At 38.4% G+C, this 144179-nt stretch overlaps 1 protein-coding gene, 1 non-coding gene and 1 pseudogene across 3 annotated transcripts; 2 read left to right on the forward strand and 1 right to left on the reverse strand.

The window, feature by feature from the left end:
* The first annotated feature begins 1530 nt into the window (after window positions 1-1530).
* On the forward strand, window positions 1531-2599 carry LOC127671959 (choline-phosphate cytidylyltransferase A-like; annotated as a pseudogene).
* Window positions 2600-40634: 38035 nt separating this feature from the next.
* On the forward strand, window positions 40635-116416 carry LOC127672032 (coiled-coil domain-containing protein 7-like). 2 transcript variants are annotated; one of them, XM_052167210.1, is made up of 15 exons: window positions 40635-40907; window positions 43615-43701; window positions 50679-50762; window positions 62345-62365; window positions 62646-62678; window positions 63311-63465; window positions 88230-88291; window positions 89597-89647; window positions 93638-93710; window positions 95960-95990; window positions 96365-96454; window positions 100972-101042; window positions 106834-106888; window positions 113369-113554; window positions 116375-116416. In XM_052167210.1, exons 1-15 carry the CDS (start codon window positions 40635-40637, stop codon window positions 116414-116416), a joined length of 1314 nt encoding a protein of 437 aa, XP_052023170.1. The 2 variants fall into 2 exon arrangements, with proteins under 2 accessions (XP_052023170.1, XP_052023171.1); XM_052167211.1 differs by lacking the exons at window positions 43615-43701; window positions 50679-50762 and adding an exon at window positions 97053-97061.
* On the reverse strand, window positions 65438-65569 carry LOC127672253 (small nucleolar RNA SNORA17). Its single transcript, XR_007974910.1, has one exon. It is a non-coding gene; the product is annotated as a small nucleolar RNA SNORA17 (small nucleolar RNA).
* Window positions 116417-144179: the final 27763 nt, after the last annotated feature.

The following is a 144179-nucleotide window of genomic DNA, read 5'->3' on the forward strand; positions in this document are numbered from 1 at the left end:
AACAACCCTAAGATTTCATCTTACACCAGTCAGAATGGCTAAGATTAAAAATTCAGGAGACAGCAGGTGTTGGAGAGGGTGTGGAGAAAGAGGAACACTCCTCCACTGCTGGTGGGGTTGCAAATTGGTACAACCACTCTGGAAATCAGTCTGGCGGTTCCTCCGAAAACTGGGCACCTCACTTCCAGAAGATCCTGCTATACCACTCCTGGGCATATACCCAGAGGATTCCCCACCATGTAATAAGGATACATGCTCTACTATGTTCATAGCAGCCCTATTTATAATTGCCAGATGCTGGAAAGAACCCAGGTATCCCTCAACAGAAGAGTGGATGCAAAAAATGTGGTATATCTACACAATGGAGTACTATTCAGCCATTAGAAACAATGAATTCATGAAATTCTTAGGCAAATGGATGGAGCTAGAGAACATCATACTAAGTGAGGTAACCCAGACTCAAAAGGTGAATCATGGTATGCACTCACTAATAAGTGGTTATTAACCTAGAAAACTGGAATACCCAAAACATAATCCACACATCAAATGAGATACAAGAAGAAAGGAGGAGTGGTCCCTGGTTCTGGAAAGACTCAGTGAAACAGTATTTGGCAAAACCAGAACGGGGAACTGGGAAGGGGTGGGAGGGAGGACAGGGGAAGAGAAGGGGGCTTATGGGACTTTCGGGGAGTGGGGGGGGGCTAGAAAAGGGGAAATCATTTGAAATGTAAATAAATTATATCGAATAAAAAAAAATTAAAAAAAAAAAGATGCTACACAAAAGTCAGTAAAATGTGCATGTCTGAGGGTTACACTATATGATAATAACCAGAGGAGTGTTTTGTGTTCTGTTCTCAGATACAGGTATTGTTCAATAAGCATTAAAGATACATTCTTAAGAAGACAACAAGAATTTTCCTCATAAATGACATCATTTTCTAAAGCCATTCAGGATGCCATGCTTTGGAATTGCTTTATTTATATAGGAGAACACAGTACATCATTACTGTCTTGTGTTTTGACAGAAACGATTCACAGAACACAGGACAATTCATTATAGCTGGAAGAAAAGTACTTTAATAGATACTACACTAAAGACAGGTAAATGTGCATACCTGTGGGTTACTCTCAATGATAATTATGAAAAAGTGTTTTGTTTCCTGTTCATAGAATTAGCCTTATGTAGGTGTTAAAGATATGTTTTTAAGAAGACAACAAGAATTTTTCTCATAAATGATGTCATTTTCTAAAGCCATTCAGTATGCCCTGCTTTGAAATTGCTTTATTTGTACAGGAGAACACAGAACGTCATTACTGTTGTGTTTTGACAGAAACAATTCACAGAACACAGGAGAATTCATTACAACTGGAAGAAAAGTACTTTAATAAAGATGCTACACACAAGACAGTTAAAAAGTGGGGGCAGAAGGGGGAACAACTCCCTGCAACCTATTTGACTTCACTAGTAGGTGATACAGGGTGGGGAAAGGAATTGGAGGGGACCAGAGCCTAGAGGAGTTGAGTTAAAAGATGGATGCACAGAATTCAGCTAAAGTCAATTCGAGGAATAGGAGAAAAGAGGCACTTGGCCCTAATGGAGAAACAGAGGAAGATGGAATTCCTTCCAAAGTGCAGCGCTGCACAGTTGGTTTATGGCAGCCAGCTCCGTTTTCTGGTGAAATTGGAGTTGACTTTAATAAGCCCTATGTCAGGGTGAATATGGAAGAAGCCTACAGGGAAACTCCTTATGAGCAGCTTGTGAGAGTTTATGCGGATGGAATATTTAATTTATTTCACTCTGGTCATGCCTGGGCTCTGATGCAAGTGAAGAACCTTTTCCCTAATACATATCTAATCGTGGGAGTCTTCAGTGATGGGTTCACACAACTTCAAGGTCTTTGATGAACAAGAATGAGCGCTATGACACGGTGCAGCACTCATGGTGAGGAATGCCCCCTGGTCTTTGATGCCTGAGTTCCTGGCAGAGCACCAGATTGATTTCGTCGCCCATGACGATATTCCCTATTTTTCTGCAGGGAGTGATGATGTGTATAAGCACATCAAGGAAGCAGGCATGTTTGCTTTCACATAGAGGACAGAATATATCTCCACATCAGACATCATCACCTGAATTGTCCGTGACTATGATGTGTATGCAAGACAGAACCTACAGAGGGGCTACACTGACAAGGAGCTCAGTGTGAGCTTTATCAATGCGAAGAAATAGCACTTGCAAGAATGAGTTGATAAAGAAGAAGGTGAAAGATGTGGAGGAAAGATCAGAAGGTGGGAGAGAATAGCATCGACCTCATCCAGAAGTGGGAGAAGTCCCGAGAATTCACTGGAAGTTTCCTGGAAATGTTTGGTCCTGAAGGAGCACTGAAGCACATGCTGAAAGAGGGAAAAGGTCAGATGCTGCAGGCCTTCAGTTTCAAGCAGAGTCCTAGCAGCAGCCCTACTCACAAGCACTTCCCTTCCCTCTCCTTTCTGTGATCTTTCTCTGGCAAGACTTCCCCATCTTCCACCCCCCATCCCCCCAGCAAGTCTCTCTAGGTGCAAGGCTGTAACCTATGACATCAGTGAGGATGAAGAGGACTAACTTTTCATCCCTGTTCCCTCTCTCTCTCCCTGCCTGTCCCCTCCAGAAGCTCTCTGTCAAATTCCATTTTGCGATCCCAACACTAAACCTAAGGACATCTACAAAGAAAAGACAAACGGGGCAAGAAGATCTGGGAATGGGGAACCAAAACAGCCTGTGCCTTGAGACAGTCTCAGCCACACCAAGGAGGCTGCCTACACCTTAGAAGACTGCTCTGTATCCATCTTCCCTCTCCAGAACTTTGCCTTACTGTTTATACTCATGTAATGTTGACAGAGAAATTGTCATTTTTATTAATTTTTTTTAAAAAGTATTCTTTCAAATATATTAAGTAGAACTAAGCTTTTGCCCCTGAGGAGTGGGCAGAAGAAGGAAGTGTGGAATGCCCAGAGGCCTTTCTTCCTAGTGCTTGCCTTCTGTTCTGGAGCAAAGTGGCTTGCCCGACCCTTCTAACAGGGAGCCATGCTGATTGGCAATTTGGGGACTATCATAATTTTAACTTCCCTAAAGAAAAAAAATCTCAAAGTAGAATTAGCTCCAGATTCCTTGAGTGTTCTGCCTATCCATGTGTCAGCATGGCTGTGTGAAGGAAGAGATCTGAGCCTAACTATTCTTACTCTCTGAGGAGTTTCTTATTGGACCCAATGGGGTCTATGAAGACACTGATGGGGATGGAACCAAACCACAGAGCATCAATCGCAGTTTTTCTGCTGTGTTCATCTTCTCAGAAAATTCTGTTGCCCAATTATTTGGGAGCTTGTTAATCTCTTTTCTTCACCCCACCTGTGAAGGAAGGGACACTGAGGACTATTGTGTTTGGAGAGAGGAGCAGGGTAAACTAGTGCAAGGTGAGTTGAGGTTGTTTCTGCTGGGCATGCATCCCTCAGCCTGCAGCTACCCTCTCAGCAACTCACCCAGTTTTGTCCAAAGGATGCTTTGTAAGTGTTTGCAGCTTGCCCTTGACTCATTCGTTGACCCATGTTGTTTATTGCCATATTCAGCAGTTAGACTTTTGCAGATCATACAGGCAAAAGCACCAGGAAACACTTTGATCTTTGAAGCTCCTCAACTTCTTGTCTTAGAATATTCTTGGGTCAAATGAGTATCTCATGGAGACTCTTTGCTCTAAGAGCTGCACCAGTCAGGGGCTTCCTCCAGTGCTCCTCCAGAAGCAACAGGCATGGATTAAAACTGCTAGCACACAGAGGCCATGCCCTCTTGTCTACCTGTGCCTGGTGGCCCCAAGAGGAAACAGAATTTCAAATGGAAGAGTACTGATTCTCAACACTTACTATTGAACAGGAGCTGGTGTTTTCAGTTCCCTGGCACCCGTGTCACTACATGGCCCAGCAAGTTCATTGCCATCAGTTATCCTGTAGCAGGATTTAGGGCAAAATCGTTTATATCCAGGACCTACTAGTTGTCACTCATAAAGACCCCTTGTGGAGGTGGAGCTTTTATGTTTTCAACAAAGAAAACCACATTTTCTTTTTCCTTGTACCTCCTCACTGGTCCATGCTGGGACTATGAGGATTTTACAGTCTTCCCTAGACACTCTCTGGTAGAAGTTGTGCTACTGCCTAAGGGTCTGAGGCTAGCACCATACAGTGCCTGCACAGCAGAACTATCTAGGCTCCTAAACTATCTGTCAGGCAAAGATGAGCAGAGGAGAGAGGCAAAGAGGCACAACTGGTATCCCAGTGGCCTGTGGAAATGCCATTGCTAACTCCTTATGAAGCACTGCTTTCACTCAGATCTGATCCTTATGGCCTGGAATCCTATCTCTGAACCTGCTGAAATCAGTCTTTTCTCACATGTATTACTGTGTGGCTCATTTTAACTTTTCTACTTTAGTCTTTTCTTTGGAGATCCGTTTCTGCCTTTTTCTTCCAGGAATATAGAAGTGGTAATGTCACTGCTGGTGCTCACCTGCTTGTTCTATTAGTGCATGTCACCTAGGTGTGCCCTGTGGAAATGCAAAGGGAGCTGCTCATGTGTGATTTACGCCCATGTGGGCACTCAAGTATACTGTCTGGGTCCCAAACATCAGAGCATCTATGCTGACAAGGTATGTAATCCAGCTAGGACTAGCCTATGCTCAGATTCACTATCTCTTAACACTCAGACTCTCGGACAGTTTAGATGTAAGCAAAAATGCTGTGGGTATGGCTTCATGGTAGGTACTTGAGGGTCAATGCCCTCTTCAGTGCTAGAAAAAGGTGCTGTTGAGACTGTACCATCAGCTACGTGTATCTAGTTAAATATGGGTAAGCTGTGAAATGCTGTATCTATGACTGTAATCTACACCTCTTGTGCAACCTGAGCTATAGAGCTATTTCTCTACAAGAAAGTAGCATCATGGAAGGGCAGGGAGAACCATAAGTTGTTTGGCCTCACAGCCTCTATGCCATAGGAGGAGGCTGAAGACAGGAGCCCTGTAGCTGGTGTTGAGGAGCCAGTGCAGCAGTTAACTTTGACATAGGCAGGAGACTGAAAATAGAGGTTGCCACTTAGAGATAGAGATTGTAGAAATGGATCACCAGTGCCATGGTAACCTCTCATGGGAGCTGAGCCAGAGACCCTTATGTGAGGAAGAGGTGGAGTTGAGGAGGTCGAAAAGCTAATGAGAAAGATTGAAAATAGAAGCTAGGGACTTTTCTCAGCAGCACCTTAGTTATTCTTGAGGCTGCTCATCTGACCAGCTGCCCAGGATGACCCTCCACAGTGGCTCTTTCAAGTGCTTTGTCACTGTCTCCAGCAACCCCCCCCCCCCCCCCGTTCACTTGTGTAACTCACATTCTGGAGCCTGTTGTATTTGAAATCTCTTCTTTATCAACCTTTCAGTCCTTTTCCAAATCAATTCATTTCTTTCTTTGGTTTAATCTCACTAAGCCACACCTTCTAGATTTCTGTCAGCATAGATGCATCAAAATTGAACCCACACAGCTCAAAGAAAGCTTCCTTTACAATATTTTAAGAATAACATTTAAAAAAACATACCAATATAAGTATTTTTAAAGGTATTTTTCAAAGTTATAACAATGATTGTTTTCTCTCACAGAATAGATTATCATGGGATAAAGAATGGTCCCTAGCTTCTATTTTCAAAATAAATAAGTAGGTCATGTTCTTGGACTTAAACTATTAAAGGTTAACTCTCTAACTTTTTGTTGATATGAGATTGGAATAGAGAACAGAAATGCCAGGATTAATATTTAGATGACCCAGGTTGGGTTTCACAAGGTTTGAAGTGAGCACTTTCCACCCCATTGGAGAAACTGACTGTTCTGAATAGTTAGAGTTGGTTGGTTGGGTGTTTTGCATCGAGGCTTCCGAACAGAAAACACTGTTGTAAAGAGTCACCCTTGGCATCATCAGTGTCAATACGGAGTTTGTCTTCTAGTTTTGTGTATCATGTTACTGTCTAATACTTTGTGCAGAGTTGTTTTGGCTTCTGTCATTTAGCCAAATAAAGGCCATGTGTTTTTGCCTGATGAAAAAAATGGATAAATCAGTTAAGGAGCTAGGACTAGGGTCAATTGTGCTAAGCTAAGAATAAACCAGCTAAGCTTTGGGACTAGAGTCCAAGACGCCTGCCACCATCAGCTTAGCCAGAATGAGTGCTGAAGGAACAAAGCCTGAATGAAGGCTGTAGTGGGAGTGGCTGTGTGGATTGTACAGTTTCTCAGTGTTGGGATGCCCCAAACTAGGAGCACTGTAAGCTGGCCATGTGGTGGTCACTTATCATCAAGAGTACAAGCCTGGCCAGTAAGGCTGTAGTTTTTACAGTCACAGGGCTTGTTCATCTTAGTTTGGTACTCTAAACTGGAATCTTCCAAACTCAGGAGAGTGGCCACAAAAAGATGATCAATTCCACCCAGCTTCCTAGCCTCAGCATTTTCTGGCATTCAGGCAGTATGGGGATTGTAGCAGCTTGGAGACCTCTTCTATTACCTCTCAGGCCAGGGACTAGGGAGTTCCCACTGCTTGCTCTGCAACTCCTCCTATTTTCCTATTCAAAAGCAAGCTTCTCTAATAGAAAAGAAACTGGGGAAGACCCTTGAGGACATCGGTACAGGGGGAAAGTTTCTGAACATATCACCAATAGCGTATGCCCTAAGATCAAGAATTGACAAATGGGACCTCATAAAATTACAAAGTTTCTGTAAGACAAAGGACACCATCAAAAGGACAAATCACCAACCAACAAATTGGGAAAAGATCTTCACCAACCCTACATCAGATAGAGGCCTAATATCCAATATATATAAAGAACTCAAGAAGTTAAACTCAAGAAAACCAAATAACCCTATTAAAAAATGGAGTACAGAGTTAAACAAAGAATTTTCACCTGAAGAACTTCGGATGGCAGAGAAGCATCTTAAACAATGCTCAACTTCATTAGTCATTAGGGAAATGCAAATCAAAACAACCCTGAGATTTCACTTTACACCAGTCAGAATGGCTAAGATTAAAAATTCAGGAGACAGCAGATGTTGGAGAGGATGTGGAGAAAGAGGAACACTCCTCCACTGCTGGTGGAGTTGCAAATTGGTACAACCACTCTGGAAATCAGTCTGGTGGTTCCTCCGAAAACTGGGCACCTCACTTCCAGAAGATCCTGCTATACCACTCCTGGGCATATACCCAGAAGATTCCCCAGCATGTAATAAGGATACATGTTCCACTATGTTCATAGCAGCCCTATTTATAATAGCCAGAAGCTGGAAAGAACCCAGATATCCTTCAACAGAAGAGTGGATGCAAAAAATGTGGTATATATACACAATGGAGTACTATTCAGCCATTAGAAACAATGAATTCATGAAATTCTTAGGCAAATGGATGGAGCTGGAGAACATCATACTAAGTGAAGTAACTCAGACTCAAAAAATGAATCATGGTATGCACTCACTAATAAGTGGATGTTATCCTAGAAAACTGGAATACCCAAAACATAATCCACGCATCAAATGAGGTACAAGAAGAACGGAGGAGTGGCCCCTTGTTCTGGAAAGACTTAGTGAAGCAGTTTAGGGCAAAACCAGAACAGGGAAGTGGGAAGGGTTGGGTGGGAAAAGGGGGGGAGGGAAGGGGGCTGATGGGACTTTCAGGGAGTGGAGGTCTAGAAAAGGGGAAATCATTTGAAATGTAAATAAAAATATATTGAATAAAAAAATAATATTTCTTAAAAAAAAAAAGCAAGCTTCTTTCCCCTCTCCCATTGGAAGCTCTGTCTCTGCAATCCAAAGGGTGTCCTTTCCCAGCTCCTGCAGTGTACTTAGTATTAAAAGGCTGAGATTTTCATTCTTGACTTATCTCTTTTTCTTTTTGGTAGATAACAACTGATCCTATCCTCTTAACTTAATATTATGGGATTTATTCATTTGGATCACGAGATCCTTGACCATGTCTGTCTGACTTCCCTACCCATCTATGTCCAGTTTGCCTGGGCTCCATTTTCCAGCCCCCAGGGTATCTAATCAGTCTCACCCCTGAATGGGAATTATGAGAGAGATCCAGCTTAGGTTTTTCCCTCCTGAAAGGCAGCTCCAAGCCAGCAAGACAATTGGGTGTGAGGTATGAACTTGGTATCTCTACTCACCTCTCAAAAGAAGATTTAAAAAAAAATCATAAAGAGCTCATCCTGCTTTGGAATTATGGCACAATATGGAGAGTGATATGGATAAGTAACTAGATTATTCCATCACCTTCAGCACACCTGAACTTGACAATAAAATTGCAGGCAATAAGGTAAGTTTGGCCTGGGAACCTTGAATAATGCTGAGTAGAAAGTAGCAATTCTAGGATCCAAATTGTTAGCTTTTGCTTCTTTATTCCTAGTTCCCATTTAATCCCAATCCAGGAAAGACAGAACTCCTGTTGGGAATTTTTCTCAAATCTCCTTCAGGATTTATAAGCATGAAAAGTATTCAGCAGAGAACCACATTTCCCTTTAAATGTGTTCCAGTGGTTCTCAACCTTCCTAATGTTGTAATGCTTTTCTGTAGTTGCTCATGTTGTACTGACCACCAACCATAAAATTATTTTCTTGTTTTTTTTTGTTTGTTTTTTGAGACAGGGTTTCTCTGTGTAGCCCTGGCTGTCCTGGAATTTACTCTGTAGACCAGGCTAGCCTCAAACTCAGAAAATCGCCTGTCTCTGCCTCCCAAGTGCTGGGACTAAAGGCATGCACCACCACTGTCCTGCCATAAAATTATTTTCATTGCTAGCTCATATCTGTAATTTTGCTACTGTTGTGAGTTGTAAATATTTGATATGCAGGACATCTGATAGGCAAACACTGTGAAAGGGTTATTCGATCCTCCCAAAAGGGGGTCATGGGCTTTTTTTCTTCTGTTTGTTTTGTCCTTTTCTGTTTTTTAAAAATATTAATCCAATTTGGCTATTTTCTATTTTTAGATGCATGATCATTTTCTAATGAGAGTGAAAAGAAAGGATGTGGATTCAGGTGGATGTTGAAATGGGAGGGTCTGGGAGGAGTTAAGGGAGGGAAACCAATGATCAGAATATACTGTGTGAAAATTCTATTTTCAATCAAAACGCAGTAGTAACATAACATGAACAATTTTTATAAAGATTTTTAAGGACCTAATTTCTCAAATATGTTGGGAATAATTCCTAATGTAACTAGAAAATACATATTGATACAATTGTGGACTTAAAAATACAAGTAGTTTTTCTGGTAAGCTTTTGTTAGTATTTCAGTCAAGAGAAAACGTTTCAGGTAAAAGGTCTAAGAGACACCTCACAAAATTTTAAATATGCATACCCAGTAACAGGCATATACATTTCAAATATGTGTGAGAAAAACAATGAAGCCTGGTGACTGGAGCATGAAAAGCAGCAGCATTTCAATAACTCAAGAGATACCAGTGCCTATTTAACTTAAATTTCCTAGACAGCTTCAGAAAGGAAATAGAAGGAACATGAATATAAGAATTTGAGAGGTCATTTGCACCAGGTAGCCAGGTGGCTCCACAGCCTTCTGTGCATGGCCTGCTAGAAGAGAGTGATCCCCCAGCAGAGCTTTCACTTCTGAGCATGGAGGTGAGATCTCCACCTTCTCTCTGGAGGGTAATAGCTAGGAGTGCATAGGGCATACTATCAGTGGAGGAGGTGGGACAGGAGTCTTCTGGTTGCAATTTGCACCAGGGATCCAGGCAGCTCCACGGCCTTCTGTGTAAAGACCCTGACAGAAGAGAGTTGGTCTCCCAGAAGTATGGATGCAGGCTTACAGGCCCACAGGAGGGACAAGCTCCAGCCAGAGACAGCAAGACCAACTAACACCAGAGATAAACAGATGGTGAAAGGCAAGAGCAAGAACCCTACCAACAGAAACAAAGGCCACTTGGCAACATCAGAACCTAGTTCTCCCACCACAGCAAGTCCTGGATACCCCAACACACAGGAAAAGCAAGAGTTAGATTTAAAATCACATCTCATGGTGCTGATAGAGGGCTTCAAGAAAGACTTAAATAACTCCCTTAAAGAAATATAGGACAACATGGGTCAACAGGTAAAAGCCCTTAAAGAGTAAACACAAAAATCCCATAAAGAATTATAGGAAAACACAAACAATCAAGTGAAGGAACTGAACAAAACCATCCAGAATTTAAAAGTTGAAGCAGAAACAATGAAGAAATCACAAAGTGAGACATCTCTGGAGATAGAAAACATTGGAAAGAAATCAGAAGTTATAGATGCAAGCATCAGCAACAGAATACCAGAGATAGAAAAAAGAATCTCAGTTGCTAAAGATACCATAGAAAACATTGACTCAAAAATCAAAGAAAATGCAAAATGCAAAAAGCTTAGAACCCAAAACATCCAGGAAATCTAGGATGCAAAGAGAAGACCAAATCTAAGGTTTATAGGTATAGAAGAGAGCTAAAATTTCCAACTTAAAGGGCCAGTAAATATCTTCAACAAATATAGAAGAAAACTTCCCTAACCTAAAGAAAGAGATGCCCATGAACATACAAGAAGCCTACAGAACTCCAAATAGATTTAGCTAGAAAAGAAATTCCTTTTGTTACATAATAATTAAAAGACCAAATGTACTTAAACAAATAAAGAATATTAAAATCATTAAGGGAAAAAGGTCAAGTAACTTATAAAGGAAGGACCTATCAGAATTACACCAGACTTCTCCCCAGAGAAGAAGAAAGCTAAAGATCTTGGGCAGATAATATACAGACCCTAAGAGAACACAAATGCCAGCCCAGGCTCATATACCTAGCAAAACTCTCAATTACCATAGATGGAAAAACCAAGATATTTCATGACTAAACCAAATTTACACAATATCTTTCCACAAATCCAGCCCTACAAAGGATAATAGATGGAAAACACCAATACAAGGAGAGAAACTACATTCTAGAAAAAGCAAGAAAATAATCTTCCAACAAATCCAAAAGAATATAACCACACAAACATAAAAGTAACATCAAAAATAAAGGAAGTAATTATTACTATTCCTTAATATTTCTTAACATCAATGGACTTAATTCCCTAATAAACAGACTTACATAAATATTTTTCATGTAAATCTTCAATTTCATCAGAAATTGTTTGAAATTTCTCTTTCAATTAATTTAGTAATGATTTTTTTCTGTATACCATTTTATATGCATGATTTTTCATAATCTTCAATTTTAACATGTTTTTCTATATATTTCTTCTATTTATCAGAAATGTTTTCCATGTAAATCTTCAATTCTATCATAAAATGTTTCTACTTCCCTTTTTCAATTAATTTAGCAATGGTTTTTATGTCTACCATTTTACTCTTTTTCATGAAAATTGTCAATTTCGACATGTTTTTCTATATATCTCTTCTATTTTATCAGAAACAATCTTCTACATAAAGCTTCAACTTTATCATAAATTTTTTTTACATCCTTTTTCAATAAAAGAACATGCTTTTCAAAAAAATAGCAAAGAATTTGAGAAAATGTAGCTAAAATAGAGAGTAATTCCTGCATTACTAGAGAGAGGCAATGCGGTCAGGGGAGTTTCCTAATGAGAAAAATGAGTTTTCACATTGCTGTGGGTTGAAATATGTTCTGTCCCAGATATATGCAGAATCTGTGAATGCAACCTTGTTTGGAATTAGGGTGGTTGAAGATGTCATCAGGTTGAGTTCAAGTTAGACCAGATCAGGCCCCAATCTAAGTGCTTGCTAGTACAAAGTAAATACACAGACACAGGCACACAGAGAGGGGAATGTGTCTGCATTCGAGGCAGGTATTGGCTCATATATGGGTCTGTAAGTCAAAGGACAGTAATGATTGCAAACAACCACCAGAAGTGAGTAGAGCAGTACACACTGGTCTCCCTACAACTCTCTTGGAGAAACCTGCCCTGGAAACACCTTAAGTTTGAGTTTCTAATCTAAGAACTGGGTAGTGATTACCTTCCATTTCAAGCCACAAAGTCTGTGCTACCTTGCTGCACTAGCCTCAGGAAACACACACTAGGATGTGGAAGCGAACTAATGAAAAGTTGTTTCTGGCTGGTAGAGATCCAATAGCTGGACAAATACCCCTAAGAAACAAGAAAGGGCCTCGAATATGGTCATTGTGGATCAGGACTCAACAATAATAGGAATGCTCTTGCCAGAGAGCCTAATGTTCACCTTTAACATTTCAAGAAGGCAGCCCTTCCCACCTGCTCCCCTCTTAGAGCTGTACCTGCTGAGGCTGTTGGAAGTTGTCTTACTGGGTGGCTTGGCTTTGGGGAGGCAGGCTGGAAGGTGAGAATCTATTTGCCTGAGAAAGTTGTAAATTCCGAGTTTCCTAGACCTCTTTGGAAGATGCCAGCAAACTCTCCAGACAACAGCTCTGCCCCTGTACAAACTGACATCTGTGCTGAAAGGGAAAGGGGGGCCTTTGCGCCAAGGGTGTTAACAACCGACCACAGGGCACGCGCCTGGCCCACCCTGATCCCTTGCGCCCAGGGGAGCAGAAACGATCACAGGACTACAGAGCGTGGCGCGTGAGGTCTGGCTCACCAGGATCCCTCACGCCCACATATGAAGCAAAGACCAAGACCGGAGGATGCAAACAGCTGCCTCCAGCTCTGCTGCATTTGTGCCCTAGCAGCTACAAGGAGTCAAGTGTGGGTGCCAGGGATCATGGGAGCCTAGAACACCTATGCCGCACTTCAGATGTTATTAAAAAAAAAAAGGCAACAGAGAGTTTGCGGTACCCTGCCAGCGAAGAAGGAACAGTGGTTTTCCCAGAGTGAAAGAGGTGAGAGAGTGACAGGTATAGGTTTTCACAGAAAACAAAACAAATACATACAAACCGAAGTAAGTGAAATGGGCAGCTTCTTCAGGAGCTAACGACTGTCATCAGGAGCAGCCTTGGAGTTGCAGTGTCATTATGGAAGTGTAGGTTACTTTTAACGGCCACTGATATTCTGAAAAAGAAGGGAAGGTGTTTATATGTAGTAGAAAATGAACACAGTAGGAATTATATGGGAATACGAAGTCTGAGGTACCAACTGTGTCACTGACTGGTAAGTATTTGTTTATGTATTTATACTATGTATTTATATATTCTTTAAGTATTATGTGCTGATAAGTATTTGTTGATGCATGAATAAGCAGATATTTATACCTGCTAACATATGTTAGGTAAATACAATATTCTGTTTGAGTTTTCTGTGTAGGAAGTTTTATTTTTCAAGAACCTTTGGAAGATTCATAGACAAATATTGATTATTTATAACTGCAAATGTAGCAATACAAGAGGTTTATCTATTGTTATCTATATAAAGCTTAAAATGCTTGACATAGATATCATTGATCAAGTATATTATGAAACACATGAAAAGGACCTAGAGTTTCTGGGTTTAAAGTCTGGTGGTGAAGGAGAGGTAATTTGTTTTCTCCTTGCCTCATCCTGAGTATGTTAGCTATGAGAGAAGATGAAAAGGGTTGAACTCATGTGTTAGAATGATATATAGCAACTGCATAGCATGTCCCAAGGAAGTGAACTTCTTACATCATTAAAGAAGTGTTTAGCCTGTTAGGGGATTTCAGCTGTATTTACTCAACAGGTTTTAGTGCCCATGAAAACTTGCTTTGGTTGAAAAATAACAAGACATGCTAGCATATTCCCTTTGACATATAGAAATTTGTTATACTATACTGGGTGTGATGAGTCATGCCTGTTATCTCAGCATTCAGGAGGCTGAGACAGAAGGATTTCCATGAGTTTGAAGCTAGCCTAGGTTACACAGTAAGTTCAAAGCCAGCATTGAGTATAGAGTATAACCTAATTTCAATTTTTAAAATTCATTGTCAATGATGCCATTGATGATATTACTTGTTCTGAGCTTACTCTATAATTGGCAAGCTTGATATATCTCACTATCATCTTCAGCAAACCCTAACAAGACAGAAGGGTAAGAACAAATATAAGCATAAAACTTTTAGGTCACGGTATAGCCCATGAAGGGGGAAATAGCAATTATGTACAATTAAGGAACACAGCATGATATATTGGTACTTTCACAAACAGGAAACACACTGTTAATGCCAATTAATGGATAAGTGGTATAGCTATACCCACCGGAAACCGTGAGAGTCATGAAGCCAGCACAGCAACTTGACACAGTTCCAGCAAATCTCAGCCAAATGCTGCAATCACTGTCTCTCTTTCTCTAACTTTTGGGTTTTGATCTCTCTCTGTGTGTTGTTTTCTTGGGGACTTTCTACATTATGGTACATTTTATGACTTTCCCTGATAAAATTATGTCTAAGTCTTTTTTGGTTTTTTTTTAGAAAAGTTGGTGCATAGGTTTTTTCCTGTTTGTCATACTTATCAGTATCAATGATATTCTGATAATGTACAGTTTTAAATTATGTTTATACATTTTCATGTTTAGATGCTGTGTGGTTTTTTATATCATGAGTATTTCTTCTCAACTTTAAAGTTTGGATGTATGTTATAGACATCCTTTTAAGTTTTCATACAGCTAGTGTGCTCCACTAGTTGTCTGGTTTGTTGTTGTTTGAGACAGTGTGTCTATGTAGTTCTGGGTGGCTTGAAATTCCTTATGTAATTCAGGCTGTCTCCACCTCCCAAGTGCTTGCATTAAAATTTTAAGCCACCATGACAAGTTTCAGTAGTATTTTGAATACATCCTTTAATAAAAACCATTCCTGCATTTTTTCACAGAAGTATCAACATGTTTAGTTTTGGAAGATTGCAACTTAAACCCAGATGGGTGAAGAATATCAGGGACATCTCTACTATAGATGCATTCTGAGACCTGGGGAATTAACTTGCCTTGTTGTGATCTTTGATATTTTATCCTTGTCCATGGGGTATTTGTAGACAAACTGTTCCTTATATAGTACCTGGCATAGTCTGAGGCAGATGAAACTATTACAAATACTGCTCAAAGTGCAAAGTGTAAGTGAGTATGAACTATACACCCCCAACATGTAATTTCAAACTTTGAAGTTGAGAAGAAATATTCATGATATAAAAAACCACACAGCATCTAAACATGAAAATGTATAAACATAATTTAAAACTGTACATTATCAGAATATCATTGATACTGATAAGTATGACAAACAGGAAAAAACCTATGCACCAACTTTTCTAAAAAAAAAAAACAAAAAAGACTTAGACATAATTTTATCAGGGAAAGTCATAAAATGTACCATAATGTAGAAAGTCCCCAAGAAAACAACACACAGAGAGAGATCAAAACCCAAAAGTTAGAGAAAGAGAGACAGTGATTGCAGCATTTGGCTGAGATTTGCTGGAACTGTGTCAAGTTGCTGTGCTGGCTTCATGACTCTCACGGTTTCCGGTGGGTATAGCTATACCACTTATCCATTAATTGGCATTAACAGTGTGTTTCCTGTTTGTGAAAGTACCAATATATCATGCTGTGTTCCTTAATTGTACATAATTGCTATTTCCCCCTTCATGGGCTATACCGTGACCTAAAAGTTTTATGCTTATATTTGTTCTTACCCTTCTGTCTTGTTAGGGTTTGCTGAAGATGATAGTGAGATATATCAAGCTTGCCAATTATAGAGTAAGCTCAGAACAAGTAATATCATCAATGGCATCATTGACAATGAATTTTAAAAATTGAAATTAGGTTATACTCTATACTCAATGCTGGCTTTGAACTTACTGTGTAACCTAGGCTAGCTTCAAACTCATGGAAATCCTTCTGTCTCAGCCTCCTGAATGCTGAGATAACAGGCATGACTCATCACACCCAGTATAGTATAACAAATTTCTATATGTCAAAGGGAATATGCTAGCATGTCTTGTTATTTTTCAACCAAAGCAAGTTTTCATGGGCACTAAAACCTGTTGAGTAAATACAGCTGAAATCCCCTAACAGGCTAAACACTTCTTTAATGATGTAAGAAGTTCACTTCCTTGGGACATGCTATGCAGTTGCTATATATCATTCTAACACATGAGTTCAACCCTTTTCATCTTCTCTCATAGCTAACATACTCAGGATGAGGCAAGGAGAAAACAAATTACCTCTCCTTCACCACCAGACTTTAAACCCAGAAACTCTAGGTCCTTTTCATGTGTTTCATAATATACTTGATCAATGATATCTATGTCAAGCATTTTAAGCTTTATATAGATAACAATAGATAAACCTCTTGTATTGCTACATTTGCAGTTATAAATAATCAATATTTGTCTATGAATCTTCCAAAGGTTCTTGAAAAATAAAACTTCCTACACAGAAAACTCAAACAGAATATTGTATTTACCTAACATATGTTAGCAGGTATAAATATCTGCTTATTCATGCATCAACAAATACTTATCAGCACATAATACTTAAAGAATATATAAATACATAGTATAAATACATAAACAAATACTTACCAGTCAGTGACACAGTTGGTACCTCAGACTTCGTATTCCCATATAATTCCTACTGTGTTCATTTTCTACTACATATAAACACCTTCCCTTCTTTTTCAGAATATCAGTGGCCGTTAAAAGTAACCTACACTTCCATAATGACACTGCAACTCCAAGGCTGCTCCTGATGACAGTCGTTAGCTCCTGAAGAAGCTGCCCATTTCACTTACTTCGGTTTGTATGTATTTGTTTTGTTTTCTGTGAAAACCTATACCTGTCACTCTCTCACCTCTTTCACTCTGGGAAAACCACTGTTCCTTCTTCGCTGGCAGGGTACCGCAAACTCTCTGTTGCCTTTTTTTTTTTAATAACATCTGAAGTGCGGCATAGGTGTTCTAGGCTCCCATGATCCCTGGCACCCACACTTGACTCCTTGTAGCTGCTAGGGCACAAATGCAGCAGAGCTGGAGGCAGCTGTTTGCATCCTCCGGTCTTGGTCTTTGCTTCATATGTGGGCGTGAGGGATCCTGGTGAGCCAGACCTCACGCGCCACGCTCTGTAGTCCTGTGATCGTTTCTGCTCCCCTGGGCGCAAGGGATCAGGGTGGGCCAGGCGCGTGCCCTGTGGTCGGTTGTTAACACCCTTGGCGCAAAGGCCCCCCTTTCCCTTTCAGCACAGATGTCAGTTTGTACAGGGGCAGAGCTGTTGTCTGGAGAGTTTGCTGGCATCTTCCAAAGAGGTCTAGGAAACTCGGAATTTACAACTTTCTCAGGCAAATAGATTCTCACCTTCCAGCCTGCCTCCCCAAAGCCAAGCCACCCAGTAAGACAACTTCCAACAGCCTCAGCAGGTACAGCTCTAAGAGGGGAGCAGGTGGGAAGGGCTGCCTTCTTGAAATGTTAAAGGTGAACATTAGGCTCTCTGGCAAGAGCATTCCTATTATTGTTGAGTCCTGATCCACAATGACCATATTCGAGGCCCTTTCTTGTTTCTTAGGGGTATTTGTCCAGCTATTGGATCTCTACCAGCCAGAAACAACTTTTCATTAGTTCGCTTCCACATCCTAGTGTGTGTTTCCTGAGGCTAGTGCAGCAAGGTAGCACAGACTTTGTGGCTTGAAATGGAAGGTAATCACTACCCAGTTCTTAGATTAGAAACTCAAACTTAAGGTGTTTCCAGGGCAGGTTTCTCCAAGAGAGTTGTAGGGAGACCAGTGTGTACTGCTCTACTCACTTCTGGTGGTTGTTTGCAATCATTACTGTCCTTTGACTTACAGACCCATATATGAGCCAATACCTGCCTCGAATGCAGACACATTCCCCTCTCTGTGTGCCTGTGTCTGTGTATTTACTTTGTACTAGCAAGCACTTAGATTGGGGCCTGATCTGGTCTAACTTGAACTCAACCTGATGACATCTTCAACCACCCTAATTCCAAACAAGGTTGCATTCACAGATTCTGCATATATCTGGGACAGAACATATTTCAACCCACAGCAATGTGAAAACTCATTTTTCTCATTAGGAAACTCCCCTGACCGCATTGCCTCTCTCTAGTAATGCAGGAATTACTCTCTATTTTAGCTACATTTTCTCAAATTCCTATATTCATGTTCCTTCTATTTCCCATCTTGACAGTTGTCTAGGAAATTTAAGTTAAGTAGGCACTGGTATCACTTGAGTTACTAAAATTGTGCTGTTCTTTGTGCTTCATTGTTTTTCTCACATGTTTGAAATGTATATACCTGTTACTGGGTATGCATATTTAAAATTTCGTGAGGTGTCTCTTAGCCATTTTACCTGAAATGTTTTCTGTTGGCTGAAAAACTAGCATAAGCTTACCAGAAAAACTATTTGCATTTTAATTCCACAACTATATCAGTATGTATTTTGTACTTACATTAGGAATTATTCCCATCATATTTGGGAAACTAAGTTTTTAATACTTTTATAAAAATGTTTTATTTTATGCCACTACTGTGTTTTGATTGAAAGTAGATTTTTTTCATACAGTGTATTCTGATTATTGGTTTCCCACCCTTAACTCCTCCCAGACCCTACAACTTCTGCATCCACGCGAATCTACATCCTTTCTTTTCACTCTCATTAGAAAATAAGCATGCATCTAAAAATAGAAAATAAGAAAATGAAGTAATATGTATTAAAAAAAAAACAGAATAGGACAAAACAAACAGAAGAAAAAAAGCCCATGACCCCCTTTTGGGGGTCAAATAACCCTTTTACAGGGTTTGTGTATCAGATGTCCTGCATATCAAATATTTACAACTCACAACAGTAGCAAAATTACAGATATGAACTAGCGATGAAAATACTTTTATGGTTGGGGGTCACCACTACATGAAAAACTGTAGGAAAGCATTACAACATTAGGAAGGTTGAGAACCACTGGACCACATTTAAAGGGAAATGTAGTTCTCTGCTGAATACTTTTCATGTTTATAAATCCTGAAGGAGATTTGAGAAAAATTCCTAACAGGGGTTCTGTTTTTCTGAATTGGGATTAAATGAGGACTAGGAACAAAGAAGCAGAAAGTGACAATTCAGATCCTAGAACTGCTACTTTCTACTCAGCATTATTCAAAGTTCCCAGGCCAAACTCACCTTGTTGCCTGTGATTTTTATTTTCAAGTTCAGGTGTGGCTGAAAGTGATGGAAGAATCTAGTTAGTTATCCGTATCACTCTCCATATTGCTGTGCTATCATTTTCTCCAAAGTAAGATGAATTCTGTTGAAGATATTCTCAATGGAAACTGCACTCTTTCAAAGTCCCTCTATAGTGATAGGCAAATGAAGTGTGTACCTAAATTAGTACTGGTTTTGAGGTTTTTATTTCAGAACTCAACAGAAATATCTGCATATTCATCTCTACCATATTGATCCTGACTGTATTAGAGCCCAGATCCCTATTTACTTTCTAAAGTTGTTTTTATTTGCCCAATAGTCCTGTTTTATGTTTGGGGAATTCCTGAGGTGAGATTTCCTGATTAGACTGTTGTTTGTTCTTATTCTTCCTTGACAACATCCAGATCCTCCTTGAGAGCAAAGTGCATTCATACCAAGGCAACATGGCATACAATTCAGGACTTAAATTCAGAATGATGAAAACACAGAGGGGACAACAGATCATGAAGCACAACTGTAAGTAGTCCTCCTTGACAAAAGAATGGTTTGTAGTCTTACAGGAATGGATCATCTTCCTCCCTTGAGTAGTACTGTGGCCTAAATTCAGAAGCTCAGTGTTAAGCAGAGAGCAACTGTCTGAAGGTTATCTTATTGTAGTGAGCTCTTTATGATTTTTTTTAAATCTTCCTTTGAGAGGTGAGTAGAGATACCAAGTTCATACCTCACACCCAATTGTCTTGCTGGCTTGAAGCTGCCTTTCAGGAGGGAAAATCCTGAGCTGGATTTCTCTGACAACTCCATTCAGGGGTGAGACTGACTAGATCCCCTGGGGGCTGGAAAGTGGAGCCCAAGCAAACTGGACACAGATGGGTGGGGAAGTCACACAGACATGGTCAAGGATCTCATGATCTGAGTGAATAAAACCCTTAGTGTTAAGAGGATAGGATCAATTGTTATCTATCAAAGAGGAAAAGAGGTAAGTCAAGAATGAAAATCTCAGCCTTTAAATACTAAGTACACTGCAGGAGCTGGGGAAGGACACACTTTGGATTGCAGAGACAGCACTTCCAATGGGAGAAGGGAAAGAAGCTTGCTTTTGAATAGGAAAATAGGAGGAGTTGCAGAGCAAGCAGTGGGAACTCCCTAGTCCCTGGCCTGAGAGGTAGCAGAAGAGGTCTCCCAGCTGCTACAATCCCCATACTGCCTGAATGCCCAGAAAATGCTGAGGATAGGAAGCTGGGTGGAATTAATCTTTTTTTTTTTTTTTTTTGGTGTGTGTGTGTGTGTGTGTGGCCACTCTCCTGAGTTTGGAAGATCCCAATTTAGAGTACCAAACTAAGATGAACAGTCCTGTGACTGCAAAAACTACAGCCTTACTGGCCAGGCTTGGACTCTTGATGATGAGAGGTGACCACCACATGGCCAGCTTAAAGTGCTCCTAGTTTGGGGCATCCCAACACTGAGAAACTGTACAATCCACACAGTCACTCCCACTACAGCCTTCATTCAGGCTTTGTTCCTTCAGCACTCATTCTGGCTAAGCTGATGGTGGCAGGGGTCTTGGACTCTAGTCCCAAAGCTTAGCTGGTTTATTCTTAGTTTAGCACCGTTGACTCTAGTCCCAGCTCCTAATCTGGTTTATTCTTTAAAATACATGTATTTGCTGCTCCTCAGTGAGTTTGAAATTTAGATAAAATATATAATCTTCTGAGAAGAAATATTAAATGAGGCTCAGAGGTTAAGAACACTGAATGCTCTTCAGTGGTCTCGAGTTCAGTTCCCAGCAACCTCATGGTGGCTCACTACCATCTGTAACTGGATCAGATGTCCTCTTCTGATGTGTCTGAAAACAGTGACAGTATACTCATGTATATTAAATAAATAAATAAATAAATACAAAAAAGAAACATTCAATGATACTGTTGATGTTCTCCTATTGTATCAGTGACATGCTTCATTTTCTGAAAGAGTTTTTTCTCTTTTAGTTGCCTATTTCGTTTGCTGTACTTTTTGTTTTGTTTTTCTTTTTTATTAGTGTTCTGAGGAGAATATTTTTATCTGTTCTTTTTTTTCAATTCGATATATTCGTTATTTACATTACAAATGATTTCCCCTTTCCTGGATGTCCCCTCCCCAAAAGTCCCATAAGCCCTCCTCTCTCCCCCTGTTCCCCCATCCACCTCTTCCCACTTCCATGTTCTGGTATTTCCCTACACTGCTGCACTGAGCCTTTCCAGAACCAGGGGCCACTCCTTCCTTCTTCTTGGACATCATTTGATATGTAGATTGTGTCTTGGGTATTCTAAGCTTCTCGGCTAATATCTGCTTATCAGTGAGTGCATACCATGAGTCTTCTTTTGAGACTGGGTTACCTCACCTAGGATGATGTTTTCCAGCTCCATCCATTTGTCTAAGAATTTCATGAATTCATTGTTTCTAATGGCTGAATAGTACTCTATCATGTATATATATCACACTTTTTATATCTATTCCTCCTTTGAGGGACATCTGGGTTCTTTCCAGCTTCTGGCAATTATAAATAGGGCTTCTATGAACATAGTGGAGCATGTGTCCTGATTACATGCTGGGGAATCCTCTGGGTATATGCCCAGGAGCGGTATAACAGGGTCCTCCGGAAGTGTCATGCCCAGTTTTCTGAGGAACAGCCAGACTGCTTTCCAGAGTGGTTGTACCAATTTGCAACTCCACCAGCCCTGGAGGAGTGTTCCTCTTTCTCCACATCCTTGCCAACACTTGCTGTCTCCTGAGTTTTTAACCTTAGCCGTTCTGACTGGTGTGAGGTGAAATCTCAGGGTTGTTTTAATTTGCATTTCCTTAATGACTAAGAATGTTGAACATTTCTTAAGGTGCTTCTCATCCATCTGAAATGCTTCAGGTGAAAATTGTTCGTTTAGCTTTGTACCCCATTTTTAATAGGGTTATTTGGTTTTCTGGGGTCTATCTTCTTGAGTTCTTTGGATATATTGGATATTAGCCCTCTGTCAGTGTAGGATTGGTGAAGATCTTTTCTCAATTTGTTGGTTGCTGTTTCCTCCTTTTGACAGTGTCCTTTGCCTTATAGAAATTTTGTAATTTTATGAGGTCCCATTTGTCAATTCTTAATCTTAGAGCATAAGCTATTGGTGTTCTGTCAGGAAATTTTACCCTGTGCCCATGTCCTCAAGAGTCTTCCCCAGTTTCTTTTCTATTAGGTTCAGAGTGTCTGGCTTTATGTGGAAGTCCTTGATCCACTTGGAGTTGAGCTTAGTACAAGGAGATAAAAATGGATCAATTTGCATTCTTCTGCATGCTGACCTCCAATCGAACCAGCACCATTTGTTGAAAATGCCATCTTTTTTCCACTGGATGTTTTGAGATCCTTTGTTGAAGATCAAGTGACCATAGGTGTATGGGTTCATTTCTGGGTCTTCAATCCTATTCCATTGATCCAACTGCCTGTCACTGTACCAATACCATGCAGTTTTAAACACTATTGCTCTGTAGTATTGCTTGAGGTCTGGGATACTGATTCCCCCAGAAGTTCTTTTACTGTTGAGAATAGTTTTAGCTATCCTGGGGTTTTTGTTATTCCAGATGAATTTGAGAATTGCTCTTTCTATCTCTATGAAGAACTGAGTTGAGATTTTGATTGGGATTGCATTGAAGCTGGATATTGCTTTTGGCAAGATGGCCATTTTTACTATACTAATCCTGCCATTCCATGAGCATGGAAGATTTTTCCATTTTCTGAGGACTTCTTCAATTTCCTTCTTCAGAGACCTGAAGTTCTTGTCATACAGATCTTTCACTTATTTGGTTAGAGTCACACCAAGATACTTTATATTGTTTGTGGCTATTGTGAAGGGTGTCATTTTCCTAATTTCTTTCTTAGCCTGCTTATCCTTTGATTATAGGAAGGCTACTGATTTGCTTGAGTTGATTTTATAATCTGCCACTTTGCTGAAGTTGTTTATCAGCTGTAGGAGTTCTCTGGTGGAGTTTTTTGGGTCGCTTAAATATACTATCATATCATCTGCAAATAGTGACAGTTTGACTTCTTCCTTTTCAATTAGTATCCCCTTGACCTCCTTATGTTGTCTAATTGCTCTAGCTAGTACCTCAAGTACTACATTGAAAAGATATGGAGAGAGGGGGCAGCCTTGTCTAGTCCCTGATTTTAGTGGGATTGGTTCAAGTTTCTCTCTATTTAGTTTGATGTTGGCTACCGGTTTGCTGTATATTGCTTTTATTATGTTTAGGTATGGGCCTTGAATTCCTGTCCTTTCCAAGACTTTTTGTATGAAAGGATGCTGAATTTTGTCAAATGTTTTTTAAGCATCTAATGAAATGTTCATGTGTTTTTTATCTTTGAATTTTTTAATGTAGTAGATTGCATTGATGGATTTCCGTATATTGAACCATCCCTGCATCCTTGGGATGAAGCCTACTTGATCACGGTGAATGATCATTTTGATGTGTTCTTGGATGCAGTTGGCAAGAATTTTATTGAGTAATTTTACATTGATGTTCATAAGGGAAATTGGTCTGAAGTTCTCTTTCTTTGTTGGATCTTTGTGTGGTTTTGGTTTAGTGTAATTGTGGTTTTGTAGAAAGAGTTGGACAGTGTTCCTTTTGTTTCTATTTTATGGAATAGTTTGAAGAGTATTGGTGTTAGGTTTTCTTTGAAGGTCTGATAGAATTCTGCACTAAAACCATCTGGTCCTGTGCTTTTTTTTTTTTTTTTTTTTTTTTTTGGTTGGAAGACTTTCTATGACCCCTTCTATTTTTTTAGGGGTTATGGGATTGTTTAGATGACCTATTTGATCCTGATTTAATTTTGGTATTTGGTATCTGTCTAGGAAATTGTCCATTTCCTCCAGATTCTCTAGTTGTGTGGAGTATAGGTTTTTGTAGTAGGATCTGATGATTTTTTGAATTTCCTCAGTTTCAGTTGTTATATCTCTCTTTTCATTTCTAATTTTGTTAATTTGGATACTGTCTCTGTGTCCTTTGGTTAGTCTGGCTAAGGGTTTATCTATCTTGTTGATTTTCTCAAAGAACCAGCTCCTTGTTTTCTTGATTCTTTGTATGGTTCTCTTTGTTTCCACTTGATTGATTTCAGCCCTGAGTTTGATAATTTCCTGTCTTCTACCCCTCCTGGGTGAATTAGCTTCTTTTGTTACAGAGCTTTCAGTAGTGCTGTTAAGCTTCTAGTGTATGCTCTCTCCCATTTCTTTTTGGAGGCACTCAGGGCTATGAGTTTTCCTCTTAGCATTGCTTTCATTGTGTCCCATAGATTTGGGTATGTTGTGCCTTCATCTTCTTTCTTTCTTTTTTTTTTTTAAATTTTTTTATTCGATATAATTTATTTACATTTCAAATGATTTCCCCTTTTCTAGCCCCCCCCCCACTCCCCGAAAGTCCCGTAAGCCCCATTCTCTTCCCCTGTCCTCCCTCCCACCCCTTCCCAGTTCCCCGTTCTGGTTTTGCCGAATACTGTTTCACTGAGTCTTTCCAGAACCAGGGACCGCTCCTCCTTTCTTCTTGTATCTCATTTGATGTGTGGATTATGTTTTGGGTATTCCAGTTTTCTAGGTTAATAACCACTTATTAGTGAGTGCATACCATGATTCACCTTTTGAGTCTGGGTTACCTCACTTAGTATGATGTTCTCTAGCTCCATCCATTTGCCTAAGAATTTCATGAATTCATTGTTTCTAATGGCTGAATAGTACTCCATTGTGTAGATATACCACATTTTTTGCATCCACTCTTCTGTTGAGGGATACCTGGGTTCTTTCCAGCCTCTGGCAATTATAAATAGGGCTGCTATGAACATAGTAGAGCATGTATCCTTATTACATGGTGGGGAATCCTCTGGGTATATGCCCAGGAGCGGTATAGCAGGATCTTCTGGAAGTGAGGTGCCCAGTTTTCGGAGGAACCGCCAGACTGACTTCCAGAATGGTTGTACCAATTTGCAACCCCACCAGCAGTGGAGGAGTGTTCCTCTTTCTCCGCACCCTCTCCAACACCTGCTGTCTCCTGAATTTTTAATCTTAGCCATTCTGACTGGTGTAAGATGAAATCTTAGTGTTGTTTTGATTTGCATTTCCCTAATGACTAATGAAGTTGAGCATTTTTTAAGATGCTTCTCCGCCATCCGAAGTTCTTCAGGTGAGAATTCTTTGTTTAACTCTGTACCCCATTTTTTAATAGGGTTGTTTGGTTTTCGTGCCTTCATTTTCATTAAATTCTAAAAAGTCTTTGATTTCTTTCTTTATTTCTTCTTTGGCCAAGGTGTCATTGAGTAGAGTGTTGTTCAGTTTCCATGTGTATGTGGGCTTTCTGTTGTTTTTGTTGCTATTGAAGACCACTCTTACTCCATAATGATCTGATAGGAGGCATGGGATTAGTTCGATCTTCTTATATTTGTTGAGGTCTGTCTTGTGACCAATTATATGGTCGATTTTGGAGAAGGTACCATGAAGTGCTGAGAAAAAAGTATATATTTTTGCTTTAGGATGAAATGTTCTATATATATATCTGTTAAATCCAATTGGTCCAAAGCTTCAATTAGTTTCACTGTGTCCCTGTTTAGTTTCTGTTTTCCTGATCATTCCGTTGAAGAGAGTGGAGTGTTGAAGTCACCCACAATTATTTTGTTAGGTGCAATGTGTACTTTGGGCTTTAATAAAGTTTCTTTTACGAATGAGCGTGCCCTTGCATTTGGAGCATAAATGTTCAGAATTGAGAGTTATTCTTGGTGGATTTTTCCTTTGACCAGCAAGAAGTATCCTTCCATGTCTTTTTTGATGACTTTAGGTTGAAAGTTAATTTTATCTGATATTAGAATGGCTACTATGGCTTGTTTCCTGAGACCATTTGCTTGTAAAATTGTCTTCCAGCTTTTTATTCTAAGGTAGTGTTTGTCTTTGTCACTGAGGTGTGTTTTTTGTATGCAGCAAACTGTAGGGTCCTGTTTACATATCCGGTCTGTTGGTCTATGTCTTTTTATTAGGGAATTGAGTCCATTGATGTTCAGAGATATTAAGGAATAGTGATTATTACTTCCTGTCTTTTTTGATGTTATTTTTATATTTGAGTGGTTATCTTCTTTTGGGTTTGATGAAAGAAGGTTACTATCTTGCTTTTTCTAGGTTACTATCTTGTAGTTTCCCTCTTTGTATTGGAGCTTTCACCTATTCTTTGTAGGGCTGGGTTTGTGGAAAGATAGTGTGTAATATTGGTTTTGTCATGAACTATCTTGGTTTCTTCATCTATAGTGAATGAGAGTTTTGCTGGATATAGTAGTCTTGGCTTGACATTTGTGTTCTCTTAGAGTCTGCATGAGATCTGCCCATGATCTTCTAGCTTTCATGGTCTCTGGTGAGAAGTCTGGTGTAATTCTGATAGGTCTTCCTTCATGTGTTATTTGACCTTTTTCTTTTACTGGCTTTAATATTCTTTCCTTGTTTAGTACATTTGGTGTTTTGATTATTATGTGACAGGAGGTATTTCTTTTCTGGTCCAGTCTGTTTGGAGTTCTGTAGGCTTCTTGTATATTCATGGGCATCTCTTTCTTTAGGTTAGGAAAGTTTTCTTCCATAATTTTGTTGAAGATATTTGCTGGCCCTTTAAGTTGTAAATCTTTACTCTCATCTATACCTATAATCCTCAGGTTTGGTCTTCTCATTGTGTCCTGGATTTCTTGGATGTTTTGGGTTACAAGCTTTTTGCAATTTGCATTTTCTTTGACTGTTCAGAGAGAATATGTATAGGAGAAGTGTACCATATTCTCCTGAATGGTTTCTATGGTATCTTTGGCATCTAAGATTCTTCTATCTCATATATTCTCTTGTTGATATTTGCATCTATGGCCCCTGATTTCTTCCCAATGTTTTCTATCTCCAAAGTTGTCTTCCTTTGGGATTTCTTAGTTGTTTCTACTTCTGTTTTTAGATCCTGGATGGCTTTGCTCAGTTCCTTCACTTGTTTGCTTGTGTTTTTCTGTAATTCTTTAAGAGATTTTTGTGTTTCCTCTTTCATGACTTCTGCCTGTTGACTCAATTTCTCCTGAATTTCTTTAAGTGACTTTTGTGGTTCCATTGTAGGGGCTTCTAACTTATTCACATTCCCCTGTATTTCTTTTTTTTTTTTTTATTCAATATAATTTATTTACATTTCAAATGATTTCCCCTTTTCTAGCCCCCCCCACTCCCCGAAAGTCCCGTAAGCCCCCTTCTCTTCCCCTGTCCTCCCTCCCACCCCTTCCCAGTTCCCCGTTCTGGTTTTGCCAAATACTGTTTCACTGAGTCTTTCCAGAACCAGGGACCACTCCTGCTTTCTTCTTGTATCTCATTTGATGTGTGGATTATGTTTTGGGTATTCCAGTTTTCTAGGTTAATAACCACTTATTAGTGAGTGCATACCATGATTCACCTTTTGAGTCTGGGTTACCTCACTTAGTATGATGTTCTCTAGCTCCATCCATTTGCCTAAGAATTTCATGAATTCATTGTTTCTAATGGCTGAATAGTACTCCATTGTGTAGATATACCACATTTTTTGTATCCACTCTTCTGTTGAGGGATACCTGGGTTCTTTCCAGCATCTGGCAATTATAAATAGGGCTGCTATGAACATAGTAGAGCATGTATCCTTATTACATGGTGGGGAATCCTCTGGGTATATGCCCAGGAGTGGTATAGCAGGATCTTCTGGAAGTGAGGTGCCCAGTTTTCGGAGGAACCGCCAGACTGCTTTCCAGAGTGGTTGTACCAATTTGCAACCCCACCAGCAGTGGAGGAGTGTTCCTCTTTCTCCGCACCCTCTCCAGCACCTGCTGTCTCCTGAATTTTTAATCTTAGCCATTCTGACTGGTGTAAGATGAAATCTTAGGGTTGTTTTGATTTGCATTTCCCTAATGACTAATGAAGTTGAGCATTTTTTAAGATGCTTCTCGGCCATCCGAAGTTCTTCAGGTGAGAATTCTTTGTTTAACTCTGTACCCCATTTTTTAATAGGGTTGTTCGGTTTTCTGGAGTCTAACTTCTTGAGTTCTTTATATATATTGGATATTAGCCCTCTATCTGATGTAGGATTGGTGAAGATCTTTTCCCAATTTGTTGGTTGCCGATCTGTCCTCTTGATGGTGTCCTTTGCCTTACAGAATCTCTGTAACCTTATGAGGTCCCATTTGTCAATTCTTGCTCTTAGAGCATACGCTATTGGTGTTCTGTTCAGAAACTTTCTCCCTGTACCGATGTCCTCAAGGGTCTTCCCCAGTTTCTTTTCTATTAGCTTCAGAGTGTCTGGCTTTATGTGGAGGTCCTTGATCCATTTGGATTTGAGCTTAGTACAAGGAGACAAGGATGGATCAATTCGCATTCTTCTGCATGCTGACCTCCAGTTGAACCAGCACCATTTGTTGAAAAGGCTATCTTTTTTTCCATTGGATGTTTTCAGCCTCTTTGTCGAGGATCAAGTGGCCATAGGTGTGTGGGTTCATTTCTGGATCTTCAATCCTGTTCCATTGATCCTCCTGCCTGTCACTGTACCAATACCATGCAGTTTTTAACACTATTGCTCTGTAGTATTGCTTGAGGTCAGGGATACTGATTCCCCCAGATTTCCTTTTGTTGCTGAGAATAGTTTTAGCTATCCTGGGTTTTTTGTTGTTCCAGATGAATTTGATAATTGCTCTTTCTAACTCTGTGAAGAATTGAGTTGGGATTTTGATGGGTCTTGCATTGAATCTGTATAGTGCTTTAGGCAAAATGGCCATTTTAACTATATTGATTCTACCGATCCATGAGCATGGGAGGTTTTCCCATTTTTTGAGGTCTTCTTCCATTTCCTTCTTCAGAGTCTTGAAGTTCTTGTCATACAGATCTTTCACATGTTTGGTAAGAGTCACCCCAAGATACTTTATACTGTTTGTGGCTATTGTGAAGGGGGTCATTTCCCTAATTTCTTTCTCAGCCTGCTTATCCTTTGAGTATAGGAAGGCCACTGATTTGCTTGAGTTGATTTTGTAACCTGCCACTTTGCTGAAGTTGTTTATCAGCTGTAGGAGCTCTCTAGTGGAGTTCTTTGGGTCACTTAGGTAGACGATCATGTCGTCTGCAAATAATGATAGTTTGACTTCCTCCTTTCCAATTTGTATCCCTTTGACCTCCTTATGTTGTCGAATTGCCCGAGCTAGTACCTCAAGTACAATATTGAAAAGATAAGGAGAAAGGGGGCAGCCTTGTCTGGTCCCTGATTTCAGTGGGATTGCTTCAAGTTTCTCTCCGTTTAGTTTGATGCTGGCTACCGGTTTGCTGTATATTGCTTTTACTATGTTTAGGTATGGGCCTTGAATTCCTGTTCTCTCCAAGACTTTAAGCATGAAAGGATGCTGAATTTTGTCAAATGCTTTTTCAGCATCCAATGAAATGACCATGTGGTTTGGTTCTTTGAGTTTGTTTATGTAGTGGATTGTATTGATGGATTTCCGTATATTGAACCAACCCTGCATTCCCGGGATAAAGCCTACTTGATCATGGTGGATGATCGTTTTGATGTGTTCTTGGATTCGGTTGGCAAGAATTTTATTGAGTATTTTTGCATCGATGTTCATAAGGGAAATTGGTCTGAAGTTCTCTTTCTTTGTTGGATCTTTGTGTGGCTTTGGTATCAGCGTAATTGTGGCTTCTTAGAAGGAATTGGGTAGTGTTCCTTCTGTTTCTATTTTGTGGAATAGTTTGAAGAGTATTGGTGTTAACTCTTCTTTGAAGGTCTGGTAGAATTCTGCACTGAAACCATCTGATCCTGTGCTTTTTTTGGTTGGAAGACTTTCTATGACTCCTTCTATTTCTTTAGGCTTTATGGGACTGTTCAGATGGTCTAGTTGGTCCTGATTTAATTTTGGTATTTGGTATCTGTCAAGGAAATTGTCCATTTCCTCCAGATTCTCCAGTTGTGTTGAGTACAGGCTCTTGTAGTAGGATCTGATGATTTTTTGGATTTCCTCAGTTTCCGTTGTTATGTCTCCCTTTTCATTTCTAAGTTTGTTAATTTGGATACTTTCTCTGTGCCCTTTGGTCAGTCTGGCTAAGGGTTTATCTATCTTGTTGATTTTCTCAAAGAACCAGCTCCTGGTTTTGTTGATTTTTTGTATGGTTCTCTTTGTTTCTACTTGATTGATTTCGGCCCTGAGTTTGATGATTTCCTGCCTTCTACTCCTCCTGGGTGAAATAGCTTCTTTTTGTTCTAGGGCTTTCAGGTGTGTCATTAAGTTGGTAATGTATGCTCTCTCCATTTTCTTTTTGGAGGCACTCAGGGCTATGAGTTTTCCTCTTAGCACTGCTTTCATTGTGTCCCATAGATTTGGGTATGTTGTGTTTTCATTTTCATTGTGTTCTAAAAAGTCTTTAATTTCTTTCTTTATTTCTTCCTTGACCAAGGTATCATTGAGTAGAGTATTGTTCAATTTCCACGTGTTTGTGGGTTTTCTGTTGTTTCTGTTGCTATTGAAGACCACTTTTATTCCATAGTGATCAGATAGGAGGCATGGGATTAGTTCTATCTTCTTATATTTGTTGAGGTCTGTCTTGTGACCAATTATATCGTCGATTTTGGAGAAGGTACCATGAGGTGCTGAAAAAAAGGTATATTCTTTTGTTTTACGATAGAATGTTCTATATATATCAGTTAAATCTAATTGGTCCAAAGCTTCAATTAGTTTCATTGTGTCCTTGTTTAGTTTCTGTTTTCCTGATCGGTCCATTGAGGAAAGTGCAGTGTTGAAGTCACCCACAATTATTGTGTTAGGTGCAATGTGTGCTTTGAGTTTTAATAAAGTTTCTTTTATGAAAGAGGGTGCCCTTGCATTTGGAGCATAGATGTTCAGGATTGAGAGTTCTTCTTGTTGTATTTTTCCTTTGACCAGCAAGAAGTGTCCCTCAGAGTCTCTTTTGATGACTTTGGGTTGAAAGTCAATTTTATCTGATATTAAAATGGCTACTCCAGCTTGTTTCCTGAGACCATTTGCTTGTAAAATTGTCTTCCAGCCTTTTACTCTAAGGTAGTGTTTGTCTTTGACCCTGAGGTGTGTTTCCTGTAAGCAGCAAAATGTAGGGTCCTGTTTACATATCCAGTCAGTTAGTCTGTGTCTTTTTATTGGGGCATTGAGTCCATTGATGTTAAGAGATATTAAGGAATAGTGATTGTTACTTCCTATCATTTTTGACGTTATTTTTTAAATTTGATTGCTTAACTTCTTTTGGGTTTGATGAAAGGTTACTATCTTGCTTTTTTCAGGGTGAAGTTTCCCTCCTTGTATTGGTGTTGTCCTCCTATTATCCTTTTTAGGGCTGGGTTTGTGGATAGATATTGGGTGAACTTGGTTTTGTCGTGAAATATCTTAGTTTCTCCATCTATGGTGATTGAGAGTTTTGCTGGATATAGTAGTTTTGGTTGGCATTTGTGTTCTCTTAGAGTCTGCATGAGATCTGCCCAGGACCTTCTAGCCTTCATAGTCTCAGGTGAAAAGTCTGCTGTGATTCTGATAGGTCTTCCTTTATATGTTACTTGGCCTTTTTCTCTTACTGCCTTTAATATTCTTTCTTTGTTTAGAACATTTGGTGTTTTGATTATTATGTGACGGGAAGTATTTCTGTTCTGGTCCAGTCTGTTTGGAGTTCTGTAGGCTTCTTGTATATTCATGGGCATCTCTCTCTTTAGGTTAGGGAAGTTTTCTTCCATAATTTTATTGAAGATATTTGCTGGCCCTTTAAGTTGTAAATCTTCACTCTCATCTATGCCTATAATCCTTAGGTTTGGTCTTCTCATTGTGTCCTGGATTTCCTGGATATTTTGGGTTACAAGCTTTTTGCATTTTGCATTTTCTTTAACTGTTGAGTCCATGGTTTCTATGGAATCTTCAGCATCTGAGATTCTTTCTTCTATCTCTTGTATTCTGTTGTTGATATTTGCATCTCTGTCCCCTGATTTCTTCCCAAGGCTTTCTATCTCCAAAGTTGTCTCCTTTTGAGTTTTCTTAGTTGTTTCTACTTCTGTTTTTAGATCCTGGATGGTTTTGCTTAGCTCCTTCACTTGCTTGTTTGTGCTTTCCTGTAATTCTTTAAGAGATTTTTGTGTTTTTTCTTTCATGACCTCAGCCTGTTGACCAAAGTTCTCCTGTATTTCTTTAAGAGATTTTTGTGTTTCGTCTTTCATGACCTCAGCCTGTTGAGCAAAGTTCTCCTGTATTTCTTTAAGTGTTTTTTGCATTTCCTCCTTGTTGGCTTTTGTATTCTCCTGGATTTCTTTCAATGATTTTTGTGTTTCCCTTGCAAGGGCTTCTAACTTTTGATCCATTTTCTCCTGAATGTCCTTCATGTGTTCCTGTACTAGCATCATGACCAGTGATTTTAAATCCAAATCTTGTTTTACTGGTGTGATGGGGTATCCAGGACTTGCTGGTAGAGGAGAATTTGGTTCAGATGTTGCCATATTGCCTTGATTTCTGTTAGTGACGTTCCTGCGTTTGCCTTTTGCCATCTAGCTCTCACTGGTGTTACTTGGTCTTGTCAGTGCTGGACTCACCAGTGCAAGCTGCCCCTTCCCCGTTGGCCTCTGGTGCACAGCTTACACTCTGCACTGCCTGTAGACAGGGTGCTGTTGTCCAGGCTGTTCAGATCCTGAAGCAGGCACCTGAAGGCTCCCACTGGGGCCCGCAGGATTTATTGGAGCACACCGACTTCTCCCAGCTGGCCGCCCGGAAGCCCCCACTAGCCTCTTGAGGGACCTGGAGATGTGGCGGCCACCCAGGCTGATCTGAAGCGGAGAGAGTTGACCTGAGGGCTTCTGCCTGAGGCCTTGCCCCAGATTGTGTCTGTGGGCCAGATGGAACCCGTGTGCACCCCCAGGGAGCTCCGAAGGTGTATGTTGCTGTGACCTCCCCTGTGTTCCGCTCACTCCGCTGGGCAGCCGATTACCCCAACCGGGCTGGCGCACACTAGGTTAGCCTTGTCGCCCGGGCCCTGAGTCCAGGCAAACGCCTGGGAGGCCAAGGTCCGAGCAAAGTTCCCCTAGGGCTATGACTGTTATTTGGGTCCGCCAGGTGACCCGGATGGCGGGCGTGCGCGTCCGCGCTCCCCGAAAGCACCGGGAGAGTCTGTTGTGCTAATAACCTCCTGGGCGGGTTGACACACAGATGGCCCACCAAGCCGCCCAGTTCTTGGGGTCAGTCCTGTGCCTTTTGGGGCCTAGACCCCCGTTTTGTTAGCCTCAGGCTAAGCTTGTTAGCAGTCTCTGCCCTCCCGAGCACTCTGGCTCCTGTAGGCAAAATGGCGGCGTGTGCGCCGGCGGGGCAAAAAAAACTCCTGGCTGGGTTGGCACCCCTATGGCCACTCGAACAGCCCAGGGCCTGGGTGCAGGCCAACGCCCGTCTGGCTCAGACCCCTGCGGTGTTGGGCCTAGGATTATGTTTTTGTACCTCAGTCTGACCGATCTCTGGAGCCTGGGATCAAGATGGAGGTGAGTCTCTCCTGACTGGCGGGAAGCCGAGTTCTGAAGTGGCTTCCGTGCAGCGCAAGGCTCCGCAGAACCGCAGCTGCTTGCCGCCCGGCTGGTCAGCGAAGGTCAGTGGTTGTGGGCGCAGGGCCTAACTGGACCCTGTGTCGCCTTGGTTCCAGCGCTGATGGCCCTTCAGCTGGAGCAGCCACTGCTACCGCCGCCGCCGCCGCCGACCAGAGACTCTCCCCTGTATTTCTTTAAGTGATTTATTTATGCCCTTTTTATGTTCCTCTACCAGCATCATGACCAGTGATTTTAAATCCAAGTCTTGTTTTTATGGTGTGTTGGGGTATCCAGGACTTGCTGTTGGAGAATTGGGTTCAGATGCTGCCATATTGCCTTGATTTCTGTTAGTAACATTCCTACATTTGCCTTTTGCCATCTGGTTATCTTTGGTATTAGTTTGTCTTGTTGTCACTGGCTGGTGCTTGAACCTCCTGTGAGCCTGTAAGGCTATTTCCACACCAGTGGCTAACTGGGTTTCCCCTGGCACAGACTGATGATGTGCTGCCCTCCTCTTGGGTGCCCTTGGAGCCCTGGTGTGTCTTGCCCCGAGCAATGGGATACTCGGGTTGTCTCTGTGAACCTGGTGCTGCCTGTCTGCTCAGTGAGAGAGCAAAGATGCCGGATGCTGCGGGGACCTTTTCCAAGTGTTGATCACTCTGCAGGACAAATGACCCCTGACAGGGTTGGCACACAGACAGTATGCAGAGCTGCCCAGGCCCTGGATACAGGCAAAAACCTGACAGGCTGAGATTCAAGCAATGTTAGCTTCAGGCTATGTCTGCATACCTGGCGCTGTCTATTAGTTCTCGCTGGAGTCCCAGAGCCAAGATGGTGGAGCACCCCTCCAAGTGCCCTTCAGTCTGCAGGGCAAACGACCCCTAACAGGGTTAGCACACAGACAGCTCACAGAGCTTCCCAGGCCCTGGGTGCAGGCAAAAGCCTGACAGGCTGAGACCCAAGTGATGCTAGCCTCAGACTATGTCTGCATACCTGGTGCTGTCTGTTAGTTCTCTCTGGCATCAGGAAGCCAAGATCATATCTGTTCTTTTAAAGATCAGATTCTAGTACTCTTTCAGTGTCAGAAATTTACCTTAATTTTTTTTTTTGTTGGAGTATTTCTTCCTATCTGTTTCATCTTTCCTTGCCTTTGGATCTCTTGCTATCAGTCTGTCAGTGTGTCAGAAATTTACCTTAATTTTTTTGTTGGAGTATTTCTTCCTATCTTTTTCATCTTTCCTTGCCTTTGGATCTCTTGCTATCAGTCTGTCAGTATTTATATAATTCAAGGTATCCTTAGTTTTGCTCTTCAATTCTCTATTATTTTCTCTGTATTGCTTTGCTTTTGTGTTTCTGCTGCTGTCTATTGAATCATTCAATCTGGTCTCCTACCTTACTAACCTATTCTGCACAATAGCCAATTATGTTGTTTATAAACATTATAACATTAGCCATTTTTATTTGTTCTATTTCCATTTTGGTCTTTTAAAGCACCAATTTTATCTGTTTATAACATATAAGCACTAACCTATTTGTGTTAAGTGTAAGGCCACAAACCCCAGTTATTTTATCTTAATTTTACCACTGTAGCCACAATCAGCATGTTCTCAAACATGTTTTCACATTCTTTGGGAGGAGATATTGTTCTTAGTCTTAATTAGGTTGCAAATAAGAATTAAGTACATGAATGAAAGCTTGAGCCTCTTTAGTCTGCTTTCCTTACCACACTGTTACTTTTGGAATAATGCTACATTCTGAGACATGCATTATGGAGAGGGGGGAACAGAATTTTAATTTCTCTGAAAACATTGTGCTATTTGTTGCCTCTACCTTCTTTCCTCTTGCTACATGTCCCATATACAAATCAGACGAGTAACTTTTCAAAACTTATCATGACTTACTCTCAGGATATCACCTCTATTTTATAATCCCAGGACTAATTTTATATTGACCATCTTTGTAATGGATACTCATGCTATAGTTAGAATCCTAAATATTTGCACTTACTTCATCCCTTACTCATACAAAATGTGGTAAAAATTTAAAGACAAAATGGATAACATTTGGAGAAAATAGTATAGAAAAGAAACAAGATATACAGAAAAAATGATCTTTACTGAATTTCCATTTATAACACTTCCTAGCTTTCTGAGTTTTCCAGGGTCTAGCTTCTCTAAGATTATGTTGTGTCCAAAATGGGAATAATGGTGTATGTCAAGGTTGTATTTTAACTTAATAATGGGTCTTTCACTGCTCTGTTGTCATACTTGAGTTTAAATATTTTGTTTTCATTTAACTTGCCATTCAAAATGGCAAAAAATATGTCAGCTCCACTCAGAAGGGGTTTGGTGTATGTTTCAGTTATTTTACATTTTTACATTGTGAGATGAGACAAATCATCTCACAATGATTACCTACTGAAAGGAATTAACTGCTTGATTAACAGTTTCAGAGGATTCATCACATAGTTACTTAGCCCTATGCTAACTCCTGATTTCCTAGACTTCAGTCAGATCCAGCCAAGACACAGACATCAGAGACTAATTAATCCTATTTTCCTATTCTTCTCTGCCTCCCCTTCATAATATTTCAATGCCCATATTCAGATTGAAGAAGTTATGAAGAGTTGGTTTACCCAGTTCTCTGAGATTTGGGGCTTGTAAGGGTTATTATTAAGTTGCCTTTCTAGGGAATATATAAATGGTCATTTTTGGAACAGGGAGGAAATAGAATTGACTATATGGCCATAATATCATTTGGTAGAAATCTTTATAATTGTTACTAAGTTCAAGTTGTGAGTTCTTATTTGGTACAGAGTTCATTTTGATACCGAATTGGAGTTTTCATTGATATAAATTTCTTCTATTGATACTAAAAAGTTAAGAGTACAGAGCTTAGACCCAGTCCTTCTTTACTGTTATTATAAACAGATCTGAGGTATTTAAGCCTGTGAGTTTACGGTCAGATAACAAATTCTTTTTTTTTTTTTTTAAGATTATATGTAAGTTGAATTTGAGTTATTCCAGATGAATTTGAGAATTGCTCTTTCTAATTCTGTGAAGAATTGAGTTGAGATTTTGATGGGTATTGCATTGAACCTGTATATTGCTTTTGGCAAAATGGCCATTTTAACTATATTGATCCTGCCGATCCATGAGCATGGGAGGTTTTCCCATTTTTTGAGGTCTTCTTCCATTTCCTTCTTCAGAGTCTTGAAGTTCTTGTCATATAGATCTTTCACATGTTTGGTAAGAGTCACCCCAAGGTACTTTACTGTTTGTGGCTATTGTGAAGGGGGTCATTTCCCTAATTTCTTTCTCAGCCTGCTTATCCTTTGAGTATAGGAAGGCCACTGATTTGCTTGAGTTGATTTTATAACCTGCCACTTTGCTGAAGTTGTTTATCAGCTGTAGGAGTTCTCTAGTGGAGTTTTTTGGGTCACTTAGGTAGACTATCATGTCATCTGCTATTAAAAAATGGGGTACAGAGTTAAACAAAGAATTCTCACCTGAAGAACTTCAGATGGCAGAGAAACATCTTAAAAAATGCTCAACTCCATTAGTCATTAGGGAAATGCAAATCAAAACAACCCTGAGATTTCACTTTACACCAGTCAGAATGGCTAAGATTAAAAATTCAGGAGACAGCAGATGTTGGAGAGGATGTGGAGAAAGAGGAACACTCCTCCACTGCTGGTGGGGTTGCAAATTGGCACAACCACTCTGGAAATCAGTCTGGCGGTTCCTCAGAAAACTCGGCACCTCACTTCCAGAAGATCCTGCTATACCACTCCTGGGCATATACCCAAAAGATTCCCCAGGATGTAATAAGGATACATGTTCCACTATGTTCATAGCAGCCCTATTTATAATTGCCAGAAGCTGGAAAGAACCCAGGTATCCCTCAACAGAAGAGTGGATGCAAAAAATGTGGTATATATACACAATGGAGTACTATTCAGACATTAGAAACAATGAATTCATGAAATTCTTAGGCAAATGGAAGGAGCTGGAGAACATCATACTAAGTGAGGTAACCCAGACTCAAAAGATGAATCATGGTATGCACTCACTAATAAGTGGATATTAACCTAGAAAACTGGAATACCCAAAACATAATCCACACATCAAATGAGGTACAAGAAGAATGGAGGAGTGGTCCCTTGTTCTGGAAAGACTCAGTGAAGCAGTATAGGGCAAAACCAGAACAGGGAAGTGGGAAGGGGTGGGTGGGAGGACAGGGGGAGAAAAGGGGGCTTGTGGGACTTTTGGGGAGTGGGGGGCTAGAAAAGGGGAAACCATTGGAAATGTAAATAAAAAATATATCGAATTGAAAAAAAAGAAGTATGAAAAAAAAAAGATTATATGTAAGTACACTGTAGCTGTCTTCAGATGCACCAGAGGAGGGCGTCAGATCCCATTACAGATGGTTGTAAGCCACCATGTGGTTGCTGGGATTTGAACTCCGGACTTTTAGAAGAGCAGACAGTGCTCTTAACCACTGAGCCATATCTCCAGCCCACAGATAGCAAATTCTTGGCTCTGGGTTTATTGTTAGGGTGTTTCCAAGATTTCAATTAGACATAGCTGAGAGTGGTTAATGGAGAACGGTCCAGATTGCTTTGTATGGATCGTTGTTTTTCCAAAACGTCAAAAATCCACAGAATATGACAATGTTAATTATTTTACTTGTTGTTGAGACTAGTCTGCCCTGTCAGCTTTCCCTGTCTTGGGTTCAGAGACAAAATTGAGCATTTGTGAGTTGCTCCAGTTGTGGCAAGGCAGCCACTAGGCAGGGGCTGCCTCTCTTCGTCTGCAGACATATTAGTGTCCAAGGAAAGGACACATTTACATGTTAAGACAGCTTAATTTGTGCCAAGACAGAGTGGGTGAGACCTTAATAGTCCCATTTCTCTGATGTCTGTCAGATGTTCATGGGCTGGAGGGTTGAAGACCAATGCTCCAATGGTTTAAAGTAAAAGATTGTCCAGGTGTTCAGTTCTACTGATTGGCTAAGTTTTGGAAGCTGTGTTAAGTTACCTATATATTTTCAGTTATTATTAGTCATTCTTGGATTTCTGACAGGGTTGGGTCTCATAGCCAACCCAGGATGTTTAACATTAAGAAAAAAGATATAGATTTGAGAAGATGGTTTTCAGATGACATTCAATCTAGAGCCAGAACATAAGCCAGGTACAGAACTGTAGTCTTTTGGGCTGGAAGACAGTGCTCAATTATGTTGACAAATACATTGGACTGGGTGTTAGGTCTCTTGTACTTTATAAATTGCAAAATGGTTACAGTTGTGTTCAAATTATATCTGAGATAAAGGAGCCTTTTAGTTGGACAGTAGCTAAAATTTTATTTTTGAAAAAAGTCCTTTTTAATTGAACAGAAAGGGTGAAGTGTTGCAGGAATTTTCCTGTCCAGTTATATCAGTACAGAGAGGGTCTGTGATTGGAAGGGGAAAGGGGGACGGAGCTAGGAGTTGTGGGGGGTGGTGCACAGGCGAGTGAGAGAGGTTGCAGGAGGGGAAGAGGAATGGTGGCTGATGTAAATTTATCAAATTACATCACTCCTCCACTGCTGGTGGGGTTGCAAATTGGTACAACCACTCTGGAAATCAGTCTGGTGGTTCCTCCAAAAACTGGGCACCTCGCTTCCAGAAGATCCTGCTATACCACTCCTGGGCATATACCCAGAGGATTCCCCACCATGTAATAAGGATACATGCTCTACTATGTTCATAGCAGCCCTATTTATAATTGCCAGAGGCTGGAAAGAACCCAGGTATCCCTCAACAGAAGAGTGGATGCAAAAAATGTGGTATATCTACACAATGGAGTACTATTCAGCCATTAGAAACAATGAATTCATGAAATTCTTAGGCAAATGGATGGAGCTAGAGAACATCATACTAAGTGAGGTAACCCAGACTCAAAAGGTGAATCATGGTATGCACTCACTAATAAGTGGATATTAACCTAGAAAACTGGAATACCCAAAACATAATCCACACATCAAATGAGGTACAAGAAGAAAGGAGGAGTGGCCCCTGGTTCTGGAAAGACTCAGTGAAACAGTATTCGGCAAAACCAGAACGGGGAAGTGGGAAGGGGTGGGTGGGAGGACAGGGGAAGAGAAGGGGGCTTACGGGACTTTTGGGGAGGGGGGGCTAGAAAAGGGGAAATCATTTGAAATGTAAATAAATTATATCGAATAAAAAAAATTAAAAAAAAAGAAATATTGGGATAAGATTTTTATCATTGTCAATTGGCTCTAAGATTACTGTATTGGCATCTTACAATTATATTTATAATATAGATAAATCTAATTGGCTAACTAAGATTAAGAGTTGTGCTTTACTGGATATTTAGGATGTGTAGGCACTGGGTGGGAGCGAGATGAGCTCACAAGACCCTCACTATTGTCAGGCCAGCAGATCGCAGAAGCGTGGTCCAGCACTGCTGGGGACAGTTGGTGGGGTGAACCATTTTTAATATTTCTCACAATATTATGATAGGAAGTATATGGAGGATGGGGTTGGTCATGCTTTGATAGACAGGGAGAAGAAAGCAGGAAATTGTAGGTCAGGCATAAACCTTCAAAGTCACCATCCATTTATCAACTTACTTCAGCTAGGCCATACCTCCTAAGGTTTCTGTCAAAATAGTACTATAATTTGGGTCACAAGTAACCAATACATGAGCCTGCACAGAACTACTCATATTCGCACCATAAAAATGTCGTCTGAAGAGCCTGCTCGGGTACCATAATGATAAAACAGACACAGTATATGCATTTCATTAAATAATTTTGTTGATATATTAAATGAACAGTGTAAGACTTTCCTTTGAATGTCTTAACATTTTATTCACAGGGATGTACTGAATTTTTCACATGTAATTTGGAAGCTAAATCAATCACAAAAATGAAACGTGCAAAGCATCCATCAACCGTTAGTATGAAATTGACAAGTGTTCCAGAATTACCTTATAAGAAAGGACCACTGACTTCATCACCTAAACCAATAGAAAAACACAGTGCCAAGTTGAAACATGATAAAAATGAACCAATGGTCCTGAGGTCTCCACCCACAGGAGAGTCAATTGTACGCTTTGCTTTGCCAATACCATTGAGTAAGACGAAGGACATAATATCAAATGATGAAATGGTCAGGAGGATTACTACAAATCTGAAGATGGTAAGGTATTTGCTGGGTCTTCTATTGGGATAATTCTCAATCTTTTCACTAGCTGGGAGATTTGCTGTTAGGCAGCAGGAAAATCAGCTATAGTTATAATGGACTCAGTATATCATTATGCTAATGATAAGATTTATTACATTCAACATGTGGAGGGAAATCAGGAAGAAAATGTGACCAAGCCTATAGAGTGTTCTCTTATTGAAGTTGTATGAGGCATGCTTAGTTCCTCTGGCAGTAAATCATGAAAACTCACATAGAATTTGTTCCAGAGGAAGTCATTAGATACTCAGCGCCCAGAGTAGTGATCAATTAAAGTGGTCTGTCTGAGTTAGGGTTTTACTGTTGGGAATAGACACCATGGCCAAGACTACGCTTATAAAGTATAACATTAACTGGGGCTGGCTTACAGGTTCTGAGGTTCTGTCCATTATCATCAAGGCAGTAACGTGGCATCACCCAGGCAGACATAGGGCTTGAGAAACATAGAGTTCTACGTCTTGTTCCATACGGAGATAGAAGACTGGCTGGTCTTAAAGTCCATGCCCTCAGAGCACATGTACTTGAACAAGGCCATACCTACTAATAGCGCTATTCCAAGAGCCAAGCATATACAAATCATCATATGATCTCTGACAAGCATATATTAGAATTCCAGGATCCAAGATAAGCAGGAGTTTGACATAAAGTATAATTTCTGGGATAAAAATCATTGTTTCTAGCTTCCTGAAAACAAAATTTCTAAATGTCAGGTTAAGGCCATGATTCCAAACAGGGCTTTGTGGATATAAGCATCTTGAAATCTCATACCAGCAGTAGTAATTCTTGTCTGCACTTCAAGTAAGAAGGGTAAGACAAGACTGTAGCACTTGATATTTCTCTAACTTTAATTTTACATAACGGTTGACAGTCAAGTTGTAAATGGGCTTTTAAATGAGGCACACTGAGGTAGGACACCAAATTAAAGATATTATAGTTTATCATTCTAGCAAACTGTTAGGTCACAGTTTGCTATTGTGGAGAATGTCTTTTAAAACTTAATGATTTCTGCTCTTTACATTTTTTTCAAATTTTTAAATATTTATTTTACATCCCAATTACAGCCTCTTCCCTATTCTCCTCCCAGTCCCACCTTTACAAATATCTGCACCTATTGTTCCATCCCCTGGGAACCACCACACACTGGGGTATCTAGTGCTAGCAGGTCTAGGGACATCCTCTTCCACTGAGATCCAAACAGGCAGTCCAAGTAGTGGAAAAGGGGATCCAATGGTGGAGATCAGAGACTGTGACAGCCTCTGTTTCACTTGTTAGGGGAATATATGAACCTGAATCTGAATGTTTGCTAAGAATGTGTAGGGTGATTAGTTCAAGCTCCTGCATGCTTCCTGTTTGGTGGTCCAAGCTCTGTGAGGTCCAGGGCCCCAGGTTAATTGACTCTATAGGTCTTCTTGGAGTGTCCTTGACCCCTCTGACTTTTCCATTTTTATCCCAAATGTTCTTCAAGATTTCCTGAGCTCAGCCTGAAGTTTGCCTATGGATCTCTGCATCAGCCTAATTCTGCTTCTAGATGAAGCCTTTCAGGAGGACAGTTATACTAGGTTCCTATTTGAAGCACAGCAGGGTATAATTAATAGTATCAGGGATTGGCTCTCTCACAGGGGGTGGGTCTCAAGATGGTGCAGACATTGGTTCGTGTTCCCTCAGTTTCTGCTCCATCTTTATTCCTGCATATCTTGTAGGCAAGACAATATTTGTGTTGAAGAGTCTGTGGGTGGACTGAGGTGGACTTCCTCTAGACATCCTGTCTGGCTACAAGAGGTGGCCATTTCAGATTCTATATACCTCTCTGGTAGGAATCTAAACTCATCACCCTCATAGACTCCCCCTATTATCTTCCATCTTAGGCCTCCAGCTAGTCAACAGAAATGCCTCCCAACCCAATTTCTATTCTGACTCCCAGTCTTCTGTCATCCCTTCATCTGATACTGGATTACCATCACAGTTACCCTCTCCTACCCAGTTCCAATTATTCATTCACCTCACATGACTGTTTGTTTCCCCTTCTGAGTAAGATACATGAATCCTCCCTTGGGATATCCTTATTATTAATTTTATTTTGGTCTGTATATTGTTGCATGGTTATCCTGTGCTTTATCCCTAATACCAACTTATAAATGAATGCATACCATAAGTGTCTTTCTGGATTACCTCACTCAGGTAATACCTCACCACATTTTCTTTATCCATTCTTGGGTTGAGGGACACCTAAGTTGTTTCCAGTTGGTGGCTATTACACATAGAGCTGCAATGAACACAGCTGAGCAACTCCCCCTGTGGTATTATGGGAAATCTTTCTGGTATATGTCCACGATTCGTATAGCTCTTTACATTCCTATACTTAATGTGATATTGAGAGGGAAATCAGACTTTGAAGAAAACTCTGTATTATTCAGCCATTCACAGACTCATACCTCTTTTAGCTATTTATCCACATAGAGAAGATACAGCCTTGGAGTATTCTTATAACTAGGAAGCAGGCTCAAGCACTATTGAGCTTGTCATCTTCTTGACAATGTATGATGAGTCAAAAGATATAAAGCTTATATTCCTGCCACTGGCAATAAAGTGACATCTGTAAGATCATGGTGTGACTGTTTTATCATTTCGACTGTGAAGAAATTAACTTGATTTCCATTTTTCTTAGGTTGTTTCTACCTTGGAAGACACCTATGGAACTCTCACTGAAGATAAAGAAAAAGGAGCAGTAAAACCTGAAGCAGAAGGCTTGTCTGTATGTGTATATAATGCTAATGAAATAAATTAAATGCTGGAAGGTGTTAATTCTCACCTTCATAATCTATATACACTGTCTGAATATATCACTATCTACACAAAGATTCTCTTGTGACATTTGATAAAAGTGTGCTAATGTTTCCAGACTCAGACAATTCCTCCTGACTTAACTATCTGTAAGTCTACTTTTTATAGTTTTGCTTCTATGCTGAGTTTTAAATATGAGCTTGATTATTTTGATTGCCTTAGCTATAAGAAATTATTCTTGCACCAGAAAAATGGTTCAGTGGGTAAAGATCCCTGCCATTAAGCCTGACAGCTTGATTTCAGTCTTTGGGACCTACATGATGGGGAGGTGGGGAGCAATTCTTGCAAGTTGTATTCTGACCTTTATGTGTATACTTTTGCAAGCAAACATGAGCTTCATCCCCAAATAAATAATATAATGTAAGTTTTAAAATGAATTCTATTTTCTAAACTTTAAGATAGAAAGTAAAAACGGTTTTGAGATTTAGTAAATTGTAATTCAGCTACCCCTTTACTAGACCCCCACTCCCTGAAAGTCCCATCAGCCCCCTTCCCTCCCCCTGCTTTCCCACAGTATAGGGCAAAACCAGAACAGGGAAGTGGGAAGGGTTGGGTGGGAGTGGGGGTCTAGTAAAGGGGAAATGATTTGAAATGTAAATAAAAATTTATCGAATAAACAAACAAACAAACAAAAAAGACCACAGTATGGTTCTTCTTCGGTTGTTTTTGGTTTTGGTTTTTGCTTGTTTGTTTGTTTTAATCTTTTAAGGTATTTAAAAAATTTTATTTATGTGTATGTGTGCATATCTGCACGTGTGGATGTGAACATATGTGGTGGTCCCTGCAGAAGCCAGAAAAAAGATATTGGGCTAAAATGACAGGAGGTTGTAAACCATCCAACCTGGGTACTGGGAACTGAATACCAGTCTTTTGCGAGGGCATCAGGCACCCTTAACTGCTGAGCCACCTTGCAAGCCTTGTTTTACATACACTTGACTCATCCAAATGTTTGCATTCGAATTGTTTGACTTTTATTTTTCATTGTTATTTTGTGTGAACTAACAACTGCATGTGCCATAGCATATAAGTAGAGGTCAGGGTACAAGTTTGAGGAGTTAGTTTAATTTTTTTCCCCTTTACATGGGTTCCAAGGATCAAATACAGGTTATTTGTGCCCCATTCCACTCAGAGTCATATTGCCAGTACCCATTTTTACTCTTCAAACATAAAATATTTTCCATTTATTTACAATTAGCTTTAAAATGGATTGATTTGGACTGTCTATTAAGACACCTGGGTTGAACATTCCATTAAATCTGTTTAATATCTGCATTTATTTATATTGAATTTAATTTTGTTCACCAGAAATTAAATTTGGTCACTGATTAGATCTTTTACATGATTTGCTTGTATTATAGTTTGGAGGGATTGTTAATGACATTATGTTTAAAACTTCAGTTTCTACACATTTGGTTTGAGTGATAGGCATATGGTTGTTGTTTAACATGATCTTTGATCTTGTGGTGCTACTCATTGTATCTTGTAATTCTCAGAACTTCAAGGTGATTTATTGAAGGGATAATAATGTTGTCCTCACCAGATGCTTTAATTTCTTTCAGTCAGAGTTCCAGTCTGAATGCTTTTCATTTTCTTATCTGAACTTACAGTGTTTTGTGGATTATAGTAGATAGTAGTGGTGAAAGCAGAAGACCTTGTTGCATTCCAGTAGCTATGTTCAGACAAGGCTAAAGTGCAATTTTGTGTTTAGCCCCAACAACAAAATCAAGATGAAAAGGCCAGCTACTTCTACTGAGTAGGTGGTACATTTTTTTTCTCCCCATTTAGCCTAGTGATTCATCCTTAGTGTGGGAAGTGGAAAACCAATTTTTACTGCCACACTGTTCTTCAGCTGTGGTGTACTATCAGGTAGTGGTAAGAACATTGGTCACTGCATGACTTACACACATAACTAGACTCAGCTTATGCATCAGAGTCCCCTGCCCCCAGAAATTGTTAGAGCTTGTCTAACATTGAGGAAAGATCAATCTTCCAAGTTTCAGGGGATACTTAAATGTATAAATTTTGCTCACTTCCTGAGTCTAAGGAGCTGCTTTCTTCCATCCTGGAGGAAACTTTTAAAGTCTGAGGAAATCCCTGTGTGATAGCCTGAAAAGACATGAATGCTCAGCTGGTTTTCCTTCATCTCACAAATTTTGTCTGTCCATACAGAGTGCTTTGTGATTGTATATAGGTAGTTCCATCCTGCTTCCTCCACGCCTACTTTAGATAGATCAGGCTTTGTTTCTTTGTTTCGTTGGAGCATGTTCTGTGGAATTCAGTTCATCAAATTCTATGTAGTCTCATTTTCTGTTCCCTCACTGAAAAGTATGGAAGTTAATTTTTAGTTTTTCTTTTCTGTCTTTTTTTTTTTGTTTTTTTGTTTTTTGTTTTTTTTTCAAGACAGGGTTTCTCTGGGTAGCCCTGGGTGTCCTAGAACTCACTCTGTAGACCAGGCTGGCCTCGAACTCAGAAATCTGCCTGCCTCTGCCTCCCAAGTGCTGGGATTAAAGGCGTGTGCCACCACTGCTCTGGTTTTTTTTTTTTTTTTTTTTTTTTTTTGGTGACAGTAGCCCTAGTATTAGGTGTCTCATTTCTTTTTACTTTCATTGCTAAATGACACCTTTGACTCCTTCCTAGGGGTATTCATATCAGTGTTATTCAGTGGTTTTGTTTCATTGAACTTATTGAGATACATGCCTATCTTTAGAGACAGAGCATTTTATTATATCTTTGTGCTATACTTATTTCAGTAACTTTTACTAGGCCTAATTTTATTTTTTATATTAATTTTGTTACAATTTCATATGTGACTATCATATTTGCTATAGAGATATAGGCAATGAATAGATAGTAAGTGAGGGAAACTATTTTTTCTCTAGGGATGAGCTCTCTGAGACATTATTCAATTCCATGTAGTCTGCTCTAAAACCATTTACAAAGATCAGCACTAAAGTAATTCAATGGGCTATGTACAGACCATTGTATGCTTATTGTACATACAAATATTCATTACATATACATATATATTATAAAATACTAACTGAAGAATAAGTTGCCATGAATTTGAGGGCGGGTATGGTAGGAGTTGTTTTAGGGCCCTTTGAGATTTTCCTCCTCTACATTGTCATGTCAGCTGGTGGTTGCATTTTTCATATCTTATTGAGGCAACTATATTGTTGAGATTGTATGTGGCATAGCTTTTTGTCAGTATGGAAGATATTATTTCACAGCAGATATCCTGGTCCTTTGGCTCTTGCAGTATATTTGCTCACTCTTCTACAATGCTCCCCAAGCCTTATTTGTGGGCTTTGTAGTGTAGATATATTGACTGGAGATGAGTACCTCATGTTCAGTTGTTCTTTGCATAATACATTTACACAGTTGTGGGTTTCTATGAAGATCTCTTATCTGCTGCAAAAGAAGCTTCTTTGAGGAGGTATGTTGTGGATAGCCCTGGACTTGTATTTTGATGCTAATTCCACCCCTCAGAGGGGATGCAGATAACTTTCTCTCCACCTTAACTTTTCAAATAAAGGCTTGAGCCAATGATTGGGCAGGAGGAAGGGGGAGAAGATGAGAGTTTGCAAGGAAAAGGATCGCTGAGGGAAGGGGGAGGAGCTACAGAGGATCAACAAGACAGAGAGGAGCTGACAGAGAGATTGCAGGGAGAGAAGCTCATAGCCTGGAGAAACCTCAAGTTATATGGGATAATATAGATCCATATTGGCTGGTTTTGTGTGTCAACTTGACACAGGCTGGAGTTATCGCAGAGAAAGGAGCTTCAGTTGAAGAAATGCCTCCATGAGATCCAGCTGTGGGGCATTTTCTCAATTAGTGATCAAGGGGAAAGGGCCTATCCACTTGTGGGTGGTACCATCTCTGGACTGGTGGTCTTGGGTTCTATAAGAAAGCAAGCTGAGTAAGCCAGGGGAAGCACGCCAGTAAGTAACATCCCCCCAGGGTTTCTGCATCAGCTTCTGCTTCCTGGCCTGCTTAAGTTCCAGTCCTGACTTCCTTTGGTGATAAACAGCTGTGTGATAAGCAGAATAAACCCTTTCCTCCCCAACTTGCTTCTTGGTCATGATGTTTGTGCAGGAATAGAAACCCTGACTAAGACAAATTGGTACCAGTGTAGTGGGGTATTCCTGTGACAACCTGACCATATTTTGGGGAGGACTGTGGAAGGATTTGGAACTTTGGGATAGATGGTCCATTCAGTGTTGATGGCCCAGGACATGAAGGGGTCATGCAAAGGAGCTGAGGCTTGGCACCATGAAGAGAGGCTATGAGAGGCTAATGGTGAAGCCTAGTTACAGCAGAAGATAGCAGTGTTTTGGACACGCCAGTACCATGATATGACCACCAAGAACAGCAGCAGCAGTGGAGTACAGGCAGCTGGAGCCTAGAAGACAAGGTGTATGCTACAAAGGGCAGAGCTGGAGAAGTGACCTAAGCTCTTGGATGAGCCCAGAAGATTGTGAGTTGGATTCCAGACATTGAACCACTGGAGTTTGAGCTTTGCTTTTGATTGTGACTGTGCCCTGATATTTTTCCCTCTTGAAGGAAGAAAGTATTTTAGTGGAGTCCACAGTTAAGAGACTTTGAATTTTAAAAGATTTTGGACATTTTAAAGGGATTGAACTTTTAATAGTAAAGACTGTGGGACTTTTAAAGTTATCTAGATCTTGGAGATGAATAAGAAATTAAGGGTTGAGGCTTAATAGTGATATGTTTGTGTGTCAAGTTGTCAATGGGTCAATTGTACTGGCTGGTTTTGTCTGTCAACTTGACACAGGCTGGAGTTATCATAGAGAAAGGAACTTCAGTTGGGGAAGGGTCTCCATGAGATCCAGCTGTGGGGCATTTTCTTAATTAGTGATCAAGGGGGAAGGGCCTATCCCCTTGTGGGTGGTTCCATCTATGGACTGGTGGTCTTGAGTTCTAAGGGCAGATGGGAATAAGTAGTGTAGTGGGAGATCTGCCCAATCTAGGCATGTAGCTTGTTACTGATTGAGTTGAGACTTCTTTTACTGGAGAATTGGGTAGAAACAAAGTAGCAACAGAGGTATAAGAGCTTTATCTCTCTGTGTATATAAGGAGATGTATTAGAAGCAGTTAGAAATTAGAGTGTTTTAGGGCATTCTCCTCTAAGTCCAGGGACTCACCAGCCACAGGGAGTTGGGTAGGTTTACAATCCTGGGAATTCTGTCCTACTTAGCAGGCCTTATGTCAAATCAGACAGTGTTGGGTTACCACAGCATATAAGTAGTACCATTGCACCTTTCACGATATCTCCCCATTATAGTTAATTGTTATGGGACTGGAAATTTTTAACTACTTTCATAATCATTATTAATAGTAGAAATATGTTACTATTTGCAACAAAAGTGAAGTTCTGTTAGTAGTAAAGAACATATGTATTATGAAACTAGTAGTATGCATGTTTGAATCAGCTTTCCTTACATGTATTGTCATAATTCTTAGTGATTTCCTTATCTGTATAGGTGTCAATTCCTGAACTTATTTTAGTGACCCTAACCTATGCCTACAACCTCCATTGTTTTATTGCAGCCTACTTAATATTATGACAGCAGTTATTTAGTTTCCCTAGGGCCTGAAAAACATTGGTCCTGCCAATTATGCATCCCAACTTAACCTTGTATCCTCTCTCAACTAGCTTAAATTACATAGTACACAAGTTATCATTATCACTCCTAAGCATATCTTCTAAGTTTTCTTGTCTTATTTTTTTATTGTAGTGGTCTTTGGGTATTTAATTGTATTGTATTTAGGTAAGCTACAAACCTTTTCAAATTGATCTTTAGTTTCTGGCAATTAAATGCTATGGTGTAGTGGAATGAACTGCCTTTATTTTTGTCACTGGTTATTCTTTTCTATACATTTTTCAACCCACTGTGATGATTCTTCTAGTGTTTGGTTGTTTTGATACTAAGGGTTGAATTCATTGCCTATAGTGTGGTTGAGAAACACTCTGCCACTTCTTTAAATTTTTGAGGTCTGGCAAGTTGGTCCAGTGGGTAAAAGTACTTGCCACTCAGCCTGATGACCTGAGTTCACTCCTTGGAACTCACATGGAGAACCAATTCCTGTTCTTGGATATCCTCATTGATGATATGACATGCGTACAAACAGGCACACACATGCAAATGAACTTTAAATCTTTTGATACAAGATTTCACTAAGTTCCTTTTAATATTCTCTGGAGTTCAATCTGGCCTGAAACTTGAAATCCCCTGCCTCAATCTTCTTTCAAGTGCTGAAATAAGACATATGTTTCATCAGTTTTGTTCCTGTGAATAAATTAATGGTTATTCTTCAGTGCACACCTTCTTCTGTGAGAATCTTAGCTGGAAATAAGTATATAAGATTGATTTAGCATGGGTTCATGGGTTGGTTTTCTGATATAGAAATATCTACAGGAAGATATTTAATCATTGCACTGAACTGATGATTGCTATTAATAGGTAACACTGAAAGAACACAGATTTTGGCAAGAACATACACAGTCAAAAGTTGTAGTTCACATTGTTTTCTATTTTTGCGATGCTGGGCCTGGTACCTAGGTCCTTGGGTTTACCAGACAATTGTAATGTTGGGCTGCTAGAGTCTCTGTAGTTGTATAGATGAGAAAAGGAAAACATACTGTGTCATCACTCTCAGGATATAGTTCCTTCTACATTTCATTTCTAGGAGGGTTTGCTGGGATAACATTTGAAACATGGCTTCTTGTCACCCAAGTTTGAAGCAGCAGAAATTACTCAAAGCCAAAATATTTTCCAAATACAGTTAAATAGATTAAGAAATAAGTAGATCTACAAGTGGGCTCTAAAACTGAAAGTAACTCTCTTTTGTGGTTCTTTTTGGAAGGTTGGTGATGATGTGAATTCATTTTTGTTGTGCTGTTCGGATTTTACAACTCAGCTAGAGGAAGCAGTTAAAGAAGAACGTGGCGTATGTATTTCAAGTCGTGTATAGTGCAAACGATGAGAGCTTGTATTGGTTGTGGAAACTGTGATGTGATATCCAGTAAGCAATATTAATCTAGAATCAATTATTTGGGAAGTTACAAAAGTTATTAGAAAAATCTTTTTTTTTAATTTCTTTTTTATTCTCTTCAATGTAGACATATTTGTGATTTTTTCTTTAAATTCAATATCAATACAGAACTTTCAAATATGATCTCTATATTTTATTTTCATTTTTAAAATAAGCCTGTATTATCAAAATCATGTTATGATTAATGTTAATTTAAAAACAAAACCAGTTTCTTTAAAAAAAAGGATGACCATAGTATTAATTCCTAATATAAAAATTACTATTAGCAGAGTTATGGTTAACTTTCTGCTTTTCCTTACATATTATTACTTTTCTAATATGTTATTATATATATATATATGTATAAATATATATATAAATTTTTCAAAAATGAAATAATGTGTGGCAAGAAAGGCAGCTCAGTGGTTAAGAGTATTTGTTGCTCTTGCAGAAGACTCAGATTTGGTTCCCAGTACTACATGGTCACTCACATTCATGTGTAACTCTAGTTCCAGGAGCTTCAGCATACTCTTCTGGCCTCTGCAGGGACACATGTAATGCATATGCACAATCATGCAGACAAGAAAATGACAGAAAATGAAAAAGAAACTTTTTAAAATTTTAAATGAAATCACATTTTGCTCATTTCCAAATACACTTTAAGTTTTAAAACATGATCATTATATTTATAAGACATTTTGGGCTGATTAAAGCTGGTTATTGTATAATATTTTCAGGCATAACCTGAATAATAGACTCATCTTTATACATGAGGGTCAACATTTAGTGTCTGTTCTATGTATACTATATAGTTAATAATATATAATATCAGGTACTTTATATTCTACAATATATACATATATCTAACTTCATTTGTAGTGTTTTTTAACTGACATCATTTATTGTCAGCTTAGATTTTTCAAAACCTACTTTAGTGTTCTTAAACATTTCAACCTCCCTTCTGTCCCACCAAACAAAGGTAGGGGGAAAAGGGTATTAGGGAAAGGGATTGTGGACCTGATTAGAAGTAGATTCTGGGGCAATTGTACTCTTCTTTTGCAAGATACCAGCAGTCTAGTCCAATAGAAGATACCAAACAGGAATCAGTAGCAATAGCACAATCCAGAAGAAACAGCAAGGTTTCATAGGAGTGGCCTGAATCAGCCAGAATAACAGGAGAAGTTCTTTGGTGCTTTTCTCTCTATAAAGTCAAGACCAGCAAAGACCAGTGAAACCAGCAAACACCAGTGAAGACCAGCAAAGCATTGATTAGGAGAGCAATATAAGAGCATCCTTTCACTGTGGGGTTTTATTTATATTCTTTCTAAATATCACACACACACTCAAGTGTCTGTTTTCAGCAAAACACACACACCCTCCTACAAGATAGCTTTCAGAATAACATCACATGACACAACTGAGTTTTTAAAGAAACCAGAAAATTCTACTTCAATTTGTTTTTGCTTTCCCCGCTCCTCCCCGTTCCTTCCCTGGTCATCTGTTTCATAATTCCTTATGACTGTTTTGTCTTGATGACCGATTCTCCTATTTGCTCTTCTGCTTTGCATGTTACTTTATCTGATATAAATGTTCTTACAATTTTTGTTTTTATTTGCCAAATAAATATTTACCCTTTTAAATATTCTTTGTTTACATTCCAAATGATTTCCCCTTTCCAGTTTCCCCCACCCCATAAGTCCCATAAGCCCTCTTCCCTCCGCCCATTCTCCAATCAATCCCTCCCACTTCTCTTTCCTGGTGATCCCCTACATTGCTTCATCAAGCCTTTCCAGGACCAGGGCCCTCTCCTTACTTGGGAATCATTTGATACGTTAATTGTGTCTTGAGTATTCAGAGCTTCTGGGCTAATATCCACATATCAGTGACTGCATTCCATGTGTATTCTTTTGTGATTGGGTTATCTCACTTAGGATGATATTGTCCAGTTCTAACCATTTGCCTAAGATTTTCATGAATTCATTGTTTTTAATTGCTGAGTAGTATCCCATTGTCTAAATATACCACATTTTCTGTATCCATTCCTCCATTGAGGAACATCTGGGTTCTTTCCAGCTTCTGGCTATTATAAATAAGGCTGCTATGAACATCGTGGAACATGTGTCCTTATTGCATGCTGGGGAATCTTCTGGGTATATGCCTAGGAGTTGTGTAACAGGGTTCTCTGGAAGTGTCATGCCCAGTTTTCTGAGGAACCACCAGACTGATTTCTAGAGTAGTTGTACCACTCATTTGTTATTGAAGAAAAATATTTCAAAATGATTCTCAGAGTTTTTGGTAAAGATCCTTTCCCAAACTGTTGGTTGATGTTTTGTCCTTTTGACAGTGTCCTTTGCCTTACAGAAACTTTGTAATTTTATGAGATCCCATTTGTCAATTCTTGATCTTAGAGCGTAAGCTATTGGTGTTCTGTTCAGGAACTTATCCCCTGTGCCCATGTCCTCAAGGGTCTTCCCCAGTTTCTTTTCTATTAGTTTCAGTGTGTCAGGTTTTATGTGGAGGTCCTTGATCCACTTGGAGTTGAGCTTAGTACAAGGAGATAAGAATGGATCAATTTGCATTCTTCTGCATGTTGACCTCCAATTGAAACAGCACCATTTGTTGAAAAGGCTATCTTTTTTCCACTGGATGTTTTGAGCTCCTTTGTTGAAGATCAAGTGACCATAGGTGTGTGGGTTCATTTCTGGGTCTTCAGTCCTATTCCATTGATCCACTTGTCTGACATTGTACCAATACCATGCAGTTTTTATCACTATTGCTCTGTAGTAATGTTTGAGGTCTGAGATACTGATTCCCCCAGAAGTTCTTTTACTGTTGAGAATAGTTTTAGCTATTCTGGGTTTTTTATTATTCCAGATGAATTTGAGCATTGTTCTTTCTAACTCTATGAAGAACTGAGTTGGGATTTTGATGGGGATTGCGTTGAATCTGTAGATTGCTTTTGGCAAGATGGCCATTTTAACTATATTAATCCTGCCAATCCACAAGCATGGAAGATGTTTCCATTTTCTGAGGTCTTCAATTTCCTTCTTCAGAAATCTGAAGTTCTTGTCATATAGGTCTTTCACTTGTTTGGCTAGAGTCACCCCAAGATACTTTATGCTGTTTGTGGCTATTGTGAAGGGTGTCATTTCCCTAATTTCTTTGTCAGTCTGCTTATTCTTTGAGTATAGAAAAGCTACTGATTTGCTTGAGTTGATTTTGTAACCAGCCACTTTGCAGAAGTTGTTTATCAGCTGTAGGAGTTCTCTGGTAGAGTTTTTTGGGTCACTTAAGTAGACTATCATATCATCTGCAAATAGTAATAGTTTGACTTCTTCCTTTCCAATTTGTATCCCTTTGACCTTCTTATGTTGTCTAATTGCTCTAGCTAGGATTTCAAGAACTATATTGAAAAGATATGGAGTCTAGTCCCTGATTTTAATGGGATTGCTTCAAGTTTCTCTCCATTTAGTTTGATGTTGTCTACCGGTTTGCTGTATATTGCTTTTACTATGTTTAGATATGGGCCTTGAATTCCTGTTCTTTCCAAGACTTTTAGCATGAGAGGATGCTGAATTTTGTCAAATGCTTTTTCAGCATCTAATGAAATGATCATGTGTTTTTTTTCTTTGAGTTTGTTTATGTAGTGGATAGCATTGATGAATTTCCATATATTGAACCATCCCTGCATTCCTGGGATGAAACCAGGGCTAATATCTAATATATACAAAGAACTCAAGAAGGTAGACCCCAGAGTACCAAATAACACTATTAAAAAGTGGGGTACAGAGCTAAACAAAGAATTTTCATATGAAGAACTTTGGATGGATGAGAAGCACCTTAAGAAATGTTCAACATCATTAATCATTAGGGAAATGCAAATCAAAACAACCCTGAGATTTCACCTCACACTAGTCAGAATGGCTAAGGTTAAAAACTCAGGAGACAGCAGGTGTTGGCGAGGATGTGGAGAAAGAGGAACACTCCTACACTGCTGGTGGGATTGCAAGATGGTATAACCACTTTGGAAATCAGTCTGGTGGTTCCTCAGAAATCTGGGCATGACACTTCTGGAGGACCCTGCTATATTACTCCTGGGCATATACCCAGAGGATTTCCCGGCATGTAATAAGGACACATGCTCCACTATGTTCACAGCAGCCCTATTTGTAATAGCCAGAAGCTGGAAAGAACCCAGATGTCCCTCAATTGAGGAATGGATACAAAAAATGTGGTATATTTACACAATGGAGTACTACTCAGCCATTACAAACAATGAATTCATGAAATTCTTAGACAAATGGATGGAGCTGGCAAACATCATACTAAGTGAGGTAACCCAGTCTCAAAAGATCAATCATGGTATGCACTCACTGATAAGTGGATATTAGCCTAGAAACTTGGAATACCCAAATCATAATCCACCTATTAAATGATGTCCAAGAAGAACGGAGGAGTGGCCCCTGGTTCTGGAAAGACTCAGTGCAGCAGTGTAGGGTAATACCAGAACAGGGAAGTGGGAAGGGGTGGATAGGGGAATAGGGGAAGGGAAGAGGGCTTATGGGACTTTCAGGGAGTGTGGAGCCAGAAAGGGGAAATCATTTGTAATGTAAATAAAAAATATATCGAATAAATTAAAAAAGTTTTTGGTAATCCAAATAATATTTTACCATATGAAGATGTAACTATAGACCTGTAGAAAAAGCAAAAAAACCAGAAGTGAAAAGAGGGATTCATTGATGAACTGCCTGCTGGTTACATAAGCATGAGGATCTGAGGTAGATCCCCAACATCTATATAAAATCTGGTTGGTACTCATCTACAACCATTATATTGAGATGAGGGATGGAGATGGAGATGAATGGATCAATGGAGCTTGCTGGCCACCCAATCTAGCCAATTGGTAAGCTCCAGGGTCATCAAAATAGAAATCATAATGAGACAGAAATATAAGCCACAATAGGAATGTTTAATTAACTCAACTATATTAAAATTAAAGCCTGAGTCTATTATTAAAAGTCTACAAAGGGAAAAGGGCAAGAAAAAGTCATATAAGCAAAACATTTGGATCATTTAGAGCTGATGGAGATTATCATGATTATTATGGATCTGTACCAATAAATGAGAGATAAGTAACTATGACATAAAAAGGTGAGAAGAAAAAACACAAATAGCTCATAAATATATCAAAATATATTGTATCATTTTAGTAGTTTTTAGAAGCCTGGGAATGTTTCTAAACCATGTCACATTACTAGATAAAAATAATGTGCTGATTAGCTTAGTTAGATCCAGCATATCATAAAATTCTTCAATTGATTACACATTTACTTCCAGTGGTCCCTGTATCTCTATAACTCTGCAAACATTCCTGTTTAAACATTTCTGTTTTTTTTTTTTAAAACCCAGTATTTACAAACACTGTGCTTATCTAGGTCATTACTTTCAGAAACTCATTTTTGATAATTCAGTTTTAAGTATGTGGTATTTCGAATGAAAATAACTGCTATAGCTCATATTTGGTTCCCAATTACTGACTGCAACTGTTTGGGAAAGATTAGGATATATGCCTTTGTTGGAGAAAGTATGTCATGGTACATTTATTTTTATTAGGCATTTTCTTAACTTACATTTCAAATGTTATTCCATTTCCTGGTTGCACCTCCCCGGAAACCAAATATACCTTCACCCCTCCCCTTGTTTCTGTGAGGGTTTTCCACCACCCACTCACCCACTCCTGCTTCCCTGCCCTTGCATTCCCCTACACTGGGCCTTTGAGCCTTCATAGGACCAAGGGCCTCTTCTCCCTTTGAGGCATCAGTTGATCATTGATGGTCCTCTGCTACATATTTGACTGGAGCTGTGGGTCCCTCTATGTGTACCCTTTGGTTGGTGGTTTAGTCCCTTGAAACTCTGGGGTGTGTGGTTAGTGTTTATTGTTGTTCTTCTGATGGGGTTGCAAACCCCTTCAGTTCCTTCAGTCCTTTCTCTAACTCCTTCATTGAGGACCCTGTGTTGAGTCTGTGAGCATCCACCTCTGTATTTGTCAGGCTCTGGAAAAGCCTCTCAGGAGACAGTTACATCAGACTCCTGTTAGCATGCACTTCTTGGCATCCACAATAGTTTCTGAGTTTGGCGAATGTATATGGGATGGATCCACAGGTGAAGCAGTCTCTGGATGACCTTTCCTTCAGTCTCTGCTTCATACTTTGTCTCCTTATTTGCTGCTGTATTTTGTTCCCCCTTCTAAGAAGAACCGAAGCATCCACACTTTGGTCTTCCTTCTTCTTGAGCTTCATGTGGGCTGTGAATTGTATCTTGGGCATTCCAAGATTTTGGGCTAATATCAAGTAATCAGCAAGTGCATAACCATGTGTGTTCTTTTATGACTGGGTTACCTCACTCAGGATGATATTTTCTAGATCCATCCATTTGCCTAAGAATTTCATGAAGTCATTGTTTTTAATAGCTGAGTAGTGCTCCACTGTGTAAATGTACCACATTTTCTGTATCCATTACTCTGTTGAGGAACATCTGGGTTCTAACAGCTTCTTATAATACATAAGGCTGCTCTGAATATAGTGGAACATGTGTCCTTATTATGTGTTGGAGAACTTTTGGGTATATGCCTAGGAGTGGAATAGCTGGGTTCTCATGTAATACTATGTCCAGTTTTCTGAGGAACTGCCTGACTGATTTCCAGAGTGATTGTACCAGCTTGCAATCCCACCAACAATGGAGGAATGTTCCTCTTTCTCCATATCCTTACCAGCATCTGCTGTCACCTGAGATTTGATCTTAGCCATTCTGACTGGTATGAGGTGGAATCTCAGGGTTGTTTTGGTTTTCATTTCCATGATAACTAAGGATGTTGAACATTTCTTTAGGTACTTCTTGGCCATTCGATATTCCTCAGTTGAGAATTCTTTGTTTAGCTTTGTCCCCATTTTTTTATTAGGGTTATTTGATTCTCTCGAGTCTAACTTTTTGAGTTATTTATATATATATTGGATATTAGCCCTCCATTGAATGCGGGATTGGTAAAGATCTTTTCCCAATCTATTAGTTGCCATTTTATTCTATTGACAGTGTCCTTTGTCTTATAGTAGCTTTGCAACTTTATGGTGTCCCATTTGTCTATTGTTGTTCTTAGCACATAGGCCATTAGTGTTCTATTCAAAAAAATTTCCCCTGTGCCCATGTGTTTGAGGTTCTTTCCCACTTTCTCTTCTATTAGTTTCAGTGTATCTTGTTAGACTAACAGAAAGGATATATAAATAGGACCCAGCATTTTGCTGCATTCAGGAAAAGCACCTCAGTTTCAAGACAGACACTACCTCAGAATAAAACGCTGAAAAGCAATTTTCCAAACAAATGGTCTCAAGAAACAAGCTGGAGAAGCCATTCTAATATCGAATAAAATTGTATTTAAGTCAAAAGTTATCAAAGAAGATAAGAAAGGCCACTTCATACACTTCAAAGGAAAAATCTACCAAGATGAACTGTTACTTCTGAATATCTATGTTCCAAATGCAAGGGCACCCACATTCATAAAAGAAACTCTACTAAAGCTCAAAGCACACATTGCACCTCACAAAGTAATAGTGGGAGAATTCAACAGCCTACTCTCAGCAATGGACAGAGCAGAGAAACACAAACTAAACAGAGTGAAACTAACAGAAGTTATGAACCAAAGGAAGTTAACAGATATCTATAGAACATTTCATTCTAAAACAAAAGAATATTCCTTCTCAGCACCTCATGGTATTTTCTTCAAAATTGACCATACAATTATTCACAAAACAGGCCACAGATACAAGAAGACTGAAATAATCCCATGCATCCTTCCTATCAGATCACCATGGACAAAGGCTGCTCTTCAATAACAACACAAACAGCAGAATGTCCACATTCATATGGAAGCTTAACAACACTCAATGATAACTTGGTCACGAAAGAAATAAAGACTTTTTTTTTTTTTTTTTTTTTTTTTTTTTTTTTACAATTTAATGAAAACGAAGGCACATCAGACCAAAACTTAAGGGACACAAGGAAAGCAGTGCTAAGAGGAAAACTCATCGCTCTAAGTGCCTCCAAAAAGAAACTGGAGAAAGCATACAGTAGGAGCTTGACAGCACACCTGAAAGCTCTAGAAACAACAACAACAAAAGAAACAAATACACCCAAGAGGAGTAGATGACAAGAAATAATCAAACTCAGAGGTGACATCAATCAAGTAGAAACAAAAAGAACTATACAAAGAATCAACCAAATCCATTCTTCATAGAGTTAGAAAGAACAATTTGCAAATTCATTTGGAATAACAAAAACCCAGAATAATGAAAACTATTGTCAACAATACAAGAACTTCTGGGGGAATCACTATCCCTGACCTCAAGCTGTATTACAGAGTAATAGTGATAAAACTTGCATGGTATTGGTACAGTGACAGGCAGGTATATCAATGGAATAGAATTGAAGACCCAGAAATGAACCCACATACCTATGGTCACTTGATTTTTGACAAAGGAGCTAAAACCATCCAGTGGAAAAAAGACAGCATTTTCAATAAATGGTGCTAGTTCAATTAATAGTCAGCATGTAGAAGAATGGATGTCAATCCATTCATATCTCCTTGTACAAAGCTCAAGTCCATGTGGATCAAGGACTGACAATGTCGTGGTACCTGAAGTACCATCAAATGCAATCTATCATTACCAGTGTGCATTCTCTGCCTCCTGCTTTTGGATCAAGATGTAGCCTCTCACCTTTCCTCCTGCCATGCCTTTTCTCTACCCTCACTGAATCTAACCCTCTGAAATTGTAAGGCCGTGTCATTCTAATTAGATGATAATTCTATAGCAAAAGTTACAGTATGTTCATTCTATCGGTGCCTATTTTCTTTTTAATGCTATTAATTCTTTCAATTAATAACTTTCAATTAATAACAACATAGATTTTGAAAGAAAAGTCCTAAAGTTCTTAAATCATATCTTGAAACATATATAAATATTTGGAAAATACATAAATTGAATTCAAAGATAATTGTTGAAATTTTATGCAGGTCTTCAATGAAAAAGAGCAAATAGGGCAGAAAACAATGTAAAATGTAAAGCTTTAAGAGAAAAAAAGGCACCAGAAAATTTAATGCTGGAGCCAAGGTATTTACTGAAAGAAATAGGGAGATCGAAGAGGGGCCTGAGGTGTTCTCAGGGCAAGACTCTACCCAGCTAAACTACCTTTCTCCAGTGAAAGAAAAAAGATTAAGACATTTTCTGCTCCTAAAAACCAGCAGACATAAACTACTGCAAACATGATTTAAGTGGTCTGATTTTGTCCCCAAGCAGGCAGCTAAACTTGACAGCATCACCGACTGTTATTCTGGCTTTAGAGTCATAAAGCATGCATGAGTAAAGTTGTATAGACTCTTACTCCATGGTCAAGAAAAGCTGCTGAATCTGAATCTGAATCTGTGTGGAATGTCAGGGCAGTCCTTATATAAAGGCTCTGAAAGGGCAAGAGGCGCCAAGAGTCTACTGTGTGAATGAAAGTGAAGCTTGGATTGTGTTGGAGACCCCAAGATGTTAGAGGTGTCAGAGCCCTGGGCTGTCTGCCAAGTAGAGTTATAGTGTGGATTAGAACGTCACAAGAGAGAGACATATATCTAGTAGAAAGCAGAGCTGTAATTTTGGAACCAACTAAGCCCTCTGACCAGACACAGCTCATCTACAGGATTTGGACTTTGCCCAATTATGTTTCTGTCTTGCTTTGGTCAATTGTTTCCTCACTGTGACTGGATTCCTTCCCTTTGGAATGGTAATGTATATTTTGTTTCATTGTATGTTGAAAGTATGTAATTTGTATTTTGATTTTACAGTTAAGTGATTGATCTGAGTCTTACAACAGATTCTGAATGGTGGACTTTTAACTAGTGTTGAGACTAAAAAATAAATGCCTATTGCATTATGGTATGAACACATATCTTTGGGGGCCATGGAGTAGAATGTGGTGGTTTGAATGAGAGAGGCTCCTATAGAGGCCATGTTTGAAAAATTGGTCCTGAGTTGGTGGAACTGTATGGTCCTGTTGGAGAAAGTATGTCACAGGGGTGGCATTGAAACATAAAATACTCAGGTCATTCCTAGTTTTTTTCTTTTCTTGTTGCTTTCAGATCAAGATGTGAGTCTTAGAGTTGTTCCTAACACAATGCCTTTGTTCCATCATCATGGACCCTTTCTTTGATAAGTTGCCTTCTTCATGATGTTTTGTCATACAATGTAATAGTAATTGGGATAAACATGCAATCCTCTCTTTAAGAAGCATATAGTTGCTTTAAGCTCCAGCTCCATTGAGCACAATTTAGCTCAACTTAGACTTCAACATTAAAAGCATTCACTTAAAGTCTCCAGCTGATTGTTGGCCCCACTAAATATCTGATTCAGTAGCCTAGGGAAGGAAGAAGTCAAAATATCCTTATTTGCAAATGATACAATTCTATATACAACAGACCCCAAAAATTCCACCAAACCCTCTACTCATAAATATATTCAGTAAAACAAGTGAACACAAAATTTAGACAAAAAAATCAGTAGCCTTATTGTATACAAATGACAAACATGCATGGAAAGAAAACAGGAAAACAATATTTATAATGACCTAAAAAAGTAAACTGTCTTGGAATAAATCATGAACTTTTTATACTAACAGAAAAAAGAAAGTTATAAATCAAACATTTTTCAAATACTCTTTTTGGAACATCAGGTAGGCAGATTATGGCACAATAGGGGAAATCTTTGCTGTAGCCCTCAGATACTAACTGATATATTCTTAGCCTTTCAATGGATGGCATTTATGGATCTTGTCTGTACATTGGAAATGGATTGATCTATTAATCACAAGAATATTGGGTCACACAGAAGTTGACAATAAGTGACTATTTGGAGGCTGAGATAGCCCAAGGTGATTTCCCTCTGAAATTGCACATCTCCACTATCTTTTGTGTTTCCATCAGTTAATCACCTCTCGTAGGACATATAACACAGATGTGGCTCTCTTCTGGAAACTTTTAATTATTATTATTATTATTTGGTTTTTTGAGACAGGGTTTTTCTGTGTAGCCCTGGCTGTCCTGGAACTCACTCTGTAGACCAGGCTGGCCTTGAACTCAGAAATCCGCCTGCCTCTGCCTCCCAAGTACTGGCATTAAAGGCGTGCGCCACCACTGCCCGGCTATTTTTATGAACAATATATTAGATGTGAATAATTTAGGAGTTTCACAATATAGTCCTATGGAGTGGAGTAGTTTTCTTATTCTAGATGTAGTTGCATATCCAAAATGGACTAAGCATCATAACCACAAAGTTATTATAACTTTGGAACTACAGATTTGTATTTGCTTTAGCAATATAAATCATAGTAACTTAAGCAAATTTATTATTGAAAATTCTAAATGTTGCTTGATATTTATCTTTAAATATACTGTCTAAAACTTTTTTCAGGTGTTGGAGTCTCTTTACAAGGTATGTGTTTCAATTCATTGCAGCTTAAAGTAACTAAAAGTAAAGAGAAGAAAGTATATTAGGCAAAGATGATCTAGATTTTGAAATTATAGCATTCCCTGGTTGCTGCTAGATATTTTTAGGTTTATCTTGCAGTTGTATATTACACTATCCCCTTCTGAACCCTGTGTGATGCATGTGAGTCAGGAATGGTACTTGGCAGATATAGGGTTACAGACATATGTGTAGTAACTTTCTCCTTCTTTCTTCTTCTTCTTCTTCTTTTTTTTTTTAAATGAAGTGGTTTCAGCAACAAGTCAACCAAATGGAGGAGGTAAAATATAACTTCTTAACTCTTAATTATATTAGTAAGTATTTGACCCATTTGAAAATCAGTTTGAAGTATGTATAAATCAAATGTTTCAATAACCATTTATTATAAGGTAACATTTTGATTTATGTTGAAAAATAGTTTGTAGCAAAATGTTTATCAGTAATTTGCATATGAGTTTTCCTCATGAATCCAGTAAAGAACAAATATATAGGATCTTTTTTCTCCTAAAGAATAATGTAAATTTCACTTACTATCTTTTTCTAGTTTACATAAAAGTGGTAGGAATTTATCAAAATAAAGTTCATCCTATATTTAAAAATTGTCCATAATATAAGCAGACATAAAATTGTATTAACGTTTTCAAAATTTATTCTGTTTCTTAATGATATCATTTGCATTTTGGATTTTCAAATACTTTAAAAACTAGACTGAGAATAACGCGTCTTTGCTTTGGGAGTGAATATGTATATTTCTTTAAGCATGAAAGATTAGTTTCTGATGAAGCTTCAGGGATTTTCAGAATTATTTTTATTTGATAAAGGCATTCATATTTGATAAAGGAAATAATGAAATGCTTTTAAGTCATGAGATCAAAGTGGGACTTTAGTAACTGGTCAATTTTGTTACTTTAGATGAGCAAAGACCAAAGTAATTTAGAAGGAGAACTTCAATCAGATGGTAAAACGGCCAGTTTGAACATTGTACAAATTGCAAAACTGGCACGTAAATTCGAAGATATTAAAGGTCGCCTAAAAGAGCGAAAGGCTGTCATGCAGGCTAAACAACAGTAAGTAAATTATACAAATTAATTGAATTAAAATCAGTGATTAATATCGCATGTAAGCTAAGTCAATGTTACTGCTTTACAAAGAACTTCTAAATGATATCTGAATGCTTAGTTACTTTTTTTTTAATATAAAGTTTTAATAGTCCAAGATGGTGTTATTTGGTGCAGTGAACATTAGTCACCTGTGACTATTCAAATTCAATTTAGTAAAACAAATTGGCTTTGGGTCATACTAAATACATTTTAAATACTTAATCACCATATATAACTATTATTTAAAACTTCTGTTAGATATTACTATCTTAAAAACATCTGGATTATAATCATGTTTCTGAATACTTTTGAAATATAATAGTTTCAGGGCTGACCATTTCTCATTGGACAGCTAATAAAGGGAGTTCATCTCTTCTCCAAGCAATCAATAATTGCAATTCTTTATTTAGGGGTGGGACCCTGCAAAAATTTATACCTTCCACATTAGCGTGTTCATTGGTACACTACTGTTCTCTAGTCTCCTTTATGCAGCCATTTCTAGGATACACTGTTTCCCTTCCAGGTCTTATGGGTCTTGCAGTCTTTTCATCCCTTTTCCCAAGATGTTCTTTGAGCAATTGATGCAAGAGCTATGATGTAGATGTTTCTCCTGGGGCTAGACTCTCCACGATCTGTTGATCTAAGCATTTTATCCACTGGTAGATTACTGTGATGGTTTCCATTTGCTGTAAAAAGAGGCTTCTTTGACAAGAAGTGTAGTTAGTTATACTTATCTATAAGAATAAGGATAAGATTTAGAATGAAGTTAACTATTATGCAAGTTTAGTAAATTTCTGATGGTAAATGTTTTTTTTTTTTAAAGAAAACTTTTTTATTAGTTCTTTGTGAATTTCATATCATGCACCCCAATCCCACTTATCCCCTATTCCCCTCATACCTGCCCTGTACCCTTGCAGCCTCCTCCTCAACAGAAAAAAAATCTTGTTTAAGCTAAAGTATGTTACACTGTGTTCCTTAGCATACTATTTCCTCTACATTTCTTTGCTTGCAAATGTTCTCTGTAATGAGCCATTTGGTCTGGTATGAGACCTCTGACATCTGGTAGAGTATCAATACTGGAACCTCAGTGCTCCCATACATACATTAGCCCACCCATGCTCCTGTTACTAAGGTCAGCTGTACTGTGCTGCCCAGGAGAGTTGCAGGACCTACTCTCTAGAGCACTGCAGCAGGTAAGGGGCAGAGACAGCCTTCCTGCTCTCATGACCACAGGATCAGCTCTCCTATAATGTCTAGGCAAGGGGTGGGGGTCAGTTCTGCACAGCCCTCAGACATCAAAATGTCCCCAGACTGAAGTCCAGTTCAGGGATATCCAACAGGCCTTTGGTGGTAATAGACTCCTACTGCTACAGGGATATGGACCCAGACTGGTACCCATTAGCAACACAAGCCAAGACTCCACCATGGTCCCAGCTATTCAAATCATGCTGTTCCTTTACTACCCTCAAGCCTCCAGTTATGCCTTTTTTTCTGCCCATATCCTCTTGTTTCTCTTTCTCTTCCATTTCTCCACCATTTACTTGCCTCTCTTAGTGGTGTACTTGTGGTCTCTGTCTTCAGTAGTCTCAGGAGTAGCCTAAGATGTATTCATTATGGCTCCAGGCAGGGGGTCGTCTTGTGCACGGACTGTCTCCCACAGCCTGTGAGATACCAGACTGGTGCTCATCTCAGGCTAGCTCCCTGTGCGAGCTTTATGGCACTGGACCCATGATCATCTTGGGTTTGGCTTAGGCCACTTTTGTCTGGTAAACCCATGAGGCCCCATGTGGGAGTTGTCTGTCTCTGGCTCATATCCTGCCCTGGGAGGCCATCCTAGCATGCATATGAGATTCTGGACCAATGCTCATCTCAGGCTAGCTCCCTGTCTGAATGCCCTGGTGCTGGACTTGGGGTCACCTCAGGCTTTTCCTTTCCAGGACACATTAAGCTACTAACCATTCACATGTATACAGGTTAGAACACTGAGTGTAGACATAGCCTCTCTCCTCTCTGCCTCCTAATAAAGCACATGTGACATAGCAGTCAAACCTGCAACTCCTCTAGTGGCAGGGGTAGATTCTTTTTAAAGGTCCATTACCTCAGTAACTATGTTTCCAGTACCAGGTATTTGCTGAAGCCATACAGGGAAGGCTGTGGGAAGCATTTAAGCTTCCTGGAGTGAGCCTACCATTTTGCACAGGTGTGATGGGTGAATCCTGGAAAGATGGGGCCTCAGGAACTTTGTCCTAGGATTGCTTCTTGATGCTGAATGTACCTTCTTATAATTGTTGCTCTGTTCCTAATTTTTCTGACAAAGTGTGACTGGAAAAAGAAAAACTCTTTATGCCTATAGTAAGTTATGATTGATCTTGCCCACCCTATTGGGCAAATTTCCTGCAGATCAATATGAAGATGTACTTTCATGTAATAATGCTGTTTAGATGAACTGGTGATTTTTAAATTCTTGATAATGATTTTATAGTTCTCCTGAATTGATTCAAGTAAATTTAAGCCCCCTATAGAATAAAAAGCTAGAAATAGAGTTCTGTGTCTCGAGCTAATTGTCCTAGGAAAAGAAAATAGGTTTAGAACAAATTTATGATCAAGGAAAACATTCCTTCTAGGTTAGAAATGAAGTCATTAATTTCTATAAATAAAGATCATAAACTGATAATGGGCAATCACAGGTACAAGAACAGAAAATAAATGATTGACTAGTTAATCTATACAAGACTTCAAAATAAAAAGACAAAATAGATGATTTGTCTCTTGCTAACTTATGACATTAAAAACTATTGCTTTAAATGTATTATGAACTTGTGGAGCTTAAAAAAACATAATGGATGTTGAGTCAGACATGCCTTTTAGTGGAAAGACATGTAAACAATTTTGGTGTAACTCCTAAAACCTTATCAACCTATTACTTTAAACTTGCTATGAACTGATAAAAAATAAAAATGTTTAAAAAATATGTAATCAGTTATCCTGCTGTAACTTCCTCTTGTGGAACATTTTATCTGTGAGGCAAACTATTACATAGAGAACTTTTGCCTGGGAAGGTATAAAAGGCTGAAAGCAAAAATAAAAGGGAAGTGGAGCTATTTTCTTCTTCATCCAGCATGCATGCATGCATGCCTGCATGTTTATATGTGTGTGTGTGTGAACGTGTGTATGCTTATGTGTATGATTTTTCTCTCTTTTCCTTTTTCTTTCTCACCAGTCCCTAAAGAGTTAAAAGTCAGAGTTTCTGGAAAGTACTGGCTGTAAGTAGGCTTTTTATTCTAGTCCCCTGCTGCTGTCAGCAGGTGTCAATTGCTAGAAGCCATCAGCTCTGGTTCCAGAATAGTAAAAGAGTGTTAATTACCATCAGCTTTTGGTCCAGACATTTTTGCTGGCTCACTTCAGTTTACCTGGATGTTAAAGCTGTTTTTTTTACAGGACTTGATTTCCTTACTATTGAATTGGCTTTTTTTGAGGTAGACAGCTGCTGGTTACCAACCTGTGAGTGTCATTATTGCATTTTTATAGATTTCTTGATATATTTTTCATTGTTGTAGTTCAAATGTTTAATTGCTTCTCTTGCTTGGCAGTTTGTAAAGTATTTTCTGGTACTATGGAAGCTAGACTGCGGGAAGGAAGCTTTCAGATCAGATACAGTTCAAACCATCTAAAATGTGTGTCTGGAGTTTGACATTTCTTAAGCAATAGGTGTCTACCCTCAACTCCAAGTAGGTAGGTAATTAAACAGATGATAGATCAATGATCCCCACAAAGCCATAGACTAATGGAGACCCCAGTACTAGGTATGAGAAATCACACATTAAATAGTCCAATGGATTAGTTAGAGTATTCCTAAAACAATAGAGATTGTCTATAGCCCTTGGTTACTTGGAGATAGATAGATGATTGATAGATAAATGTATACACACATATGAGTTTTGTAAATTTTTAGATAAATATAAATAACATTATTCCTTGAGGCTTTATCAAACAATTTTGTTGTTAATTGTTCCTTATCCATCTTTTGCTTGCTGTATTGCCCTTGTAAAACCCCCCTAAACCGAGGGTGCCCCAGCACTCCATGCCTTGGAAGGCGACACCCATATCACTCTCGAGAAACGGTCTTGATGAAATAACATGAGGATTTCTTTATTCCAGAATTCTGGGTTCCACAGCCGTACACTGCGCAGGAGTAGAGGACTGTGGACCCCGAGTGCCAAATTGCCACAGCTTTTATAAGTTTACAACAAAGCCCACGAATCACAAACCAATCATTTCTTAGCATGGAGAGTCCACAAAATGCTAGCCAATCGATTTGTACAACTCCATAGTTTTTAGGCCAATCAGTTTAAATTATTGGAGCCCGCGCTCAGTGGACTAATTAATTTCCTATTTTCTTTGAGTCTATAGCTGCGTGAACTCCTGGATAGGGGTAATGACGTATGCAGTTTATAGAAGCAAGATAAGTTTAGCTCATTTCCAGTTACCTTGTGGGGCCAGGATCACCTATTCAAGGCCTTTTTGCCTGGCTCTGAAAAAAGGGTGGGCTCTGGAATGTGACCTTTTACCTAGTTTCTAAGAAAGAGCACAAAGAATGGGCTCTGGAATATGAAGTGTTTGGGGCTCCTTAGAAGGCTGGAGTTAGGCTGTATTTTCTATTCTTTCATTCTCCACTTCTTCTCTTGTTAGGAGTTCTAATCTTAGAACTAGGAGAATTAAAGGTTAGCCTCCTCTTGGCTCAGAAGGCTCTCTTACAGTTATCTAAGTGTTATGATCTGGACCGCACTCACTGGTTCTCTAACAAAAGCAATAAGCCTATTAATTATGCAAGGCCCAGCTGTAGGCAACAGGAGCAAAATTACTAAGGGTCTCAACAAAACAGAAAGCAGGGTGGTCAAGAGTACAAGATAAGGGCCTTTCCACCGAGTCTCAGGATTTTCTGCACAGTGGCATCTAACGTAGACTGAATCTCCAAATTGGAAGCAACGTGGGACTTGCAAGTCTCTTCCTCCTGAGTAGGCCTCCTGGAGCTGCTTCCACGCTCGCTGCCTCACCCATTCGAGGGCCTTGAGCCTAGAGAACAAAGGCCTGAAGAGCACAAAGGGTAGGAGAGCTATGTAATAATTAACGCCAGTCTCTGTGGTCAATTTGGTGAGGGTTTCTTTCATCAGGGTTTCAGCAACTGTTCCTGAAGCCTTCTTATACAGATCCAGTGCCTATCTGGAAGTAGTGAGGAGTTTCTGGTATGCCTGGAGCATTTAAGGTAAATTTCATATTGTGGAACACCTCCTGGGAGGACCCAGTAGACACCAAAGGAGTTGGGGTATCAAAGAGGATCTCTGGAGGGGGGGGGTCAGGTTAAAATGGTAGGGGCTGTTCAGAAACAAGGGGAGAGGCACCACTCAGCCTGAGCCAGTCTCCAAGGTCAATTTAGTTAAGGTCTCTCATAGGTTTTTGTTTATTTTTCTCAACCTGTCTTGAACCCTGGGGACAGTAGTCCAATAATGCTTCCAATTAGTCCCCAGTATCTCTGTCAATGTCTGACTTACCTTAGAAACAAAAACAGAACCATTATCTGATCCGATTACCTTGGGTACTCTGAAACTTGGGAAAATTTTTTTCCTAACAGCTGTTTCCTGCTTTAACCCATCTAGTGAAACGTATCTATAAATGCTAGAAGGTATTTTATAACCATATTCTCCTGCCTTAGCTTTTATAAAATCTCTTAATATACTCTAGGCTGTTCTCTTCTAGGTCTCTTGTCCTGTTTACTCTTTACTGCATAAGCATTTACTTGCTGGCATACCTTACACTGTTCTATTATCTCTCTAGCCTAAAACCTGAGTCATAAATATATACGTTTGGTCCCTTAACTGCCAGGACAAGGTTTTTAATCCCCTAAATGAGTCCACCTGTGCATTTGGCCTAGTGAGTCTTTAGCTTACTTTCTGGGGAGTATAGTTCTCCCTCCTTGTGTGCACCTTCTCTTGGTAATAGTTGGTAAGGTGGTTAGCAATCTCAGTCCTTTTTTAAGTGAGGTTGTTCCTTAATTTTGTCCCATTTTCCAATGGGTGTCTCTTATAGATCCATAACCAGTATAGGCTCCTGCATATCCATTCCTGGAGCCACTTGCTCGGCCTGGTTATTGCCCATTGAGTCTTTTCCCTTTGGATGTCCTGGGCAGTGAATACTCACAGTGGCTGGCTTCATTAGGACATCTAAGAGGTCCAAGATTTACTGCTGGTTTCCTCTGATGTGAGCAGTCCTCTTGGAATATATCCCTGTGGACATGGGCTGTGGCAAAGGCATACCTGTTATCCGTGTGAATATTGACTTTCTTGCTGGTTCCAAGTTCCAAGGTCTTGGTGAGGGCAAAGAGCTCCACTTTCTGCATTGACATGCCAGGGGGTAAAGATTCTTCTACCCAGGTGACATTTGTGTCGTCCACCATAGCAGCACCTGCTTGTCTCTGTCCATCATGGAGAAAACTGCTCCTGTCTGTAGCGACTTTCAGCAGGGATCAGTCTCTCTTTTTGGGCCAGTTAGCTGCAGCCCATTGGGCAGGAAGCATATCTGCCCCCTCTCCATTTTGGAGAGTATTTCTTACTCTAACAGAGAGTAGGAACAGTCTACGGTGCCCCTAAATGAATGGGCTACCCATCTCATCCCTAGGTCCACTGTTCTTCGGGTAGTCCATAAATACATTTTGGTGCCAGTGGCTTCTTGAACCCAAGATCTTTTCTTGGAAACAGCACCATTGTCTTGAAAGAGTGAGTATTGAGCCCCTGTGTTCATCAAGAACTGAGTGGGTTTCTCTTTCATTCCCACAGTTTTCCTGGGTTGGGGGAAGTGGTCAGAAACCCCATCTCCCCTAGTCACTGTCTTTACCCAGGGCTAACACCTGGGTTTGCCATTTGGGGGCACTTTTCCCAAGACCTGGTAATTCCTGCTCCTGGCTTCTGTTTCTTAGGGTACACTCTGGCTCAGTGGCCTCTCTCCTTACAGTATGCACACTGGTCCTTTTCTGTGTCTCTTTTCTGCTTTTTCTAACTATTATAACCAGAATTCTCTGTAGCTTCCTTCTCTGTCAGTTTTCTTTCTTTTTCTATGTTTCTTCTCCTCCTCTGTCTCCCTGTCTCAGCAAACTGCACTAAATCTCTCTATAGACTTTCTCAACAACCTACATTAAATCCTTCTACAGACCTTCTCAGCAACCTGTGCCAAATCCCTCTAGCCTCTGCAGCTTCTTCCTGATATTTCTACTAGCCCTGTCTGTAAGAACCATTGTCATAGTAGCTTTATATTCCATGCCCCTGGAGTCATAGCATGTATATTGGCAGAATGCCTCTATGAGCTTCTCTAGAAAAGCTGCAGGTGACTCATCTGGTCCCTGTTTAACCTTACATACCTTGGTCAAATTTGTGGGCTGCCATGCCCTTGAGACCTACCAATGGAGTCTGGTGTTGGTCTTTCAGGTGCCTCTTACCTTTTGTCTGAGGGGGTAATCTTTTTGGCTTCCTGTATTACAAATAAAACAGTCTCAAAGAGATTAATTAGTCTCTTGGGAAATATACCCTTAGTGAGAGAGCTACCAGGGTATCAGGATAGGTGGTCTCAGGTCTGAGCATAATTATTGTAAATTTTAAACTATAAGATAGACATAACACCTAGTTTATCATCCCTGCCAATTAAACAGAACCCTTTCATCTGTATTATCTTAAAAGACTGTCAGAATTAACACTTGATGTTGAATTCTGTAGCTGCCTGCAGCTACTATGAACTGGGTTGCTGGAACTTTAATGTCAGTCAGACATTTTAACAGTTTAGGCAAGCCCTTCCCCCCAGGGCACCAGACTGAGTTCCTGCAAATTCATCTGGTGGTCCTTGGCTTTACTGCTCAAGCAGCTGGGTGGGTCACCTGCTTAATTCAGGAATTCGCAGACCTGGTGGAAGAATGAACTTCACCTTCACTCTGAGCTTCTCCACCCTAGGTGGAGCAGGATTCTGACTAGCACAGGAATCTGTGCTCAACAAAGGCTGGGAGAAGTTCACCTTGACCAATGTCAAGTACACTCTTTGCACTCCACCCTAGGATAAAAATTCCTGCTGTAACCTATTTCCCTATTATGCCCTAACATCAGATTCCCGCCCTAAGCCAGGGATTATCCTTGGCCAATGTCAAGCCCCCACCATGCGGCATGACTCCCCAATATGGCTCTGCATAACTTAAGAATTAACATTCTAAGAATCGACTCATGTCCTAGTTTTAAATTTTATGTCATCTGAAAATCATTTATTTAAATCTATATCAGCTTTCTCAGGATTAAACAGCTTGGGCTGTCTATGAGACTAACAGTCTTCAATACCATCAGAAATCTAAGAGTGACCAATACTAACTGAAAATATATAGAAAGCTTAATGCAGCTTCTAAGACTAAAACATCATATTCCATGGATTTTTGACAGTTTTGAAAACCAATTATCTATGTAAAGTAATGTGGACTGTTGTCTGTTAAACTATCTTCAGCTATTTCTGATTAAAACCTAGAAAACACCTTAACAATAAACTCAGAGCCTTATATTTCTATTTAGCCCTAAACTCATAGGCTTAAACAACTCACATCAGTAATAATAATAGAACTGGGTGTAAATCCTGTACTTTCAAATTTAGTATTTATACCAATGAAAACCTTGATTTTGTATCAAATAAAACCTGATTCAAATAAGAACTTATGCCTTGAACTTTATAACAATTATAAAGATTTTTATCAAATGAAATTAATTTTATTTTCTCCCCGTTTTAAATCTGACCATTTCTATATTCTCTAGAAAGACCATTTCTTCAATCTGAACATGGATGTTGAGATATGAAGGGGAGTGGTATTTTCTGTAATGTAAATCTCAAAACAAGATTTTAGTATCACAAAGACAGATTTTTCATTTAATATTTTAGAATCTAGTCTTCTGGAGGTCTCTCTTTTTTTTTTTGTTTGACCTCTCTCCCAGAGGAACAATATAACCACAGAGTTTAACATCACATCGATCATAATAATTTAAACAATTTAAAATAAAAGAAATAAATCATCTGTACCAACTTAATGTACCAGAATACTCGCACCTGCCACATTGAGCATCTTGTCAAGGCTTATTTTCCCCACCAGGGGGTGTCAGAGTCCAAGTACTTTGTCTCTCCTTTTGTTCTAAGTTGGCATGCTTGAGTCACATGACCTGATTTTGGTGCCACAGAGAGAGTTGCTGTAAGTCAGTCTAAAGTCCAAATATCGTTCATCTAAGTCCAAGAACACAAAATATGATACAAAACAACACCACATAGACAGCCTGACCCTACCACCGTCAGGCCTCTAGATTCAAGAACACCGAGCAAGGAAAACCACACAATTTGCTCCTAGAGGGGCCCAGTTTCAGACACCAGGTGTCCCTGCACACATTGCAGGGACCAGATAAAGCAGATTTCAGCAAAACATGGCTTCCACCATTACTGACTTGCTGTTTACAGATGGAAGAGGTCTAGAGCTTCCTCCAGACCCCCGAGGTCTCGACTCTGGCGCAGCTGCCAGTCAAACGCACTGCACCAGACAGGCTCTCTGAGCCCCAGAAGCTTGCAAACAAAACGGAAAATTTCAGAAAGGCTTATAGACTCAGACTTTGACAAACAGTGAGACAGACAGAACTGCGGTACCTGTCTAGTGGTCAAACTGTAGACAAAGACACACAAAACTGACAAGTATTCACCTCCACCAAGATGGACAGAACCAGATCAGAAAACCAGACAGCCACTTCTCCAATTCAGTAGAACTACCGTGTCCTCTCCAACACTCAGATGGGTATCTTCCAGGGTCCCTGGAGTTCTCCCAAAACTCCCTGGGACATCTCCCAGGGTCACAGCCTGTGGTCTACAGAGCACATCTACTCACCACAGTCCTCTGGTTTTCACGAGCTGAGAGAACAGCTGCTACCAAAAGCGTGCTTCTCCTCAGATTCAGAAAACAGTTCAGGACAGACACTCAGGACATTTAGAACAAAGACACTGCCGGCACACACACATTCCAGAGGGGATCCCCTTTACCTCTAAGTCCGTTCTCGCTTGTGAAGGATAGTCACACTTCCCGGCCCATGCACCAAGAAATTTAAGACCCGAAAAAACCGAGGGCACCCTAGCGCCCCACACCTTGGAAAGCGACACCCATATCACTTGCGAGAAATGGTCTTGATGCAATAGCAAGAGGATTTTTTATTCCAGAGCTCTGGGGTCCACAGTCACACACCACACAGGGGTAGAGGACTATGGGACCCTGTGCAACTGAAGTCAGGGATATTTAAAGGGGGAAAAAATCACAAGGCAAGAGGTGGAGGACAAAACATGCATGGAATGGGGAAGTACAGAATGAGGAAGTCAGGCAATAGTTTATGCCTTAAGGAAGGTTAGAGATTATCTGGAGCAAACGTCCTTGGGGCATTGTATAGTTAAACATTGGAACTAGAACAGGGTAGGTTATTTTTCTGAAAGCAGAAAAACAAGTTACTCTGTGCTGGCCTAGTTGTTTAGGGGTCTAAAAACATTGAGTTGGGGTCTCTCAGTATGACATCTGCTCAGGATCTTCTAGCATTTATAATCTCTGGTGGGAAGTCTGTTGTAAATCTGATAGTTATGCCTTTATATGTTACTTGACTTTTTTTCCCTTACTGCTTTTTATATTCTTTCTTTGTTTTGTGAATTTGGTGTTTTGATTATTATGTGATGGAAGGAATTTCTATTTATTTATTCATTTATTTGTACTTTTTGATATATTCTTTATTTACATTTCAAATGATTTCCCCTTTCCTGCCCCCCCCCCCCCCACTCCCTGAAAGTCCCATAAGCTCTTTTCTCTCTCCCTGTTCCCCAGTCAACCCCTTCCCACTTCCCTGTCCTGGTATTCCCCTATACTGTTGCACTGAGCCTTTCCAGGACCAGGGACCTCTCCTTCCTTCTTCTTGGGCATCATTTGATATGTGAATTGTTTCTTGGGTATTCTGAACTTCTGGGCTAATATCCGTTTATCAGTGAGTGCATACATGTGTGTTCTTTTGTGATTGGGTCACCTCACTCAGGATGACATTCTTCAGTTCCACCCACTTGCCTAAGAATTTCATGAATTCACTGTTTTTAATAGCTGAGTTGTATTCCATAGTGCTAAATATACCACATTTTCTGTATCCATTCCTCCATTGAGGGACATCTGGGTTCTTTCGAGTTTCTGGCTATTATAAATGGGGCTGCTATGAACATACTGGAGCATGTGTCCTTATTACATGCTAGGGAGTCCTTTGGGTATATGCCCAGGAGTGGTATAGCAGGGTCCTCTGGTAGTATCATGCCCAGTTTTCTGAGGAACTGCCAGACTGAATTCCAGAGTGGTTGTACCAGCTTGAAACCCCACCAACAGTGGAGAAGTGTTCTTCTTTTGATGGAAGGAATTTCTTTTTTGGTCCAGTCTATTTGAATTTCTGTAGGATTCTTGTATGTTCTTGGGTATCTCTTTCATTAGATTAGGGGTTTTTTTTTCTATAATTTTGTTGAAGATATTTCCTGGCCCTTTAATTTGGGAATCTTTACTCTCTTTTATAGCTATTTTCCTTAGGTGTGGTCTTCTCATTGTTCTGGATTTCCTTAATGTTTTGGGTTAGGAGCTTTTTGCATTTTGAATTTTCTTTGTTGTGTCAATGTTTTCTATTGCTTTTCTGCACCTGAGATTCTCTCTCCTATCTCTTGTATTCTGTTCATGATGCTTGACTCTTGATCTCTTTCTTAGTTTTTTTTTCTTCTTTTTCTTCTTTTTTTTCTTTGTCATTATTTTCTTTTTTTATTGGCTATTTTTTTATTTACATTTCAAATGTTTTCCCCCTTTCAGGTCTCCCCTTTGGAAACCCTCTATCTCATCCCCCCTCCTGATCTCTTTCCTAGTTTTTTTTTAATTGAGTATATTCTTCATTTAAATTTCAAATGTTATATTTCCTGGTTTCCCCCCTTCCAGAGAACCCCCAACACATCCTCCTACCTCCTGCCTTCCAAGAATATGCCCCCCCAACCCACTCCCACCTTCCCCCTGCTCCTTACCCCCCTCCCCCGGATTTCCCCATGCTGGGGCATCTATCAAGCTTTCATAGGAACAAGAATCTCTCCTCCCACTGATGACCAATAAGGCAAATTCCTCTGCCACACTTTTGGCAGGAACCATGTGTACCCCTTGGTTGATGGCTTAGTTGCTGGGAGCCCAGAGGGTCTGGTTGGCCAACATTGTTGTTCTTCCCATGGGGCTGCAAACCACTTCAACTCCCCCAGTCCACCCTCCAACTCCTCCATTGGGGACCTCACGCTCAGTCCAATGCTTGGCTGCTAGCATCTGCCTCTGTATCTGTAAGACTCTAGCAGGACCCCCTTCAGAGACAACCATAACAGGCTCCTTTTGGCACTCACTTCTTGTCATCTATAATAGTGTTGGGGCTTAGTGACTATTTATAGGATGAATCCCCAGGTAGGACAGTCTCTGAGTGGCTTTTCCTTCAGTCTCTGTTCCACACTTTGTCTCCATAATTGCTCCTGTAAGTATTTGTTCCCTATCTCAGAAAAACCAAAGCACCCCTATTGTGGTCTTTCTTCTTGAGATTCCTGTGGTCTGTGACTTGTAACTTGTTTATTTTGAGCTTTTGGGCTAATATCCACTTATTAGTGAGTGCATATCATGTGTGCTCTCTTGTGACAGGATTACCTCACTCAGGATGACACTTTCTAGTTCCATTCATTTGCCTAAGAATTTCACGAATTCATTGTTTTTAATAGCTGAATAGAACTCCATTGTATAGATATACTATGTTTTCTGTATCCATTCCTCTGTTGAAGGACATCTGGGTTCTTTCCAGCCTCTGGCTATTATAAATAAGGCTGCTATGAACATAGTGGTACATGTGTCATTATTACACGTTGGAGCATCTTCTGGGTATATGCCCATGAGTGGTATAGCTGGGTCTTCAGGTAGTACTGTCTAATTTTCTGAGGAACTGCCAAGCTTATTTCCAGAGTGGTTTTACCAGCTTGCAATCCCACCAGCAATGGAGAAGTGCTCCTTCCTCTACATCCTTGCCAACATCTGCTGTCCCCTGAATTTTTCATCTTAGCTATTCTGACTCCTGTGAGATGGAATCTCAGGGTTGTTTTGATTTGCTGATAACTAATGACGCTGAACATTTCTTTGGGTGCTTTAGAGCCATTCGAGTTTCCTCAGTTGAGAATTCTCTGTTTTGCTCTGTACCCCATTTTTTAATAGGGTCATTTGACTCTCTGGAGTCTAACTTCCAAATCAATTCTTCATAGAGCTAGAAAGAGCAATTTGAAAATTCATTCAGAATAACAAAAAACTCAGGATATCCAAAACTATTCTCCACAACAAAAGATCTTCTGGGGGAATCACCATTCCTGACCTCAAGCTCTACTACAGAGCAATAGTGATAAAAACTGTATAATATTGGTACAGAGACAGGCAGGAAGATCAGTGGAATAGAATTGAAGACCCAGAAATAAACCCAAGCACCTATGGTCACTTGATAATTGACAAAGGAGCTAAAAACATCTAGTGGAAAAAAGACAGCATTTTAAAAAAATGGTGCTGGATTAACTGGAGGTCAGCGTGCAGAAAAATGTGAATTGACCCATTATTATATCCTTGTACAAAGTTCAAGCCCAAATGAATCAAGGACCTACACATAAATCCAGATATGCTGAAGCTTATAGAGGAGAAAGTGGGGAAAAACCTTGAACACATGGGCACAGGGGAAAATTTCCTGAATAGAACACTAGTGACTTATGCTCTAAGATCAATAATTGGTTAATGGTACCTCATAAAACTGCAAAGCTTCTGTAAGGCAAAGGACACTGTCAATAGGACAAAATGGCAACCAACAAATTGGGCAAATATCTTTACCAATCCTCCATCAGATAGAGGGCTAATATCCAATATATACAAAGAACTCAAGAAGTTTCCTAGGCTTTCTATCTCCAGGGTTGTTTCCCTTTGTGATTTCTTTCTTGTTTCTATTTCCATTTGTAGATCCTGGATGGTTTTGTTTAATTCCTTCACCTGTTTGCATGTGTTTTCCTGTAATTCTTTAAGGGATTTTTGTGTTTCCTTTTTAGTGCTTCTACATGTTTACCTGTGTTTTCCTGTAATTCTTTAAGGGAGTTATTTATGTCCTTCTTAAAGTCTTTAATCACCATCATGAGACTGACTTTAAATCTAAATCTGGCTTTTCTGGTGTGTTGGGGTATGCAGGACTTGCTGTGGTAGAAAAACTTGGTTCCTTGGTTTCTGTTGCTTAGATTCTTGTATTTGTCTTTTAACATCTGGTTATCTCTGGTGTCATTTGGTCTTGCTGTCTCGAACTGGAGCTTGTCCCTCCGGTGTGCCCATAAGCCTGTGATCTTAGGTATGTCAGCACTCCTGGGAGATCAGTTCTCTCCAGGTGGGAAGAGCTGTATCACAGGGTTAGCTCTGGGCCACTGATGGAATCCAAAGGGATCCAGTCTCTGGCTGTTTCAAGGTTCTTGTGCCCTGTGGACTCCTGGTGGGTCCCTCTTTGGACAGTTATTGGAACAAAAGTGGTGGTCTCATCTGAGAACTTAGCACTCCTGAGAGACCAGTTCTCTCTAGGCAGGATTTGGGTACAGAGGGTTGTGGGACAGCCTTCGGTCCAGGGCACAAATTGGAAGGTAGTTTTCTTGTACCTCTTGGGAAACCTGTAACTACTTTATGAGAAAGGCATTACTATGTGTAAATTTTAACATATGAAGAGCCTGGAGCTGAGAGAGGCACAGAAGGTGGATCCAGGCCACATAGTTATAGGTTTGGAGCAGGTTGTCTCACTCTCAGGCTTGTGCTCTTAGCACTACACCAAGTCATAATATACTAGCAGTTTCTACTGATTTGTTTTTCTTATTTTAGTTCTAAATGTTTTTGGTGTACTTATTTTTTTTATATATTTTTATTTTCTATATTCTTTGTTTACATTCTAAATGATTTCCCCTTTCCCAGATCCCCCCTCCCCATATGTCCTATAAACCTTCTTCTCTCCACCCATTCTCCAATCACCTCTCTCCTTTTTCTCTGTCCTTATATTTCCCTCCAAAGCTAGATCAGTCCTCTGAGGATCAGGACCCTCTCCATACTTCTTCATGGGAGTCATTTGTTATGCTATTCATGCGTTGGGTATTCAGAGCTTCTGGGCTAATTAATATCCACTTATCAGAGATTGCATTCCATGTGTATTCTTTTGTGATTGGGTTACCTCACTTAGGATGATATTTTCCAGATCAAACCCTTTGCCTAAAAATTTTGTGAATTCATTGTTTCTAATTGCTGAGTAGTATTCCATTGTGTAAATATACCACATTTTCTGTATCCATCCCTCCTTTGAGGGACATCTGGGTTCTTTCCAGCTTCTGGCTATTATAAATAAGGCTGCTATGAACATAGTGGAGCATGTGTCTTTATTGCATGCCAGGGAATCCTTTGGGTATATGCCCAGGAGAGGTATAGCAGGGTCCTCCGGAAGTGTCATGTCCAGTTTTCTGAGGAACCGCCAGACTGATTTCCAAAGTGGTTGTACCATCTTACAGCCCCACCAGCAGTGGAGGAGTGTTCCTCTTTCTCCACATCCTCGCCAACACCTGCTGTCTCCTGAGTTTTTGACCTTAGCCATTTTGACTGGTATAAGGTGAAATCTCAGGGTTGTTTTGATTTGCATTTCCCTAATGATTAATGATGTTGAGCACTTCTTAAGGTGCTTCTCGGCCATCCGAATTTCTTCAGGTGAAAATTCTTGGTTTAGATCTGTACCCCATTTTTTTTTTTTTTTTGTATTTGGTTTTTTTCAAGACAGGGTTTCTCTGCATTGCCCTGGCTGTCCTGGAACTCACTCTGTAGACCAGGCTGGTCTCAACTCAGAAATCTGCCTGCCTCTGCATTCCAGAGTGCTGGGATTACAGGTGTGTGCCACCACCGCCCGGCTTGTACCCCATTTTTTAATAGGGTTATTTGGTTCCCTGGGGTCTAACTTCTTGAGTTCTTTGTATATATGGGATATTAGCCCTCTATCAGATGTAGGGTTGGTGAAGATCTTTTCCCAATTTGTTGGTTGCCATTTTGTCCTTTCAACAGTGTCCTTTGCCTTACAGAAACTTTGTAATTTTATGAGGTCCCATTTGTCAATTCTTGATCTTAGAGAATAAGCTATTGGTGTTCTGTTCAGGAACTTTTCCCCTGTGCCCATGTCCTCAAGGGTTTTCCCCAGTTTCTTTTCTATCAGTTTCAGTGTGTCTGGTTTTACATGGAGGTCCTTGATCCACTTGGAGTGAAGTTTAGTACATGGAGATAAGAATGGATCAATTCGCATTCTTCTGCATGCTGGCCTCCAATTGAACCAGCACCATTTGTTGAAAAAGCTATCTTTTTTCCACTGGATGTTTTGGGCTCCTTTGTCGAAGATCAAGTGACCATAGGTGTGTGGATTCATTTCTGGATCTTCAATTATATTCCATTGGTCCACTTGTCTGTAACTGTGCCAATACCATGCAGTTTTAACACTATTGCTCTGTAGTATTGCTTGAAGTCAGGGATACTGATTCCCCTAGAATTTCTTTTGTTGTTGAGAATAGTTTTAGCTATCCTGGGTTTTTTGTTATTCCAGATGAATTTGAGAACTGCTTTTTCTAACTGTGAAGAAGTGAGTTGGGATTTTGATGGGTATTGCAATGAATCTGTAGATTGCTTTTGGCAAGATGGCCATTTTAACTATATTAATCCTGCCAATCCACGAGCATGGCAGATTTTTCCATTTTCTGAGGTCTTCTTCAATTTTCTTCTTCAGAGACCTTAAGTTCTTGTCGTATAGATCTTTCACTTGTTTGGTTAGAGTCACACCAAGATACTTTATATTGTTTATGGCTATTGTGAAGGGTGTCATTTCCCTAACTTCTTTCTCAGCCTGCTTATCCTTTGAGTATAAGAAGGCAACTGATTTGCTTGAGTTGATTTTATAACCAGCCACTTTGCTGAAGTTGTTTATTAGCTGTAGGAGTTCTCTGGTGGAGGTTTTCGGGTCACTTAAGTAGACTTTTTTTTTCTTTTTTTTATTTTCTATATTCTTTGTTTACATTCTAAAGACTTTCCCCTCCCCATATGTCCCATAAGTCCTCTTCTCTCCATCCATTCTCCTATCTTTCCCCCTCCCTTTTCTCTGTTCTGGTACTCCCCTACTATGCTGGTCAAGCCTTTCCAGGATTAGGGCCCTCTTCTTCCTTCTTCATGGGAATCATTTGGTATGCTAATTGTATCTTCAGTGTTCAGAGCTTCAGGGCTAATTATTATCCACTTATCAATGATTGCATTCCATGTGTATTCTTCTGTGATTGTGTTACCTCGCTTAGGATGATATTTTCCAGTTCCATCCATTTGCCTAAAAATTAATGAATTCATTGTTTTTAATTGCTGACTAGTACTCCATTGTGTATATATACCACATTTTCTGTATCCATTCCTCCATTGAGGGATAGCTGGGTTCTTTCTAGCTCCTGGCTATTACAAATAAGGCTGCTACGAACATAGTGGAGCATGTGTCCTTATTGCATGCTGGGGAATCCTCTGGGTATATGCCCAGGAGAGGTATAGCAGGGTCCTCCGGAAGTGTCATGCCCAGTTTTCTTAGGAACTGCCAGACTGATTTCCATAGTGTTTGTACCATCTTACAATCCCACCAGCAGTGAAGGAGTGTTCCTCTTTCTCCACATCCTCGCCAACACCTGCTGTCTCCTGAGTTTTTTTTTTTTATTCGATATAATTTATTTACATTTCAAATGATTTCCCCTTTTCTAGCCCCCCACTCCCCGAAAGTCCCATAAGCCCCCTTCTCTTCCCCTGTCCTCCCACCCACCCCTTCCCACTTCCCTGTTCTGGTTTTGCCGAATACTGTTTCACTGAGTCTTTCCAGAACCAGGGGCCACTCCTCCTTAATTCTTGTACCTCATTTGATGTGTGGATTATGTTTTGGGTACTCCAGTTTTCTAGGTTCATAACCACTAATTAGTGAGTGCACACCATGATTCACCTTTTGAGTCAGGGTTACCTCACTTAGTATGATGTTCTCTAGCTCCATCCATTTGCCTAAGAATTTCATGAATTCATTGTTTCTAATGGCTGAATAGTACTCCATTGTGTAGATATACCACATTTTTTGCATCCTCTCTTCTGTTGAGGGATACCTGGGTTCTTTCCAGCATCTGGCAATTATAAATAGGGCTGCTATGAACATAGTAGAGCATGTATCCTTATTACATGGTGGGGAATCCTCTGGGCATATGCCCAGGAGTGGTATAGCAGGATCTTCTGGAAGTGAGGTGCCCAGTTTTCGGAGGAACCACCAGACTGATTTCCAGAGTGGTTGTACCAATTTGCAACCCCACCAGCAGTGGAGGAGTGTTCCTCTTTCTCCACACCCTCTCCAACACCTGCTGTCTCCTGAATTTTTAATCTTAGCCATTCTGACTGGTGTAAGATGAAATCTTAGGGTTGTTTTGATTTGCATTTCCCTAATGACTAATGAAGTTGAGCATTTTTTAAGATGCTTCTCCGCCATCCGAAGTTCTTCAGGTGAGAATTCTTTTTTTTTTTTTTTTATTATTCGATATAATTTATTTACATTTCAAATGATTTCCCCTTTTCTAGCCCCCCCACTCCCCGAAGTTAAGCATTCAAATTTAAAAAATAACGTCAAAAATGATAGGAAGTAACAATCACTATTCCTTAATATCTCTTAACATCAATGGACTTAATGCCCCAATAAAAAGACACAGACTAACTGAATGGATACGTAAACAGGACCCTACATTTTGCTGCTTACAGGAAACACACCTCAGGGTCAAAGACAAACACTACCTTAGAGTAAAAGGCTGGAAGACAATTTTACAAGCAAATGGTCTCAGAAAACAAGCTGGAGTAGCCATTTTAATATCAGATAAAATTGACTTTCAACCCAAAGTCATCAAAAGAGACCCTGAGGGACACTTCTTGCTGGTCAAAGGAAAAATACAAAAAGAAGAACTGTCAATCCTGAACATCTATGCCCCAAATGCAAGGGCACCCTCTTTTGTAAAAGAAACTTTATTAAAACTAAAAGCACACATTGCACCTAACACAATAATTGTGGGTGACTTCAACACTGCACTTTCCTCAATGGACCGATCAGGAAAACAGAAACTAAACAGGGACACAATGAAACTAATTGAAGCTTTGGACCAATTAGATTTAACAGATATATATAGAACATTCTATCCTAAAACAGGTGAGAATTCTTTGTTTAACTCTGTACCCATTTTTTAATAGGGTTGTTTGGTTTTCTGGAGTCTAACTTCTTGAGTTCTTTATATATATTGGATATTAGCCCTCTATCTGATGTAGGATTGGTGAAGATCTTTTCCCAATTTGTTGGTTGCCGATTTGTCCTCTTGATGGTGTCTTTTGCCTTACAGAAACCTTGTAATTTTATGAGGTCCCATTTGTCAATTCTTGTTCTTAGAGCATACGCTATTGGTGTTCTGTTCAGAAACTTTCTCCCTGTACCGATGTCCTCAAGGGTCTTCCCCAGTTTCTTTTCTATTAGCTTCAGAGTGTCTGGCTTTATGTGGAGGTCCTTGATCCATTTGGATTTGAGCTTAGTACAAGGAGACAAGGATGGATTGATTCGCATTCTTCTGCATGCTGACCTCCAGTTGAACCAGCACCATTTGTTGAAAAGGCTATCTTTTTTCCATTGGATGTTTTCAGCCCCTTTGTCGAGGATCAAGTGGCCATGGGTGTGTGGGTTCATTTCTGGATCTTCAATCCTGTTCCATTGATCCTCCTGCCTGTCACTGTACCAATACCATGCAGTTTTTAACACTATTGCTCTGTAGTATTGCTTGAGGTCAGGGATACTGATTCCCCCAGATTTTCTTTTGTTGCTGAGAATAGTTTTAGCTATCCTGGGTTTTTTGTTGTTCCAGATGAATTTGATAATTGCTCTTTCTAACTCTGTGAAGAATTGAGTTGGGATTTTGATGGGTATTGCATTGAATCTGTATATTGCTTTTGGCAAAATGGCCATTTTAACTATATTGATTCTACCAATCCATGAGCATGGGAGGTTTTCCCATTTTTTGAGGTTTTCTTCCATTTCCTTCTTCAGAGTCTTGAAGTTCTTGTCATACAGATCTTTCACATGTTTGGTAAGAGTCACCCCAAGATACTTTATACTGTTTGTGGCTATTGTGAAGGGGGTCATTTCCCTAATTTCTTTCTCAGCCTGCTTATCCTTTGAGTATAGGAAGGCCACTGATTTGCTTGAGTTGATTTTATAACCTGCCACTTTGCTGAAGTTGTTTATCAGCTGTAGGAGCTCTCTAGTGGAGTTTTTTGGGTCACTTAGGTAGACTATCATGTCGTCTGCAAATAATGATAGTTTGACTTCTTCTTTTCCAATTTGTATCCCTTTGACCTCCTTATGTTGTCGAATTGCCCGAGCTAGTACCTCAAGTACAATATTGAAAAGATAAGGAGAAAGGGGGCAACCTTGTCTGGTCCCTGATTTCAGTGGGATTGCTCTAAGTTTCTCTCCATTTAGTTTGATGCTGGCTACCGGTTTGCTGTATATTGCTTTTACTATGTTTAGGTATGGGCCTTGAATTCCTGTTCTCTCCAAGACTTTAAGCATGAAAGGATGCTGAATTTTGTCAAATGCTTTTTCAGCATCCAATGAAATGACCATGTGGTTTTGTTCTTTGAGTTTGTTTATGTAGTGGATTGCATTGATAGATTTCCGTATATTGAACCAACCCTGCATTCCCGGGACAAAGCCTACTTGATCATGGTGGATGATCGTTTTGATGTGTTCTTGGATTCGGTTGGCAAGAATTTTATTGAGTATTTTTGCATCGATGTTCATAAGGGAAATTGGTCTGAAGTTCTCTTTCTTTGTTGGATCTTTGTGTGGCTTTGGTATCAGTGTAATTGTGGCTTCGTAGAAGGAATTGGGTAGGGTTCCTTCTGTTTCTATTTTGTGGAATAGTTTGAAGACTTCCTGTCATTTTTGATGTTATTTTTTTAAATTTGATTGGTTATCTTCTTTTGGGTTTGATGAAAGAAGGTTACTATCTTGCTTTTTCCAGGGTGAAGTTTCCGTCCTTGTATTGGTGTTTTCCTCCTATTATCCTTTGTAGGGCTGGGTTTGTGGATAGATATTGGGTAAACTTGGTTTTGTCATGAAATATCTTAGTTTCTCCATCTACGGTGATTGAGAGTTTTGCTGGATATAGTAGTTTTGGTTGGCATTTGTGTTCTCTTAGAGTCTGCATGAGATCTGCCCAGGACCTTCTAGCCTTCATAGTCTCAGGTGAAAAGTCTGCTGTGATTCTGATAGGTCTTCCTTTATATGTTACTTGGCCTTTTTCTCTTACTGCCTTTAGTATTCTTTCTTTGTTTAGAACATTTGGTGTTTTGATTATTATGTGACGGGAAGTATTTCTGTTCTGGTCCAGTCTGTTTGGAGTTCTGTAGGCTTCTTGTATATTCATGGGCATCTCTCTCTTTAGGTTAGGGAAGTTTTCTTCCATAATTTTATTGAAGATATTTGCTGGCCCTTTAAGTTGTAAATCTTCCCTCTCATCTATGCCTATAATCCTTAGGTTTGGTCTTCTCATTGTGTCCTGGATTTCCTGGATATTTTGGGTTACAAGCTTTTTGCATTTTGCATTTTCTTTAACTGTTGAGTCCATGGTTTCTATGGAATCTTCAGCATCTGAGAATCTTTCTTCTATCTCTTGTATTCTGTTGTTATTTCCATCTCTGTCCCCTGATTTCTTCCCAAGGCTTTCTATCTCCAAAGTTGTCTCCCTTTGCGTTTTCTTAGTTATTTCTACTTCTGATTTTAGATCCTGGATGGTTTTGCTTAGCTCCTTCACTTGCTTGCTTGTGCTTTCCTCTAATTCTTTAAGAGATTTTTGTGTTTCCTCTTTCATGACCTCAGCCTGTTGACCAAAGTTCTCCTGTATTTCTTTAAGTGTTTTTTTTTTTGCGTTTTCTCATTGTTGGCTTTTGTATTCTCCTTGATTTCTTTTAATGATTTTTGTGTTTCCCTTGCAAGGGCTTCTAACTTTTGATCATTTTCTCCTGAATTTCTTTAAGTATGTCCTTCATGTGTTCCTGTACCAGCATCATGACCAGTGATTTTAAATCTAAATCTTGTTTTACTGGTGTGATGGGGTATCCAGGACCTGTTGGTAGAGGAGTATTGGGTTCAGATGTTGCCATATTGCCTTGATTTCTGTTAGTGACGTTCCTGCGTTTGCCTTTTGCCATCTAGTTCTCACTGGTGGTAGTTGGTCTTTTCAATGCTGGACTCACCAGTGCAAGCTGCCCCTTCCCAGTTGGCCTCTGGTGCACAGCTTACCTCCTGCACTGCCTGTAGACAGGGTGCTGCTACCCAGGCTGTTCAGATCCTGAAGCAGGCACCCGAGGGCTCCCGCTGGGGCCCGCTGGATTCACCGGAGCACACCGACTTCTCCCAGCTGGCTGCCCGGAAGCCCCTCTAGCCTCTTGCAGGACCTGGAGATGTGGTGCCTCCACCCAGGGTGATCTGGATCCGGAAGCGGAGAGAGTTGAGCTGAGGGCTCCTGCCTGAGGCCTTGCCACAGATTGTGTCTGTGGACCAGATGGAGCCTGTGTGCACCCCCCAGGGAGCGCCGACAGTGTATGCTGCTGGGACCTCCCCTGTGTTCTGATCACTCAGCTGGGCAGCCGATCCCTCAACCGGGCTGGCGCACACAAGGTTAGCCTGGCCACCCAGGCTCTGAGTCCAGGCAAAAGCCTGGGAGGCCAAGGTCTGAGCAAAGTTCCCCTCGGGCTATTACTGTCAACGGGGTCTGCCAGGTGACCAGGATGGCGGGTGTGCGTGCTCCCACTCCCCGAAAGCACCAGGAGAGTCTGCTATGTTAGCAACCTCCTGGGCGGGTTGACACACAGATGGCCCACCAAGCTGCCCAGTTCATGGGGTCAGTCCTGGGCCTTTTGGGGCCTAGACCCCCACTTTGTTAGCCTCAGGCTATGCCTGTTTTGGCTCTGCCCGCCAGAGCTCTCTGTCGTCCTGTAGGCAAAATGGCGGCGCGCGCGTGCGCGCGCGCAGGCCTGGGCAAAAAACCTCCTGGCTGGGTTGGCACCCCGATGGCCCCCCGAACAGCCCAGGGCCTGGGTGCAGGCCAACACCCGTCGTGCTCAGACCCCCGCGGTGTTGGCCTTGGATTATGTTTGTGTACCTCAGTCTGTCCGATCTCTCTGGAGTCTGAAACCAAGATGGAGGTGAGCCTCTCCTGACTGGCGGGAGGCCAAGTTCTGAAGTGGCTTCAGTGCAGCGAAAGGCGCCGCAAAACCGCAGCTGCTTGCAGCCTGGCTGGTCAGCGAAGGTCAGTGGTCGTGGGCGCAGGGCCTAACTGGACCCTGTGTCGCCTTGGTTCCACTGCTGATGGCCCTTCAGCTGGACCAGCCACTGCAGCACTGCCGCCGCCGCAGCTGCCGCTGCTCCTGTAATTCTTTAAGAGATTTTTGTGTTTCCTCTTTCATGTCAGCCTCCTCAGCCTCCTCAGCCTCCTCAGCCTGTTGACCAAAGTTCTCCTGTATTTCTTTAAGTGATTTTTGTGTTTCCTCTTTATTGGCTTTTGTATTCTCCTGAATTTCTTTCAATGATTTTTTTGTTTCCCTTGTAAGGGCTTCTAACTTTTGATCCATTTTCTTCTGAATTTCTTTAAGTATTTCCTTCATGTGTTCCTGTACCAGTATCATGACCAGTGATTTTAAATCCAAATCTTGTTTTTCTGGTGTGATGGGGTACCAAGACATGCTGTTAATAGAAAATTGGGTTCAGATGCTGCCCTATTGCCTTGATTTCTGTTAGTGACATTCCTGTGTTTGCCTTTTGCCATCTAGTTCTCACTGGTGTTAGTTGGTCTTGTTATCATTGCTGGACTTACCAGTGCAAGCTGCCTCTTCCCAGCTGGCCTCTGGTGCACAGCTGACCTCCTGCACTACCCGGAGACAGGGTGCTGTGGCCCAGGCTGTTCCAGAACCAGAGGCAGAGACCTGAAGGCTCCCGTCAGAGGCCTCAGGACTGGATCCTCTTCTCTGCAGGGCAGGACTCACCAGAGCACACTGACTCCTCCCCGCTGGCCTCTCGGGTGCACAGATGGTCTCTTGCAGGGCCTGGAGATGTGGTGTTGTAGTCCAGGCTGTTCTGGATCCCGAAGAGGAGACCTGAAGGCTCCCGCCAGAGGCCTCAGGACTGGAACCTAAGTTCTGTTGGGCTGGACCCACCACCCACCTCTGTCCTCTCATCCTGCCTCCAGGTGCACAGCAGGCCTCTTGCACTTCCTGGAGACCGAGTCAGTGTACTTAATTATATTCTTGGAATACACAATTTATAGAATCTGTGTTTTTTATTAGAGAACGGTATTTGTCTTAGCACTGAGTGAAAAACAAACGATATGCTAACCTTTAGTTCACAAACTTTGTATGTGTAACCTATAAATTATAGTTCCTTGAGCATGTAACTTAATTTTGAATGTATATGAAGATATGTTTTATTTATTGGCACTCTTAACAGGGATAAAGAGCTACTATTTGCATCATTGAAACATTATGGAGTTCTAGAAGAGCAAATTGAAGGTAATATTTTATAAATCCTTAAACTTTATAGTTTTATTAACATATCTTTTAATTTTAACTTACATTCTTCAGTATATCCTTTGTTACTTATTGTTTCTCCTGGCCACATGCTCATGGTTCCTCTCCTCTCATGGTGGCTTCCCCCTTTTTTGTGTGCTTTCTTCCTCTCTTCTCTCTATCTGCCACCCTGAATCAGGTAACTGAAAACCCACTCACCTCTATCTACTTCCCAATCACAGGCCTTAGCCTTTTATTGACCAATTAACTTGAGAAGCAAGGTTATATAACATCGCTTGGTGTATGTGAGGCTCTTGTTGTGGGCAACCAGATCTTTGGGGCCAGTTTTTAGCATTTCGATATACAATACAGACCAACCCAAATACAGGCATTGCACACATAAAGTGCCCATGCAGGCAAAACACTCAAGCACATAAAATAAAAATAAATATTCTTAAAGGATGAATGCTGTTTTGATTTGGTTGTTAGTCCCATAAAGTTTAGATAGTTCAAGGATAGAACACATGATGAATCATTCAAATGTGTAGTAATACATGACAGTCTGTTAATGTTGTAGTAAGTCTACAAATTGGTTTATCCCAAGAAAGTTAGAAATGCATTAAAGATGAATAGTGCTTATTGAGTGAAGAAGGAAAATATTAGTCATTTGAGATGCCAATAATATATTAACATGAGAATTAAAACTGGAGATCAGCAGCACTAATTTGACAGAGGTTCTGCTTGTAGTACTAAAGCCATTGGACATTTTTAGTATTAAACAGGGAATTGTTAAACATTTTTAGTAGTGAAATAAATGATAATGCAGCTTAAAAGTGTAATCAATTCAAATTAGATTGCTGCTGAAAGAAAGGGAAATGGACAGTTTAGAAATCTCTTTACCTGATACAGTTGACAAAACTTGGTGATTGAAGTAAAAAAAAAAAAAAAAAGATGATGAGATACTCATGTTACTTTCAACCAATAAGAATGAAGAGAAGAGGGAAAACAAGTAGTAGAAGGATGTGGCACAGTTGTGGAGCACCTGCCTATCCACCAAGACCTGGTTTTGATCCATGGTGTCACACAAGAAGGAGGAAAAGCATGTTTTAGAGAGAAAAGGATATATATGTAAGTGGTTATTATCCATGTTCTTTTGGACACCACAGCCCAAGTGCCTGGTTGCAAGGGTTTGATATTGCAAGCTGTTGTTTTGTATTTTCTTTGGTGAATCATTAAAATTAATATTGTGGACTATGAGCCCAATTAGTATATAAAATATATAATGATGGATACTTGTATCTATTTCAGAGTTCATAAAATCCCATTCAGCTTTAATATCTCAAACTGAAACTGAGCCAGGTAAGCAACCATTCATTTAAATATCATCACATTAACACCTCCTAAACCTGCCATATCCTTCCCAATTACTACTACCAACTGTGACCAAGCGTTCATGTTATTGAGCCTGGGTGAACATTGTCATTCATACAACCATAGTTAAGAAACCTCTGTATTTTTGATGCTTTTTTTTTCAAGATTTTTTTTTGTTTTTGTTTGTTTGTTTTTGAAGAGTGTCAGGTGTCCCAGGTTAGCTTCAAACAACAGCTTACTGTCTTTGAAGCTCTTTCTGAAGTCTGTACTAGTGATGACTGCATGAGTTTTCAAGCACCTGCATGGGGCCCTATTGTGGTTTTTGGTAGCAAAGGCTGTTGGGATTCTCAGGTGTGTGTGTGCGCGCGTGCGTGTGCGCGCGTGTGCGCGCGCGCGCGCGCGCGCGCGCGCACACCCACACACACCCCCACACACACACACGTTTCTCACCCAAGGGAAGCTGTAGCAGGGAGACAGATGTTTGTGATAATATAGGTTTCAATGTGATTGTAATGATAGTAGCATTAGCATTGAAACATGTTATCTATGAGATATACATACATTTGGGTTCTGTATCACAGATATTTAAGGGCTAGTTGAGTCTGTGAGATGCAGATGCATCTGTATTCTGAGCTACTGCTTTCTCAGCAATCTTACTGGGGTTGTTCCTATAGCATCTGAAGCTCTGGTGTCTGCATAGCAGGTTCTGTCTTGATCCCAAAGCTGGGCTCTTTATCAGATCCTTGGGATGTAAACTTGTATGACCTGGTAGCAGCTTTCATGTTTGAGTCCTGGACATCCAAAGTGGCATTAAAACTTGGGTTGCAGTGTTGTGAGCACACAGCGCAGCTCTGAGTTCCTGGGGATTTCTTAGATGCAGGGATGGCTTTCCTTGCTGCTTGTATGGGAGGAAAGAAGTCTGTTATAATTTTCATCATTTTTCTTTATATAAAGTTATTTTTGCTCCCTTTGACTTCTTTACATTTTTTCTTCATTTTTTGATTTTAGGTAGTTTGAATATCATTACATGTTTAGGTCCATATTTTTTTTATTTTGTTTATATTTTTGTTTTTTGTTTTTTTTTTTCAGCTTCGGGACAACCAAGTGTCTCACCAGGTAAATGTACTTACAGCACAAGCATGGTGGTCTGAGTTAGTCCTTGGAACTTGTGTGATATCGGAAAGAGGAAATCAGACTCCATAGAGTTTTGTTTAATTCTCTACATTCAGGCCCTGTTATAATCACCCCACATGCATATCATGCATTCCCATACAACGATAACAAAAGTTTTAAGTACTACATGCCTCAGTATCTGTCATTAATTTTAGAAAAGGCAGATCAAAATACCCATGGCTCACAGCCAACCAATTGACTGAGCATAGGGTCCCCAATGGAGCAGCTAGAGAAAGAACTCAAGGAGCTGAAGAGGTTTGCAGCCCCACAGGAGGAACAATAATATGTTCCAACCAGTATTCCCATAGCTTCCAGGGACTAAACCACCAAGAAAAGAGTACACATGTAGGGGCCCATGGATCCATCTACATATGTAGTAGAAGATGGCCATTTCAGACATCAATGAGAGGTCATGTAAAGGCTCATGTCCCAGAGTAGGGGAATGCCAGTCAGGAAAGTGAAGACAGGAAGCTGTTGAGCAGGGGGAGTGGGGATGGAATAGGGGATTTTTCAGAGGAAAGGGGGTAACATTTGAAATGTAAATAAGGCAAACATCTAATAAAATTTTTTAGAAAAGCTGTACTAATTATCAGGGTTAGGGCATTCACATTGCTCTTTCATTTGCCCTTTGTCACTTAGTACCCAATTAGGTATGTATTACACCTGTTTTATTACCCCATTAGGCATGTGTTATGCCTGTTTTCATTACCACATATGCATATATTGCACGGTTTTTATTACCCCATTAGGCACGTATTACACCTGTTTTTTTTTAAACAGAGCATTGAATTCACAGATCCTGAATGCTCAATTATATTTTTACCTCATTTACTTCTTAGTTTGGGGAGTTTCATACCCACTGAATTTTTCAAGTAAGTTACTTGAATAGTCTATAAAATACTCTTAAGAAATACTCTTAAGAATTATTTTAAAATGTATAGGTTGTTATACAAAGGATTCCAAGAATTAAATCACATTTTTAACCATTGAGTAGTGACATAGAATAGACATATTTATTAGACACCAATATAACATTACCTGGTTATTATGATTATAAAAATAGCCATTCCTCATCCTGAACATCCAAACCAGCAGGATCTCCATGACACAGGGCAACAACAGAATATTCAAGAGGAATCCCTGTGAGGGTCCAGTATTGTTAATGTAACAGAAGCCATAGGCCTTGAAACAGACCAGTGACTTACTGCAATGAACATTTGCAATTAAAGATGAGTGGATAAATGGTTATACTGCGTGATACACTGTAACACACTTCAACTCCCACAACAAGATGGTTTTCGGTGTTTTTGTATTTATTTTATCTTATTATTTTCTTTTGTGGGAGAGGTTGCAAAGGGTAGAGAGCAGATACAAAAGTATGGGGGAGATAAATGGGATTGGGGTACAATATGTGAAATTCACAAAGAATCAATAAAAAAGTTTAGAAAAAGAGCCCATATAGATTAGAACACATGGTATGATTGGCACAATGCAAGTGCTCTTAAGGGAGTAACAGTGATTATTCTGTATTCTTTTCTTTTTTCTTTTCTTTTCTCTTTTCTTTTCTTTTCTTTTCTTTTCTTTCTTTTCTTTTCTTTTCTTCTATGCTTTGCTTTGCTTAACTTTGCTTACTTAACTTTGCTTTGCTTTTTTTTCCCCCCCAAGACAGGGTTTATTTTGTGTAGCCTTCACTATCCTAGCTCTGTAGTCAGGCTGGACTCAAACTCTTAAGAGAGTTTACCTGGCTCTGCAATTGCTAGGATTAAAGGTGTTTGCTAACACTGACCTTTTTTTTTACTTATTTACTTATTGTTTAAATGGAGTCATTTTCTGTTTTGTTGTTTTTTATTTTTAAGATTTACATATACATATATACACACAAACACATGAGTACACTGTTGCTCTCTTCAGACAGGGCATCAGATTCCATTGCAGATGGTTGTAGGCCACCATGTGGTTGCTGGGAATTGAATTTAGGACCTCTGGAAGAGCAATCAGTGCTCTTAACCTTTGAGCCATCTTTCCAGCATCCTCTTTTTAATGTTTTTTTTTTTTTTAAGATTTGCCTATTCATGTATTTTATGTATATATGTATATAAGCGCTCTGTATGTATATCAGAACAGGGAATCTAATCCCAATACAGATGGTTCTGAGTCACCATGTAGTTGTTGAGAATTAAACTGAGAACCTGTAGAAGAGCAGTCAGTGCTCTTCACCTCTGAACCATCTTTCCAGACCTGTATTATTTATTTTTTTAGTTTTATTTTATCTACTTTTTACTGACTGTCTGTATCAGTCATAAGGCATTCTTTGCTACAGTAGAACTTTAGCATTTCTTTTTACTTTTCTATTAAAGTTTATGCTTATGTTATCTATCTGTTCTTTTATGTTGCCAGTTTTTCCCTAGGTAATAAATACTGATAATTAATTGTTTAAAATTCCTGCCTGATAACTTAAAAACATCTACTATATCTGAAATCCTGTGCACATAGTTGCCTATCTCTTCAGAATATGGTTCTCCCTACCCACTCCATCCTCTGGGTATGCCTTATATCATGCATATTTTCTATTGAAATCTCTCTATTTGAAAGTTCAATTTTCATATTAAAATTTCTATTTCAAATAGAAAACTGAAATTTTCTATGGAAAGCCAGAGATGATATATAAGAAAAAGTAAAATAATGTAAATATGGTTGAAAGAATCATGTTACCTCCTTGTGATTATTTAGTTTTCTAATGTATATCAGTGAACTGTATGATCATATAACTTCAGCTATTATTCACCTTTATATATTCTGTAATAGGAACTCCTTCAGTGACTAATCGGGTGAATAAGATGATGAAAATATTTGAAAATCAGACAACTATGTTAGAGAAGTAAGCTTTGCAAATAATTATTTCTTATTTTCTACTTATAAAATTGAGTGCACAGAATAAAAACATTGGGAGCATAGATGAGAAATAAGGCCTTCATCATAATCTGACCGTTTTGTTCTAATTAATTAATTAATTAATTAATTCACTTTATGGCCTGATCAGAGCTCCCCTTCCTCCTTTTCCCTCCCCCATTTCCTACCCCCTTTTCCTCAAAGAAGGGGAGGCCATCCATTGATACCAACCTACCCTGATACACCAAGTCCCAGTAGGACTAAGTGCATCCTTTCCCACTGAGGCCAGAGAAGGCAGTCCAGCTATGGGAAAGGGATCCAAAGCAGACAACAGAGTCAGAGATAGTTCCCCCTATAATTGTTAGGGGGCTAAAATGAAGAACAAGCTGCACATCTTCTACCAATTATAGTGAGCCTAGGTCTATCCTGTGCATGCTCTTTGGTTCATAATTTAGTCTCTGTGAGCCCCCAAAAGACAAAGTTAGTTTAGTCTGTACGTCTTTTTTGTGGTATCCTTGAACTATCAGGCTCCCTCAGTCCTTCCCCCAAGTCTACCACAAGACTCCTTGAGCCCCCACTTAATGTTTGACTGTGGGTCTCTGCATCTGTTTCATTCAGCTGCTAGATCCTCATTCTAGATTCTCAAAACACAGTCTGAGATCCCTGATAGGTCCCTGTCTGCAAGTAATTATCATTTATCATTAATAATGTTAGGGGTTAGCTCTTTCCCATAGGGTGGGTATCAAGTTGGGCCAGTCATTAGTTGTCCATTCCCTAGATACCTATTCCATCTTTATCCCTGCACTTCTTGTAGGCAGGACAAATTTTGGGTCCAAGGTTTTGTAGATGGGCTATTGTCTGCCTCCTTCAACTGCTACTCTGAACTGGCTAAAGAAAGTAGAGTCTTTAGGCTCTATATCCACAGTTGGTAGAGGGCTCAGCTAAGGTCGCCCCCATAGTCTCCTGGATACCTCCTATATCCCTGGGATGCCCTCCCCCTGATTTCTGTTTTCTCTCCTAGCCTCCTCCAATCCCTGAAAAAGGGAAAGAGGATAGGTAAGAGTTTAGATGGAGGCAGCTGGAATGGGGGGATCAAGTCAGGAAGTAGACGGGAGAGGGGATTGTTTGAAGGAATATGGGTAGAGATGGCCATAAAATCAAGGGGTATTGGGGGGCTATTGCCAATAGAGTAACACAGGGTGTATCAACCACTCCAGGGCAGGCCTCATACTCAGGAGAATTCTTCCTATATAATGAACTCCACCGCTTTTTGCTTGTTTGTGCTGCTAATTGGTTACAATTTGATGGGTTTTGCTTGTTTATTTGTTCTCTTTTTATATTTATTTTTTGGTGGTGCTTTATTTTATTTTTATTTTTAGATACTTTATTGTACTGATTTTTTTTTGTTCTTCCCATAAAGAAAGTAAAGTTGGGTATGTAGGGAGAAGGGTCTGAAAGGACCCAGGGGGAGGGGAAGAATATGGTCAAAGTATATTTGAATTTAAAAATTGTTTTAAACAATAGAAACATGATTAAAAGATAAAACCAGCTGACCTCCTATGCATATGTATGCATTTGTCTTAATTTGGATCTTATTGCTATGAAAACACACCATGACCATAGCAATTCTTATAAAGAACAACATTTCACTGGAGCTGACTTACAGTTTCAGAGGTTTAGTCTATTATTGTCATGGTGGGGAACATGGCAGCATCTAAGCAGATATGGTGCTGGAGAAAAAAGAGAGTTATATATCTTGACCTGCAGGCAGCAGAAAGAACTGTGTGCCATTCTGGGCATAGCATGGGTGCAGGAGACATCAAAGCCTATTCCCACAGTGACATTCTTCCTCCAATAAGGCCACACCTCCTAAGAGTGCCCTTCCCTATAGGCCAAGTATTTAACCTCATGAGTCTATGGGGAGGCAGACCTACTCAAACAATCACATTCACCTCCCTGGCCATGTGCACCTGTAGTCATGACATAATGCAAAAATCTGCATGTCTCTGTCTCCTGAGTGTTGGGATTAAAGGCATGTTAATTAGAGAGTAATGTTGGTGGATATATGTAGGAAGGATCCTGGCAGGAGTCTAGATTTTGGCTATAGCACAGGAGGAGGTTGTAAGACTATGAAGAGAGCAGTTGTTAAAAATCTTTTTAAAAAGACATAAATGTGTTCCATAACTTGAAATATGGATATATTTAATATAGTATAGTTACTTTTGATCTGTTTTTCAGAGCTCTAACTGAACAGAGTGTAATTGAGTCTGTAAGTATAACATTCTTAATTTGATATTGCACTTTGTCCTTGAATTTTGAAGAGACTCTAGAAATAACCATTTTCTCCCATTGTAATTAGAGATATGCACTCACTCAATTTACCCAGATTGTAAACTAGAAGGAATTGCGGGTTATTTTTCACTTTATTGACATCAAGGTCATTCAGAACGATTTCTGAAATACTAAGTTGGAATCTATTTCTTATCTAGATATATTGATCCCAATGGCAGCTTAAAAATTAATGACAGTGACCCACTCTTTTTTCCTTCTTTAGTGAAGTTATTCTTAAATTAATAACTAAGTATTGAAGTAAACCTTATGTAGATGCTCAATTTTAATTGTAATTACTACATTTGTCTTTAGAAATATAAACAGATGGAAACTGATTTTCAAATGTTAGTATTGGAGAAAACCCTGCTGGAAGGTGAAATACGAAGGCTGAGAGAGATAGAGGTTGGTACATGTAACTGATAAAATGACATGCAGCATCAGTATCACACAGATGGGACTCAAAATGACAGTTACTTGTTTTATGACACGTTTCTATCAGTCATAATTTTTAGAAGCTCTAATTCAAAACCTTAAATTAATGTTCTAAATTTCCATATTAACTATCAGACCCATAAGTATGAAAACAGAAACAGCTTAATCATTGTAACAGACAATTTTTTATTTTAACTTTTGTTTCTTTATTTATTATTCTCCCATGAAATACATCCCAACTGCAGCTTCCCCTCCCTCTACTGCTTCTAGTCCCTCCCCCATCACCCTTCTTCCCCAGACCCACTCTTCTGTTTCCCTTCAGAAAAGAGCAGGCCCTTTCAGGGATGTCAACCAAACATGGCAAGAAAAGATGCAATAAGACTAGGTATGCATAAGCCCTCATATCAAGGCTGGACAAGGAACCACCACATTGATTTCCATGGTGGATATACATGTTTGCACTCCACCCACCCCACCCCCACCAATGGAGCAGTGTTCCTCTTGCTCTTCACCAGCATAAACTGTCACTGTGTTATTAATCTGAACCGTTCTGACAGGTGTAAGATAGAATCTCAAAGTCATTTTGATTTGCATTTCCCTGATAATTAAAGATGTTGTACATTTCTTTAAGAGTTTCTAGGCCATGTAAGATTCCTCAATTGAGAATTCTCTATTCAGACCTGTATGCCATTTTTAATAGGATTGTTTGGTTTATTGATGTCTAGTTTCTTGAGTTTTTTAAAAATATATTTTGTATATGAGCCCTGTCTTGGATGTGGAGTAGGTGAAAATCTTTTCCAATTCTGTAGGCTGTAGTGTTGTCCTACATGGTGTCTTGCTGGGGACTACCCTACCTTTTAGGGACTGGTACTGGGTAATCGTCAACACAGTGTTGGATCAACAATAAAGACTCTTATAATTTTTATTACTTATGCTTAAACACATACTATTCTCTTACTCTATAACTCAGATGACATGAACTCGCTAGGGACCTTGCCTCTCACAGCTCACCTATAGCAGACCATGCAAAAATGATGGGCCATCTCCAAAGAAGTAACCTGCCAGCCTTTGCCTTTCCTAGATGACGCCTGACAGTGTCCTTTACCTTACAGAAGCTTTTCAGTTTCATTAACTCCAGTTTACTGTTGACTTTAGTGCCTACACTGTCCATGTTTTGTTTCAGAAATTGTCTTCTCTGCCAATGCATTCAAGGATATTTTCTACTTTCTCTTCTATCAGGATCAGTATGTCTGGTTTTATGTTGAGGTCTTTGATCCAATTGGACTTGATTTTTGTGCAGGGCAATAAATATGGATCTATTTGCATTCTTCTACATGCAGACATCCAGTTTGACCAAAGCCATTTATTGGAAATTCTTTATTGTTTCTAATGGGTATTTCTGGCTTCTTTATTAAGAAGAAAACAGGTGTACATAGGAGTGTTGACTGATTACATTGATTAATGTATCTTTTTTAATGCTAACACCATGCATTTTTTTATTATCAGAGTTCTGTAGTACAGCTTCCAATCAGTGGTAGTGAGTTGAATTTACAAGTTCTCTTATTGTTCAGAATTGTTTATGTTTTTACATAAGAAATCGAGTATTGTCCTTTCAAGGTCAACAAAGAATTGTGTTGGAATTTTGGTGAGGATTGCATTAAATCTGTAGATGGCTTTTGGTAGGATGGCCATTTTAACTATATTAATCCTACCATTTCATGAGCATGAAAGATCTTTTTATCTTCTGATATCCTCTTCAGTTTCATGAAAGACATTTACATGGCAAATATTTAAATTTGTAAAGTTTTTAGTGAATGAGAGAGTCAAAATTTTTGTTTTTCCCCCAACCTCTAGAGCTGAAGACTGAACCTAGGACCTTTTGGTTATTAGACAAAAACTACCACTACACTAAATCCATAAACCCCAAGTCTTTCAAATGCATTTTATATTCTCTATAACTTTTTATTATACCAACTATAGCTATAATTAGTTAACTATAGTAACTAGAGTGAGTAGAAATTAGTCCAGTGCCAATGATAAAAGAAAATTTGTTTTCTCTTCTTACCATTTTTACTCATGTTATAAATCTAAACTATAGGCAAGAGTCAGATACAGGAAATTGTTATGAACCAGTTAAATCATTATATTTATAGTCAAAACACTATTTTGGATTTTCAGAGGCTTTTTTTTTCTTATACTGTACTGCAGGCTTGCTAAGAACTCATTTCAACCCACCTGCCTTGATCTTCCAAGTGCTGGAATATCATGCAAGGAACATTGTGTCCCATGGAATACTCTTGAACCCACTTTGTTGGTTACTTGATATTTCTTTGAGATTGGAGGAAAAAGCAGAAATTATTTTCTTTTAATAACCTCTTATTAAATATTTATAGGTCTATACTATGCATGAGTTTTATAGGAAACATCTTCAAAAGCACAGCAGGTTATTTGGGGACTATAATAGGTCTTGTTAAAATTCACTACTATGTTTCCTTTTTTTCTGTGTTTTTTTATTGTTAATATTCTTGTTATAGAGACAGTGTCTTCTGTGTTCAGCCTGGCCATAAACTTACTGTGTAGATGAGAATGATTTTAAATCCCTGATTGTCTTGATTTCATCCCCTAAGTGCTGTATTTACAGATCTGTACCACTGTTTCTGTTTCTGCCTTTTTGTTTTAAAATCAAGGTTTCTCTGTGTAGCCATACTGTCTTCAGACATGATCTGCAGACCAGGATGGCCTTGAACTCACAGACATCTCTCTGTGTCTGCCACCCAAGTACCAGGATTAAAAGAGTAAACAACCACCACTACCTGGTTCTAAGTTTTTATTTTTGAGAAATTATTTCATCTTATGTTTAACTTGTGATAAGTTTACTACTACTGTACATTTTTGTACATTGGGGGTTTTAAAATATAAAATAATAATATACTGTCTTTGTTTTTATTATCTATAATTTTAATAATTGTTAAAATTATTTCTCTATATTCATGTATAAAGAAATCTGGTTCTGCAGAGTAGTTATTAGAATATTAGTAGAATATTTTGTGTAGGTATAGTGATATGTATACCTACAAGTCTATCATTTGAGAAGCTGAGGCAGGAAGCTTTTATCCAGTCTAGATCCACTTAGATACTGTCTCAAAAATGCTTTAAAACATGTGTTCAATGATGATAAAATGATAGTTTTAGATGCAAATTTGTTCCAAATATGTTATAAAATTTGAGTATAATTTGAATTTTACATTTGTGTGTGTTATTACATTGCAGCAAACACAAGTTGAAGGTAGCTTTTCCAGTGTCTTAAGGTTTTCTTGCTATGAAAAGACACCATGACAATAGCAACTCTTATAAAGGAAAACATTTTAATTGGGACTGGCTTGCAGCTTTAGAGGTTTAGTCCATTATCATCATGGTGAGAGGCATGGCAGCATGCAGGTAGACAATGTGTTGGAAAAAGAACTGAGAGTTCTACATCTGGATCTGCAGGCAGCAGAAGGAGACTGTGTGCCACACTGGACATAGTTTGAGCTTAGGACACCTCAAATACCACCCCCACAACAACACATTTTCCACAATTAGGCCACATCTACTCCAACAAGGCCACACCTCCTAATAGTGCCACTTCCTATGGGCCAAGCATTCAAACATATGAGTATATGGGGACCACAATTATTCACACCATTACAGCTAGCTCAATGATTCTCAACATACAAAGTCTCACACAAGCCACATCTGGTATTTCAACTTTCTTTGCAGTTTCAGATAAACCTGTTTTCACTTCAGGTTCAAGCTCTACATATGAGTTTTCTACATATGATTTCAGAATCATTCACCTTAGTTTTTAAATGTATTACTGATGGTATTTTTGTATGATGTCATCCTAATGAATTTCTCCATGTCCCCCTGCATCTATTGCATGTATAGCACAATAGGATGACTTTCAGGAGCCATAGACCACACCACAGCAAAACTGAAAAGCCTTCAGAGGAAATTAATTATTTTAGTGTGTGACATTCAGTGTATGTATACAGAGGATAGAGATCATTAGTAAAGTGCTCACTGCAGAAGCATAAGAAACTGAACATACATTACCAGAACCCATGTTAAAAACTGGGTGCAGTGGTGCTTCCATAACTCCAGCTCTGGGGAATAGAGATAGGCAGTTCCCAAGAACTTGCTGACTAGCCAGTCTAGCCAAAATGGTGAAGTCCATGTTGAATGAGAGACTCTGTTTCTAAAGATTAAATGGAAAATAACAGAAAAAGACCTCTAAGCTCAACGCATGTGCATATGCAAGTATACCCCCTTTAAGTACAAATAGAAATAGCCTAGGTATATTATTAATTTTGCTTTGTTTTGGTTCAGATTAATTCCCCTAAAAAGGTAGAATATTCTCAGGGTAAAGGGGAAATCTGAGCAGCATATATTGCCATGCACCTCTTATAACTTATGCTATCTTTATTTTGACATGTTCACAATTATAGAAAGCAAAGAAAGAAGAGCGAACCAAGAAGTCCGGAAAACCAGAAAAGAAAAAAGTTAAAGATAAAGAAAAGTATGGCATGAAGATATATGATCTTTTTCTTCCTCAAGTTGTAAAAATGTACCTTAATCACAGTTTTTTTAAATAAAAATAAAAAGTATATAGTTTTAAATCAGGCCAGGATATGACTGGAAAAAGTCAAAAAGGAAAAAAACAAGGAACTGTTACAGGATTAGAGGTGGTGAGTGAACTGCGAGAGGTAAGGGGTTCTACTAATTACTACTTATTATATTACATACATACTACTTAAAAAAGTCATTAAATCCCTATGGCTTAAGTGATAAACAAATAACTTTTCTCAAGTCAACTTTTTAATGCCATGATTAAAATATAAAGTAACTGAGATTTTGAAAGTGTACTTGTCATTTTTCTTCCCTGAACATATTTCTTCTTTGAAGAACTTCTACATCTGACAAACTTCCACAAACTGGCCGGATATAAAATTAATGCAAACAAATCAGAAGCCTTCCTTTAAACAAATGATAAAAAGGGAAACAACAGCCTTCACAATAGTCACAAATAATATGAAATATCTTGGTGTAACTCTAACCAAACAAGTGAAAGAGCTATATGACAAGAACTTCAAGTCTCTGAAGAAAGAAATCAAAGATGACCTCAGAAGATGGAAAATTCTCCCATGTTCATGGAATGGTAGGATTAACATAGTAAAAATGGTCATCCTACCAAAAGCAATCTACAAAATCAATGCATTCCCCATCAAAATTTCAACACAATTCTTCACAGACACAGAAAGAGCAATTCTCAACTTCATATGAAAAAACAACCCAGGATATGGGAGGCTCTGCTAGTGCATGACAAATACAGAGGGGGGACATGCTCAGCTAGCCATTGAACTGAGCACAGGGTCCCCAATGGGGGAGCTAGAGAAAGGACCCAAAGAGCAGAAGGGGTTTACAGTGCCATAGGAGGAACAACGATATGAGCCACCCACCACTCCCAGAGCTCCCAGGGACAAAAGCATCAACCAGATAGTACACATGGTGTTACCCATGGCTCCAGATGCATAGGCAGCAGAGGATGGCCTTCTTGGACATCAAAAGGAGGAGGGGCCCCTGGTCTTGGAAAGGCTAGATGCAGTAGAGTAGGGGAATGCCAGGACAGGGAAGCGGGAAGGGGTTGATTGGGGAATAGGGGAGAGAAGATGGCTTATAGGACTTTCTGGGGCAGGGGACAGGAAAGGGGAAATCATTTGAAATATAAATAAAGGATATATCTAATAAAAAATAAGGAAAAAGGAAAGAAATAAAAAGGAAAAAAACCCAGGATAACAAAAATAATTCTCAACAATAAAAGAACTTCTGGGGGAATCACCATCCCTGGCCTCAAGCTGTACTACAGAGAAATAATAATAAAAACTGCATGGTACTGGGATGTAGACAAACAGGCTAATAATAGAAAGAATAGAATTGAAGATGCAGAAATAAACCCACATACCTATGGACACTTGATCTGTGACAAAGGAGCCAAAAGCATACAATGGAAAAAAGAAAACATCTTCAACAAATGGTGCTGGTGTAACTGGTAGTCTGCATGTAGAAGAATGCAAATTGATTCATATTTATCTCCTTATACAATACTCAAGATCAATGGATTAAGGACCTCCACATAAAACCAGATACATCCAATCTATGAGAAGAGAAAGTCGAAAATAACCTCAGATGCATTGGCCCAGGGAAAAATTTCCTGGATAGAACACTCAGGCTCAGGCTTTAAGATCAATAATTGACAGATGGAACTTCATGAAACTGAAAAGATTCTGTAAGCCCAAGGACAATGTCAATAGGACAATATGGCAAACTACAGATTGTGTAAAGCTCTTAAAGCTCTTCGTGAACCCGACATTCCACAGGTGTCTAATATCCAAGACATATAAAGAACTCAAGAAGTTAGATACCAACAAACCAAATAACCCAATTAAAATGGGGTACAGAGCTAAAGAGAGAATTCTAAATGGGAATCTTGAATGGCTGAGAAGTAGTTAAATGTTCAACATTCTTAATCATCAGGGAAATGCAAATCAAAATGACCCTGAGATTTCACCTTAAACCTATCAGAATGGCAAAGACCAAAATTTCAAGTGACAGTACTTGTTGGTAAGGACATGGAGAAAGAACAACATTCCTCCATTGCTGGTGGGATTGCAAATTGGTACAACCACTCTGGAAGTCAACCTGGCAGTCCCTCAGAAAATTGAAGATAGCTCTACGTGAAGACCCAGCCATATCACTCCTTCAGATATACCCAAAAGATGATCCATCATACCACAAGGACACATGTTCCACTATGTTCAGAGCAGCTTTATTTGTAATAGCTAGAAGCTGGAAACAACCCAGTTGTCATTCAACTGAAGAATGGATACAGAAAATATGGTTTATTTACATAAAATATGAAAATATGGTTTCATATTTTCAGCTACTAAAAATGAGGACATCATGAATGCATGGATACCTGCATCATCCATTTGAAGGTAAATGGATAGACCTAGAAAATATCATCCTGAGTGAGGTAACCCAGACCCAAAAGGACATGCATAGTATGTACTCACTGATAAGTGAATATTAACCAAAAAATTCAGAACACTCATGATACAACTCACAGAACTTAGGAAGCTTAAGGAGAAGGGAGGCCCAAGAGTGGATACTTGAAACCCACTTAGAAAGTGAACAAAATAATCATGGGAGGCAGATGGAGGGAAGAACCTGGGTGGGATAGGGGAAAGTGGAGGGAAAAGGATGGGGCAGAATCAGTTATGTGGAGAGACAGGAGGGTTGCCCAGATGGTGAGGAGAATGAGTTAAAATATGCAGTAGTCGGGGGTGGGGGGATAGGGGACAGGAGGGAACCATTAGAGCATCCCAAAGACTTGGCATGTGAGAGGCTACTTGAACTCAATGGAGATGACATTAGCCAAAAAGTCCAACATCAGCAAGATGGAACCAGAAGAGACCACCTCCAGTAGATAAACATGGCCCCCTTTTGGAGGCATGGGGCCACAAACCCATCTTCAAAATTTTTATTTTATTTATTTATTTATTTATTTATTTATTTATTTATTTATTTATTTTTGTGGCACACACCTTTAATCCCAGCATGAGGGAGGAAGACACGAGTGGATCTCTGAGATCAGCCTGGTCTATGGAACAAGTTCCGGAAAATCCAGGACTACACAGATAAACCATGTCTCTAAAAACAAAACAAACAGAAAGAAAGAAAAGGAAAACATGAAACCAGGGTCTGTAAAGAAAGCATGACCTTTATGGAGGTCCTGACATTGTAAAAGCAAGCTATGCAGTGGTTTCTTTCTGCGTTTGATGCTCTCCCCATCTCTCTCCTTCCCTCTCTCTAACTTTTATTGATTCTTTGTGATTTTCATATCATGAACCCCAGTCCCACTCTTCCCAGTCTCTTTGTATCTGCCCTCCACTCTTGTAACTTCCAGGTTCCTGCCCTGTTTGAGTTCCTGAATTGACTGCCTTCAGTGATGAACACATTTATGGAAGCATAAGACAAACATGTTCCCCTTTCCAAGTTGCTTTGGTCATGGTGTTTCATCACATCCATAGTAACTCTGACTAAGAGACTTATTGTATAGACTTATTGTATATGTAGGATAGAGTTATTTTTTTTGTATTTTTTAAAATTTTCTATATTCTACTGGGCAGTAGTGGTGCACACCTTTAATCCCAGCACTTGGGAGGCAGAGGCAGGTGGATTTCTGAGTTCGAGGCCAGCCTGGTCTACAGAATGAGTTCCAGGATAGCCAGGGCTACACAGAGAAACCCTGTCTTGAAAAAAATTTTTTTTCTATATTCTTTGTTTACATTCCAAAAGCTTTCCCCTTTCCCAGTCTCCCCCCCCCATATATCCCATAAGTCCTCTTCTCTCCATCCATTCTCTCTCTATATATGAATCCCTTTAATCCCAGCACTCTGGAGGCAGAGGCAGACAGAGGCAGAGCTAATTCCAAAACAGCCAAGGTTACAGAAAACCTATCTTTTTTTTTTTTTTTTTTTCGTTTTTTTTCGAGACAGGGTTTCACCCAGAATTGTTCCTGTCTAAAAGAAGTTCAGGGACAAAATGGAGCAAAGTCTGAATGAAAAACGGTTATCCAGTGAGTGGCCCAACTTGGGATCCCATGTGCACACATCAAATCCTGACACTATAACTGAAGCCATATTGTGCGTGCAGACAGGTACCTGGGCATGGCTGTCCTCTGAGAGGCTCTACCAGCAACTGACTGAACCAAATGCAGACACTTACAGCCAACTATTGGACTGATGTCAAGGACCCATATGGAAGAGTTAGAGGAAGGACTGAAGGAGCTGAACAGAATTGCAACCCCATAGGAAGAAGTACAGTGTCAACTAATCTGGACATCTCAGAGCTCCAAGAGGCTATGCCAAAAATCAAGGAGCGTACATGGGCTGGTTAATGGCCTCAGGCACATACAAAGCAGAAGACTGCCTTGTATGACCTCAGTGGGGAAAGATGCACTTAATTCTGTGGAATTAAGAGGATGCTGGTGGGGATGAGGTGGGAGTGGGTTGGCAGGTCGGGGAGCACCCTCTCAGAGGCAGGTGAAGTGAAGGGGGAAGGGGTAAAGAACCTGGGAAATGAGAACCAGGAATGGGGACAACTTTGGAGCATAAATAAATACAACAATTTTAAAAAATAAGATTGAAGTATTAAAAGAAATATAGCAGGAAAAGACTTGTGTTGACTCTTCCTCACCAGCTAATGCTCTAAGCTTGCAGACTCCCTAAGTCAGTTCTCCAGAATTTATTCTCTTCCTACTACAGGCTTTAATAATGTTTAGTTTTATAAAACATTAGCCATCTTGGTGAATAAATTATTATAAAGGGCTTTAATAATGAATATAAGTATAAATTGATTATTATAATTCAAATTTGCTTAGTACGTCATTTAAAATAAAGTTTTTAAATAAGTCCATGAATGTTTATAGAGAGCTTTAGTTTCTGGAAAGAATTTTATTAGATAAGAAATTTGTCCTTTGAAGAAGAAAAATGTTCAGGGAAGAAAAATAAATAGTACACTTTCAAAACTTCAGTCATTTTACATTTTAATCATAGCACTGAAAATTTGGCTTGAGAAAAGTTATTCATTTGTTTATCACTTAGGCTATAGGGAGCTAATGACTATTTTAAATAATATGTATGCAATGTAATATGTAGTAATAATAACAGCAGCAGCAGCAACGGTGGTAGTAAGTAATGTATGAGAGGCTGAGGAGTTGTCTTAGCAGATAAAAGTGCTTGATACATAAGCCTGACAACTTGAGTTTGATCCCTGGATGAAACACATAAAAGCCAGATGCAGTGTCTATAATCCCATCGATATTATGGGGAAATAGGAGACAGGAACTGGTCATGTATAGAGTGCAATGGAAGAAACAAGAGACAATGCCTCAAACACAAGGTAAAAGCAAAAAATTGCCTCTTTAGAAATAAAAGATACTGCTACTTTTTTAAAAAAAAGTTGTCTTCTAGCCATCAAGCATAAACTATGTCATGAGCTCTTCCTCTATTCTCAATCTCTCTGACCCTGTCTCTGTGTCTCTGCCTCTCCCTCCCTCTCCCTTTCCCCCTCTCTCTCCCTTACTTCCTTTCTCCCTCTTTGTGTGTGTATGTGTGAGTGTGTATATGAAAGGTAATAAAAGTATGAATTTCTTTTAAGATTTTAAGTGGTCTGAAGTTTTTTGGAAAGCAAAGCACTGATGTGTTTTCAAATATCATGATTTTTTAAAAAAATATTTTTAATTACAGGAAATTATCTCCAACCAGAGAATTTAAATCACTTGAGGAACTGCTTCAAATTCAAGTAAGATATATCATATGAGTCTATTTCTGTAATAATTCACTAAAATTATCTTTTGCATGCCACTTCTGATTTGAATCATAAGTGCTCCATTTTGATGGGTCATCTGCCTTTTTGGAACTCTGCTGTCCTCTGAGGTAGCTGAATCCCATCAGAAGCCTAACTATATTTCTGGTTCTTTGCCATACATTTCTTTTCCAGTTTCCAGGTCCTACTAAGATCCCTGACTGGTGATTAGAGATTTGTGTTTTGTCTTCATTGTTAACTTGGTTTTATTTTAGTAGATAGTGTTTCCTCTCATATTTCAATAAGAATCATGTATTTTGTGGCTATTGTGAAGGGGGTCATTTCCCTAATTTCTTTCTCAGCCTGCTTATCCTTTGAGTATAGGAAGGCCACTGATTTGCTTGTGTTGATTTTATAACCTGCCACTTTGCTGAAGTTGTTTATCAGCTGTAGGAGCTCTCTAGTGGAGTTTTTTGGGTCACTTAGGTAGACTATCATGTCGTCTGCAAATAATGATAGTTTGACTTCTTCTTTTCCAATTTGTATCCCTTTGACCTCCTTATGTTGTCGAATTGCCCGAGCTAGTACCTCAAGTACAATATTGAAAAGATAAGGAGAAAGGGGGCAGTCTTGTCTGGTCCCTGATTTCAGTGGCACTGCCTGATGGCTACTTTAAGTTTTCTATAATAATTTTAAGATCAGGATTGTTTTGAGGTATCTTTCTTGGTTTTTTTTTTGCCTTAATAGTAAGTCCATTTTTAGTTTTATAATTGTTTCATGAATATTATAATGTGGTTTTGATACTCCAGGATCTAGTATGTCCCTTTGATGATTAGTATTTTTTCTTTTATTATATCATGAACATGATTGTGTGTAAGTGGAAATAATATACCTATCCAGCCATTTATTTACTTTGTGTATGTTGTTCACAGCTTAGAGGGAGGGATGGACATATTTCGTACAAAATTATTGGGTCCTTAATTTCTGTTTCCTTCTTTGTGTAATATTAATTGAGCCTTTTCAGGTTAAGATTGTCCCAGACAGTGCCCTTGCTTGTAAGTTATGAGCTTGTAAGTAAGACAGAGACTTTTTGTAAGCTTTTGGGGTACCTTACATGGGTTCAAGTAAGCCTTACTTCCAAACTGAAAACCATGAAATCAGGAATCCTGTCTAGACCTTCTTTTCCTCCATGGGCCACTTATCCTTGTTCATACATGAGTGTTGGTGCTTCTGTTCTGTGAAGTGTACAGGGTTAGATGTGGCACAGATTGTCCTCAAGGAGCCCCATACTTGGGGCTTTAGATATAGATCTCAAACCATTATATACTGTAGGTTTCCTATATGTATAACTTATTTCTGCTAAGCCTAAACTATATTAGATATAAAAAAATGGAGATTCTTCTAACAACACTTCAACCATTTCCACTTAAATATTTCAGACCTAAAGAAAATGTAATGAATTGTTTCATTTAAAATAGTTCTAATTTACAAGATTCATGGTAATTTTGAGTGCGAGAAATCAACAGGAAGCTATAGCTTGAAGTTGTATCCACCACTGCATAGGAGTACTTTGCAACTGTATTCAGATATCATACTGGCAATCTGTGTGTTTGAGACATGTAATAACCACAAAAACTACATCTGAAAAGTACCAGAATAAATATTGTTGTTTCTCTTTACCTCCTAGAAAGAAGCAGAAGCCCTGAAAACAGAGAAGAAAACCCTTCAGGAACAACTAAAATGGGCTTTAGAGGTGAGGGTATACAGCAGCAAGCTAAGATAATGCCCAGTTATCTTATATATTCAGATTGCGAATTTCTAAATGAATGCTTGGATCTTATCAACTGAGTATATCTGTTTACACACACACACACACACACACACACACACACACACACACACACACGACACCACACACACATACATATATAATACATTGCTGCACATAGACATTTATACCTGTAAATAGAGTAATAGACCATGATGTTCTTTCATATCTAGAATAGCAATCCAGAATGAAAATGTCTTTCTTCATGAAGAAAGCAATCTCTTTAAACTGGTGATGATACACAATCTACTTGGATGTAAAGCGCTACTCAGAGGCAAGAGAGATGGCTCGGTGATTGAGTGTTGTCTGTCTATATTGACTGAGGTTGTATCCCTTTATTCTAACTGGGCTGCCTTCTCTAACCTCTATAGAAGAAGATGGGGGGGGTGGAAGGGGAGGAAGAGGAGATGAGAGGAAGAGACTGGGGGAGAGGGAAAGGGGAAGTCATTAGCAGAATGTGAAGTAAATATGTTGTCAGAAGTCATCTAGGAAAGGCTAATGCTTGCAAGTGAGTTTTCTGGAGATGGCCCAGAGTTTTGTATGACCTGCAGTGGATGACCTCTGAGATGTAGGGTTCTTAGAGACTTCATCCCAGGATTGCTTCTTGCTTCTGATATGCCCTTTTCTGCCACTATCACACAGTATATTGATTCCTGGGCATCTGCCCACCCTATTGGGCAAATTTCCAGCAGAGCAACATCAAGGTGTACTCTCATATAGTAATGCTTATAGAGATGATTATATATGATTTCACAATTTTTGATAATGATTTCATAGTTCTTAAACTGATGAAAGAACTCTTAAATTGATACAAGTAATCTCAATCACCCTATAGATGAAGCTGCATATAGAATTCTGTAAACCTTCATGTGTCATGGGCCAATTTCACTAGGATAAGAAAGTAGGCTTGAAACAAAATTGTGATCGAGGAAAAACATTTATTCTATGTCAGGTCCAAGAGATAAAGCAAGGCCCTGTGAAACTGTTAATTCAAACTTAGAATTAAACACTGCTTTGTACTTACTATTAACATCCTTCTGTAATACCCCTTTTATATAAAATTTCATTTATGAGGTAATTTTATAATAGAACTTTTCCCCATCTACCAAATATAAATACATACGTACACAGACACTCACACATATCCGTGTGTGTGTGTGTGTCTAGGTATTTGTGTATGTATGTAAGTAAGAATTAACATTTGTGGAGTTGCTTAAATAGGTGGTTGGGCACATCGAAGTTTGTGTGCATGTGTGTGTGTGTTTGTGTACATGTTTATGTGAGTGCTTTAATTCTCCCTTTCTTCCTTTTCTTTTTTCTCTGGCTCATGAACAATTAATGAGCTTCAAACCTTTTGCCTGTCCAGCCAGGGACTCTTGAGCCACAGAGAAACTAATAAGTCTTTTTACTTAATCCCTGCTCCTATCAATAGGAGTTAATTACCAGAAGCCAGAGGCTTTGGCCTTAGAATAGCAAAGGCTTAAGGAAGAAAAAAATTTATCAAAAGTAAGCTACTTTGGTCCCTGCAATGGCCAACACCACCCTTTGCTACCTGCCTCAGTACCTGGTATTGTGGCTGATCTGAGGCAATAAATAATTTAATAAAAAAGGAATACACCTTTTTGAGTGTTTCCCCCCCCGCCCCCCCGCAACACAAACAAAGAGTACATACTGTTCTTGCAAAATACTCGAGCTTGGTTCCCAGCCCTTGCTAGATGGCTTACAACAGCCTTTATCCTCAGCTCCAGGGGGTCTAACACACTACTGGATTCCACAAGCAACTGCACTCAGATGTGCACATATACAAATCAGGTGCCCATGTACATGGGTAAGAAGGAAGGAAAGAAAAGAAGAGAGGAAGAGAGAATTGGCTCTTGTCCTTCCCATTAAATTTAATACAATGAGTATGTTGAATGTTTCTGCTCTTTCTCAAATTCTAGCCAAACAAAAATTAAAATGAGATATAAACATTTCATAAATGAACACAGAAAACTATAAGTACTTACAGTCTATATAACTTTTTAAAAAAAATAAGATGATTCACTAATTATATATTTTTAAGAAGAAGCTGTGAACACAGAGTCTGGGTTTTAGAATAAAACAGTAAATAGAAAAGCAATAGGTTTTTTTTGTCCAAGATGTTTATTCAATTACATTATTCAGGATATGTAATGCAAAAAAATGAGAATGATGTAGGATAACATTTAACAAAAGTACAGGTAGGTTTTTTTTTTGAAAGGGTCATAGATGAAGAGTGACAAAAGACAATTTTTCTGATTTCAAAGTTCTGTATTATCAGCTCATAAATGCAAATGCAATTATTTTTGAGCATAAGAAAACTACTATAAGATGCAAGAGACAAGAACCTTGGTTGTGTAAAAGAAGAACAATTCATGCAGTTATCCTCATCCAACATGAATGAATACTGTAAGGTTTCAGTGATAAAAAGCATTTCCACTTCTGGTGCTGAATGTAAAGCAGGGATGCACTAAATTAATATGATAATATAGTATTTAACAACTTTTAGTACTAAAATTTCTTATAGAAGAATAAAATAGTCACACTGAGTAAGCATTTATGGAAAAATAGGCTAATACAGTACGGATTGTTTTAAAGTACCAGAGTTAAAAATGAACATAAATGATAATCGAGTGATATGTTATTGTCTAGCCATAGAGTGACCAGTGTGGGTTGCATGCATCCCAGCATAGCTGTGAATGTGATGACAAGATCATCATGTCAGTGTTGCTTTCTGTTGCTGCTATAAAACACTGGCCAAAGCAGCCTGGGAAGGAAAAGGTTTATTTGGCTTACATGTCCTGATCACTGAGGGAAGTCAGGACAGGAACTCAAGCAGGGATAAAGGCAGGAGCCAGGGAGGGAACTGCTTACTCTCTTGCTTGCTGCTTTTGCTCAGCTAGCTTCCTTGGACCTCCTACCTATGGGTGGCACTACCCACAATGGGCTGAAGCCTACTCTATTAACCATTGATCCAGAAAATGCCCACAGGAATGCCCACAGGCCAATTTGATGAAGGCATTTCTTCAGTTGAGGCTCTCTTTCCCCAGGTGATTCTAGTTTCTGTCAAAAAGACAAAAACTAAATATCACATTGTGAAAAGAGCAGGCAGGCATCCTGGTAAAGCAAACCTTTCTGAAGATTATTATCCAAAAGATGAGTTTGAGTTTGCTAAGTTTACATCTTTTTTATTTTATTTTATTTCATTTCATTTTATTATTTTATTTTATTTACTTTAAGGGTATGGTTGTTTTGTCTGTGTGTCATGTGCGTGCAATGCCCTCAGAGGCTAAAAAATCACTCTAGATCCCTTAGAGCTGGAGTCATGTCAGTTGTGAGCTACCATGTAGATTTTGTAAATGTAAATTCTGAGTCTTTGGGAAGGGCATTCAGTGCTCCAAACTAGTTAGAAATATCTCCAGCATCCCCTAAATTTACAAATTTGAAGTTGTAAATTATGGTTTGAGTTGTGCCCAACCTTGATCTCTGGTTTGTAAGTTATAAGGGCCTAGATTTTCTATCACAAATATTAGTTGCTCTGCATGGCTCAGGAAGAGCATGCTCTGGAATTGAACATCATAAAAATGGGAATCTTGCCCAGGCACATGTATACAATATAGATAGTATCAAATATTTTTATGAAGATATTTCATAAACTTCCTTGAGAAGCACAAGAAACCCAAATAAGAAAATCACGATTGAAAAACAAACATGCTCAATAGAACATTGATCATTAAATTTCACTTTAAAAATAATGCTTGTTACCTACAATTTTGTTAAAAGTTAAGAAACAGATACTTGTGGGTATATGCCAAAGTGTACAATCTTTTCCTTATTTCTATGATATCAGCATGAATTGTTAACTTTTTTGGAAGGAAATATTCAGTGAAAGTCTTGGGGAAATGTAACCATTTCATTTATCAAGTTTACTAATAAAAGTTTATCCTAAAGAAAAAAACTGTACAAAAACCTTCAATTAAGGTTAAGTATTAATTTTAATAGTTAAAGGTTTGAAATGACCAAAATGTTCACTGGTAAAAAATTTGAAAAATTGAAAATGCCATTTTACTAAATAATTCAGATACCTATTTTTGTGACTATATATTTTTGCTATAAAAATATTTCATTTTGAATAAAAAGACCATATGTGTATAGCATAATATAGTATATGTACCATTAAATGTATATTCATAAACATACCATAGAATTGATATAAATATTAATTGACTTTTCTATGTGATGAGGGATTTTTGTTTGTTTTATTGGTATGAATTTTCTTTTTCAAGTTTTTTTTGTAGAACAAATTCTGATGCTTTGTGTTGCAAACAGCCCCTTAGAAATCTTTTTAGGGTGCTATTGCTCATCATGGCCTTGACGATGGTAACTTGGGAAAATACCTGGGTTTTGTTTCAATAATATAAAAATGGGAGAATTTTTAATTCTTTTTTTCCAACATGCAAATAATTTTATTAATTCTAACAGTAAAGCTGTTGAGTTATATTAGATGGTTTAATTTAACTCTGTCAGGTTAGTTAGAGAGAATGTAGGTGTCAGTGTGTACAGATTCCTGAAGTATGTTCTATCAGAGGAAGATGTTATTTAAACCTGACAAACTGATTTCTCACAATCAGGAAGCTGAAAGAAATAAGACTCAACTCGACTTCGTCCTACATCAAAAGATGGAGACATTTAAAGAAGAGCAGAGTAAAACAAAATTGGATCGGGCTCACAGTAAATCAAAGGTTAAGGGTGAAGAGTCAAAAGATTCCTTACCAAAGAAGAGTGACACACAGTTGAGTGGACAAAAGAAGGATCAGGTGAGGAAGAATCTTACCAAAACAGTCAGTATATGATTCACAGTAATTTTTTCATATCTTTCTTACTTTATTTGCATAAATTACTTTTTATTTATTTGGAGTTTTAATTTTTACCTTTTAGATGTATGAATTAATTGTCATTTTAATTAACAATTATAACAACAATTTTGGGTAATAATTTAAGTATATTTTTGAGAACAGGAAGAAAATAGTTTTAAAAAACTAAAGATAGTCTGCTTAAAATGGATAAAATTCAATACAAATGCAAAATTTTAGAGAAGAATCCTAAAGAATATTTTATTTTGTTCCTGTAGCACTGTGGATTCAGAAGCTTTATTCCTCCCTAACCCAAAAATACCTTCTTAAACTTTTTGCTGGGTTTGTTTGGTCTGATCCTTTCCCAGGATCTGGACCTCTTCTTTGATTAGCCCCCAGGTCTTTGTGCATACTCACGATGATATTCATATTGTATACTAAAGTGTACCTTCCACTGTAGTCACACAGGTTTTCTGTAAGTCAGTGGAAAGTACTACGTATTCTACCATGTTCAGGCCCTTCCTTGTTTGTTCCTTGTACACATTTTCCCCATATTTTCTAAAATTTTTCTAGTAAAAAAAAAAGAGATAAAGAATTAAATATACAATTTCATTTAGATATTGTTAGCTGTATAATAAATTCCCAAGGAACTTCATGGCCCAGACAGCATACATGATTATCTTAATTTATAGACTAGGATACAGGAGTGCAACCACCTGAAAGTTGTAACAGTACCAGGAAAATGTCATAGAAGGCTGTCTATAAAAGTCTTTCTTCCCAACCTTACAACAGCTGGAAAAACAACAATGAAGCTACAAAGTCAGAGAGATATGAGACACACAAATATAGGACATGCTTGATCTTCGAGTTGACATGTCCTCAATCTAACCATATCCTCTGCATTGGAAAAGCTTCATTTTCTAATGAATTGTTGGCTATGGCAAGACCATACACGAGAAGGCAAAATCACTGGCATGAATACCAGGCTGAGAGCATGCTCATCAATTGAGAGGCTGCATGCTGAAAACAGAGTCAGTGAGATTTGGAAGCCTAATAAATTTATCAGTTTAGCTTACAATACTCAAAAGGAAGAGTCATGAAAAATTAAGATTTTAGGTAAGGGTAAGTCTGTAATTTTGTAGAAAACAAATGATGAATTGCTAAAACAGGTAAATTATTCTTTGTTAAGCCCATAGTTAAAAGGTAGTTTTTGTATATGGTAAAGAAAGTTATTCCTGTTTCTGTTAAAGTCACTCTCTTGGTATTCTAGTACTCTCAGCTGGCTGTAACACTGTTACTATCCAGGTTAAATTTTGTGTCTGATCTGGGACATCAATTCTTGAATCTTGATTTCACATAGGTGTCTCTGTGCCAGGAGATAAAAAATGTAAAACCAAACAGCAATAAAGGAAAAATATGGCATCTCTACTACCGAATGCTAGCTTCTGCTTTATATAAAAACTATTGGGTGATCTCATTAATTGATGGCAAAAAGAGCAGCTGGCTTGCAATATTGCTTAAATTAAGTAAGGGGCCAGTATTGCTATTATTTCTGCCAATGACTAGACACAAATATCTGCCAATCCTTAATTAATGGGATATGATAACACTTTAAAAAATGAGTGAGTATAAAATGACATGATGTTCAGGAACAACTTAACATATGTAATTTGTTAGCACTGTGCAACACTGTACTGCGTGGTTTTGCTGGTCCTTTTAGCTCAGCCATAGTTCTCTGGATGGTTGTATGAAATCTTTTTTGACATATTAGTGCTCAGCTACTCCTGCAACAAACAGAAAATGTGAACTGGCTCTACCATACAAATTCAACACTGAGAGTAGACCAGGGTCAGTATCTGTTGGAGAGAGTTATCTGCTATCATTAATGTGTCCAGGCATATAGAATCTTTACCATTGTACAAGTTGCTTCTGGCACCACATTCAGCCTCAGCACACAGGACTGACCTGAGGAACTTTGCATTTGCCACATTTAACTTGAAGGAAGATTAGAGATGCAGACTGGCAAAGTATCTAGGAAAGAAAGGAAACCATTTTGGTGAACTGCCAAAAGTCTTGCTGTAGGTGGTTAAAGAATGTTCATATGAAAGAAGCAAAGTTAGGTGATGTTCAGGCCTGAAGTGACACTGTGTCAACATCTATGTTACAGAAACATACTATTACTATTGAAAAGATTGTGTATATTAATAAAAACATACTTGTTGGGCACAGGTTTCAGTTTGATCAGATACCTCACTAAATTTTCCAGTATGCATTCTTAATATATATTTTAAATTACATTTTTAAAACACCAATGTTGGTACATTAGCATAATAAACTATAGCAAGTGTATTTAAAATAATATAGTTATAGATACTTTTAAAATAATTTTGATCTACTAAAATTATATTTTAAAACCCTGTAGACTTTTAATTAAGAAATACAATTTCAGTACCAGCTATTCTTTAATCTCGACCTATGCCAAAATATAATTTCTCAGCCTTTGTAATATATTTGTCTTATATGACTGTCATATTAAGAAAACCCTTTTGATGGCCTGGAATGATGCATGCCTTTAATCCTATCACTTGAGGGGTCAAGGCAGACAGATCTCTATGAATTCAAGACAAGTTTGGTCTACCTAAGCTTCAGGCTGGCCAAGGCTTTAGAGTTGAGAACCCATCTCAATAACAATAAAGTGGGATGGGCAGGAAAATTACCTTGAATATATTTTATGTGACTCATTTTCAACATTGTCTATGTATTTGCTATTTTATCTCATTACAGATCTCATCTGATCGAAGTAAAAGGTCAGTTGGTGAAAGGTAAAACAGTTTTTATTTGTTCTGTGTTTTCACAGTTTACTAGTTACATACCTAAGGGAAAAAATAGCAAACCGACTCTTTGTATCATCACTTGCTCTCGTGCTCTTGGACAACTCACTTTTAATACAAAATGTTTGAAACTTTAGATGTCAAAAAATTGGAAACTAGGGGGAATTAAAAACTCGAAAGTTTAAAATAGCTTTAAATTAAGAGTTAGATTTAAAGTATTATTAGACTTCTGAAGTGATAGCTGACTTATTTTTATTTAGTTACCAAAATGCAGGACCTAGATCTAAAAACAACTCAAGATTCTGTCTTTTGTTGTCCCAGCCATTTACATCTTGGTACATATGGGAACATGAAACTAGTTGAGTTGCTTGATTCACCCAAATGAATGTTATAGTTTTCCTTCTTGAGTCTCTTTGAAGATCATACTGTGATTATTACCAATCCTACTCAGTTAGGGAACAGTGCTTCTAAGGCAATAGATTCTTTCAGAGGAGTTAGGGTGCTATATTACTGAGTCAAAATAAACTGTCTGCATTTCCCCCTTAATTATACAAAGCTTCACACATAAAATATTTACTTTGATTACCTTGCAAGAATTAGAAGAGAATACCTGATTGTGTATTCTTCTATGTTGCATTACTACTGTAGATTTTCTAGATCACTGGCCCAGGTCAATTAGCGAGGATTTAGCCTTGATTTTAATGTTTGTACACACATATATTTTTCAAGTGTGTAATTTTCTATTGCAGAGATCATTAGACATTACTCATCATTTTTCCTTGTTATCTTACTGTGAGAAGGACTTCTAATTTGTTCTTTTACATTTAAAAATGCATAGTCAGCATTATAACATTGTAAGGTCATAAGAAAAAGTATTGATAATTAAACCCCTTGTGGAATCCTGCTCAGCTTAAGAACTGTGTGGAAAGAGAAATAAAGCAGTGTATTGTCATACTCATGCTTAGATTGTGGTGAGTGCACCATAGTTCTATGATTTCTCTAAAGAAACATGATAGACTGTAGGCTTTTGAAATGCCACACTGTCTGCATCTGTCACCTAAAAATATTTAATATTTAATATTGTTTTAGTATTGAGCCTTGAATTACTGCTAATGAACCCATTGGCTACCTTGGTAAACCACATCTTGGAAAATAGAGACATTGACTTTAGGGGACCTAATGAGATAGGGGGTTTCTGAGGGGAAAACATTTAAAATGTAAATAAAGAGAATAACCAATAAAAAAAATCATATAGCAGCTTTCTAGTCTCAGTGAAGGCATTAGTAAAGCAGTCTCAGGCTGGACACAATTCTCCATGCCTTTAATCCCAGCTTTCAGAAGTAAGAGGCCTGAGGAACTCTGTGTTCTCAAGGTTAGGCTGCTCAGTGTAGGGAGTTCCAAGCCATCCTGGGTTACAGAGTGGGATCCTGTTTAAAGTAATTAAATTTACTTGAAAAAGCAAAACTTACTCACCTGCTTTTATGCCTTTAAATAATTTCTCGGGAGATGTTACACTCTCACTTTTATCAGTGAATCAGATTTGAAACTTGTAATCGAGACAAGTGAATGAAACAAGAGATCACTGGGGCTGATAGGTAATATGGAGCATATTATCAGGAAAGAACCCAACCCATTGTATGATTCCCAGATTATTGTAATTAATTTCTATTCAGTTTGTTTTGGATGTAGAAATTATCTATGTCATGCCAAAACTCTGTTGGGCTGCAAGGTATATAAAAGGCTAATAAATACATAGCTATTGTCCTTGCTGCATGAGAAGTAGAAAAAGGCAAATAATATATATGCAAAAGAAGTTGAGTGTGGTGTGGCACATCAGAGAGGATGAATCATCTTTGGCTAGACTGAGAATTATATGGTATTTAATTTCAGAGGGAATGGAGTTGGCCTTCACTGGGCAATATTATAAAAGATGTTTCCATATGGATAGATCTTGAGGTCTTCATGAGATTCTGCATAAGGTCCACAAGGAAAAGCTCAGAAACATGTTTTGCCCAATAACAGCTGTATTTTAAATATTGTTAAATATTGTTAAATACGTTTAAAATTCAAACTTTTAAGCACATAGCACACAGTATTATTCACCAACCTTCATTTCGGGTTACTACTTAAATTGAAAGAGAATTTGTGAAGTACTTTGAAAGATCCTAGACCTTCTGAGAGTCGATGGGACAGAAGGATATTCCATCTCAGCAGATATAGGACATTGCTTTGCAATAAAGAAAAATGTTCTTCTTTTGGCATAATTAGCACTTTATTTTGGCTTTGAGAATGAGTTAGTGACAAATATTTGATCAGACAACAGATTTTAATAGTTTGTTGTCTCACATACATGCATTGATATTTTTTCTAAAATGTTTTACAGTGAGATTCACATGTTTAAGATATGAAAATGTAAACTATTTCTCGATGTTTCACTTTTAAGAGTTATACATTCAACCTTCATCATTATGAATATTTTCATGGAAACTTCTGCTCCCAAATACTACATAAGATTATTTAAGTCACAAAATGCCAAAAAAGGGAAAAGTTCTCCACGGTGGTGTTTTTCTTCATAAATTATTAGCTGCTAAGTTTACTTCATTAATTTATCATTCATGCAATATTTATTTTTTGTTACTCTCAAATGTTGAATATTCTATGCTTATGAAATTCATGCATGGCAAAGCCAGATAGAATACCTTTTCTTATGCCCATATTTGAACAGGAGAGGGGATGAAAAACAAAATAGGTAAAACATGTGATGACTCTAGAATAGAATAGAAAGTGAAAATAATAAAATTCTTATCTGTATTATTCTCATCACTATTATCAAACACAAGAAGCAACCCAAGGGAAGAAGAACCCAGAGAGTGTATTACAGTGATCCATTTCTTCGTCAGTCCTCATGTCTCAAAGCTTCCACATCCTCCCAAACCAGCCACCAGCTGGGGAACCAACATAGAAGGATAATTTAGATCTAATTATGAAATAAGCTGTTAAAATTTGTTTCTCTCAATTTTATCAGGATTTTCTTCTGTAAGTGAAATCTTATGTTAACATTATGAATGCCAGAGGATATTTCCTAATTCACTCAGTTCACTGTTGCCCTTTACACTGCCCTTATCAGAGATCTATTATTAGTGACATACATATGGTAGGTTTTCTAGAAGAAACAATTATAAGAAGCAACAGAGATAAAAAATATTCTCAAGGAAGTGATTATTCTATGGAGAAACGCTCATAAAATGGATGAACACACAATGGATTCACCATTGAAAGTGTTCCAGAGAGGGACCTCTCTTCACATTCCTTTTTACTAAATGATAGGGGAATTGGAAGAGAATAGTGAATACTTAAATCAACCACATACAGGGGAGAGCCTTCTGGTAATGGAAATGGCCTTGTTATGAAAATTCAGATGAGGCAGAACAGTGTACTCATGATTCCCACTGAGCACTCTTGGGAAACCATCTCTTCCCAGACAAAAGGGAAAGTAAGAGAGCCATCCATGCCAACCAGAGATGAAGAGTTGTCTCTGCTGTGTCTTCCCATTGTTCTAGAGTCTCATTATCATAAATCTCTCCATTGTCTCTGACTATGACCTGGTCTTGAATAATCTAGTTTCTAAAGTATTGACCAATAGAACAGAAGATAACAATCAGCAAGGTCACCAAGTGGGTTGGGTGAGAGTGGCCATCCAATATGAAAACTACAAAGTCAACTCTCATATCCTTGGCTAGCAACAGAGAGCTACTTTGAGTGTCTGCTCCTATCTGGAATAAAAGCATATTTGTTGTTTCCCTTAGCATATTCTTCAGCCATTTCTTGGAGTCAGGCATGTGCACACCTGACAAACACATCAGCTAATACTCCATGGAGATAAGCTAGGCACTCCATTTCCTGGAGTGATTTAGGAGAGACTCTCATGAATATCCTTTTGCAAGGATAATGTCTATCTTTTAAATGAAAATATGTTGTAGTCACTTGGTAGTAAGGACAAAAGCAAGAGGAAAAGTGAAACTCATTTAGTAACTCCCCTTACACCCAGATCCCAGTTGCTTTGAAGTTCAACCACAATGAAGGGTCTTTGCAGTGAAGGGCCTTTGCATCATATAATAGTCTACAACTTGGGTGCTGGGCTGGAAGGTGGTGGTTGTACACTGTAAGGGCATCAACATTTCTGGAAATTTCTACAGAAACAAGTTGAAGTATCTGGCCTTCCTCCGAAAGCGGACAAATACCAACCCCTCTCGAGGTCCCTACCACTTCCAAGTGCCCAGGCGGCCCAGGAGATGTCCCCAGTCATCCAATACTAGAACCTGCCCCTCCGCCATCTTTGGCAGCCTCCTGGGCTTGGGAATTGGAAATCAACTAATGAATACATCATTTCTGATTTTTTTTTTTTGTATCAAGCCTTCAGCTTCAATGTTTCTAGGAAAATCTTTTTATTTCTGGGAACATTTTATTACCCCTCAGTTTATTCTGTCTCACATCTCTGTGGCTATATGATTTTTGATTCTGCTTTGTCCAAGTAATGTGATCTTCTTGGAACTTTTGATACTATATACAACATAATCACTGAGATATGCGCCACAGTGACTCAGTGTTGATTTGTCTGGGGTAATGCTTCATATGTGTCATTTTCCATCTTTGGAGTGTCATAAAACTTCTATTTTGAAAAGCAGTAATAGCTAGATGTATCATGTACCACCCCTCCATATAGTAAGTTTCATTTAAAATCTTATGCAAAGTAGTAACATGAAATATACTAGTCTCTCATATAACTATATAGTGTGTATTTATACTAGGAGCAGGGACAATGCAAAGTGCTGGAGGAGTAGGAGCCTGTCCACATAGTAATTTATAATTTCACAATAAAAATAAGTAATTCCTGGTAAGAGAGATAGATATTTGTTGGGAAAGAGGCATGCAGAAGGCACTCACAGTCCAATTTTGTAGGCATTCACAGAAGACATTGTTTTGACCAAGCTATAAACTAGGGAAGAAAGGCCACTGGAGAGGAATCCTAGTCATGATTCCTGTCAAAGGGTAGTTTTCCTATTAGAATGGTTTGGGTTATGTAAGGTTAGATAGTTTCACATATTTTCCCTATAGTTCAAATTCTATTTTTAGTGTTGCCAACAATTTTGAAGCTAGGTGCGTAGTCAATATTATCCCTGTGTGAATTATTACAAATAAGATTTTCTTAGTGGTCTGCCACTCATATTTTTCTATGTTAATTATTTCAAGTATTTTAAACTTTGGCTTTTACAATCTTATAGTAATGTAGACTATTATATTTTTTGAGCTCTTTAATAGAAGGACCTATAATATGTTATTCTGAAGGTTTTGACCAATGACAAATATTTAAGCTATTAAAAAATTTGTGGTAGGTCTAGGGAACTATTTCAGTTGGTAAAGTGCCTGTCTTGCAAATAGGAATACCTGAATTTGGTTCCCAGAATCATGGATACAGAAACAGGGAGTGGTGGTGTACACTTATAATTTTAACACTGGAGAGGCAAAATACACTGGTTCCTGGAGATTTCTGACCAGCTATCTTAGCCTAAGTTTTGAGATTTTGACCCCTAAAGACCCTGTTTCAAAGCAGGTAGGCATTATATATATATATATATATATATATATATATATATATAATATACACACATGTGTATAACACAAACAATGTTTATGATGCCTATTGAGTTTTACATTTACAGTTTTGAAATTTTCCATACATTTCATTTTCAGATCTTAGATTTTAATGTATTATACACATTGAAGCTTAGATACTTTTCATATATATGATTGTATTCCATATCTTGTACCACAATAGATAGTACCAAGCTCAGTCATCTACACTTGCATTGATAATTAAAAATTATCGCATGGTTTTATGTTCCATGTACAATAACAATTGTGAGAGATTTTTTTTTTGCCCTAAAGAGAAGAGTTGTGGCTGGAATGTGTTTTGAAAGTATGGAAATGGAGTTAAGCAAAGTTATCCTAAAAAGGATATTGGGAAAAAGAAAGCAAGGAAGTTTTCTCTTTTGCCTAAGTGGTTCATGTAAGAATCTTTGTTGATGGTGTGTCTATATTGACAATCATACATCTGGTAACATCAGTGTGAAAATGTTATAGTGCCAAGACATGGATGATTAACATGAGTGTCAGTCAGAAAGTGATTTATCCTTAACAGCATTATATAAGTAATAGGGAATGCTCTCCTGGGCTTTATGAACATTATTACAGCAGGTGCCCCAGTTTATACTGCTGCATTGTTTGATGTATCAGTATGGTGATGACTAGAAAGAGGTTCATGGTGAATGATCCAAGTTGATAAGACATAAACTACACAGAAATGGGGCAAATGCACATCACTCTCATCATATTTTTATTGTCATTGTCTTTATGAGTCTACACTACTTCCCACAACCTTTTAAACTCCTCCTTCATTGATCACTGAAAGGCTTTGAAAATATTTCTGTCGCTGCATCTCAGATGTGATGTCAGCTGAAATCTACCACCGATTGTATCCATTTAGCAGTTTTTTCTCTCTTGACCTTTTTACCACACATTCCTTAGTTCTATCCAGTAGTCATTTAAGAATGAGTACAGGAGATGAGAAGGGGGCAATGCCAGAGTGTGAGAAAATGCTTATAAATGAGCTTTACATCAGAATGTGTATGATTTGCCTGCTTAAATCAAGTGATGGCTCCAAGTCAATCCTTAGGAATATCACATTCTCTTCTTACACCAGTATGCAAACATTAATAGTAGAAAGGGTGGTCTATACTAGAACAGCAAGGGAATTATAAGTAAACATCAATTCACAGTGTGCACCTGAATCATTCTTATGCTTCACAACCCAATAACAATAGTTTCCTAGTATGTGCCTTTAAAATCACTTCTATATGTATTTTACACTTGCATTTTAAATACTAGAAAAACTAATAAGTCGTGTTTGAGGGTGAAATTTTATCCTTGTCATTTTCGGTAATACTAGAGCCTGACCTATAACTTTACTACAGAAACATGTCCTTGGAAATTTCTTACCCACTTTACTGAATTATTTTAGAGACTTTGCATCAAGCATTATGTAAGTATTGTCTGATTAAGATAAACCAGCCAAACTTGGTGAAGACTGCTTAAAGACAAATGATTAGTGATGTCCACTAATAAGAAGGAAGGTTTTGTGGGTTTTTTTTTTAAGAAAATGTAGATACTTATATTATTTACATTATGTCATGATATTGAATGTTAGTAGATGCATAGATTGGGAGCATACATGCAGAAAGTGCTATGGCCACTCTGGTTCTGGAAACTAAAGTGCCAATTTCATGCCTTGTGGTGGAAAAGGAAAGCTGATTCCTTGCCTTGAAAGAAAATCTTACTTCAAAAAACAGCTAAGTCTGGAGTTGGAGTTGATGTAGTTAAAAAAATTACTGTTAAAATTTCTCCTGAGAAACTTTTATTCTACTCTGAAATGAAATTGTAATGATGTTTTTCAAGTAAATATGACTAAACAATATCTTCCAGACCATCCTATATTCAGCTTTGGCTAGCCAAGGCTGCTTGTTATATGCCTTGTTATCATGAATAAGTACTGCAATATTTTAAATGCACTTTTTGTGTCTTCATTTTAAATCTTTCAGGATTTAAATCTTTAATTAAATCAGTATTACTATCTCTGACTTGTATGACATCAATATTATATCTGAATTACCTTTGATTAGTTGATGCATTATATTTAAAATTGCTTGCCTAATATCTTTGTCAATAATGATTCTTCAGTTACAAGTCCAATGCTCTCCACCTAATCTAACACTAGACATTTTGTAATTCTAAAGATTGGAGAAAATACAGTTTGCTGAAGCAGATCCTTTAGCTATAGAGGATTTCCCGCCAGGGACCTTTAAGTCATTTACAGCACTGCCATTAATAGAAGAATCAACCTCACCCCAGCCAAATGAAGACATGGTAAAGACGTGGTACAGTTTATTGAAAATTGCTTATTTTATGTTATTAGTTTTAGTGTTTTGAATAGTTCCTAGCTAAAACCTTATCAATATTCCCTTATTGAGGGAATTACAAGTTTGTTTTTAATATAATCTGTTTGTATTTATAACATAGGAAATAATATTTGAGAAATCTAAAAATTTTAGCATATAAAGCATTCTAATTGGCATTGACAGAATGTTGCTTGATTTAAAGATGAATTAAAATGTATAATTCATGGAATAAGGGAAATTTTTAGTTTTTATTCAAAATTCAACAAGTTTTATTGTGTAAAAAGGTTTGACTATGAAACCATGATCACGTTGAGTGATTTTATATACACATAAAACCTGGAAAACTATAAAAACTACTCTACTTAGAAAAGTATTTAGTTATGACATTTTTTAGGGTCAAAAATTCTGGGAAAAAGAAAGGCTAACCAGTCCATGTGCATGTGACATATTTCCACAATGTGTTTTTATTATGGATGTTACTAAAGTAGGCTTATGGAAAGAATTCTGTAAGCTATTAGGCTTTGTCTAAAGAATTAAGCAGGCTAAAATGGAATTTTAATCAAGAACTGTAATGTTGGTTTGATTGCCTGCCCATTTCAGTATACTTAGTGTCTCCAAATGTAGCTCAGATCTTCATATTGTTTGCAACCTTTTATTTAATGAGTTCAGGGAGTAATGAAAAATCAAATGTTTGTGTAGTGGGAATGCAGATATGGGTGAAGAGCTTCCTGACAAAAGAATAATTTAAATAGAGATTTGATATACATTATTTGTATTTACTACAATTTTTGTCATTAAGGCTGAAGCATCAGAACAATCAGAAGGAGAAAAAATTGAAGGTAAAAAAGATTTTCTGTTATATAACATGAAGGTTTGTGTCTCCCTGAATTATTATAATATTCACGATTGTCCTCTGGCCTCCATGCACATGCCCACATAGACACATATGTGCCTATACACAGATGTGTACAACACGATGTTTGTGATAACTATTGAGTTTTACATTTATAATATTGAAATTTTCTATACATTTTATTTTTAGAATATCCTAGATTATAATGTGAAATTGTTGAGATTTAAGGTATGGCAGCATCACTGCTGGACTTCTTAGTGGAAGTCCCTCTGCATATCCCCATGTGGCAGTGGGATATTCAGACATGGTCAGGACTCCTATGTTGGTTATGATTTTAAACAAGAGTTGATTTGAACTTACTTAATTCAACCCAGTGCCATTAAGTACACTCACAGTGTTGTGTGACCATCATATTTATCTCCATGGTCTTTCATGGCTACAAAGTGACAGCTTTCATTTCTTTCCCCTTCCCATGCCTAGTAATCTCTGGTCTGCTTTCTGTGCTCTCTCACTCATATAGTATCTGTCCTTTAATATGTGGAGCTTCCTTTTTTTCCACATACTTGGTGATTATTATATGATTTCTGGAGTATTATCTGCCAGATCCTTAGCCTTTTGTCTAATTGTGTTATCTTTCCTGTTTCTTTTTCTATCATGAATATTAAAACTATGTGACATGATTGATTTGCCTATATTTTCTCCCATTTTGGGTGTTGCTCCAGTTTTTGGATAATGTTCCTAAGTTCACAAAAGATTTCAATTTTGTGAAGTTCAGTTTTTATTTGTTTTTTGTTTCTTACATTTTTGTTTTTCTTAAGGACAATTCTTCACTAAATCTAAAGTTATAAATATTTAGGCTTATGTTTTCTTTCTTGAGATTTGATTTTTAGTGTTTTGTTTTGGTGTGTCTGTGTGTGCTTCATAAATTAGTTTAGTTCTAGAAAATTAGTCAAGCATGTTAATTTTCATTGCTTCAGCAAGGCTAGTTCTACCTCAAACCCATGGTGCATCTCTAAACCACAGTCCTTTACTGGGCTTTGGAATACACAAAAATGTATCCATGATTATCTTGTACACTTTCACAACTTCAGTTTTTTAGGGGATAGGTATGGTCATGTTAGAATATTCTAACATGAAAGTTGGTGTCAACCAGGGCAGCTGTACACCATTCTGGTTGCTTTCTGCCCCTTCTTAACATGTTACTTCTATTCCTCCTGATGGATAATTCCAAAAGTTGTCCTTTATCACTAATATCCTTGGTTAGATATATTGCTATTGAGCTTTACTCCTCTCAACAGAGTTAAAATATTTTTATTTAAAACTGGTCCTGGGACAAATTGATTTTCACATACAAAAGAAAGAGTTGGACCTCATATCTGTTCTTGCAAGGAGCAGAGCTTGGTACCCAACAGTGACAAAGTGCTGCAAACAATTGTTTGTATCCTAAACACCAGGAGATTTGTCTGTCTTCCAGAATCCACAGGAACACCCACACAGGTACTCGTGTGTGTGTGTGTGTGTGTGTGTGTGAATACTTGCTGTACTTGCTTAGTATGATGCCATCCAGTGCTATCTATATAATTACAAGTGATAGAATTCACTATATTTTTGTCTTTTAAAGGTCTCTTATAATCCATACAGAATTGAGTTTTTCTTCATTATGTTGAGATATGTCTCTTATATCCAAAATTTGTATCATGAAGGAACCTTGGGGTTTGCTAAAAAACAATAACCACAAAAAAACAAAACAAAAAACAAAGAAACAAAAAACAAACAACAAAAAATCTTTTGTGCATCTAATGACATTCTTTTCCAATCTGTTCCTCTGGTAGATTATATTTATTGATTTATATATGTTGAACTATCCCTGCATCTTAAAGATGAATCCAAGTTAATTATGCTTGATAATCTTTTTTGGTGTTTTAAAAATTCAGTTTACAATATTTTGTTGAAAATTTTTGCATCTACTTTTTTTTAACATATTCATTTTACATCCCACTCACTGTCCCCTCCCAGTCACACCCTCCCACAATCCTTCACCCCATCATCTCTCCCCTTGTCATCTGAGCTAGTGGGGGCCCCACTAAGTATCTCCTCATCCTGGGACATCCAGTCTCTGTGAAGCTAGGCACATCCTCTCCCTTTGAGGCCAGACAAGGCATCTCACCAAGAAGAGATGAGATGTCTCTCCGCTCACTTCCCCTCTCATCTCACATATAGGCAACAGCTTTTGGAATAGCCCCTGCTCCAGTTGTTTGGGACCCACATGAAGACCAAACTGCACATCTACTACATATGTGCAGGAAGGCCTAGGTCCAGTCTGTGTATGCTCTTTGGTTGGTGGTTCAGTCTCTGAGAGTACCAAGGGTCCATGTTAGTTGACTCTTGTTAGTCTTTCTGTGGAGTTCCTATCCCCTTCAGGGCCCATAATCCTTCCTGTTCTTCCAAGAGTCCCAAAGCTCCATCTGCTTGGCTATAGTGTTTCCCATTTGTCTAAGTCAGCTTCTGAGTAGAGCCTCTCAGAGGACAGTCATGCTAAACTCCTATCTGAAACCATAAGAGAGTATCACTAATAGTGTTAGGGATTGGTGCTTGCCCATGGGATGGCTCTCAAATTGGGCCAGTTAGGGTTGACCATTCTTCAATCTCTACTCTATCCCCTGTCCCTACATTTCTTGTAGACAGAATAAGTTTTGGGTTGAAAGTTTTGTGGGTGGGTTGGTGTCCCTATGGTGCCCTCCCAGGCAAGGGAGTTCCTGCCTGGCTACAGGAGATGGCCTTTTCAGGTTCCATATCCCCAATGCTGTGAGTCACAGCTAAGGTCACTGTCACAGCTAAGGTCTTTCCTTATCTCAGGTCTTTGTCTCCTCCTGGAGATGTCCCTGACCTCCCCACCTTCATCAACTTGAGATTTTCATTCATTCTCATGGCCATCTGATCATCTCTCTTGTCTCTCCCCTCACCTGATCCTGACCCCCCAACTCTCTTAACTGTCCTCTCCCCCATCCCCCTCCCTCAATCTGCTTCTTATGACTATTTTACTCCCCCTTCTAAATGAGGGTTAAGTTTACTCACTTGGGCCTTCTTTCTTGTTTAGCTTCTTTGGGTCTGTGGAGTACAGCATATATATCCTACATTTTATGCCTAATGTCCACTTATAAGTGAGTACATATCATGCATGCAGGGTCTGGGTTACCTCACTCAGAATTTTATTCTCAGGTTCCATCCATTTGCCTTCAAAATTCATGATATCTTGATTTTTAATAGCAGAATAGTATTACATTATAGAGATGTACCACATTTTCTTCATCCAGTTGAGGGGCATTTAGGTTGTTTCCATTTTCTGGCTATTACGAATAAAGCTGCTATGAACATCATGAAGCAAGGATAATGGAGCACCTTTTTTGTTTTGTTTTGTTTGGATTTTATTCTTTATTTTTATTAGATATTTTCTTTATTTACATTTCAAATGTTATCCCCTTTCTTCCTTTCCCCACCCCTGAAAACCCTCTATTCCATCCCCCTCCCTCTGCTCATTAACCCACTCACTCTAGTTACCCTATACTGGAATTCCCCTACACTGGGGCACTGTGTAGCCTTCATAGGACTAAGAGACTCTCCTCTCTTTGATGTCTTACAAGGCCATCCTCTGCTACATATGAGACTGGAGCAATGGGTTGCTCCATGTGTACTCTTTGGTTGGTGGTTTAGTCCCTGGGAGCTCTGGGGGTGCTGGTTGGTTAGTATTGTTGTTCCTCCTATAGGGTTACAAACCCCTTCAGCTCCTTGGGTTCTTTCTCTAGCTCCTCCATTGTGGACCCTGTGCTCAGTCCATTGGTTGGTTGTGAGCATCCACTTCTGTATTTGTCAGGCACTGGCAGAGCTTCTCAGGAGAGAGCTATATCAGGCTCCCATCAGCAAGCACTTGTTGGCATCCACAATACTGTCTGGGTTTGGTAACTGTATATGGGATGGATCCCCAGGTGGGACAGTCTCTGGATGGCCTTTCCTTCAGTCTCTGCATAGAGCATCTTTTGAGTATATGCCTAGGAGTGACATAATTGGGTCTTGAGGTAGAACTATTCCAAGTTTTCTGAGTAACTGAGAAATTGATTTACAAAGTGGTTATACAAGTTTGTTTTTCTACCAGCAATGGAGGAAAGGTCCTATTGCTCCATATCCTCAACAGCATGTGTTTCCCTTGAGTGTTTGATCTTAGCCATTCTGATGGCTGTAGAACTGAACCTCAGAGTTATTTTAATTTCCATAATGACTAAAGACTTTGAACGTTTCTTTAAGTACTTCTTAGCAATTTGAGATTCCTCTGTTGAGAATTCTCTGTTTAGCTCTGTATCTCATTTCTAAATTGGGTTATTTAGGGTGTTGGTGTCTAACTTCTTGAGTTCTTTATATTTTGAATATTAACCCTCTGTCAGATGTAGGGTTGGTGAAGATCCTTTCCCAATCTGTAGACTGCTGTTTTGTCTTATTGACAGTGTCTTTTGCCTTACAGAAGCTTTTGAGTTTCATGCGGTTCCATTTGTCAATTGTTAGTTTTAGAACCTGAGCCATTGGTGTTCTGATCAGGAAACTGTTTCCTGTACCAATGTGTTCAAAGCCATTTCCCACTTTCTCTTCTATGATATTTAGTGCATCCAGTTTTATTTTGAGGTTTTTGATTCTTTTGGACTTGAGTTTTGTATAAGGTGATAAATGTGGATCACTTTTTTTCTTCTACATGTAGACATAGAGTTAGACCAACACCATTTGTTGAAGATGTTTTCTTTTTCCATTGTATGGTTTTGGCTTCTTTGTCAAAGATCAAGCATCTGGGTCATCAATTCTATTCCACTGATAAACCTATATGTCTCTGTACTAATACCATCCAGGTTTTTTTTTTTTTTAATCAGTATTGCTCTTTAATATAGCTTGAGGTCAGGGATGATGATTCCCCCAAAAGTTCGTTTATTGTTGAGAATTTTTTTCTCTATCCTGTTTTTTTTTTCCATATGAAGTTGAAAATTGCTCTTTCCATGTCTGAGAAGAATTGTGTTGGAATTTTGATGGTGATTGAATTGAATCTGTTGATTGCTTTTGATAAGATGACCATTTTCACTGTGCTAATCCTATCTATCAATGAGCGTAGGAGATCTTTCCATCTTCTAATATTGCCTTCAATTTCTTTCTTCAGGGACTTGAAATTCTTATCATACAGATCTTTCACTTGCTTGGTTAGAGTTACATCAAGGTATCTTATATTATTAGTGGCTATTGTAAAGGAACACTGCCAAACTTGTTCTATGAAGCCATAGTCACCCTTGATACCTAAACCACACAAAGACTCAACCAAGAAAACTTTAGACAGATTTCTCTTAGGAATATTGATGCAAAATCACTCAATAAAATACTCACAAACTGAATCTGTAAATTTCTCAGAAACATCATTCATCATAATCAAGTAAGCTTCATCCCAGGAATGCTGAGATGGTCCAATATACAAAAATCTATCAACCCAATCTACCATATAAACAAACTGAAAGAAAAAAAAAATCACTTGAAGCAATCCCGCTAAGACAAGGCTGCCCACTCTCTCCCTTTCTATTCAATACAGTATTAGAAATTATAGCCGGAGCAATAAGACAATCAAGGGATACAAATTGTAAAGAAAGAAGTCAAAGTATTGTTATTTGGAGATGATATGAAAGTTTACTTAAGTGACCCCAAAAATTTGACCAGAGAACTCTTACATCTGATAAACACATTCAGCAAAATGGCTGGATACAAAATTAACTCAAAGAAATCAGTAACCTTCATTTATACTAATGATAAACCAGCCATAAAAGAAATTTGTAAATTCCAAATTTGTAAATTGGACAACATCCTTTACAATAGCCACAAGTAACATAAAATATTTTGCAGCTATGTTAATAAGGGATATTAGCCTATAATTTTCTTTTTATGTTCAGTCTTTTTATGGTTGTGGTACTAGGCTAGTAGTGGCTTATTAAAAAATGGAAACATTCTTTCAGTTTCTATTTGGTGGAATAATTTGAAGAGCGTCCTCTTTGATGGTAAGGTAGGATTCTGTGGCAAACTTACTGGCCCTGTGGATTTTTTTGTTGGGAGATTTTTAGTTACTACTTCTATTTCTCTTGTGTTTATAAAACTGTCTAAATTGTTTATTTCATCTTAATTTAACTTTGGTACACCATATATATCAAGAAATTAATCAGTTTCTTTTACTCTCCCAATTTGGTGAAATACAGATTTTTTAAAAGTAAATCCTTATGATGCTCTGAATTTCTTCAATGTCTGTTGTAATGACTTCATTTTAATTTAATTTTTTAAATTTATTGACAAGGGAAGTAAAGAAATAAAAACACTTTATGATAAAATTAAAGATTTACATGGAAAATATTTCAGATAAACACACTAAAATTGACAATTTTCATGGAAAATTAGAGTAAAGTGGTAGACATGTAAACATTGCTAAATTAATTGAAATATGGGATAGAAAAATTTTATGATAGAATTGAAGATTTACATGGAAAGTATTTCTAATAAAATTGTAGAAAAATGTAGAAAAACATGTTAGAATTGAAGATTATCATGGAAAATTTTATATAGATATAATAATGGTAGGTATAAAAGTATTCCTAAGTTGATTGAAAGTGGAATTATAAACATTTTCTGATAAACTTGAAGATTTACATGGAAAATATTTTTGATAAAATTGAAATATATAAAAAAACATGTTAAAATTAAAGATTATCATGGAAATTGTATAGATACAATGATAGGCATAAAGATAATTCTAAGTTGATTGAAGGTGGAATTATAAACATTTTCAGAGAACATTAAAGATTTACTTGGAAAATATTTCTGGTAAAACAAGAATTAAATAGACAAACACGTTAAAATTGACTATTTTATGGAAAAGTTTACATATAAAATGGTAGATATAAAAAAACTTTCTAAATTAATTGAATGTGGAATTAAAAACATTTGTGATAAAATCAAAGATTTACATTGAAAACATTTCTGATAAAATAGAAGTATATAGAAAGACATATTAAAATTGAAGATTACAATGAAAAATAATGCAGATAAAATGGTAGATATAAAAAACATTACTAAACTAATTAAAAGAGGAATTATAAAAATTTTCTGATAAATTGAAGATTTACCTGAGAAATATTTCGTTAGTCTATGTCTTTTTATTGGGGAGATGAGGCCATTGTTGTTAAAAGATATTAGGGAATAGTGATTGTTGCTTCCTTGTTATTTTTGATGTTATTTTTATGTTTGTGTGGGTATCTTCCTTTGTGTTTGTTGGAAGAAGATTACTTTCTTGCTTTCTCTAGGGTGTAGTTTCTAGGGTATAGTTTTTTTTTTTTTTTTAAAGTAAATCCTTATGATGTTCTGAATTTCTTCAATGTCTGTTGTAATGACTTCCTTTTCATTTGTAATGTTATTAATTTAGTTTGTCTCTGTCTTTCAGTTAATTTGGGTAAAATTGGCCAATTTGTTGATTTTTCTCAGATAAGCAGCTCTTTGTTTCATTGACTCTGTATTATAAATTCGTTGTTTACTTTTATTTCATTGATTTCAGCCCAGACCACATTTCTTCCCAGCTGTCTGCCTCCTCCTTTTCTCCTCCTCCTCCTCTTTCTCCTCTTCTTCCTCTTTCTCTACTTTATCCCCCTCCTCCTTCTCTTCTTCTGTCTTCCAGGTGTATTTTAAATTGCTAATAAAAGACATCTGGTTTTTTTTGTCTTTCATTGTTTTTGTTGTTGTTCTGTTTTGTTTTTTATGTAGGTGCTTGCTCCTGTGAATTTGCCTCTTAGAACTGCCTTTACTGTGTCCCACAGGTTTGGCTTGATGTGTGTCTTAGTCAGGGTTTCTATTCCTGACTAAGGAACACACATCATGACCAAGAAGCAAGTTGGGGAGCAAAGGGTTTATTGAGCTTACACTTCCACGTTGCAGTTCATCACTAAAGGAAGTCAGGACTGGAACTCAAGCAGGTCAGGAAACAGGAGCTGAAACAGAGGCCATGGAGGAATGTTTCTTACTGGCTTGCTTCCGCTGGCTTGCTCAGCCTGCTCTCTTATAGAATCCAAGACTACCAGCCCAGGGATGGCACCACCCACAAGGGGTCCTCCCCACTTGATCACTAATTGAGAAAATGCCCCACAGCTGAATCTCATGGAGGCATTTCCCCAAAGCTCCTTTCTCTGTGATAACTCCAGCCTGTGTCAAGTTGACACACAAAACTAGCCAGTACACTGTGATTTCATTCTCATTCTAATCTATTTTTTCCTATTTTTATGTTGACTTCTGTCTTGATCCTATTTTCATTCAGTAGTGAATTCTTCAGTTTATTCATCTTTTGCCATTTCTGTTGTAGTTTGTATTTAGTTTTAATCCATAATGTTAAGACAGGATACAGGGGGTTACTTACATTTTCTCATATCCATTGAGACTGGTTTTGTGTCTGAGTATGTGATAAACTTTGGAGAAAGTTTAATGAGCTACTGAAAAGCTATTTTTTTGTGTTTGGGTAAAATGTTCTGTAGATGTGTGTTTGGTCTTTTTGATTTATGACACCATTTAACTATAACATTTCTTTGTTTGCTTTTTTTCCTGGATAATCTGTCTATTGATAAGAGTGAGAATTGAAGTTGCCTACAGTGTTATACGTAATATGTGATTTTTAGTTATAGGGCTTCTTTTATGAAATTGTGTCCTCTTGTGTTTGGTGCATAAATGTGTACATTGGTGTTGGTATTCTGTCTAAGCTCCACCCCACACCTACCTGGCAATAGCTAGGTATGCCCTGCCCCATAGACCTGGGCCACTATAAAAGGTGCTACTTGCCCCTCCTCTCTCTCTCTCATTGCTCTCTATCATCCCACTCTCATCTCTCTGCCTCTTGGGCTCTCCTCCCCTGCCCCCTCTCTCCACATGGTCATGGCCAGCCTCCACCATTTCTCCACTACACTCTTTCTTTCTCTCTCTGCCTTTCTCTACTTCCACTATACCACTAACTTCTAACCTCTACCCTGAATAAACTCTATTCTATACCATGTCTGTGTGCATCTGGTCCCTCAGGGGGAAGAGGTGTCTGGACAAGTGCCTGCCTGGACACCCTCTTCCCCCACACTGCCGTGCTACACTCCCTTAACCCCCATTCTCTCTTTTTAAGCCCCCTTCATCATTGGTGCATTGGCCTTTGATTGGTGCCGAAACCCAGGACGAGAAACACCATGGGTACACTTGCTTAAGCCCCTTTCAATTGGAACATCCTTTTGGTGGATTTTTCCTTTAATGAGTATGTAATGTCCCTCCCTATCTCTTTTGATTAGTTTTGTTTTGAATGTTTTACCTTATATTAAAATGGCTATAACTGCTTGCTTCTTGGGCCCATCTGCTTGGAATAACATTCCCCATCTTTTACCCTGAGATAATTTCTGTACTTAATGATAGAATGTGTTTCTTAAATGCAACAGAAAGATGGATCCTGTTTTTAGAGGATCCTGTTAACAGAGTCTATTACTCTGTGCCTTTTCATTGGGAAATTGAGACCATTAATACTGATAGTTGCTATTGAGCAGTGTTTATTAATTCATATTACTTTGTTGGAGTGGTATAGGTCTTTCCCACCTTTTGATTTACTACTTACTATTATTACTCCTTGTTTTTTCCCCTAGGTGTAGTTAACCTTATCTTTATAGTGAAGTTTTCCTTTCTCTGTCATTTGTAGAATTGATAAATAGAAATTGTTTAAATTTATTTTTATCTTGGAATGTTTTGTGACTGATACTGCCTCTGTGCTTTCTCAGAGCTTATAGAACATCTGTCTAGGTTTTTTGGCTTTTGGAGTCTCCTTTGAAAACTTAGGTGTTACTCTAAGATCCTTTCATTTATATGTGACTTGTTTTTTGTTGTTGTTGTTGAAGCTTTTAGTATCATTTCTTCATTGTGTACATTTAGTATTTTGATTATTGTGTGTTGCGGGGAGTTTCTTTTCTGGCTCTGTCTATTTAGTATTCTGCATACTTCCTGTTCCATGATAGGTCTGACTTTCATTAGATTGAAGTCATTTTCCTTTATGATTTTGTTTAAAATATTTTCAATTCTTTTTTTTTCTGTTTCTCTATATTTTATCTTTGCTGTTCCTCTCATCTTCCTTCCTTCTGCATGTAGGTGTATAATTTCCAATATCTAGTTCATTAGATTGAGGGCATTTTCTTTTATGATTTTGTTTAAAATATTTTCAAATTTTTTTTCTGTTTCTCTATATTTTATCTTCATTGTCCCTCTCATCTTACTTCCTTCTGCATGTAGGGGTGTAATTTCCAATATCTAGTTTCTTGTATAAATTTTTATTGTTTATTTTATTTTCTCTTATTAACAAATAAGAAAAACTTATTTGTTAATATATTACCATGTTTAATTAAAATTTTTATTTTTAAGAATTTTGTAATAAATAATGTACTTATATAATTTTCACTCCCTCTTTCTTTGAAACTCCTCCTATGTTACCCCTCCCTTCAAATTTATAACCACTTCCTTTTTAAACAAATATATAAGTACATACCTACATGTATGCAGACAGACACACAATCACATTCATAACATGTATAATTCATGAACACACACAAGCAACACACACAAAGAAACAAACAAACAAAACTAGTTCTTCCTCTCTCACGTGCCATTAATTGCCTGTAGCTCTTTATCTAGAGGTGAAGCCTTGTGAAGATTTCCTGATCCATATCAGCATGTCAACTGTTGTAGCCATTGTGCTACTATTGTTTATGCAACTGTCTTGTTGTTGGTATTTCATATATGTAACATTCCTGTCATGTTTAAAAATCAGTATTTCTCAGATGGCTACAAATGGTCAAAGAATGGTCATGCCAGACTTAGCATCTGGGTTATTTACATTTAAAAGTTAAAGAAATTGTTGCTACCATTTTATTTTTACACTTGAAATCAAAATAGTCATAATAGATAGAATTTTCTGTTCAGTATACTAAATGATTGCTTTTATGTAGGCCCTTTTGAGATGACAAGTGAAAGTCCAAATGAAGATGATTTGCTACCAGAAGACGAGGCACCTACAATGGAGCAAGTTGCAGACAGAGGGAGATACAAATGTGAGCATAGTCACAGAGAACTTTGACTAGATTATTATAAGCGAAACACAATTCCAATACACTTTCCCTTGGATAATGTTACTTATATGAGGATGTATTTTATAGCTTTATTCTAATAACTTTTAAATTTCCTTCTTCAAAAGTATCAAATACATAAATAGATGGATGATACAGCAACAGATAGTATTCCAATTACTATTCTACCCCCTCTGCTCTATTGTCTTCTTTTCATCCCTAGCATACCCACCCTCATCTCTACCGTTTCTTGTATTCATAACTTAGAACTTTTTCATCTAAATATACATCCTTTAGAATACCCAAAGAAGTAAAATGTAAGCTCTGGTACCTTTTGGCTACTATTTGAATGGTCAGTAACCACTCTGCAGTTTGCTTTCCACACACATTTCCCACTTCATCTACACTGTCTCTTTGTTGCACAGTTTATGAATTTAGCTTTTTACTCCTCTACTTGTAGTGATGTATAAATGAGATGGATTTTGCCTACCAGAAGGTTCATCATGATTCTATTTCTCTTTAGCACTTTATATCACTGCACAACCACTTGATACCATGAGTTTAATTGCAAGAACACAATCTGAAATTGAGAATTTTGAGGCCACCAAATATGAGAATGTGCTTAGTAAGTAATTATTAAAATGCTATAAAGTTGTTTTCAACTGAATTTAAGATAGTTCCATCCTTTTATATTTACATTGATAATTTTGTTAGCTTTTTATTTTGTAATATAATTCATTTTTACTTAATTTTTATTGATGATTTACCTGTGGTTACTATATTCGGTTTTAATTTTTCTACTAGCCCTTATGTACAGAAACTCACTTTAGTCCTAATAAAAGTCACTAAAATATTACTTATGTAGTTATATGTTTGTAAGAATTTGCCCCAACATAGGGGAAATGCTAGGAGTGGGTGGGTGGGTGGGGGAGCTCCCTAATGGAAGCAGGGGGTGGGGGGATGGGATAGAGGATTTGTAGAGGGGAAACCAGGAACAGGGATAATATTTGCAATGTAAATAAATAAAATAACCAATAAAAAAGAAGAAAAAAACCTATTATTTCTTCTATTCATGAAGTTCTACATTTTTTTTAGTCTGATGTAATTATGATACCTCATTTTCCTTCTCAGCAATGTAATCTTTCTTCACTTTTATGGTTTTTCCACATAACTTTTATGATGCATATGATAATGGGATTATTTTCAAATACAATTAACTGTGTTTTAATTAGTAATTGTAACCAAATTTAATTTAGTAACTTCTTATTTTGAAGTTTAAGTATAGTGTGTTCTCTATGTCTTGCCTTTTTGTCTAGTTTTATTACTGTCTTTTAATGCTGTATAATTTTATAACATCATATATTCTCCCTTAGGCATATAATGACAAATATTTTAAACTTTTAATTTTTGATAATCTTGCCTTAATACTCTACGAAAACTTGAGAATATATTATCCACCTAAGTATTTGAGAAGTAACATAATGTTCATTGTCTGGGTAGATCATCTTCTTTATTAGTTTATTCTCACAGAGCATGGAGTTCCTTATGCCTGAAATATGAAACAAAATTACATTGAATAATTAATATATGTTATGAATTTAGTACTTATATAACAGGAATGGCTTCAATTTTGAGCTTTGTAAGCCTTTTTTCTTGTAGCCCCAAGAGTGGTGAGGAGTAGATTAAAAAAATATTGTGTCAGATGCCAAGAGTTGTTAGAAAAAAATTACAGTGAATATAATTGTATTATTTGTTTTGAGCAGATTCTTTCATGAGCACGCATCCCCTTGCTCTTTTAGAAAATACTACTAAACTGTGCTGATTAATTTACTTTGTCTTTATTGCCTTAGATTTTGTGCTAGTTTTGACACTGACTGACACATATTCTTGTAATTTTGTTTACATATTTTTCTTTTTTTGAAAATTAATGTCTTTATATTTTAATATATATTTTATTATATATTTTCTTTATTTACATTTAAAATGCTATCCTCTTTCCTCATTTTCCCCCTGAAAACCCGCATCTCATTTCCCCTCCACCTGCTCACTAACCCACCCACTCCCACTTTCCTGACCTGGCATTCACCTACCCTAGGGCAATGAGACTTCAAGGGTACAAGGGCCTCTCTTCTCATTGATCAACGACTAGGTTATCCTTTGCTACCCATGTGACTGGAGTCCTAGGTCCATCCATGTGTGCTATTTGGTTGGTGGTTAAATCCCTGAGAGCTCTGGGAGTACTGGTTTGTTCATATTGTTGTTCCTCTTATGGGACTGTAAAACCCTTCAGCTCCTTGGGCCCTTTCTCTAGCTCCTCCACTGGGGACCCTGTGCTCAGTTTATTGGTTGGCTGAGAGCATCCATCTATGTGTTTGTCAGGCACTGGCAGGGCCTCTCTGGAAACAGATATATCAGGCTCCTGTCAGCAAGCACTTGTTGGCATCTACAATATAGTCTGGGTTTGGTAACTGTATATGGGAAGGATCCCCAGGTGGGGCACTTTCTGAATGGTCTTTCCTTTAATCTCTGCTTCACACTTTGTCTCTGTATTTCCTTCCAAGGGGACTTTGTATCCTATCTAAGAAGGACCCAAGTATCCACACTTTGGCCTTCTTTCTTAAGTGTCATGTAGTCTGTGAATTATATATTGGGCATTACAAGCTTCTGGGCTAATATCTGCTTATCAGGGATTATATACTATGTGTGTTCTTTTGTGATTGGGTTACTTCACTCAGAATGATAATTTCTAGTTCCTTCCATTTGCTTAAGAATTTCATGAATTCATTGTTTTTAATAGCTGAGTAGTACTCCATTGTTTAAATGTACCACATTTTCTGTATCCATTTCTCTGTTGAGGGACATCTGGGTTCTTTCCAGCTTGTGCCTATTATAAACAAAGCTTCAATGAACATAGTGGAGCATGTCCTTATTACATGTTGGAACATCTTCTGGGTATATGCCCAGGAGTAGTAGGCAGGGTCCTTCAGTAATACTATGTCCAATTTTCTGATATGCCACCAAACTGATTTCCAGAGTGGTTTTACCAGCTTGAAATCCCACCAGAAATAGAGGAGTATTTTTCTCCACATCCTCTCCAGCATCTGCTATCACCTGAGTTTTTGATCTAAGCCATTCTGACTGATGTGAGGTGAAACCTCAGGGTTTTTATGAGTTGCAGTTTGCTGATGACTAAGGATGTTGAGCATTTCTTTAGGTGCTTCTCAGCTATTCAGTATTCCTCAGCTGAGAATTCTTTATTTAGCTCAGTTCCCTCATTTTAAATAGGGTTATTTGGTCCTCTGGAGTATAACTTCTTGTGTTCTTTGCATATATTGGATATTAGTCTTCTATCATATGCAGAATTGGTAAAGATATTTTCACAATCTGTGGGTTGCTGTTTGCCAATCTGTTGGTTGCTGTATCCTTTGCCTTACAATTGCCTTTGCAATTTTATGGGGTCTCATTTGTTAATTCTTGATCTTAGAACATAAGCTATTGGTGTTCTCTTCAGAAAATTTACCCCTGTGCTCATGTGCTCAAGCGTCTTCCCCACTTTCTTTTCTATTAGTTTCAATGTATATAGTTTTATGTGGAGGTCCTTGATCCACTTGGACTTGAGCTTTGTACAAGGAGATAAGAATGGATTGATTTGCATTCTTCTGCATGCTGACCTCCAATTGAACAAGCACCATTTGTTGAAAAGGCTATCTTTTCTCCACTGGATATTTGAGCACCTTTGTCAAAAATCAAGTAACCGTAGATATGTGGGTTCATTTCTGGGTCTTCAATTCTATTCCATTGATCTACCTGCCTGTCACTGTACCAATACAATGAAGATTTTATCACTATTGCTCTGTAGTACTGCTTGAGGTCCAGGATGGTGATTGCCCCAGAAGTTCTTTTATTGTTGAACATAGTTTTCACTATCCTGGGTTTTTTATTATTCCATAAAAATTTGAGAATTACTCTTTCTAACTCTATGAAGAATTGAGTTGGAATTTTGATGGATATTGCATTTAATCTGTATATTGCTTTCAACAATATGGCCATTTTTACTATATTAATCCTGCCAATCCATGAGCATGGAAGATCTTTCCATCTTCTGAGATCTTCTTCTGTTTCTTTTTTCAGAGACTTGAAGTTCTTGTCATATAGAACTTTCACTTGCTTGGTTAGAGTCACACCAAGGTATTTTATATTATCTGTATCTATTGTGAAGAGTATCTTTTCCATAATTTCTTTCTCAGCCTTTTTATCCTTTGAGTACAGAAAGGCTACTAATTTGTTTGAGTTAATTTTGTTTACAGTCACTTTTCTGAAGTTGTTTATCAGGTTTAGGACTTCTCTGGTCACTTAAGTATACTAACATATCATCTGCATATAATGATATTTTGACTTCTTCCTTTCCAATTTGTATCCCTTTGATCTCTTTTTTGTTGTCTAATTGCTCTGGCCAGAATTTCGAGTACTATGTTAAACAGGTAGGGAGAGAGTGGGCAGCCTTGTCTAGTCCCTGTTATTAGTGGGATTGCTTCAAGTTTCTCTCTACTTAGTTTGATGTTGACTACTGGTTTGCTGTATATTGCTTTTACTCTGTTTAGGTGTGGGCCTTGAATTCCTCATATTTCCAAGACTTTTATCATGAAGTGGTGTTGGATTTTGTCAAATTCTTTCTCAGCATTTAATGAAATGATCATGTGGGTTTTTTTTTTTTTTTTGCTTTGAGTTTGTTTATATACTGGATTACATTGATGGATTTCCTTGTATTGAATCATCCTTGCATTCCTGGGATGAACCCTACTTGATCATGATGGATGATCATTTTGATGTGTTCTTAGATACAGTTTATAAGAATTTTATTGAGTATTTTTGCATCAATATTTATAAGGAAATTGATCTGAAGTTCTTCTTTGTAGGGTCTTTGGTTTAAGTATCAGAGTAATTGTGGCTTCATAGAATGAATTGGGTAGTGTTCTTTCTGTTTTTATTTTGTGGAATAGTTTCAATAGCATTGGTATTAGGTCTTCTTTGAAGGTCTGATAGAACTTACCAGTAAACCCATCTGGTTCTGGGATTTTCTTGGTTGGGAGACTATTGATGACTGCTTCTAATTCATTAGGTGTTTTAGGACTGTTTAGATCATTTATCTGATCCTGATTTAACTTTGGTACCTCATATCTGTCTAGGAAATCATTCATTTCTTCAAGATTTTCCAGTTTTGTTGAGTAAGTGCTTTTGTAGTAGGATCTGATGATTTTTTGGATTTCCTCAATTTCTGTTTTCATGTCTCCCTTTTCATTTCTGATTTTGTTAATTTGGATACTGTGTCTGTGCCCCCTTGTTAGTCTAGCTAGGGGTTTATCTATCTTGTTGATTTTTTCAAAGAACCAGCTCCTAGATTGGTTGATTCCTTGTGTAGTTTTTTGTTGTTGTTTTCTTTCTACTTGGTTGATTCCAGCCCTGAGTTTGATTACTTCCTGCTGTCTAGTCCTCTTTGGTGTATTTGCTTCTTTTTCTTCTAGAGCTTTCAGATGTGCTGTCAAGCTGGTAGTGTATGATCTCTCCAGTTTCTTTTTGGAGGCACTCTGAGCTTTGTGATTTCCTCTTAGGACTCCTTTCATTGTGTCCCAAAGGTTTGGGTATGTTGTGGCTTCATTTTAATTAAATTCTAAAAAGTCTTTAATTTCTTTATTTCTTCCTTTACCAAGTTATCATTGAGTAGAGTGTTGTTCAGCTTCCATGTGTATGTAGGCTTTCTGTTGTTTTTGCTGTTATTGAAGACCAGCCTGAATACATAGTCATCTGATAGGAGGCATGGGATTATTTTAATCTTTTTTTTTTTTGTTGTTGAGGTCTGTTTTGTGACCAATTATATGGTCAGTTTTGGAGACGGTACCATGAAGTGCTGAGAAAAAGGTATATTCTTTTGATTCAGGATGAAATGTTCTATAGATATTGTTTAGATCATTTGGCCCATAACTTCTGTCAGTTTCACTGTGTCTCTGTTTGTTTTGTGTTTCCCTGATCTGTCCATTGATGAGAGTGGGGTGTTGAAGTTCCCCACAATTATTGTGTGAGGTGCAATGCATGCTTTGAGCTTTAGTAAAGTTCCTTTTATGAATATGGATACCCTTGCATTTGGAGCATTGATGTTCAGAAGTAAGAGCTCATCTTGGTAGATTTTTCTTTGATGAGTATGAACTGACCTTCTTTACCTTTTTTGATGACTTTTGGTTGAATGTCCATTTTATCTGATATTAGAATGGCTACTCTAGCTTTTTTCTTGAGACCATTTGCTTGGAAAATTGTTTTCCAGCCCTTAACTCTGAGGTAGTGTTTATATTTGATATTGTGTTGTGTTTCCTATATGCAGCAAAATGCTGGGTCCTGTTTATGTATCCAGTCAGTTACTCTACATATTTTTATTGTGAAATTGATTCCATTGATGTTAAGAGGTATTAAGGAATAGTGATTATTGCTTCCTATTATTTTTATGTTATTTTTTGTTTATGTGGCTATCTTCTTTTCAGTTTGTTGAAAGAAGATTACTTCCTTGCTTTTTCTAGGGTGTCATTTGCCTCCTTGTGTTGGTGTTTTCCATCTAGTATCCTTTGTAGGGCTCGATTTGCGGAAAGATATTGTGTAAATTTGGTTTTGTCATGGAATATCTTGGTTTCTCCATCTATGGTAATTGAAAATTTTGCTGGGTATAGTAATCTGGACTGGCATTTGTGTTCTCTTATGTTATATATGAGATCTACCCAGGATCTTCTAGCTTTTGTCGTCTCTGGTGAGAAGTCTGGTATAATTCTGATAGATCTGCCTTTATATGTTACCTTACCTTTTTCTCTTACTGCTTTTAATATTCTTTCTTTGTTTAGTACATTTGATATTTTGATTACTATGTGATGAGAGCAATTTCTTTTCTGGTCCAATATATTTGGAGCTCTATAGGCTTCTTGTATGTTCATAGGCATCTCTTTCTTTAGGTTAGGGAAATTTTCTTCTATAATTTTTTGAAGATATTTATTGGCCCTTTAAGTTTGGAATCTTATCTTTCTTCTATACCCATTATCCTTAGTTTTGGTCTTCTCATTGTGTCCTGGATTTCCAGGATGTTTTGGATTAGGAGCTTTTTGCATTTTGCATTTTCTTTGACTGTTGTGCCAATGTTTTCTATGGTATCTTCTGCACCTGAGATTTGCTCTTCTCTCTTGTAATCTGTTATTTATGGTTGCATCTATGACTCCTGATTTCTTTCCTAGGTTTTCTATCTCCTGGGTTGCCTCCCTTTGTGATTTCTTTATTGTTTCTATTTCCATTTTTAGATTCTGGATGGTTTTGTTCAATTTCTTCACCTGTTTGGTTGTGTTTTCCTGTAATTCTTTAAGGGTTTTTTTTTGTGTTTCCTCTTTAAGGGCTTCTACTTGTTTATCTGTGTTCTCCTGTATTTCTTAAAGAAGTTATTTATGTCCTCCTTGAAGTCCTCTATCATCATCATGAGATGTGATTTTAAATCAGAGTCTTACTTTTCTTGTGTGCTGGGGTATCTAGGACTTGTGGTGGTGGGAGAACTGGATTCTGACGATACCCAGTAGCTTTGGTTTCTGTTGCTTGTGTTCTTGTCCTTCCCTTTTTTCATCTGGTTATCTCTGTTGTTAGCTGGTCTTGCTGTCTTTGACTGTGGCTTGTCTTTCCTGTAAGCCTGTGTCA

Source organism: Apodemus sylvaticus, chromosome 21, assembly GCF_947179515.1.
Source record: "Apodemus sylvaticus chromosome 21, mApoSyl1.1, whole genome shotgun sequence".
Lineage (NCBI taxonomy): Eukaryota > Metazoa > Chordata > Mammalia > Rodentia > Muridae > Apodemus > Apodemus sylvaticus.

Coding starts and splice junctions, on each gene's coding strand:
- LOC127672032 (XM_052167210.1), top strand. CDS start 40,635: ATGAAACGTGCAAAGCATCCATCAACCGTTAGTATGAAATTGACAAGT. Junction 88,292..89,596: donor TCTAGAAGAGCAAATTGAAG/GTAATATTTTAT, acceptor TATCTATTTCAG/AGTTCATAAAATCCCATTCA. Junction 101,043..106,833: donor AAAGTTAAAGATAAAGAAAA/GTATGGCATGAA, acceptor TTTTAATTACAG/GAAATTATCTCCAACCAGAG.